A 144179-nucleotide genomic window follows, 5' to 3' on the forward strand; every position below is an offset into this window, starting at 1 on the left:
AGTGCTTGTTCAGGTCCATTCCAATCAGGTGACTCACAAGCCGAAGTTCAGGAGGTGGAGTCGGAATCATCCACTGTTTAGAGCACAGCTCGTCTGAAGGTTGCATCATCTCTGGCTTGTAGCGTGATCGCATAGTGCATCGTGAAAGTGTGCAACATGAAAGGACCACGTTGCCGCTCTGCAGATTTCCTGTGTGGTGACATGTGCCAGGAATGCTGCTGAGGAGGCCTGAGCCCTGGTGGAGTGCACGATGATTGGCTGAGCGGGCACTTTTGCCAAGTCGCACCACTCACGAATGCATGATGTGATCCATGACGAGATGCATTGTGATGGGACAGGGAGGCTTTTCATCCTGTCCGCCACAAATAACCAGACGGACTTTCGGAACGGCTTCGTTCTCTCTATATAGAAGGCCAGCATTCTGCGGACATCCAATGCGTGAAGCCTTTGCTCCCTGCCGCAGGAATGTGGCTTAGGATAAAACACTGGGAGGAAGATGGCCTGGTTGATGTGAAACTGGGAGACAACCTTAGGGACAAAATCCGGGTGAGGCCTGAGCTGAACCTTGTCCTTATGGAATACCGTGTAAGGGGGCTCTGATGTAAGGGCCCTGAGCGCCGACATTCTCCTAGCTGAGGTTATCGCCACCAGAAACGCCACCTTGTATGAGAGAGAAAGCAGGGAGCACGTTGACAGTGGCTCAAATGGTAGACTTGTAAGTCTGGAAAGGACCAGATTAAGGTCCCAAGATGGGATAGGCTGTTATGTTTGCGGGTAAAGTCTGTCGAGACCTTTAAGGAAACAGCTGACCATTGGGTTCACAAATACTGAGAGTGGCTGTCTGCGCCTGGATGGAAGGCGGAGATGGCGGCCAAGTGGACCCTTATTGACGACATAGACAGAGCCTGTTGCTTAAAATGGAGGAGGCAGTCCAGTATGAGTGTCACCAAGGTGAGAGTTGGCAACTGATGGAGCTGCTCCGACCAGATGGAGAACCTCTTCCACTTGGCAAGGTACGTCGCCCTTGTGGAGGGCTTTCTACTGCCAAGGAGAACTTGCCTGACTTGATCAGAACAGGACAGCTCCACGGCGTTTAGCCATGGAGCATCCATGCTGTGAGGTGGAGCGACTCGAGGTTCAGGTGCTGTAGGCGGCTGTGATCCTGCGTGATCAGGTCCGGGATAAGTGGTAGGGTGATCGGAGTCGCCATGGACATTTCCAGGAGCAATGTGAATCAGTGCTGGTGTGGCCAGGCCGGAGCTATCAATATCACTAGGACTCGGTCCCTGTGGATCTTGAGGAGCACCTGGTGGACTAACAGAACTGGCGGGAACCCGTATAGGAGATGGCCCCCCCCCAGAGAAGAAGGAAGGCATCCGCGATGGAGCCTGGGCTGTGATTCAGGAAGAAGCAGAATAGTTGACACTTCCTGTTGCATTGTGTGGTGAACAGGTCTATTTGGGGAAAGCCCCAGTGATGGAAGATTGAGCTCACTATGTTCGGCCGGAGGGACCACTTGTGGCCATGAAAAAAAATCGGCTGAGACTGTCCGCCAGCTCGTTCTATAACCCAGGGGAGATACGATTCCTGTAGGTGTATTGAGTGCTCTACACAGAAATCCCACAGCATGAGGGCTTCCTGGCATAGGGGAGAGGAGCGTGCATCCCCGTTTGGTGATATAAAACATGCCGTGGTGTTGTCCGTAAGAACTGATACACATCCGTCTGATGCGGGCTCTGAAAACCTGGCCCACCAGGCACATCACTCTCAGTTCTCGGACATTGATGTGCTGAGCTAGGTCCACCTGAGACCAGAGGCTCTGTGTCCTGAGGTCTCCCAAATGTGCCCCCCCATCCCAGATCTGAGGCATCTGTCACCAATGAGAGGGATGGCGGGGGGTTAGTGAAGGGGACTCCTGCAAAAACTACCTGTGGGTCGAGCCACCACAGGAGAGCATCTAGTATTGGGCGAGGCAGGTTACAATGCTGTCCAAAGCGTCTCGAGCCGGTCAATAAACTGACACTAGCCATGACTGGAGCAGGCGAAGTCTAAGTCTGGCATGCTGTATTACGTAGGTACAAGTGGCCATATGCCCCAGAAGTTTCAGGCAGATCCTTGCTGTGGTCATGGGAACTGCCTGAGGCCCCTTATGATGTTGCCCAAAGACCGAAATCTGGCTTCTGGGAGGTATGCCCTGGCTTGAGTCTAGTCTAGCACTGCCCCTATAAAACTCTATCCTCTGAACAGGGGACAGTGTGGATTTGGCCTCGTTGAGGAAGAAACCCAGTTCGACGAACGTCCTTCTTATGAAGCTGACCTGCTCCTCCACTTGAGATCTGGAGTGGCCTTTGATCAGCCAGTTGTCGAGGTAAGGGAAAACCTGAAGCCTATGGTGCCAGGCCCGCTGGAGGCAGAAATATTGGTACCGGGGCAAGTGCTGAAGGTGCTGGTTCTGGCGGTGCCGATATCGTCGATGTCTGTGGAATCGATGCATCCAGGGTGTCCAAAAGGGCCATTGTGATGAAGGTTGCCACTGAGGAGGCCACGGTACGGGCTAGGGCTGGGGTCGTGGCAGGATCTGGGCCTCCTGCTCCTGGTCCTATCGGAGAGACAGAAGTCCGCTTCCGACTCCAAGGTCTCCGAGTAGGAGGACCATGGGGGAGTGGTGCCCTGGGCTGCTGGAGAGCGGCGCAGAGAGGCCGGCGATCAGTGCGGCTCCCGAGTGGGTGGGCCTTGCTGGGGAGAGGTGCATTGGGGATGGGGATCAGCTGCCACCAGCGCTGGTTTGCCCCTTGACCGAAAGTGGGCTCGTGCAGCCACTGGCGACTTGTCTCTCCCCTGCGGGGAGGATGGCATCATGAGGCACAATAGGTCCTTAGCTGCCTCAAATACCTGCAGTGTAGAAGGAAGCAGGAGGTGATCACCTTGACGTTCCGGGGATCGTGGGGGGTTCGGACTTAACTGAACCCCAGCCGAGGCAGCAGTCATCAAGACCCTAGAGGGCTGGAGGGACAAGGTAGCCTGGCTTGAGATGCTTGTCGATGCTGCAGGTCCCTTGGTCTTTAGAGGGGGAGACCGACCCCTCTCCGGCCTTTTCTTCTTTTGTGGCACTGGGGACTAAGAGTGGTGCTGCACCAAAGCGGGCTTTTTATGGGCAGAGCCATGCTGGTGCCGTGAGACCTCAGTGCCAGCTCACACACCATGGGTGCCGGAGCACTGCAGACCGAGAGGAAGTACTCGGCACGGGTTCTGCGGACCCGGGGTCGGAATGTGGCTGGAGTGCCGCTTTCATCAGCAGGATTTTAAGTCTTTGCTCCCAGTCTTTAAGGGCCTTACGTCGAAAACCCTTGCAGATCCTGCACTTGTCCTTTTGGTGGCTCTCCCCAAGGCACCACAGACAAAAAGAATGTGGGTCACTCTTGGGCATAAACTTGCCACAGTCTTCACAGAGTTTGAACCCTGGGGACCTGGGTATACCCCAGAGTCGGGGAAGATGTTGGGGGTGGAAACCCCCCAAAAACACAACTACTACAATAACTAACTACGATTTCTAACTCACTAACTATTTACACTATTTAACAATTAAACTGAAAAGGACACTGCCAAAGCACTTGTCACAAGAGTGAGCGATGTTCCAGCTAGCCGTCACCAGTGGTAAGAAGGAACTGAGGGGGGGGGGGGGGGTCGGCAGGGGGTTATATTGGGTGCCATGAAGGCACGACTCCAGGGGGCGCCCGGGCCACCCCTACAGGTGCTGCTAAGGGGAAAATCTTCTGGCTGGCGTGCACGCAGTGCACATACCTGATTGGAACAGACATGAACAAGCACTCGAAGAAGAACCACCCTTCCACATCTCTTTCTGATTTATTCCCTACCATTCTCTGGGCCCCACGTTGTGACACCTGTCATACCAGCTGAAGAGGCTGGGGGAAATCTTACCCAGGAGACTGTTAAGCCTCTTCCGCATCAAGCAGAGAGGTCACTATGCTGCAAATGACTATGCTGGTGGTAGCTGCGTTCCAAGCCCGAGCTTAGGATGCCCAATACAGGAGCACTGTCACCTGTCCAGGCCACTTTCTTCACCTGTATGTTCTCACAGCTTTATCACCCATGGCATCCTGTTTGCATATTTGCAACGGTTGCTGTGAGCCCTCTGATATTTCTAAGATATCTATCATCATGGTATCGAGGCCTCTGGTACAAACCAGCACATTAATTACCTAGACTAATTGCAGGATTTTCAGTGTCTTCTACATTTCATAGAGATAGAAGAACCTGGGATGGTTACAGGACCAAGATCTCTCAGGCCACCGTCCAACCTACACCCTTGTGCAAACAGAAGAAATTCTGCTACGGTAATGCTGTAGAGATTTTACATGCAGATGGGTCTGTTTCCTGAACAGAACTTCCAGAGAGCAGAAGCTCCAGGGCAGAGTTCTGGTTTGTCCCACTGTAGCAGGGTGGTCACCCACTCCTGCCTTAAAAGGCTTAAAACAGCCCGGGGAGAGGGCTGTGGCAAGGAAGGAAAAGCGGGGCTGATTGGGGAAAGCAGTCTCAGCTGGGGGCCACAGCACAATCAGGCTAAGGCTGGCTTAATGAGGGCCCAGCTGGCCTTTATAAGAGGGCTGGGGCCAGAAGCCAGAGACAGACAGACTCTCACCTTTTGAGAGGGAGAGACCTGGCTGCAGGGAACTGAGAGAAGGTACCTGGAGTGGAGCAGGATTGGGGGAAGGCCAAGGGAGCTGGGGAGCTCTGGCCTGGAAACCCCTCAGGCTGCGGCCTAGTGGAAGGCCAATTAGGTACTGGAGTTGCCAGGGGCAGCCCACGGGTAAGCAGAGGCAGCAGGTCCAAACCCCCCTTGCCTATGATGAGTGGCTTTTACACTGCAGTCACCCCAGGAGCGGGGGCTAGATGGTGACTGGCAGTAGCCCATGACTGAGGCAAGGTGGGGATAGAGGGTTGGGGGTTCCCCTGGGCGGGGAGACCTTGAGACTGCAGGGGTATTGCCAGGGGGCAGCACCCCAAAGACAAGGGGCACCGGGTCCTGGAAGGGACATGGGGGGCCAGCGGCAGTGGGACACCAGCCTGCAGAGGGCGCTCTGGAGGCTAGAAACGCTAATTCCCAGAGACAACAAGCAGGAGGCGCCGCAGGGGAGAGTCCCGCACCGCATTACACCCACTAAAAAGACAGGGCCCAAGACACTAAGTTTGCATTTGGATCTAAACTTCACAAAGTTAAAGGGTGTTTGCAGAGCAAGGTGGTTAACTCAGGCATCTCTCCAATTGCCTCTATCCTATTCCAGACCATGCTTCTACTGAAGACTATTACATTACACAGTTTACTATTTACTATTGCCTTCCAATTTCCTGGACAGTTACAAAGCATTTTCTTCGGTCTAGCTCAACTTTTCTCAATGTTTAGCTTGAAGTCATTGCCTTTGGCTTCACCCCCTTTAGCTACAGATTTTGACTAGAGTGCTCCCATTCATACCATGAAACTGACCTGTGTGATGGGCTGAGGAGACAGCGATCTTCCCTCATCTGTTAGCAACAGCCATCCTCACTGGGTCTCATCCTCCAGCCTCTTCTCCAGAGCCAGTATCAGCCTTGCTAAGGGTTCCAGGGACAGCCAGTTAAAGGTGGCACATTCAGTTACAATAAGGTATGGAGGTTCCTGAGTCTCTTCCAACCTTAGCTGCCAGGCTTTCAAGTCAACAAGCCCATTGCTACTTTGCTTCCAGCTAAACACAGTTACTGGAGCACTGGAACCCCAAGCGCTGTCAGACCTGAGGTCTGTCCCGGCTACATACTAATTCTTCTGCTTAAGTCTCTATTGTTTCTTGGGCTGAAAAACACAAATGGAAAGGAATGGAAATGGCAACCAAGCAGTGGGGAAAAAAACCCAAATTAGTTAGAGACCATATTTCCCTTCCAGTCTGTCTTGTAGGTACTTTATGAGACAGGATTTACTACATGGTGGAGACTGTTTAAGGTCCAGATCCCATACACATTTTTGTGCACATGAGATGTTCCATTGAATTCAGCAAGACTGTTGGGGTGAATGAAGTTACTCACATGCATACCTGCAGGATGGGGGTTTACGGATGAGACTTTCCCATGGGTGCCTACGTGATTTAGGAGGATAAGATCCCTTAGCCATTTTGGAAAATCCCACCCCAAATCAGCAACATGGTAGAGCACCAAGGTTCATGGAATGAGTGAAAGAATTCACTGTTAACAAACCCTCTAACTTGGTTACCAAGCCTGAGTCATTTTGTTTAATAGGGTTTGACAATTACTCGGCAGCTTAAATGTGAACTTTGCCATATTAGTTTGAACAATACTAATTTCCCCTACTCAGACTTCAGTGATCTGTACTCCTAACCTCATACACTTTTCTTGGGCTCTTGCCATCACTTGCATATCAGGGTATTTACGTGCACAGGCCCCAATCCTGCAATCTCATTGGGACTCCATGTGGGGGAAAGGGTCCCCTGCACGGATGAGGGTGCAGGAGCAGAGCCCTTAATTTACTATTTCATCATTCCTTTCTCCCAGCATGCTGAAGTTAAAACATTTAGACACTGTGCATGAAGCACAAAGACAAGCTAATTTTTTTAAAAAAGTTGTACGTTCCTGGCCAAGTGGTTTTCTTCTTTTTAATTGGGGTCAGCAGGATGTTGGATAAACTCCAGCCACCAGCAAAAGATCCTTCATTTAAACATACTTCATAACAAATATAATTCCAGCCAAGGGCCGAGAGGAGAGTCACACTGGGCCAAATGGGAAATCCAAGGTCAGGAACAGACTCCTGCTTCCCAGAACCTCCGGGGCTACTTGTTGCTGGATGGAGTCTGAACAGCATGTTTAGCTATAGCTGCACCACAGCACACCCTGCTGGCTCATCTCTGCAGAAGCAGCAAAATTGTTAAAACTATTGTCTCAGCCACAGCAACAGCTCACTTGACTAAAGAAAAAAGGATTTAAAAAAACTAACATTTTTCTGTTTACTATTTTTTCCAGTGTCAAGGAGAATTTGCTATAGCGTGTTTAAACCAGAGTGAATTTATGACATTATGGTAGAGGACAGTCAGTTGGGCTGCATAAGAGCATAGGAATGGCAATATCTGATCAGAGAGACGCGGGTGAGGTAATGTCTTTTACTGGATCAACTTCTACTGGTGAGAGAGACAAGCTTAAGATATTATCTCACCCACCTTCTTTCTAGAATATTCTGGGACTGACAAAAAGGGGTAAACAGTGAGGGCCAAATTTGCAGATGATATAAAACTACTCAAGATAGTTAAGGCCCAGGCAGACTGCAAAGAACTACAATAGGGTCTCTCAAAACTAGGTGACTGGGCAACAAAATGGCAGATAAAATTCAATGTTGATAAATGTAAAGTAATGCACATTGGCAAACATAATCCCAGCTATACATATAAAATGATGGGGTCTAAATTAGCTTGTACCACTCAAGAAAGATCTTGGAGTCATCGTGGATAGTTCTCTGAAAAAACATCCAATGTGCAGCAACAGTCAAAAAAGCAAGCAATGTTGGGCATCATTTAGAAAGGGATAGATAAGACAGAAAATATCATATTGCCTCTATATAAATCCATGGAATGCCCACATCTTGAATACTGTATGCAGATGTGGTCGCCCCATCTCAAAAAAGATATATTGGAATTGGAAAAGGTTCAGAAAAGGGTAACAAAAATGATTAGGGGTATGGAACAGCTTCCCTATGAGAAGAGATTAATAAGACAGGGACTTTTCAGTTTGGAAAAGAGACGACTAAGGGGGGATATGATTGAGGTCTATAAAATCATGACTGGTGTGGAGTAAGTAATACGTAAAAAAAGTAAATAAGGAAGTGTTTACGCCTTCTCATAACACAAGAACTAGGGGGTAATTAAATGAAATTAATAGGCAGCAGGTTTAAAACAAACAAAAGGAAGTATTTCTTCACAACCTCAGTCAACCTGTGGAACTCTCTGCCAGAGGATGTTGCGAAGGCCAAGACTATAACAGGGTTCAAAAAAGAACTAGATAAATTCATGGAGGATAGGTCCATCAATGGCTATTAGCCAGGATGGGCAAGAATGGTGTACCTAGCCTCCGTTTGCCAGAGGCTGGGAATGAGCGACAGGTGATGTATCACTTGATGATTTCCTGTTCTGTTCATTCTCTCTGGGGCACCTGGCATTGGCCACTGTCGGAAGACAGGATACTGGGCTAGATGGACCTTTGGTCTGACCTAGTATGGCCGTTTTTATATTCTTATGACACGGCTACACCACCACTGCATTACAACATCTGATCAGATCAGTGGTCCAAATAGTCAGTATCTTGTTCTCATCAGTGGCCTACACTTGATACTCCAGAGGAAAGCGGGGGAACTTTGCAGTAGACAGTTATTAGACTACTAGCCTAAATTGTCGAAGAGGAGTCCAAGCTAATCTTGAACTTGATAAGCTGATCATCTCTCAAAAACAAAACAAAACAAAAAATTTCTAAGTCCAGGTTTTGCTTCTCTTTTTTCCCTCCCCCTCATTTAAAAGGGAGGAATGCTCTTCATTCTACATCCTGCTGCTTTATAAGGGCTCACGTCTGAGGTTCTACATATGCTTCCTGCATCCTATGGCAGCACACAGCAAACTTACTTTTCATTCTAAGAGCTCTTCCCCCTATTCCAGATGGCAGAGGGGAGCAGGGAAAGCAAATAAAAAGACAATGAATGAAGACATGAAAAGAAAACCATGGGAAAGCTGGGTGGAGGGAATTTCTAATTTAGGGAGTAGGGGTGTGTATCAGTCAGCTTTCATTGTAACTCAACTGGCAGCAACCACCAATGCAGGCAATTCAGAAGACTGTGGTGGTGGCATCTAGGACTCATCGCTGCCAAATTAAATTCCAGGATGTTACTATTTTTCCATTTAGAAAGATGTTTGGAGACTGGCTAAAGTCAGATGTGAGTCAGATGTTCTCTGCTTCCCAGCAGCGGTGTTTCTGGCACTCGTAAGCAGTTAATTTCCCAGACAACTTGATAGGAGACAGTCACATTGTTCTATTGCGCAATTACTAGACGTGAGCTTGCAAATAAAACTGTTCAATTTCCCCCTTAATGTCCTTAGCTCGCCACTGGAACAACTTACCTAGGAGGCGTAGTCAATTTGCCATTGCTTTAAATCAAGACTGGATGTCCAAGAGATATACTATAGCTGAAACAGAAGTTATAGACTCCATGCAGAAATTACCCAATGTTTTGGGCTGTGTGTGTGTGCGCTCTTGTGTTTCACAGTAGGTCAGACTAGATCCTCATAACGATCCCTCTAGCCTTAAAAAAAGAAAATCTATGCAAACTTTTTGATGGAGACAAGAGGAGAAAGCAGCAGCATAGGAGTCAGTCACTTGGGAAGTGACTAGTCTCTGCTTCCTGGAGGAGAAATTCCAGCGAACCCAGCTTCGTGGCTAATGGCAAACATATGGTCTATTCAGAGGTGAGCAAGAGGAAAGGTTAGCAATGATTTACATATTAGGATTTTCCATATTGAGATTGAGCAATAGAGCATTATTAGTACTATTGTAGTACCAAGTGGTATTAGGAATTTGTATTACAGAAGCACAAATCAAGATCAGGGCCCAGTTGTGTTAGGTGCTGCGCACACACATAGTAAGAGCCTACAATCTAAACAGACAAGAGAGTACTACCCTCCCCAGATTTCAGATGGGGAAGTGAGACACAGAGATTAAGTAACTCGCCCAGGGTCACCCGGAGCATGCGACAGTCCAGTGCCTTTACCGCAAAGTGGCCATCCTTCCTCCTCAAGCCACAAATAGATGAGATACCAAATTCAACCTTCTAGGAGTCAAAGAGCAAGCACACACCCTCTTCAGAGATTCTGACGCAATTAGAAACAGACAAGCCCAGGCGCATGGGAGGCCTGATTTATTTGGGCTTTTGATAATTGTAGTTCAGGAAGGACCTTAAGAAAAACGATCCTTCCTATAGGTGAAAAAACTAGCTGAAAAAGAGGACTCAAAGAGCCCTAGTGAAAGGCAGCTCCGCAGGGTGGACAGCAGTGAATACTGGGGTGTGCCCCTGGGGCGGGGAAGGTGTTTGTGTTAAGTGTATTGAGAGTTATGATTCAAAGGGAGAAGTGGGCAGCGAGTTGGGGAAATGATGGTCGATATTACGGCTTGTTAAAAAGAGCAAGTTATGAAGATGGTAGGACAATCCAGACAGATCTAAGAACACTGGTAGGTGAAGTTCACTTTGGATCACTATAAAAAACATTACCATCTTGGCCAAAAAAATGGCTCACCTGATTGATGTGTTTTGAACCTGAAGGATCTGCTGAGGAAAAAGACAAGAGGATTACATCCCTGGTGCTACTATATCCCCTTTACGCTGCCACAAAGGGACTTGGACTTGCCTTCAGCAGACAGCTAAGGACTCACCCAGCATGGAGAATCCATTTTCTATGCTGGTTCCATGACACCCAGTGCATCAGAGCAGCCCCCCGGGGTACTTTTAAATTGTGCCAGGGCCAACATGACCCAGTTACCCCCAGAATCAGGCTGCAGCTGTTGCAAAGTCAGTTTTTCCCCCTCTGTCCCCAAGGTGTGCTGAGGGCTACTTTGGCCTCAGAGGTTTGTGGAAGTTTCCTCTGACAGATAACTCAGAACAGAGACGCTCATACAGCAGATCTCCTTCGCAGGCATAGAGTCAGAACCAAATACTTTAGATGACAGAAGTGAGATCACACTACTAGTGGCTCTATAGCACCAAGATAGCTGTAGGAGAGTGAGACATTCTTTTCTGACTGGTACATCAACACCTCAATTGTTAACGTAGGTCCCCTTTGCAGGATCACAGGTCTGTGATGTTGCCCTCCATATGATTTTATGAAAATATACTAATGTGTGTGAATATAATGTAACTGGAAGATGCTTCATGCAAAAGGTTTCTTGTAAGGTATCATTACAAAGCTTATAATCTGAGTGTGTTCATCCTATTTATATGAATGTATCATTCTTGTATCTGAAACTAGAAATATGAAATATAACTCTGAGGTCCTATTGTAATTATGCAAAGTATGGGCCATTAATGGTAGTTTGGAATCTTGATGGCTCCCACCAACTAGGACAATTGACTGTAGATGGCTCTGTTTATTTGTAAGCCTTCCTGTGAGTCAGGCTGGGAAGAATGAAGGCTTGGGGTCTCACAGGACAGGTGACCATGTCACCTGGTACTGGAATCCACCTTAAACCTGATGCTTTTCCATTTAGAAGGAGAGATGGGGACCCAGAGACAAAAGATTCCCACTTTGTGCCAAAGCTATAAAAAGGGGGGTGGAACAGACCAAAGGAGGTGGCAATCATGACAAATCCCCTAGCTACCACCTGAGCTGGAACAAGGACTGTACCAGGGAAAAGGATTGGGCCCGACTAGGAAGGAGTTCAGTCTGTGAAAGAAGCTTATTGGAACATCTCTGAGGGTGAGATTTTATCTGTATTCAGTTTCCTACTGTATTAGGCATAGACTTGCGTGTTTTATTTTATTTTGCTTGGTAGCTTACTTTGTTCTGTCTGTTATTACTTGGAACCACTTAAATCCTATTTTTTATATTTAATAAAATCACTTTTTGCTTATAAATTAACCGTAATTAATTCCTGGGGGAGCAAACAGCTGTGCATCTCTCTTTATCAGTGTTATAGAGGGTGGACAATTTATTAGTTTACCCTGTATAAGCTTTATACGGAGTAAAACTGATTTATTTGGGGTTTGGATCCCATTGGGAACTGGGTATCTGGGTGCTAAAGACAGGAGCACTTCTTAAGCTGTTTTCAGTTAAGTCTGCAGCTTTTGGGGGATTTGGTTCAGATCCTGGGTCTGTGCTGGAGCAGACTGGTGTGTCTGGCTCAACAAGGCAGGGTTCTGAAGTCCCAAGCTGCCAGGGAAAACAGGCTCAGAGGTAGTCTCAGCACATCAAGTGGCAGTCCCAAGGGGGTTTCTATGACCCAACCCATCACAGGGTCAACCTTTGGTCTGTCTTCAAATTACGCCCTGGAATCCTCCTGTATAACCCCCATGAAGGCAAGAGAGGCAGATGCAGGAGGGTAACGGAGACCAAATGTTATCTTCACTGTAGTGGTCAGTGATTCAGTAAGTTTGGTAAAAGAAAATTAGCTGTTGCCCTAGGAGGCAAGTTATCCTGTCTGGCTAATGTGTGTATGTTCAAATTACTTATACAGTGCCCAAAACTGAGCTAGGTGCTTTACAGATATATAGCAAGACAAAGCTGTACCCTGGCGAGTTCTCTGAATTGAGATGAGAGAGAACCGTTTTTATTAGTGATAACGGAGGATTCAGAAAGAACACAGCTCAACTTTCAGTGAGCCAGGCTGAGATTTTGTAGCTTATTATTTTTAAACTGAGCTAACCTGCTATGGAACCACTGACGTACAATCAACATAGCCAAGTGGCACTGGGCAATTCTAAGTAGGACCACACTTGGTTAAATTATCCATAATGATTGACAAAGATCTCTGGCTTGTGTGCGGCAACACATACAAAAGCAAAACATGCTGGGGGCACATTGCAGTATAGTAAAAAAAATTTCAGGACAATAATGCCAGTTCCACCTCTGGTCTCCTCAACTCTAAATAAACTAAACAAGGTCAGGCCAAGTCAGTCGTTGGATGGATGGGAGACCTATGTGGAAAACACAGGGCTGCCGAAACTGCGGAGTGCCTGTGATTAGCACACATTTCACTCTGAGTCAATACCAAGTCTTATGGTGGTGGTTTCTTTCAGCTGTGACGCAAAAGCAGCATTCTGGACTGTGTCCATTAGAAATCCCATAGGACTGTTGAAACAACAGGGTCATGGCCAAATTCCAGCTCAGGTTTTACATCATACTGAGCTTAACGCCCCCCGCATTTTCAGTTTGGAAAAAAGTTCTCTTCCCTTCCTCCCTAAAATACACCATTTTAAAAATGTTTTTTATGGCTCATCCCATCCAAAAATCAGTACAGCACTGGTGTGTGTTCACACAAAAGGGCAGTAAATCAATGCCTCATCATAAAATGGTGTACGGCCCCAGAGAGTGTGGTGTGTCCAGTGTTAGTCTTCTTCTGTCAAAGCCGTCCACAGAAGACCAAGGGATACGGTTAGATGTAAGGTAGCATTCGCTGCAGAAATAAAGGTTTTGCAAACATTTTCTTGATAAACAGAATTAGAGGAGATTGGACAGTCATATTTGAACATATGGAGAACACAGTGAAAATAGATCAGCTCTTACTTTTAAAATTGTTGCCCAATACCAGAAACAAGTGTCATTTGAGGGCATTAAAGGGCAGCACTGATATTATTTCAAAGAAACAAGTAGATGTACATCCTGCAGCAAAGAATTTGCTGCCACAGGCAGGGCTGGACTGAGGCAGAGGCACTACAGGCCCATGCAGAGGGCCCTACCTGCAGGAGTCACATGATTACATCAGAATCTCAGGTTTCACCTTCAAAATAAATTTCTAGACCTCACGGTTGAAGATTGAAATGTGACTCAAGTGTAATCAAATCAATGCTGTGATATCTGCAGGCAGCTTGAAACAATAGCTTAAGGAGGGATGAATTGCCTAATGCATCTCAGTGGGATGTTAACAGCAGAACCACTCGGGGGTGGGGAGAAGAGGAGGACCTTGCCAACACCATTCCAGCAACAGACTGTATGTGGTGGGAGGAGAAAAATTCTGGGTCAGTGCCTGGAGCTGGGAGGAAAGGGAAGGGTGGGTTGCAGTTCCTGCCCACCATGAGGAACGGCCATCCGAAGTTAAACTATCTCAAAACCCCATACTGAAGAATTACAGGTGTTTGAGGAAATGACGTGTATCCATCTACAAGGAAATCCTGATCTGCATGGGGATTGCACCCATGCAAATGGAGATCATGTTGAGTTTTGTGCCCTACATTGACCTTAAGTGAGCAGCAGGAAAGAAAAAACCCCAAATAACCTGAAATGTGCTGTATTCACTTGGCATGCAGCACATCCAATGCATGTGTGTTTTAATTTCAAACTTATCAGGAGACAGGCAAACCAGTTCAGTTACAAGACATATAGCCCCATCCTCTGAACATTTGCCCAGCAGAAATGGAACTGAAAACAAACCTTTTAGGTTTGAAAAAGTTTAGTTAACTTCACCACCCACCCAATTCACTCTCATTAATCGCACACCTCTGCATTTTGATTCTGGCCACAAAGCAGCAAAATGCCATAAGAAAGGCTGGAAATGCCACAAGAAAAACCTGACTAGAAACAGGAAATACTGGAAATCTTACAAGAAAAGGCCTGCTCTTGTGGGAAAGTTTCATCCAAATTTTGTGGAGTCAAGAAGTTTGGATGAACAACTAGACCAAGTCCAGGCGTTCGGAGGTTCGCCTGTCACTAAGCCCTAGAGCATGTGGGAAAGAAACTGATTCTAGTCAAAGGTGGGCTGCCACAGCTAGTAAAAATGGCAAGCACGTGTTGGTGCAGTTTTCTATTAATGTTAACATTGCAGGCAAAGGAGATTTTAGTCAGCTCAGAACATTCGCAGAGGATCATTATATGTATTTACTGTACCCCCTTGACTATGGTCCTGATGTAGGGTACCTCAGGAAGAGGCCAATTACTTTTCAGAAGGCAGTGGAAAGCAAGCCTTCGTGCTTGCCAACATCCCAACCTTGCACTGGTTTTGTGGCTAGGACAATGTGGCGAGCGCATGCTTTCTTTGGCTAATGGGCAGGAGGCCACACTCCCGTGGGCTGGTTGCAGGATGAGGTACCCAGTTGGAAACGACAGTGAGGATCAGATCCATGTTAGCTTTCACCCCAAATCTGAACTGAATGCAAATGCAGACTCCAATCCTGCATTGAAGTCAACATGCTCTGTGCAGGTGAACAGGACTGTGCACGTATGGCTCATTTGCAGGATCAGGGCCTCAGAGAACGAAGGCCTTATCCTGAAAGATTAGCATTTCTGGTGAGCTGCTGCATGCCATCAATGGGCTTGAGGGCTTTCAACCCTATGCATGGGATTGGGCCCTAAGCTTGGACTTGTCCTGCTGAGCTAGTTCTATAAGCCGCGAAGAAATACCAGCTTGCTTGCAAGATGCGTTTTGAGGGCAGGATGGGGAGGGGAATATAGACAAATACAACATTGCATGCCCTCCAGGTCCCCTTTTATTGAGTGAGTGAATACAAAAATAAGATCATATAGGTGCACAAACACAATGATCTGCACCTTGGGAAGAACTATCTTAAAATCAGCGGTAAGCAGAGTGTTAATAGCATCTTGTAAACCATTCTCTTTACAAGCAGGAAGCTTCCTGAAACATGATGCTCACTTGATTAAAAACTCCCCAACACAGTCAGAGTAATACTTAGTAGTTCTCATCCCGTGAGCCCAAAGTGCTTCATAGAAGGTGGGCAAGCATCATCATTATCCCCATTTTACAAATGGGAATGTGCTTGAAATTAACAAAACCCAAGGAACTTAAATCAAAAGTAAACACAGAGCTTAGGAAGCACATACCATTCTTAGAGGGCGATGGCTCACCCTGGTAGTTTCATTTTGCTATGCAAAAATCATTGGCAGAAGCACAGTTGGAAGAGTTCTAGAAATGACTACCGCTCTTATAGCAACCTGTTACAGTTGATAAAAAATAAAAATTTATATCCTACATGGCATTTCTCCTAAATTGCACCAGAAGTAATTTGGAAGCACTTTCAGTTTGTCTTGTATGCAAACAGGGGAAAGAGCAAGTCACAGGCTTTCCATCTCCTTGATACATATTTAAGCCTCTCTCGGCACCCCTGCTCCTGCCTGTCACATTTCTGAGTCCGCATACATGCCATTGATTAAGTAGTCCACTTGTGTATAGTCCTTTTTCTTGTAGCTTTCATAGGCCTGCATGGCAAATAGAACTAAGACTGTTATGAAAAATATGATCCCAAATAGAAGTACTGCCAGGAGTGAACCGGTGTCCACCAAGTACTGAGTCAGAGGCCCAGTGGCAATCAGCAGATTGTCATAGTCTGTGTTTTGCTCATCTCTGCCAACGCCCAAGGCTGTTGTTTTGGGTGCATTTGTTGGACCCATGGTGGTAAGCTTAGTCAAGAAAGTACTATATGTTGTTATCACCCCAGGTCCAGTGGTGGCCTTTGTTGATGGCTGGTTAGTTGCTGAAGTCTTTGTTCGGACTGGGATAGTAGGAGATAGCTTACTCGTGATATTCTGGGGCCTTTCCACTGTAGTTGTCAGGGGCTCAAGAGTTGATGAAGTAGCTTTGATTGTTGGCACTGTGGGACTGGCACTCTTTGAAAATGGATTGGTGACTGCAGAATCTGGGGAATGCGTTTTCAAGTCCTGTAGGCTGTCGGTGGTGGTCACTATAGATAAACTTGTTGTCAATGGGCCAACCCCCACAGTAATAACTGTGCTAGGCGTGGGAGTGCTGCGTGTGGCAATGGTTGCATTGTGATACTTTGTTTGGGACACTGCAGTCCTCACTTTCGATTCAAAAGTAGCAATAGTAGTTTGAGACAAGGGTGCTGGTGCCTTTGTAGTTCCTGAAGTGAACATCTTATTACTTGTCTTTTCAAAGGTGGCTGTGGGTGTGGAGCTAGAAGTATCGTTATTTGAAGTGAGAGAAAAGGCAGCTGGAGATGTGGTGCCAGTAGGGATAGTGGTATTAGCTGTCAGAACCCCAAGCATCTCTGCAGTTGCATTACCTTTGGCTGATGGAGTAGCTGTACTTATCTCACCTGGGGTTCCCTTGGTGGATTGGGTGGTTGTGGCTTTAGTGATGGTGGTGGTTGTGACAGTAGTTGTAATTACTGCTGGTGGGATCGTTCTGGTACCTGTCATTACAGTCCTTACTTGAGCTGATGGTGAAGGTGGTACCGTTGCTTGACTTTCTGTCTGGTTCTCTTGGCTTGTGTTAGAGTCTACTTGCCTGCTGGTTCGGCCAAGTGGCTGTGCTTCTCTTTTCTTAAGGACAAGTTCTTTGAAAACAAAAACAAAAGTTCAAAAACCAATGGGCCTAATTCTGATCTCATTCACACTGAAGTCAGTCAGGAGTATCTCCTGAAGCAGATGATGTGCAGCTTACTTCAATGGAGTTACGCCCTATTTCAGGGGTTCTCAAACTGGGGGTCATGACCTCTCAGGGGGAGTCACAAGGTTATTACGTGGGGGTCGCAAACTGTCAGTCTCCACCCCAAAACCTGTTTCGCCTCCAGCATTTATAGTAGTGTTAAATATAAAAAATGTGTTTTTAATTTGTAAGGGGGGAGTGCACTCATAGGTTTGCTGTGTGAAAGGGGTCACCAATACAAAAGTCTGAGAACTACTGCCCTATTTACTCCAGTGTAAATAAGATCAGTGTCAAACCTAGCATATCCTCTATTATTTGCATAAAGCCCTCTCATAAGCTGAATCTTTTCCTGGGTTACCCTCTATGCCAGACACCTCTGTCATTTGTCTCTCCAGGACTGGAACCCTCTGAATCGCTCAAAGGAAGGTAACACTTCACCGCTCAAACGGTTCTCAAAAGCAGAGCAGCAGTACCCTTCACTCTGACCTAACCAGTGACAGAACCCAAAGGCCTGTGCTCTTACACATTAAAAGGCACATTCACGGCCTTTATTTAGCTCCATAATTTTACCCCTCTTAAAACTTTTTGAAAATTTCCCCTTAAATACATAAGGTGCCTCAGCTAATGATCAGGCTTTTAGCAGCATGAATCCTAAAAGCATTAAAAGAGCTAAGCCGTTAAATCCTCAAGCAACCTTTCACAACACAAAATGAACCATGGATGAGCTCGAGGGAGTTTTTTGTTGTTTTTTAAAAACTTGTCTACAGAGGAATTTTTAAACACGTTTCAAGATTGGTTCCCCAATTGCCAACAAGCTCCATTTCGTTATGGTGTCACTTTTAATTAAAATTGAAGCCCCTGCTGTTGTAAAACCATGGCTAGCAATTGCTACTAATGCCTTTCTGATTACCCATGCAGCCTGCCGCTTCTGGCATGACATCCTGGCAGTCAAAGGAAATCCAATCCCAAGATGTTCTCCTTTCAGGGTTTGTTTTTTTTTTAAATTATTATTAATTATTATTAAAGTCCCCAGGTCCAAAAGGACAGAGTATAGGGTGCGATAGGTGTGCCTAGTGAGCCCTTTCACAGGGACACGCTAAAAATCATGTTTCTTTAAAAACCACACTATGTTCTTTCAATATTACAACTACCAGAAGACACAATGGGACAAATCTTCCAATGGACAGATTCTAAAGTACAAACATATCCTGTGCTCCCCCTTCTCAGCCAGAGATGCAGCAAAGCACTGAGTGTACAGTATTTAGTATGATGCAATCTTTTTATCGTAAAGGTGACTGGGCTATCTGGTTTTACCAGGAGCCCTACAGTGTAGAATTACCTCCAAGTAGATTTTTAATGTCCTGAGCGCTGGCATTCTGACACACATACAGATGGCGACAGTGTAAAAGGACACAGCGATTCTGATAGAACACTGACCAGTTGCAGTAACGATTACCTAAAACACAAGACAAGAGGTTACATAAATGGAAGGAAGTCCTGATTTTAAAAAAACATCAGACCCAGTGTGGTCCTGGGATTTTACCGTTAGCAAAGCTATTTAAAAAATAAAATCTCATTGTGCCGTGAGTTTTCCTTTACACACAACAGAAAAATGGACCAAAATGTGCTATATGCAAAGCTCTTTACTTTGTGGTTTCAATTCCACGTTAACTTGAACGTCCTACAAACTTGGTAACAGGAACCTCTGTTATGAAACCAATAACAATCAGCATTCCAGCAGGATCACATTCAGACTTGGTCCACGTGGCTAGAATTCCAGTGAAACCAATGGAGCTGCTCTAGATGTGAATTTGGCCCAGGTAGATCAGTTCACAGAGCTCCCCACTTGAGTCCACTGGAACCAAATATATCACCTTGAGTAGCCCAACAGCACTGCTACTGGCCAATTAAGAAAAGCATTAGAGGAGTCCTACCTGACCTTATCTGCTGGAAAGTCACATCATGACTAAAATTCTTACCCCTTTTAAGACAGTGCTGAGAGAGAGAGAAAGCACACACTCTTTATTGGTGTCCTTCCCCCACACCACAAACTAATGCACTCTGGGGTGTGAAGTCCCAGAGTCTGTGAAGTGAGAGTGACCCTAAGAGTATGTCTACACTGCAATAAAAGACCCACAGCATAACTGTGGCTGGCCAGGCTCAGGCTGGAGTCCAGGCTCAGACTCTCTGAGGGGACAGGACCTCAGAGCGCAGGCTCCAGCTGGAGTCCGAATATCTACATTGCATTTTTTAGCCCCACAGTCCAACCCCAGAACAGCTGACCCAGGCTCTGAGACTTGGTGCCACGGGTTTTTTAACTGAAGTGTAGAATGTACCTATAAGAGCCTTTCAATGCCCACTGGCAAAGGGTTCACTGCCATGTAAGAGGAACTCTTATCAGGCCTGAAACTCTCTACACCTAACACATGGCCATCATATTTACCTATAAAACACATGTAAGATATCAAAGGAAAACCGGTGACATACTGGCCATTAATATCACTGTGAAATGTATATATCAACAAAGAATTATGGATACTTACTGATATTATGCTTTAAAGTCTGTAACCAAATAAAGGGAGAAATAGATTTCCTTTCAGAAAGAGGGAGGACTAGTTATCTCCCTGTCTCTAATGCAAACTGAGTGTGGCGATGCCAGAGGCAATGGACAGTTCACTTGCATTGGAGATAAACAGGAGAGCAAATTAACATGAAGATGTGGAATCACAGGAAGACAGGTTCATCCTGACTCTAGGGACAAAGACAAACTCTGGGGAAAATAGGCAGAAGCAAGAAAACATTTTGTTATTCTAATGGGAGGACAAAGAGTTCAGCGCTATTAGCATTCTGTGAATGGGGTGGGTGATGCTGAAAGGTTTCTTTAGGTAAAAAGCTTCTCTTAGACAAGGATTGTAACCCGTTGAATTAAGTTTTAGTCTCCAGAAAGTGTGATTATACTTTTATTTGTAACCATTTTCCTGTTTCTATTATCTCTGCTGAGTATCACTTAAAGAACAGATTAATAAATTTATTCTGGTTTTATCATAAATTCATCTCAGTTTGGTGTATTTCAGTTCCTGGACCCTCCAGAAGCTAATATAATATTAGATGGACGTGTGCACCCTAAGCTGAGCCAAGTGTGTATTCTGTCTTTTCTGAGACAGCAGGCTTGGTATTTCTGTCAGCATCCAGTGACAGGGGCTGGATGCTGCAAGGAGTTGCTTCTGGAGGGTCCAGGAACTGAAATACTCCAAGCGTTAACCTGTAAGGCAAAGTGAGGACTGGCAGAGTCCTAAGGAGCTTGTTTGGCTGACTAACAGCCTAAGGTGGCAAGGAGCTGTAACACAGCATAGCAAAAGAAGAATTTGTTGGTGCTAAGGCAGAAGGGTAAGAGTGTGATTTACAGTTTTAGACCCTGAAGAGAGTGCGTCAGTAACCTAATGAAAATATAGTCAAGTGAACATGGGAGGAGACTGTACAGGATGGCTGGCCAGAAAATGGGGAGTGCTTGGAACAAAGTCGTGAGGGACCAGTCAGGCAGTGTCCAATTGGTCAGTCAGAAGCCAATTACAGTGTACTCATTACTCCTGACAGAATTCCGCACCCCTATAGGGGTGCAGAATTCATAAGGCCTGCATTTTTCTTTGCCCCCCCCCCCCCCCGAAAAAATGCAAAAAAGTCTGTTAGGGGACACGCGCCTCTTCCCCAGCAGCACATCTGTTCCAGCGTGCCTGGAGCAGCTTCAGAGATGGGAGGGAGAGGCTGGGCATGCATGCCTGATCACTGTGGGGAGGGGGGGTGACGGGGGAGCTGGGCAGGGCATACGTGCATGTGTGCCAACAAGCGAGAGAGAGAGAGAGCGCGCGCCTCTGTCCTTCCCACTTGCTACTGTAGCTCGCTGGCATGGAAGGGTAGGGCTTTTTATTATGCACGAGGCAAGCTAGAGACAGAAATGTAGCAGCCTGCCTGAGTTAACTGATCTCATTGTCTGAGGCAGAAATGTAGCAGCCTGTCTACGTAGTAACACTGTTAATGTTCCTATTGTTAGCTAACGGTTTCCATTCTCAGTCAATTCCCCCAGGAGCATAAAACCGGTGAAAGTTTTGAGGTCCCTGCATTGCCAGAATGATGTAAAGGAGCCTTATTATAAAGGACAGTAAGGGAATCCTCAGCTAGGAAGGTCTATGTGCTTTCTCACTTTTTTCCTGTGCCAAAGTGGCACAATGGGGTTAGATTACAGCTCAGGATTTATTTTACTTACCCATTTGGGAAAAAACAAAAAAGAAAGACAGACAGACAGAAAGAAAGACGAGAGCAAATAAAACATTTGCCAAGCAGTCAATAAAATGTCAGGACAATCAGAACCAAGCACTTCCCAAAGTACCCAGCCAGGTCCAGGACAACGATTAGAAAAAACTGTATGACTTTCATGTGTGAAAGTCTGAGCAATTTAAAATGACTTTAAAATTATTTGCTGTTTGGTGTTCTGTAATGTAATTTAAATGAAAATCCAGGATTACAACTGGAATGCAGGATATTAGTTACCAAGTGTTTGTAACTTAACTTTCATGTGTTTAGGAAATGTTGAATAGTTACTGTGACTTTTTTCTGTATTGTAGTTTAAACTAATTACCAAAACAATTGAAATTGGTGTGATTATATTGCATTATTTTGACAAATATGCAGAATTTTGAATCTTTTTGGCGCAAAATCCAGTCAGGAGTAACTCATACATACTGCTATACGGAGTGATTCACCTTCATACACTCTTAAAAACATTAAGTGTGAACAGGGGGAAGAGCAATCATATGCTGCATGTAGTGTGTTTTTTGTTTAAAGTTATCTCCAAAGCCACTGGTCTTCACCAAGGATTAAGACCATGGCAAGCCTGAAAGTATAAAAATAAGCCATTTAGGTTACCTGAGAATAAAAAAGCATCTAGAAAATTTCTTAACTTGTGGGGAGGGTGAATAAAAGCCTTTACATTCTTTGGCAGCTCAGAAAACATCCCAGTGGAATTTCACTGAGTTGCTTGGAGGTTGGGGCATTCAGCATTTCTCAGAGTCAGGCCCTTAAGACTCTAAGCCCCGCTTGGGCCAGAAACGACATCTTCAATTCAGTTGTCTAGGACAGAACACACCTCAGTGCATGGCAAATTATAACCAAATCGTATGTGTCAGGGCAGAAGCTGATCGTGGCAGGGGTTAAGAAGAAATTTTTCACACCATACATTACGTGCACAATTGGTCAGGTGTGTAAGTTTCCCAGTCCTACCCTATCACAGAAAACCAGGCTAATTGGACTGAACTGGTATCACAAATCCTGTAATACCTGTGTTTGGGGGAGGAAAAAGCCCCAAATACCCAACAACATATTTTCTATCTTGTCTGTACACTCAGTCAGTTACTGGAGATAAAAAAACGGGACACTCAGAGATATTTTAAAGGGACAGGGGCAGGACCCAAGATCTGGCCCTCCACAGGACGGACTTTTTTTTTTTTTTTTAAACACTATATTAAAAAAAAATTCAGCCTCTGAGACAAGGGACAGAACTGTGAAGATCTCTGCAGACAAGGAGTAACAAAGCCCGCAGGTGTGCAATGTACACTGAGAACAAGGATGCTGGCTTGTGTGGACATGCTACACTGTCCCTCCATTCTCTTGTACTGGGTAGAATGTCCCATAATTACGACACATTAGCTCTGCTCTTCTGAGCCAGCTGGGAATTGAAATTCCGTGCTCCAAAACACAAATATTCCCCGTTTCAGCCTCCCCAGCTGGATAAAAAACTCCAGAACTGTGCAACATACACAAGCCAATCCCCTCCCAATACCAATCCCTCCCACTAGAGTCATTGGTTTTGCTTGTCCAGTACCTGGGAATTCCAGGCCCCAGCCTCCTTGCCAAAAGATGAGATTTCTCCATCATTATTTCCATCATGGTAGCATCGTGAGGCATTAGCCTAAACCCCCTTGTGCTAGGCATGTACAAGCATATAACAGACTGCCCCTGCCCCAAAGAGTTTACAGTCCAGTGACAACTCTTCCCCAATGAAGATGCAGGTGTATTGGTTTAAAGTGCTTGATCAGTATAGTTTATTCCCACACGGGAAGGGGAATAAGGTATACGAGTATAAATCACTTTCATACCAGTCTAACTGCTTCCACAGTAGGGCTTAGAACAATAGAACTATATAGGTAAAAAAATCACCCCTGAACTGGCATAGTTATAGTGGTATAACTTTTTTAGTTTAGAACAGGCCTAACAATACAGACTGATACCTGCATGCTGCTAAAATCTCATGCTTTGGGGATTAAGTAGGGGTCAGGAAAGGAATCCACTCCCTCCTCCAATGTATTTTGGATTTGGGGTTTTTGGTCTTCCTCTGAAGCATCAGAGACGACCACAGCTGGAGATGAGACACACTGGGCGGAGTGGGACGGTGCTTTAAGAAGGTACTGAGAATGCTCAGGATCTAATTGATCGTTATTTTCTGGGTCAGAAAGGAATTTCCCCCCGTCAGACTAGTGGTGACCAGAGTTTTTTTTCCCCCACCTTCCTCTGCAGCATGTGAGTGAGGCTGACTTACCAGAATTATCTAGGTCTCTCTCACTAAATCAATTCCCTGCCATTACAGGGGCCTCGGGCACTGGTGCGCCTTGGCCCCTCCTATTCTCTGCCTGTGGCACACAATAGTTTAGTCTTCGGAGGTCTGTAACACTTTGGGCCCAATTTTAGTTGTTGGGGTTGGTGGGGAGGGGGGTTGCTGGCTTGTGATATACAGGAGATCAGCCTAGATGATCGGGTAGTCCCTTCTGGTCTTAAACTCTATGACCTTGTGCTCCCCTCATCCATTTGTAACAATGAGATATCGGAGGGAGGGGGAGGGTTAAAAAAATAAAAAGTTGGGGAGGGTAGAAGCATGGAACAAAAAGATGTATTTTTGGATATGTAGCTCTAGTAATATCCTTAAAAATAACCAGTGAAAAAGGAAGGGGGATTCATTCCTTTCTTTCCAGATCATCTTTCAGCACATAGTACATTCTTGCAGGAGCAGAGGTGACTGAGAAATCTGGAGAGAGTACACCATCCATCCTGCATCTACCATGACCAGGGTCAAACTGTGCCAGTCTCGTATGAGATACCAAACCAGCACATCTCTGATGGCACCATTGGTTTCTACAAAATTGGACAGATTAACCCTTCCCCAAAGCTCTGATTCAAAGAAGCATTTAAACACATGAAAGTACTGTAAATTCCAAGCATTCAAAAAAATCAGAAAGGCCCCCCAAAATCAGGAGACTGGCTTAAAAAAAAAAATCATGTTTTCAAAAATAAAGAGATCCAAAATTTAGTATTTTCCTTACAGTTCACATGCACCAGCTTTTCTCTGAAGCCATGAGGGACAAACATTTCTTTAAATGAAACTGGGATTCTCATACAATCACATGACTCCAGGAGCAACAGGTGCTCTGTAAATCAATAAAATCAGCATGTAGGTGCAGTGTCCCCCCAAGTTGACAGCTGGAAGGGCCGAGGCCAAATTTTTCCAACTTTAGGGTTTAAGTTCAGAACCTTGTAAGTGATTGCTCTTAGTGCCATAGCTCCTCCTGGTGTTAGGGTGTCGCAGGAACTTCGCCTCTAGAACCTCCCACCCAGCCCAGCCAGTGGCCACTTCCTGGGCCCTGTGATGTTCTGTCTCTCTCCAAATCTTCCATGGTCTGGCCTGGCGTCTAGCCAGGTCCATTAGAAGTTCAATCCCCTTGCCGTTGGACATTTGGTTACCCTGGAAGTTCAAATAAATATCTAAACTAACAGTTCCTCTGCCCCCCTTTAGCTACACCGAAGTTCTCTGCTTCTTGGCCCCTACTCCTGGGCCCTGCAGAGCTTCTCCTACGTGGCTTCTTCCCAGCAGGTTCTCCCACCCACCCCCCACTTCCCAGGAACTCCAACAGCTTCCATCAGGGACTTCCTTACAGGTCCTATCTCAGTTCTTCTCTCCTCACCCCCCAAACATGAGCCTGACCTGCTTCCTGTGGGTCTCCTCCAGCTTGACTTGCCCAAACCCTTCCCAGAGACGGAAATCTCTTGGCTCCCCTCTAGACTGAGTTCACAGTAGTTGGCCTCTCTCTGATACCCTGCAATTGGGGTCACTCATCAAGTCTCCATGATTCTCAGCTGGGGGATAGCTATCCAGTCGCACGCAAGGCTGAGCCCAGCTTGCTGGAAAGGGCCGGCCAGCCAGCCTGTGACATGCCTCAATAAATGGCCTGATTTTCAGATTTACCTGACACCTTTGAGGGAGGAAAAAAAAAAAAAAAAAAAAAAAGTCAAGCTACATACAGTATTTAGGTATCCATATTTGCAAATTTCTGGACATAAAATGCATTTTCGTGTTCCCCAAGGGCCTAACACCCCAGGGAATCCAGGCATTACGGAAGCTGAACTAGACCCTCTAAGGAACACGTGAATATCTCACACACTGCAGCACTGCTCTGATACTTTACAAAGACCAAAATTTTCAAAAGTCATTTTTTGGGCCCAAATGGAGACACTTCAAAAGGGATTGATCAGAAAATGCTGAACACCCATCCTCTGAAAACCAGGGCCCTTTACGGCATCTCAAGTTATGTACCCAAAATATCACTAGTCAGTCACTTTAAATTGTCAATTCTCTGCCAAGCTAGTGCAGGGTTAAGCAACTAGCTTCTTTCAAGACAGAAAACATGCAAGTGCGAATATTAGCGAGCAAAGATTGCTCAACCAGCACAGCTGTCTGCTGTAGCAATGTTCGCTTACAAACATCTGGCTGCATGGTACGTTGATAGAGTTAAGTGACCTCACACCAGTCACACGCACACTATCAGCGCATATGCCCACTGCTTCTTATGGAAGCTAGAAAGGCCCTGGGAAATGGCTGCTCTGTTTTCAATTTAAAACAAAGCTGTCAGAAATAATTGAGCCACCACAGAACTGCACACAGAAGCTATAATTATAAATGCTTGTAAACAAATGGAGTAAAAGAAGAGAAATGTGGGGAGAGGGGAAGAGCCCTTTAAGAACATGGAAACCCAGACAGTTTTTATGCTAAAGGAAGACCAGCTCACCTGAAGGCGATAGGCCTCTACAAGCGCGTCTGCAATGCTTTTCACTGCTCAGCCAGTTTATTCGTATCACCCGAGTGCCTCTCTCCTTTAAGGTGGAAATTTTGTTTTCAGATATGCACAGGGAAATCAACAGGAAAAATACAACAGCAGTCCACATCTTGAAGGCTGGCCTTGGAATCACGCAATTCTTCCCTAGATCCTGTTGTGCAGGAGAAGCATTTGCCAATTACCTTCAGGTCCTAAGCGACATATCTGTCAAATGGAAATATTAAAAAAAAAATATATATATAGATCAAGAGGATGCATTAAAGATTTAAATCGTTCTAAATCCTTTTCATCTGTAGATCTCACAGCACTTTACAAAGGAAGGTAAGCATCATTATCTCCATTACACAGATAAAGAAACACGCAGAGAGAGCGTAAGAAGTGACTTGCCCAAGGTCACACAGGTCAGCGGCAGAGCGAGGACTAGAATTCTGATCTCCTTAGTCCAGCACTTTACACACTAGATCATGCTGAAAACTGCAGGAGACAGAAGCTGCAGCTCCTAGCTCATAGTTTAGGAATGAATTTTCCAAAGGTCCCAAGCCAAGAAGTTTTAAGGCCTACACATGCAAAACGTATTCTCCACACAGACATGAAAGAGCTATTGAAAATGTAGCAGATTCCTCCCTATGTCATTCTGATCATGTCTAGGGGAGCTTGTCTAACCACTGTTGAAGCAGGTCACGCAAAGGCTGGAATAGCACAACGGGAGTCAATCACAAACCATGTGAAAAAGGTGATGCGATGAAAACATGTGAACTAATTCCAGCAGATGTAGCAAGATGTTAACTGATACCCCAAACCAACATCAAACCCATGGAAGCAGGCTAATCCAGGTACAAAACTGCACATTGCTAAATTGGGGCTTTAGAGTCAGACAGGCTGGCGGGCAGTGTTCAAAACAGTGAAATTAAAAAAAAATATATATATTACACACATAGCAAAGAGGCTGAGCTCCACAGTTCAGATCAGGTATCAGAACCCACCCAAGGAGTGTGTGGAGAGTGGGTATACCATAGAGAAGGATTATCTGACCATCTTTCTTTCCAGTCAAAAGGGAGGTTTCCTCGGGATCCTGTTATAGTTACTGACATGACGAGTCTCTCCAATCAGTGCCATCCTTGCCATTTGAGAATCTCTGAAGTTGAGGATTCTGAGAAAGCACTGACCAGTGCTTACCAGCTCATTGAACCTATCCATATATTGCTACAGTGCACCTGTGGCTGTGGAATCTGGGTGCTAATTTTTCTTGGCCATTTACATTTTCAGAATCTTGCACAAGGGATTAGATTCACCGAAACATAGGACTGGAAGGGACCTCGATAAGTCATCTAGTCAAGTCCCCTGCACTGGGGCAGGACTAAGTATTATCTAGACCATCTCGGACAGGTGTTTGTCTAACCTGTTCTTAAAAACCTTCAATGATGGAGCCTCTAAAACATCCTTAGGTGATTTGTTTCAGTACTCAACAACCCTTACAGTTTGGAAGATTTCCTAATGTCTAACCTAAATCTCCTTTGTGAAAATGTAAGCCCATTACTTCTTGTCCTGTCCTCAGTGGATGAGGAGAACCATTTATCACCCTCCTCTTTATAACAACCTTTTATGTATTTAAAGACTGTTGTATCTCGCCTCAGTCTGCTCTTTTTCAAACTAATCCCCCTCCCTCTTTTCCCCCCCCATCTTTCCTCATATGGCACATTTTCTAGACCTTTATAATTTTTGTTACTCTCCTTTGGACTTCCTCCAATTTGTCCACGTCTTTCCCAAAGTGCAGTGCCCAGGACTGGACACAACACTCCCAGTTGAGGCCTTATCAGTGCTGAGTAGCATGGAAGAATTACTTCTCACATCTTGCTTACAATACTCCTGTTAATACATCCCAGAATGACGTTCACCGTTTTTGCAACAATATTACATTGATGACTCATTTAGTTGGCGATGCACTATAACCCCCCCCCCTCCTTTTCTGCAGTACTCCTTCCTAGCCAGTTATTTGCCATTTTGCATCTGTGCAATTAATTATTCCTTCCTAAGTGGAGTACTTTGTATTTGTCCTTATTGAATTTCATCCTATTTATTTCAGGCTATTTCTCCAGTTTGTCAAGATCATTTTAAAATCTCATCCTTATCCTCCAAAGCACTTGCAACTCCTCCCAGGGTGGCATCCTCCATGAACTTTATAAGTGTACTTTGTATGCCATTATCCAAATCATTTATGAAGATACGGAATAGAACTGGTCCCAGGAGAGATCCCTGCAGGACTCCATTCAATATGCTCTTCCAGCTTGACTGTGAACCATGACTACTAAGTATGGTATGGTTTTCCAACCAGCTATGCACACACCTTGTGGTAGGTTCGCCTAGGCTATATTTCCCTAGTATGTTCATGAAAAGGTCATGTGAAAGAGTATCAGAGCCTTACTAAAGTCAATAGCTAAACAAATCCCCACAACAACCTATGAGGATGTAGGTCAGTAATTCTGATTATCCCCATTTTACAGTGGAAGAAGCTGAGGCAGACATGATGCCAATTGCTCAAGCCCACAGAGCAGTAGTCCAGTGACAAACAGTAAGTGACTGAAGCAGGAACAGACTGTCACAGGGCATACAGGCCTAGTCCTAAACCCAAGCTTTGTCTCTAACGTAGCTAAACCGACCTAAGCCTGGTGTAGACACCGGTAGGTTGATGGGAGAATTCTTCTGTTGACCTAGCTATTGCCTCCTGAGGGGATGGATTTACAGTGACAGAAAAACCCCTTTCGTTGCTGCAACTGTCTACACTACAGCGGTGCAGTACTTGCAGTGCTGATAGACATATCCAAAGTCACAATGCCTTAAAATTCAGCACATATCAACATCGACCCCAGTTATACTGTGAGGGTATGTCTACGCTACAGGATTAATCCGAATTTAGGAAACAGATTGTATAAAGTCGAATGTATGCGGCCACACTAAGCACATTAATTCGGCGGTGTGCATCCATGTACTGGGGCTATCGTCGATTTCTGGAGAGTTGCACTGTGGGTAGTTATCCCATAGCTATCCCATAGTTCCCGCAGTCTCCCCCGCCCATTGGAATTCTGGGTTGAGATCCCAGTGCCTGATGGGACAAAAAACATTGTCGCAGGTGGTTCTGGGTACAGCCTCACCCCTCCCTCCCTCCATGAAAGCAACGGACAGCAGACAACCATTTCGTGCCTTTTTTCCTAGGTGAACACTGCAGACTCCATACCACGGCAAGCATGGAGCCCGCTCAGCTCAAGACAGCAGTCATGAAAATTGTAAACACCTCGCGCGTTCTCGTGGAGTTTATGCTGAGCCAGGACCAGAAAAACGAGGCAAGGAGGCAGCGGCGGCGGCAGCGCAGCGACAAGCATGAGGAGGACATGGACACAGAATTCTGTCAAACCCCGGTGCTTTGGAGATCATGTTGTTAATGGGGCAGGTTCTATCCATGGAACACCGATTCTGGGCAAGGGAAACAAGCACAGACTGGTGGGACCGCATAGTGTTGCAGGTGTGGGATGATTCCCAGTGGCTGCGGAACTTTTGCATGCGTAAGGGCACTTTCATGGAACTTTGTGACTTGCTGTCCCCTGCCCTGAAACGCCAGAATACCAAGATGAGAGCAGCCCTCACAGTTGAGAAGCGAGGGGCGATAGCCCTGTGGAAGCTTGCAACGCCAGACAGCTACCGGTCAGTTGGGAATCAATTTGGAATGGGCAAATCTACTGTGGGGGCTGCTGTGATGCAAGTAGCCAAAGCAATCACTCAGGTGCTGCTACGAAAGGTAGTGACTTTGGGAAATGTGCAGGTCATAGTGGATGGCTTTGCTGCCATGGGATTCCCTAACTGTGGTGGGGCGATAGATGGAACCCATATCCCTATCTTGGGACCAGAGCACCAGGGTACCCAGTACATAAACCACAAGGGGTACTTTTCAATGGTGCTGCAAGCACTTGTGGATCACAAGGGACGTTTCACCAACATCAACGTGGGCTGGCCGGGAAGGGTTCATGACGCTCGCGTCTTCAGGAACACTACTCTGTTTAAAGGGCTGCAGCAAGGGACTTACTTTCTGGACCAGAAAATAACCGTTGGGGATGTTGAAATGCCAATAGTTATTCTTGGGGACCCAGCCTACCCCTTAATGCCATGGCTCATGAAGCCATACACCGGCAACCTGGACAGGAGTCAGGAGCTGTTCAACTACAGGCTGAGCAAGTGCAGAATGGTGGTAGAATATGCATTTGGCTGTTTAAAAGGTCGCTGGCGATCGTTACTGACTCGCTCAGACCTCAGCCAAACCAATCTCCCCATTGTTATTTCTACTTGCTGTGTGCTCCACAGTCTCTGAAAGTAAGGGGGAGACCTTTATGGCGGGGTGGGAGGCTGAGGCAAATCGCCTGGCTGCTGATTACGCACAGCCAGACACCAGGGCGATTAGAAGAGCACACCAGGAAATGCTGTGCATCAGAGAAGCTTTGAAAACCAGTTTCATGACTGGCCAGGCTACACTGTGAAATATCTGTTTGTTTCTCCTTCATGAAAACCCGCCCCCTTTATTGACTCATTCTCTGTAAGGAACCCACCCTCCCCCTTCCCCCAGCTTGCTTTCAAACCAAATAAAGTCATTATTGTTTAAAAATCATTTATTCTTTATTAATAGATTAGAAAAAGAGGGAGGGAACCCGGGTGGGGTTTGGGAGGAGGATCGGTGGGAAGGAAAAGGCCACTAAAAAAAGGTTAAAAAAAAAAGACAGCCTTTTGCTTGGGCTGTCCACTGGGGTGGAATGGGAAGGTGTACGGAGCCTCCCCCACACTTTCTTACACGTCTGGGTGAGGAGGATATGGAACATGGTGAGGGGGGTTATACAGGGGCTGCAGCAGCACTCTGTTATCCTGCTGCCGCTCCTGAAGCTCCACCAGACGTCGGAGCATGTCTGTTTGCTCACGCAACAGCCTCAGCGTTGCATCCTGCCTCCTCTGATCTTCCTGCCGCCACCTCTCACCTCGGGTGTCCCTCCTGTCCTCATGTTCACTGGCTTCTTTCCTACAGTTTGAAACTGTGTCCTTCCACTCATTCAGATGAGCTCTGTCACTGCGGGTGGATTCCATGATTTCTACAAACATCTCGTCTCGCGTCTTCTTTTTCCGACGCCTTATCTGTGATAGCCTTCGGGATGCAGGAGGGAGGTTTGAAGAATTTGCAGCTGCTGGAGGGAGGGAAAAAAGGAGAGAATTTTTTAAAAAGATACATTTTGCAGAACAATGCTTATACTCTTTCACGGTGACCAACACTATTCACATTACATAGCACATGTGATTTCTGTGCAAGGTCGCATTTTGCCTCTTAATATTGAGTGCCTGTGGCTTTGCTGCTAGAGATCACAGACGCAGGTCCGGGCAACAGAATTCGGCCTGCATGCGGCCATGGTAAGCTATTGTCTTTAGGCTTCTGCGCCCTCCTTTCCCACATACCAAGCAAAGCCTGTTGAGTGCTGCGGTTTTCCGGTTAACATTCAGCAGCAGAAAAACTAACCCCCCCCCCCCAATACAATTCTCTGGATGATTGCTTTATCCCTCCCCCCACTGCGTGGCTGGTATCAGGGAAGATCCCTGCGAGCCAAACGCGAAAAGCTCTGGGCCAGTTCCCCGCCCCTCCTTCCTCCCGCGCTTGGCTAACTGCAGGGAAGGATTTCTTTTCAGCCACAGGCAAAACAGTCCAGTAGGAACGGCCACCTCTGTCCCCTTAATTAAATTCCCGTATTTCAACCAGGTTACCATGAGTGATATCACTCTCCTGAGGATTACACAGCAAGATAAAGAACGGATGGTGCTTGAATGCCAGCGAACACCGGGACCATACGCTGCCAGGTTTTGTCATGCAATGATACCAGATTACTTGCTGCAAGCATGGCGCGGTCAAGTGTCCTACCATGGAGGACGGAATAAGGCTGCACTGCCCAGAAACCTTGTGGCAAGGCTTTTGGAGTACCTCCAGGAGAGCTTCATGGAGATGTCCCTGGAGGATTTCCGCTCCATCCCCAGACACGTTAACAGACTTTTCCAGTAGCTGTACTGGCTACAAATGCATCCCAAGTCCTCAGGGCAAAGTAATAATTAAAAACCCTTGCTTTTAAAACAAGTTTTATATTTTAAAAGGTAAACTCACCTGAGGTCCTTTCCATGGGGTCGTGGTCTTGGATACTGGGTTGGGAGGGTACCTCAGTCAGGCTGAGAAAAAGATCCTGGCTGTTGGGGAGAACGGAGTGCTGGGTGCTTTCTGCAAGCTCATCCTCCTCCTCCTCCTCCTCTTTCCCGTCCACAGAATCCTCAGGTGTAGCTGATGAGATTACCCCCACCTTGGAATCCATGGTCAGAGGTGGGGTAGTGATGGCGGCCCCCCCTAGAACTGCATGCAGCTCGTCGTAGAAGCGGTATGTCCGCGGCTCTGACCCGGAGCGACCGTTTGCCTCCTTTGTTTTTTGATAGGCTTGTCTGAGCTCCTTGACTTTCACGCGGCACTGATCTGAGTCCCTATTGTGGCCTCTCTCCATCATGCCCTTGGAGATTTTTTCAAAAGTTTTGGCATTACGTCTTTTTCAACGAAGTTCTGCTAGCACTGAATCCTCTCCCCATATAGCGATCAGATCCAGTTCCTCCCGTACGGTTCATGCTGGTGCTCTTTTTCGATTATCGGCCTGCATGGTTACCTGTGCTGATGAGCTATCTGTGGTCACCTGTGCTCTCCACACTGGGCAAACAGTAAATGAAATTCAAATGTTCGTGGGGCTTTTCCGGTCTACCTGGCCAGTGCATCCGAGTTCAGATTGCTGTCCAGAGCAGTCACTGGTGCACTGTGGGATAGCTCCCGGAGACCAATACCATTGGATTGCGGCCACACTAACCCTAATTCGAAATGACAAAATCTATTTTGGCGCTACTCCGCTCGTCGGGGTGGAGTACAGAAATCGATTTAAAAAGCCCTTTATTTCAAATTAAATGGCTTCGTTGTATGGACGGGTGCAGGGTTAAATTTGATTTAACGCTGCTAAATCCGAATTAAAGTCATAGTGTCAGGCCTGAGCCTGCTCAAGAGATGCAAAAGCTTTGTTCTGGTGAAAGGTGCTATTTTGTGCCCACTACAAACACACTTAGATCGTCTGCAGTCACAAGGGAAAGGGGAGCCTGCACCTCTGATTTTAGCTGCATGCTCTTCTTGAGCTGCAGCCTATAGCAGACAATGTAGCACCACGTTTGCAAGCAGGTATTACTCCTCAGTTAAGAGTTCACACTCTGGCCCGCCCTCCTGCTGGTTGGAAATAGTTCTGGGACTGACTTGGCAAGAGTCGACTTGTTAGAGAAATGCAGCTCATGAGCCCCATCTAGTCTTGTTCCGAGAGAACTGCTCCTGCTTTCTCGTTAGGATTTGCTAAGGCCCTGTTTACATTACGCACTGGTATAAGGACATTGATGGTGCTGCTCATACAGACCCATAACGTAGGTGTGCTGCACGAGTAAGCAGCTGGAGTAAGTGCTGCTTTTTTTGCCCTCTTATTAAATTTTTTAAAACAGGAAAAAAATACATAAACTTTTCATAATATATTCGGCATTTGCTATAACTTTAAACATTGAATTATACAGAAAATGGTTAAAATACAAATCAATTTGTACTCTACAATTTACAAATTTGCTTATAACAGCTTACAACTACAACTAGTTAAAGAAAATTATTAAAATAAGGAAGAACAGAAGCATAATTCAGAGGAGGGGGATAGAGACCGAAAGGGAAGGAAGTGGGTTGAGAAGTGGGGCCAGGCCCACGCACTTAAGATCATTCAGATACTTCCAGGAGAGCACCCTATCTCTCTGAAAATTTTTCTTGGGTATTTCTATTATGGTTTACAATTCTTTCCATGGTGGACAAGCTTATCATGTCTATGCTTCAGCCTTCAATTCTTGGTCGCTTTTTGGATTTCCATTTTTGCAAGTACTAATCTTTTAGCAATGATTAGTTCTCTGCTTAGCCAAAGTTTTTTGGATTTGTTCAGCTTCCTGCGAACATTCATTAGGTTTAAAATTACATATTTAGCTAAAATGCAATTTTATCTGATAGGAAAAAATTAACTCTGCTATTCAGTACTGCCCAAAACCTATGGGTATAGGTGCATTCCTGCAGCATGCCGGCTGAAGTAAGCCCTGCTTTGCATAAATGCAAACCTTAAGAGTTGAGAAGCATCAGAGTAGCTACACTGATGTAGTTATCTGGGTGCAAATTTCTGGAACAGACAGGGTTTAGGTCTCAGCTCTCTCTAGTCCCATCAGCACTGCTCTCTCCCGTCAGCTTAGAGCAGCTACATTAAAGAGCTTACAGAGGTGCAGCTGCATCAGTGCATTAGTCATTTTCCTAGCATGACTAGTGTCTCAGTGCTGAAAGGAGGGAGTGTTCACACTAATCTTGAATCCTCTGACTTATAGCAGTTTTTGTCCCTACCTCAGCACTATAGGAGCATTACAAAGGCAGTTGTAGTTGTACTGAAATGTTCCTCTTACACTGCTCTACAGCCAAAATGCTTCTGAAATAAATATAGTCAAACTGTACTAATTCTGGGTCACTGAGAATGAAAATGATGCTTAAAATTGTTGATTGGCTCTAGTTTTCAAGATATGCTATTGGGTCAGTATATACGACCCTTGACTTGGGAAAGGCGGAGGATAAGTGAGTTATAAAGGGAAGGGATCTCAATTTAAACCAGAAATGGCTAAAATAAATCTTTGACTGGATCTATGAATAAATCTATGACTGGGTTTGGACAGTACTTGCTGTTTAAGTAAAACAATGAATAATGCAATCTGAAGCTGGTATTGCATTATACAGGATATGAATTGCATCATGTTATTCCTAGAAGTCATGGATGATGCAATCATAACGAAGCTTACATCACTCTGCTGAACAAATTGCCCTATATCAGCTCTAGAAATCATACAGTGTCGTGCTCTCATTTGTCAGTGTTTGATTTTGCAAAGGGACACATTTCTGTTTAGCCAAAGTGAGCAGAGATGCCTCATACTTGTGTGAACAGTGCAGATAACGTCTGCTATGTTTGTGGTGAAGTGACTTTTGCATCACAAAAGCGCAGTATAACCACTACGGTTAAGAAAGCCTATCACCTTTATTTTGGCTGCAAAATTGGAGATCAGGACAAGAGGTGGGCCCCACACATATGCTGCAACACTTGTGCAACAAATCTTCGCCAGTGGTTGAACAGGAAAAGGAAATCTATGCCTTTTGCAGTACCAATGATTTGGAGAGAGCCAACAGATCATACCAGCAATTGTTACTTCTGCATGGTGCCTCCAGTTGGGAAAGGTATGTCAAAGAAGAAAAAGTGGACTGTGCATTATCCAAACATTCCATCAGCTATACGCCCTGTACCCCACGGAGAAGGACTGCCGGTTCCTGATGCACCAGAATCATTCTCACTTGAGTCAGATGAAACTTCTGGTCCTGAACCATCAATGTCACAGGACCCACATTTTCTCCCATCTTCCTCCTCTGAACCACACCTCATAACACAAGGTGAACTGAATGACCTTGTCAGGGATTTGGAACTACCCAAGAGTAAGGCAGAGCTGTTGGGCTCCAGACTACAGCAGTGGAATCTCCTGGCAGGTGATGTTAGGGTTTCCATGTTCCGTGACCGTCAAAAGGATCTTGTCCCATTCTTCAACATGGAAGGTGATCTTGTAGCCTGCAACAACATCGATGGTGTGATGGCAGCCCTCAACATCGTTCACGATCCAGATGAGTGGAGACTGTTCATTGACTCATCGAAGACGAGTCTTAAAGCGGTTTTACTGCATAATGGCAATGTTTTGCCATCAATTCCAGTTGGTCATGCAGTCCATATGTAGGAAACCTATGACAACATGAAACAAGTTTTGAGGTGCATAAACTATGACCAACATCAGTGGCAGCTTTGTGGCGCTTTGAAGGTTGTTGCTCTCTTGCTTGGTCTGCAGACTGGATACACAAAGTACTGCTGTTTTCTCTGCGAATGGGATAGTCGTGCAAGAGATTCCCACTACATCAAGAAAGATTGGCCACTCCGACAGTCATTGGAGCCTGGGAGGAAAAGTGTTCAGCATCCACCACTTGTTGAATCAAGGAAGATTTTGTTACCACCCTTACACATCAAGCTGGGTCTGATGAAGAACTTTGTCAAGGCCATTGACAAAACACAAGCAGCTTTCAAGTACCTCCGTGGAAAATTTCCAAGGTTAAGTGAAGCTAAGATAAAGAAAGGTGTCTTTGTTGGTCCTCAGATTCGTGAACTTCGAGATGATGCATTTGACCAGGCACTGCGTGGCAAGGAAAAGACGGCATGGAAAGCCTTCCAGTTAGTGGCAATAAATTTTCTCGGAAACAACAAGGCAGACAACTACAGGTTGTTGGTGGAAAACCTACTCAAGGCATTCAAGAGCCTTGGTTGCAATATGTCACTAAAGATACATTTTTTGCACTCATCTAGATTTTTTTCCCACCGAACTGCGGAGCAGTGAGCAACGAGCATGGCGAGCGATTTCACTAGGACATTGCAACAATGGAGAAACGCTATCAGGGCAAATGGAGCCCATCAATGCTTGCAGACTATTGCTGGACAGTGACAAGAGATGCTCCATTTAATGAATACAAGACACAAGCCAAGAAGCGCTGAGTAGACACTGAATAGGACTAAACTATGTACATAATAGTTTTTTGCCTTTTGTTTCATAATCAATTTTATTTATATAACCCTTTTGCTGATTTTGAAAGTGTTACATAAACAGGACATGTGAAATATCATGTAAAGCAACCACAAACACATGAGAAGACCTAGGTTTACAATTTATGATTAAAACTCTACTATCTACACATAAAATGTAAAAACTTAAATATCTTAGAAACAGTAGCCAGTTGTTTTAATTGTCATATTTGAATTCAGCACATCAAAATACATAATAAGTAGCACATTTTATCTCTGAAGCAGACGACTTCTCAAAAATTGTAGACCAGTGTTATCAATCTACAATCTCATACATTAACAGGCTTTTACAAACATCAGGAGTTTTTGTTAAGTTTGCAGAATTCATGCAGGTTCACAGATCATGGAAAGAGACTGAACGCTCAGGAGTACTGACACAGGTAAAATAAATATAGTATAAAGAGCAAGTTTTACATTTTAGAGAGAGTCCCGTTAGTACTTATCAGTGCAGAAATATATAATAAGAGGTGACATTTTATGAACTCCTTAAGAAAATGACCTCAAGAATGAATTGGTTATGCAATAATGCATGCATCTATCTGTTTAAATAGAATGGTAAAGAATAACAATATTCAGCAGTGCTGAGAATTCATGAATACAAATACAAAGAGGTCCCTTATTTTATTACTATAGATTAGGTTTCCCTGCTTTACTAATATCTTGTAGCCACAGTAACTGATCCCCAAAGGGTAAACTTCTCCAGTTACACTATGGAAATGCAGACATATGAGCAATCCATTGAAACCTAAGATTTTAGGACCAATAAAGTAACTTTAATCTTAACTGACCCAAAGACGAATGCATTTTAAAGGCTAAATCAGCAAGCACATTTAATGGCGAGAAACTGTTACATTAGCTTAATGTAACTATTGGCCCCAGAAGCACAGAGACACTTAGTTTCCCAGACTCTGCTAAGCTACCTGAAGTCCCTCTTGCCACATATGACTTCTGATCCACTTCACTGCATCAGCCCCAGGAATCATTTCACTGCAAGTGAAGAAAATTAAGTGGAGAGAGGGAAAGGGATGTGCTGATGTGACCATGGGTGTAAGCTAAACCTCACTGGAACCTGGAGAAGAACTCAATCCTGCTAACAAGGGCTCCTCTGCCAGGGTATTTTAAGGCCTTTACTGGTTAGCCCATTATTGGCCAGCAGGGGAAGACCAGCTCTAGAAGTCAGCTAAGGGTACGTCTTCACTACCCACTGGATCGCCGGGTAGTAATCGATCGGGGATTGATTTATTGAGTCTCATTTAGATGTGATAAATTGATCCCCGAACGCGCTCCCCATCAACTCCGGAACTCCACCAGAGCGAGAGGCGGAAGCGGAGTCGACAAGGGAGCCGCGGCCGTCGATCCCGTGCCGTGAGGACCCGATGTAAATCAATCTAAGGGCTGGTCTACACTGGGGGGGGGGAATTGATCTAAGATACTTCGACTTCAGCTACACTATTCACGTAGTTGAAGTTGCGTATCTTAGATCGATCCCCCCCCAGTGCAGACCAGCCCTAAAACCAAATAACCTTGGTACTTTCCCTTACTTTAACAGGCTCTTAGGGGGATCGGCTAACACTAAAAGAATGGTATAGCCAGGGCCGGCTTTAGCAAGAGCGGGGCCCGATTCCTGGGAGTGTGGCTTGCCACAAGCCCCGCCCCCAGGAATCGGGCTGCGCTCCGGCCGGAGCTCCAGCCAGGGTCGTGGGGCCTGGGCCCGAGCCGAGCCGCGGGGGGCCGGGCCCGGGCCGCGGGGGGCCGGGCCTGAGCCGAGCCAAGCCAGGACAGCACGCTCGGCCAGAACCGGGGCCGGCGCCCCGGGGCCCGAGCTGCTGGGGCCAGAGCTGATCAGCTGGGGCCGGACTGGGCTGCGCCTCCCCGGAGCGCTTCTTACGTCCCCCTCACACATCCCTGACTCAGCTTACCAGGTGCTGCCTGCCCGCCCCTGCTTCTTTTCAGACTTCCCGCGAACCTCTGATTTGAGGGAAGCAGGGGCAGAGGAGGAGCCGGGGGCGGAGCGTGCAGGGAAAGGGAGGAGGGGGAAGTGAGCTGGGGGCGGGGTGGAGAGCTGTGGCGCGGGGCCCTCTTAGCGTGGGGCCTAATTCAGCCGAATCGGCTGAATTGGCCTAAAGCCGGCCCTGGGTATAGCAAAGACATCACTCTGCCCTGCCCTACAGGACCCATAGTTAACTAGAACCATAAAGACAGCTACTGACACATAGCAAGATTTTTTTAAAAAATGACTTCTTATTCTGAGTGCCTGTTTTTGGTGCCCAGCTTGTCGCATCTCCAAGGGATGGATTTTCAGAGAGAGAAAGTGCTGAGTACCTACCCTGATAATCCGACCCTTTTAAGAGGTCTCAAATTGAGCACCTGAACACGGAGCAAACCAACATCACTGAAAAATCGTGTCTTAGGCCTACCGTGTGCATCCACTCCCCCAATGCATGATTATTCCCTAAGGCACATTATTCAGCATTTACTCCCCATCCCCACAAAAAAAACCCACTCCCCCCACACCACAGGAGAGACTTGGAGGCAGATCCTCTGCTGATGTAAATGGGTGTAGTTTTATTAAAGTCAATTGAGCTATAAAGAAAGATTTACATCACCTAAGGATGTGGCCTGTACCACCCACTCCCATAGATTTCCCCTGTCTGTATGTATTTCCTCACTTTCTTTGTTAAACGTTAGACTTACTAAAACCACTATTGCCTTCATTTATGCTCAGTTTTATTTAGCACCTTAAAACTCTCCAATGGTCAGAGAAACCATCCCAATTACCATCCCTTCCAAAATAAGGATTCATAGCAAGTTATTGCAAATTAGCCTTATGTGAGCAAGACGACTTGAAATGGATACCACTAAGGGTATGTCTGCACTTCAAGCTAGAGGTGTAATTTTCAGCTTGAGGAGACATACACCCGTGTCAAGCTCTGCTTGAGCTAGCCTGCTAAATAGAGAACTGGCTGGAAAATGCATTTTCAGGGCACAGAAGCTATATGGCAAAAACAACTGAAAACAAAAATTCTAAAAATGTCATTTCACCATTCCATTTTGAAAAGGAAATTTTGATTAGACATTTGAAATATTGTTCGACTCAATTAAGATTTTCTGATTTCTCATTTGGTCCAGAAAAACACAAGAAAATTCAGTTTTAGTTAGAAATTAAGGCCTTGGCTACACTTGCGGATTCACAACGCTGCCGAAGCATGAGTGTAGTCGCGCCACCAGCGCCGCGAGAGCTCTCTCGCAGTGCTGTATGTACTCCACCTCTCTGAGGTGACTAGCTTGCAGCGCTGCGAGGGAGCGTGCAGTGCTGCAGGCGCTGATTACACTGGCGCTTTACAGCACTGCACTCGCTGCGCTCAGGGGGGCTGTTTTTTCACACCCCGGAGTGCAGCAAGTGCAGCGCTGTGAATTGCCAGTGTAGCCAAGGCCTAAGATTGGCCATCAAACCAAAAAATAAAATAAAATAAAATAAAATGATTCGCTCAGCTCTTCTCTGTTTCTCTTATTTTCTTTTAAGTGCTAGCTTAACTTCAACTCTAAAACAAGAATACTTTTTTCCTCTTAAGTTATTGCTACGTATTTACAAGCTTAACGCCATTTTAAAGTTTCTTTGCTTAAGAAGTTACAATGCTCCTTTTAGATTTTATAGCTGGTGTGCATGTACGGATGTGTGACGATATGGCCCAGGGAATACAGCTCATTTCCCAATCCAGAGAACGGATAACCAGATGCAGATACATGTTAATACAATCCAGAAGACATTTTTGTAATTCCATATCAAATATCAGAACCACCACCTAGTTTTTTGCCTCATCTTCTCCAGCACAGTCCCACAAGGCCAGAAAGTGTTTCACGGTTACTTACAGCTCACTCTTGAATTAATGGCTGCCAGTTTCAATTATAATCAATGTCCCCTTCCCCTCCATCCCCACCCTGTGGCATATCTTTAGAGCCCAGAGTCCACACAGCTCCCTTGCATATTCAAAGATTCCTAGACCATTTACCCCACAGGGTGACAGCCGGAAAAGCACCAGCTTGGTCACCAGAGCAGCCCTAGAAAAACCCTCTCCCTGCACAGCCATAACTGCAATACGAGAGTGCGAACACTAATGCTCCTGTCAGAAAACAAGCTTCCAAAGATCAAGACAAAACACACTTTGGGTATTAACGCTCTATCCTATAAGCCTCCCCAAAGACATTTAAAGAACTGGGCTAGGAGTGTAATAAAAAAAAATGCAGAGATTACATTTACCATTTACAGCTACAACTCAGCAGGGAACAGGCAAACTGAAAAACCAGAAAAACTTGGAATCAACAATTGAATGACTTATGAACGTGCACTGCACATTCATCCAGACAGCCCAGAAACACGGCTTGCAGGGTTTAAGAAATGCTCCTCCCCTGCTGCTCACTTTCCTGCACTGAACCAAGGAATCTGTGTAAAAAAAAAGTGAAAGGAAGGCAGATACGGATTATAACTATTATTTCAGGCCAGTTTTTATTAGGGTGGTGGTGGTGGAGGAAAAGGGAATCTTTGAAACAAAGCAAATCTTCCTATCACCCAGGCTCCAAAACCCTATTAACTGAACAGCTGCCAGTTAAGCAGGTGAAAAGCATTGGTCTACTCTATCTGAAGATCGGGACAGGTGGGCGGAGCCCACAAGAATAAAAGGCCTGCCCCTTCAGGTGAAGGAAAGGCCATAGAACCCAGATAAAGTACAGGGGTAAAAAAACAACAGGTATAGTGATTCAGGTGATAGGTACAAAAAGAGACTAGGAGACACCAAGCAGAGAACTTCAGACAATGCCCACTGCTCTGAGAGCCTGATCAAGGAATCAGGGGATGCCACCTAGAGAAACTCTGCCCAGAGGTATGTATGGACTAGAGAATGGAAAAAGGCCCCACAATCAGAGAACCTCCCTGTTGAGCTTACCCCCCTGGGACTGAGAGCTGGCCATCTTCGCCAGAGTCAGGAGGAGGCTGATGAGGCATACTAGTGATTTGGTAAGGCTATGGCCAGGAAGTGCATAGAGGAACAGGTGTGGGGAAACAGTGCAGCCATAACCTCAATAAGAGATTCTTGAGATGATGGAAGAGGGACTACAGCCTTGCACACTGCAGACAGGGATGCGCCTGGGTTTCCTTCTTGCCACAAAAGGGGCAGGGCATCAGGTGTGTTGGTGAACCATGCCAGTAACTACATCCAGTAGTCCATGGAACCAGGCTAAAGTAGAGATTAGCCCACCGAGGACTGTCATCTTCACAGGGTGGCAGCATATCCTGTCACCTGGAGTCGGGATGACATCTCTGGACACTGTATTCCTCTGTTTATCTACAGAACAGGTACAGCAGAGACAGTGACCGTGGAGGGAAGCTCGTACTATAACAAGCCTACTCTTCAGTCTACAGGAACAGGCCAACAGAGTGTAATCTCAGCATTCAGAAATGTGCTATCTTGTGTTTATTCTGGTGTCTTTTCTGGAAACTCCAGAAAATACTTTGCAAGTTGTCACCTCAAAACACATGTCTGAACATGCTTCATTCTTTAGAAAGCAAAAATTGAACTAAAGTTTGGTAAGGAAAAGCCATGTGTTTCATGGGTTGATTTCAAATGCAAGTAAAGGGACTATTTTTAAATGGAAGGGGGAAAAGCACTTGGGTAGGGCCTTTTTTACAGTCTTGAAAAATATTAATACAAATCACCTCAAATGATGACTTTTGGAGAGCAGTAGGGGCGTGTGCATGTACACACTTTATTTTGGAAGAAGAATGACCAGAGCAGAGGTAAATCAGATCAACCTCTGAGTTCATAGGACTCAATCAGATGCATGGAGGAGGAGGAGGAGGAAGTGATGTGAGAAGATGGCTAGGGTTTAGATAGTGCGAAAACATTACTCTGGCCATGATTTATAGTAGGGTTACCATATTTTGAGTCTCCAAAAAGAGGACACTCCACAGGGCCCCGGCCCTGCCCCCCCCCCCCAACTCCACCCCTTCCCCAAAGTCCCCGCCCCCTCCCCTGCTTCCCGCGAACATTTGATTCGCGGGAAGCCTGAAGCAGGCAGCAGGTAAGGGGGGGGGGGAGGCCCAGTCTGCCCCCCCCCCCAACCGAGCGGCTCCCTCTGGCCCCCGGGCCGGCACCGCCGGGCCCGGCCCAGCACCTCCCTATTTTCCCGGACATGTTCGGCTTTTTGGGATTTCCCCCCCGGACGGGGATTTGAGTCCCAAAAAGCCAAATATGTCCGGGAAAATCCAGACGTACGGTAACCCTATTTATAGCCACACTGGTACTTGTCAAGTGAGAGTTAAAACACCCGAAATGTAGCAACAGCACTTAGACATCTGGGTTGGGAGCCAAAAAGAGTGCTATTGTGTTACTGTGTTTTAAGTTCTAGCCAACCCTTACAATTTTTTTCAAATCATTTCACTGTATTATATGAAGAACCCTGCCCCACAGCAAGTAAACAAATATAGTTTGAATTGTGACTTCACCATCTCAGTTAAAAGGCCCCAGAGTGACTGGAAAAGTAAAAGCCTGCTTTGGCTCACAGAGCATATTTACTGTACACCACCAGACCAAGTTCCATCCCAGTGTGAAAGGCAGCTTTATGGCTATTGCAGGCTTCCTTAGTTTCTGAAGTAAGTTAATAGCAAACAAAGAGGCTGCTCTTATAAAGTTCACTAATTAGACTTGCAAATAAACACAGTGTTTCAACCTAAAGGAAGGGCATGGCATTGCACAAGACTGAGACGCTACTTTAGATTACAGGGTAGAGAAATCATTACTGGTGACCATGCATGCAGAAGTTGATCTACAGCTGTCCCTGGTCTGGAAATTGTTCCTTTAACCAAACTTCCTGCACTGATCCAGCAGTCTGGGGTTGGCAATGTCTCCTATTAGCTTGTATCAAGAGCAAGTATTAACCCTGGGAAAACCAAAAAGTGATAGACACATGAATTTCCCCTAGTTACGTACAGCTAATCAAAGCCAGGATGCACTAGGAGTTTGACGCCACCAGTACTATCACTCACCCTTTTAAGTGTGAGATTGTCATCTTGTGGGGAGTGGTTCAGGATCCTTGGAATTCAAATATGTTCGGCCCAGAAAGCTTTCTGGACCTTATCAGTTGTTCCTTATTATATAAAGCTATTATTACACCAAGATACAAGGTCCACAAGGAAACTGCAAACGTCAGATGGTTACAGGCAATAACATGCCAGGATGCAATGACAATGCTAGTGCAGCAGTGCTCACCGTCTGAAGAATGCAAATCATTTAGAAAGAAAGGGGGAGACTCTGGAAGCTCGTTCCCACCCTGTGTTTAACTGCAGGCCACCTTCCCGTAGTAGCACTATGGAATCTGGATAGACTTGTGGTGAACGCAGCACACTGGGATTCAGGAGATCTGAGTTCACTTCCCGGCTCTGCCTCAGACTCTCTGTGTAACTTTGGGCAGGTCACTGTGTGTGTCAGTTCCCAATCCATAACATGGGAATTAATAATACTCCCTTCCTCCTACCTCTTGTCTGTTTAGATAATAATTTTTTTGAGACAAGGAATGTCTCACTGGGCGTTTGTACAGCAGCAGAGTAAATTACTGCTGAAGAATTTTAGTTGGAAGCACAGCCATGAACAAGAAGTGTTCAGCACCGTTTCAGAAGCCACGGATAGAAACTTTGACACTGGTTTAAAACAAAACAAACAAAAAAACCCCCACAATGCTAGCAGCAGGGCAGCAAAACCACTGGTGGCAATTTTTGCTAAAACTCCTTAACAGCTTTAATCCACTTCAGCCCATTATTAATATCACATCAGGGGGAAAGGTTATGGAGGGGAGAGAAGGGACCTTTTCAGCAACAGTTCAATTTCCCAGTGCAGACAAGACAAGCTCCTTACAGCAGCCTTTGTATCATGTTAACTCACAGCTGGCTATAAATTGCAAGTATCAAGCACTTCTCTGTCATTTCAAACCCCCTTTACTCCTCCACTTCAGTAAGAAACAGTTAAGATGCAGATGTTCATCTGCAGTAACTGTGCATCTGTTGACACTCTGCAACCAGCACAGAATGACACTGTTTAGATGTCATATGCTATGGAGTGCATGCTACAGGGATCCCAGTGATCAGGGAGATGCTAAGCTCACAAAAGGAAGCCTGTCTCAATTTTCCCAGTGGAAGCACACACCAGGGCCTCTCTCTCCATTCATGCTTTTAAACCGGTAGATGTCTTTCACAAGGACACTTACTCTAAACAGGCAGAGATTAACAAAGATGTTGTCATCTCTGCCACATAAGAGGCAATTAAAGGAACTGCAGGAGTAAAAATGAGGTCAATATTCAAAGGGCAATATGCAGCCTCTGATATGAATTCCTCTTCCCCATCACTTCAAGCTATCAGTGAAATTCTCCATATTAGAGGAGAGGGGAACAAATGCTTTAAAGCAGCGAGTTGAGAAATGGTGCTGATAGGTCACTCCTAGGTCACAGATACATCAGCCAGCTCATGTTGTTGATGACTGATAGTTATTGCCATTAGATGAATGTCCAGGGCTGTTGCACAGCAAATAAAAGACTGGTAATACACAAGAATCAACTCCACGATCAGTACCAATGGGCTTTTGGTAGTTTGCCTCAGCAGAGAGAGCAAAGATGGAATGGCCAATGGAGAATTAACTCCTCTTTCACTCCATGGTTTTGTCTCCATTAGGAAATTTAACAGAATTTAAACACAATGTTTAGCAATTGAATTAGCTAACAGGATGCTGACTGGTCAGTGCAGACAAGGGAAAGTTGTGGTCAGCATTACGTCAGCTGGCCAACGGCTAAACTTTTCAGGACCAGGCACTCAGATATTATGGTGATATAAAGAACTTGAATAAAATCTTATTCTTCCCTACATCAATCATTCAGTCATGGTCAGCTTAATATCAGCTAGTCATATGTACTAAGAGCAAGGTGACTAATTGAAATCAATCTGACCACTTCCCTTCCCTTAACCAACCTATGGAACTCACTGCTGCAAAATATTATTGAAACAAACAGCTTAGCAAGACTCAGAGGATTTAGACCCACACATGTAGTAAAATACCTTGTGTACTTGTTCTAGCTAGGAAAGAACTACAAGAACTACAAACCATGTATTGGGGCACAAACTGATCCTGACCCCAGCTTGTGAAGAAAAGCAGGCTCTCTTCCCACACGTTCCTTTGAAGAATAACATTACACAGCTGACAGTCCATTATGTAGGGGTTTTTGCATTCCTCCAAATCAATGGGCCTGACCAGTTGCAGCAGGGAGGAGACCAGATAAGACAAAACACTGGTTTGTCCTGATATTACGTTTGTGATGTTTCTCTTGTATAATCTTTCTCCTCTGAAACATGCCCAGAAAAGATAGGCACATAATAGATATAATTATGAAGACTGATTGTCTTTCCACAGAGATTATCCCACCAAGAGAAAACATTTTAATTAAGTTGCTGTAAATAATTATTTTCCCCATGTGTGAAACAGCTGCTGTAGCTTGCCATGAGGTCTCTGCCTATTGTTGAGCATCTGAATCTCCACAACAGTCTGCATATGACAGACTTGCCACTTTAAAGCCTACTAAAATGTTTATAGCAATATTATTTGTCTGTTAGGTGGAGCCAGATGGACAAACAGGATTTTGAGAGTCTTCCTTAATGGAAGAAAACTGAACACATACCAAGAGTTATAAAGAAAGGTTAGCTCAAAGAGGCACGTGTTCAGTGCATTGGGTCCCAGAGTGTCATCAGAATTCACATCTGGTCCTCACAGGTGAGAATCACTATCCTAGAGAGTGAGGGACAAATCACTGTGTCCACAAGCAGACAGACTGCAATACAAATAATAATACAATAAATAAAGGTGGCTACTCCTGTACTTCCTGGAGGTTTGGTGTCAGGCTGATGCTATCCTTACTGAGAAGGATAGACAGGCCTGTAACCAGAGCTGATCCAGAGAACAGAAGGGTGTGCTGTCTGCCAGGTGCTAAGATACGGGATGTGGACCTGAAGCTAAAGAGGATCCTAACAGGAGCAGGAAAGAATCCACTGATTGTCCTTCATGTGGGAACAAATGATACAGCTAGATTCTCACTGGAACGTATCAAGGGAGACTATGCCAGGCTGGGGAAGACGCTTAAGGAAATCGAGGCTCAGGTGATCTTCAGTGGGATTCTGCCTGTTCCTAGAGAAGGGCAACAAAAGGTGGGATGTATGGCCACTGGGAGGCATTCATGGACAGAGGACTGTTCTCTCGGAATGGACTTCACCTGAGTAGGGAGGGAAATAGAATTCTAGGATGGAGGCTAGCACAACTGATTAAGAGAGCTTTAAACTAGGAATTTGGGGGAGATGGTTAGGGATGTCCAGGTAATCTCCAAGCCAGATTTTAACATTGAGAGGTAAGAAAACGAAGTAAGAAAGGATACAGCCGTGGGTAGGAGAATGCACATAAGGAGGAAGGGTAGTGTAGATACCAGTCTAATAGGGGATACTGGCGGTAGAATGTCTGTGCCTAATCGGGTAAAGAATGTGAGCGAAGCCAAAAAGCAAAAATTAATATGTTTGTACACCAACGCAAGGAGCCTAGGTAACAAAATGGAGGAACTAGAGCTATTGGTGCAGAAAGTGAAACCAGATATTATAGGGATAACAGAAACACGGTAGAATAGTACTCATGGCTGGAGTACAGGTATCGAAGGGTATGTGCTGTTTAGGAAAGACAGAAATAAAGGCAAAGGTGGTGGAGTAGCATTGTATATCAATGATGAGGTAGACTGTAAAGAAATAAGAAGTGATGGAATGGATAAGAGTGTATCTGGGCAAAAATCACATTGGGGAAGAAAGCTACTAGAGCCTTCCCTGGGATAGTGCTTGGCGTGTGCTATAGACCACCGGGATCTGATTTGGATATGGATAGAGACCTCTTTAATGAAAACAGGAATTGTGTGATCATGGGAGACTAACTTCCCAGATATAGACTGGAGGACAAGTGCTAGTAATAAATAAAATAATAATAGGGCTCAGATTTTCCTGGATGCGATAGCTGATGGATTCCTTCACCAAGTGGTTGCTGAACCAACAAGAGGGGATGCCATTTTAGATTTGGTTTTGGTAAGTAGTGAGGACCTCATAGAAGAAAAGGTTGTATGGGAAAACCTTGGTTCGAGTGATCACTAGCTAATTCAGTTCAAACTAAACGGAAGGATAAACAAAAATAGATCTGTGACTAGGGTTTTCAAATTTCAAAAGAGCTAACTTAAAAAAAAATTAAGGAAATTAGTTAGGGAAGTGGACTGGACTGAAGAACTTGTGGATCTAAAGGCAGAGGAGGCCTGGAATTACTTCAAGTCAAAGTTGCAGAAACTATCAGAAGCCTGTATCCCGAGAAAGGAAAAAATTCATAGGCAGGAATTGTAGACCAAGCTGGATGAGCAAGCATCTCAGAGAGGTGATTAAGAAAAAGCAGAAAGCCTACAAGGAGTGATCAGCAAGGAAAGCTACCTTATTGAGGTCAGAACATGTGGGGATAAAGTGAGAAAGGCCAAAATCCACGTAGAGTTGGACCTTGCAAAGGGAATTAAAACCAATAGTAAAAAGTTCTATAGCCATATAAATAAGAAGAAAAAAAGAAAGAAGTGGGACCGCTAAACACTGAGGATGGAGTGGAGGTTAAGGATAATCTAGGCATGGCCCAATATCTAAACAAATACTTTGCCTCAGTCTCTAATGAGGAGCTTGGTAGGATGAAATGGGAATGAGGATATGGAGGTAGATATTACCACATCCGAGGTAGAAGCCAAACTCGAACAGTTTAATGGGACTAAATTGGGGGGCCCAGATAATCTTAATTCAAGATTATTAAAGGAACTGGTACATGAAATTACAAGCCCATTAGCAAGAATTTTTAATGAATCTGTAAACTCAGGGGTTGTACTGTGTGACTGGAGAATTGCTAACGTAGTTCCTATTTTTAAGAAGGGGGAAAAAGAAAGTGATCCGAGTAAATATAGGCCTGTTAGTTTGACATCTGTAGTATGCAAGGTCTTGGAAAAAATTTTGAAGGAGAAAGTAGGTACGGACATTGAGGTCAATGGTAATTGGGACAAAATATAACAAGGTTTTACAAAAGGTAAATCGTGCCAAACCAACCTGATCTTCTTTGAGAAGGTAACAGATTTCTTAGACAAAGGAAATGCAGTGGATCTAATTTACCTCGATTTCAGTAAGGCATTTGATACGATTCCACATGGGGAATTATTAGCTAAATTGGAAGAGATACGGATCAATATGAAAATTGAAAGATGGATAAGGAACTGGTTAAAGGGGAGACTACAACGGGTCATACTGAAAGATGAACTGCCAGGCTGGAGGGAGGTTACTAGTGGAGTTCCTCAGGGATCGGTTTTGGGACCAAATCTAATTTTATCTTTTTATTACTGACCTTGGCACAAAAAGTGGGAATGTGCTAATAAAGTTTGTGGATGACACAAAGCTGGGAGGTATTGCCAATACAGAGAAGGACCGGGATATCATAGAGGAAGATCTGGATGACCTTGTAAACTGGAGTAATAGTAATACAGTAACTCCTCACTTAACACTGTAGTTATGTTCCTGAAAAATGCGACTTTAAGCAAAATGATGTTAAGTGAATCCAATTTCCCCATAAGAATTAATGTAAATGAGAGGGGTAGGTTCCAGGGAATTTTTTTCCCCCCACCAGACAAAAGACTATACAAGACCTCGGATGTGGTAATATCTACCTCCATATCATCCTACCAAGCTCCTCACTAGAGACTGAGGCAAAGTATTTGTTTTATATAGATACACACACACACAGTATATGTTTTAAACAAACAATTTAATACTGGTACACAGTGATGATGATTGTGAAACTTGGATGAGGTGGAGGAGTCGGAGGGTGGGATATTTTCCAGGGAGTGCCTTACTGCTAAATGATGAACTAGCAATTGGCTGAGCCCTCAAGGGTTAACTGTCAGTCTACAAGGCAGCAGGAATGGAGTGTGGGGAGAGAGCATCGCAGACAGACACACACCGCATGTGAGAGAGAGATGCGCATTTCCCCTTTAAGTATACTGCCTTGTTAATTAGATCAGCTTGCTGAGACCGCAGCTGCTGCTGCCAGCAAGCTCCCTGTCTTGAGCTCTGTCGTGTATCCCCCTGCTCTATGGAAGATGGGATAAGTGGGGTGCAGGAACAGGGGGGAGGGAGACACCCTGACATTAGCCCCCCTCTTCCTCCCCTCCCCCCCACACAGCAAGCAGGAGTCTTGGGGAGCAGCTCCAAGGCAGAGGGCAGGAGTAGCATATGGCAGTGGGGGGGAGGGACAGCTGCTGCACAGGGAACTTAGGGGAGCGGGGAGCTGATAGGGAGGCTGACGGTCCACCCTGGTTCCAAGCCCCCACCAGCTAGCTGCAATGGGCCGCTCTTCCTGCAAGCAGTGGACAAAGAGATGGCTGTCCAACGACGTTAGAAGGGAGCATTGCACAACTTTAAACAAGCATGTTCCCTAATTGATCAGCAACGTAACAACGAAACAACGTTAACCGGGACGACTTTAAGTGAGGAGTTACTGTAGGATGAAATTGAATAGTGAAAAGTGCAAGGTCATGCATTTAGGGATTAATAAGAATTTTTGTTATAAACTGGAAGTAACAGAAGAGAAGGACCTTGGAGTATTGGTTGATCACTGTATGACTATGAGCCGCCAATGTGATATGGCCATGAAAAAAAGCTAATGCGGTCTAGGGATGCATCAGGTGAGGTATTTCCAGTAGAGCTAAGGAGGCGTCAGTACCTTTATACAAGGTACTGGTGAGACCTCATCTGGAATACTGTGTGCAGTTCTGGTCTCCCATGTTTAAGAAGGATGGAATTCAAACTGGAACAGGTACAGAGAAGGGCTACTAGGATGATCTGAGGAATGGAAAAACCTGTCTTATGAAAGGAGACAAAGAGCTTGGCTTGTTTAGCCTAACCAAAAGAAGGCTGAGGGGAGATATGATTGCTCTCTACAAATATATCAGAGGGATAAATACTAGGGAGGGAGAGGAGTTATTTAAGCTCAGTACCAATGTGCACACAAGACCAAATGGATATAAACTGGCCATCAGGAAGTTGAGACTTGAAATTAGACGACGGTTTCTAACCATCAGAGGAGTGAAGTTCTGGAACAGCCTTCAAAGGGGAGCAGTGGGGGCAAAAGACATACCTGGCTTCAAGATTAAGCTTGATAAGTTTATGGAGGGGATGGTATGATGGGATAGCCTAATTTTGGCAATTAATTGATCTTTGACTATTTGCAGTAAATATGCCCAATGGCCTGTGATGGGTTGTTAGATGGGGTAGGATCTTAGTTACTACAGAGAATTCTTTCCTGGGTGTCTGGCTGGTGAGTCTTGCCCACAAGCTCAGGGTTTAAAAACTTTAGCTGATCGCCATAATTGGAGTCGGGAAGGAATTTTCCTCCAGGGCAGATTAGCAGAGACCCTGGGGTTTTTCCACCTTCCTCTGCAGTGTGGGGCACGGATCACTTGCTGGAGGATTCTCTGCACCTTGAAGTCTTCAAACCACGATTTGAGGACTTCAATAACTCAGACATAGGTTACAAGTTTGATACAGGAGTGGGTGGGTGAGATTCTGTGGCCTGCATTGTGCAGGAGGTCAGACTAGACCAGAGCTTCTCAAGCTATCTGAATTTTTTCCCCCCCCAATGTGCCAGGGACCGGTGCCATATTATTATCCTATTTGACACTCTTACGAGGAAACTCATCGCGGACTGGCAGCCGATAGCTTGCGGACCGGCACCGGTCTGCGGACCACCACTTTGAGAAGCACTGGACTAGACGATCATAATGGTCCCTTCTGACCTTAAAGTCTATGATTCTATTCAAAGCCAGAAGTTCCAGCTGCTTCAGTCAAGCCTTCCTCAAGCGCCATATACTTCCCATTGCAAGAGTCCTTCTCTCTCACTTGTGAACAGCTAAAGAAAATAAACAAGTCTCTAAATACCATTAGCAGAATAAAAAGCAGCATCAGGAGGCTCCCATGAAACTCCAAGGAGTTGGCAAGCTCTGCTGAGACACTCTGATTATACCGGAATTTGCCTGAACAAGGAAGAAACTCATGAGAATAGGGTATTTCGGAACCCTGTGTTGCTGACAATGGCACATTACACCAAGCAGAACCCAGCTGTGCTGTACAGAGCCCTCTGTAGCCAAAAGTCTTTTGGTCACTGGAAGGGAATTCTTTGCATGAACAATCCTTCCAGACCACAGGAGGTGGCACTGAAAGCCTTTCCCCATATAACAGCTATACTTTGAATTAATTTCTGGTTTTCAAACATATGGCTCAATTCCGAAGACATGACAGAGCTCCTGCGATTTCTGGTGCTGGGTTTTAAAACACATCGGTCGACTGATCTTTCCCTCTTTACACTGAGAAATCAGAAGATGTTGGATCGAGTGGTTAGGGTGCTAGCCTCAAACTTGGAGGCCAGGATTCAATTCTCTGCTCCACCCCAGACTTCCTGCATGACCTTGGGCAAGTCATTTAACCCGTGTTTCAGTTCCCCATTTGCACAATAACAATGTTACTTCCCCACTTCATGGAGCTGAAATATACTAAGAGGTTGTGAAGCACCAGATGCTACAGTGATGGGGGCCGTACAAGTACCATAGATAGGAACAATTCACCTGTTCGCCCAGAGGAAAGTGCTTCAATAGGCAGATGAAGACAAGAAAGTAGTTTCTGGGCCAATGGAATTCATATGTAATGAATAACCTAGTGGTGCACCAGATATTCAGAGCAATCCATATATTCAGCCTATATTGATGGCAATGTTACAAACAATCTCCCAGAGTCAGGAAACACTAACAAGGATCAATATCTAGCTCCTCCCACTCCCAAATTCCCAACTGGAGGGTTGCTTCATCCGCAGCTGGCGGCAACGGAGGAGGGAGAACGGCGAAAGTTAACTTAGATTCTATGGAGAATATGGCATCTTTAGCGGCATGGGTTAGTGTATTAGTTACCCTGGCTAATGCAGAGGCACACGTGTGTTTTGTAAAAGACCCTGTGCATGTCAAACTTCTGCTTTCAATAAAACAAGTAAAAAAAAAAATCAAGTCATCCCTCTGCTTTGCTTGGCTCCCTGTTCTGGAAGTATATGTGGTAGAAAGTGCTGCTCGATTTTCCCAGGTAAGAGTCACCAGGCAGCCATTTCATTTATGAAAACATGGCTTGTGTTGGAATATTTGCACCAATCCAGTTTACTATAAAGAAAAATGAACTGCCAAAGGCTAACTGCATAAAGCTGGGATTTGAAGATAAATGTGTCAACACGAATACCTCCAAGGAATGAAAATGTGCATTCAAGCTGCACTGTTGCCTTCCCCAGCCTAATCGTGACTGAAAGGTGCTAGTGAATTTGCAAATGTGCTGTCATCATGTGGAAATGGAAGATCTTATGTGGGGCTTTTCACACTGTATGTTTCAACTTTTAACACAATGTTAACTACTGCCACTCAGGGCATGGCAGCCCAGTGGCACCAGCATAAACTTAACACACACAAGCTAATATGGCAGAGGGTGTAGGAGAGATGCCACTTTAGTTCAAGTTTTGGCTTCTCTGCAGGTCCCACAAAACCAGGCACACCGTAGTACAGGTGCTTCTTGCTTGTCAAGAGACAGTGGCACCATAAGCTATAGTCAACAAGTCTCCAGTGGAAATACAAACAGCGTACACATACATAGCAACAACTTGTGCCCAAACAGCTACTCACTAAGACAGCTAGTAGTCATTTTTACAAGAACGCTTTCAGCCAGAAGGTATGGTTAGCCAAGTATTACTTTGGAGCAAATAAAACTTCAATGGCCACAATTCTGTCCCTTAGGTATTTTAGCACTACACACATCTATCAATCAGCCATTCCCTAGCATGCGAGGGAGGTCACTTGAGGTAAGGCAAAAAGACTCAAACCTTTGCAGTTTGAGGAAATAATAGCCTCTTTTGCCATAAATATAGGAACAAACCAGAAGATCCCCTCCCCAAACTTTCAAACCTTGGAAATCACATTTCTAACAGCAGCAAGTAAAAGCTGCTGGCTCCCAGCTACTGAGCGTGAGAGATGTGGAAATCAGAAGTAGCAAATCTGTTTTTCTCAACAGAAATCTCAGAGGGAAAAATCTTATGTGATAGCTACCACATAACTAGGGCCCTACCAAATTCACGGTCTATTTTGATCAATTTCATGGTCATAGGATTTTTTAATAATTGTTAATTTCATGGTTTCAGCTATTTAAGTCTGAAATGTCATGGTGTAATTGTAGGGGTCCTGACCCAAAAAGAAGTTGAGGGGAGGTCACAAGGTTATTGTAGAGGGGGTTTCGGTACTGCTACCCTTACTTCTGTGCTGCTGGTGGGACTGCCTTCAGAGCTGGGCAGCTGTTGGCTGGGAGCCCAACTCTGAAGGCAGAGCTGCCGCCAGCAGCAGCACAGAAGTAAGGATGGCATGGTATGGTATTGCCGCCCTTACTTCTGCGTGGCTGATGCCAGGGTGCTGCCTTCAAAGTAGGGCACCCGACCAACAGCCGCTGCTCTCCGGCCGCCAGCTCTGAAGACAGCGCAGACGTTAAGAGTGGCAATACCACAAACCCCCCTGCGACTCCTTTTTGGGTCAGGACCCCCAATTTGATAAACGCTAGTCTCCCCAATGAAATTTGTATAGTATAGGATAAAAGCACACAAAAGACCAGATTTCATGGTCTGTGATGAATTTTTCATGGCTGTGAATTTGGTAGGGCCCTACCTATGAATCCTTGTTGACATCTAGATACTTTTCATCCAGCTATAGATTCTTTGTAGCAAAGAAAAAAGTTCTCCAATCCCTGCATAGTCTGTAAATTGTATCAGCATACATGGGCTAGCCAAACTAGTTTAAAGATTGTGTGTGTATTATCAATTCTTACCCGCCCCTTTGTCTTCCACAATCCTTCCCTCCCCCCATTTCTAAAGTGAATTTAATTCTCATTGTAGATGCAAACTGGTAAACCTGGAAATTAAACTATTTGGGTCTAATTCACTAACGCTTTGCGCCTTACACAGCCGTGTACAGCGGCACAAAGTGCCTATAAACTGCTACCTTCTGATTTATTGGTGTTTCACATTCCCTTTCTGCTACAGAATATCAGGGTTGGAAGGGACCTCAAGAGGTCAACTAGTCCAAACCCCCTGCTCAAAGCAGGACCAATCCCCAGACAGATTTTTTGCCCCAGATCCCTACATGGCCCCCTCAAGGCTTGAACTCACAACCTTGGGTTTAGGAGGCCAATGCTCAAACCACTGAGCTATCCCTCCCACCAGGGTCGGCGAATGCACAAACAGGAAGGCAACAGAAAATTAGGCCCGTTTTTGGAGTGGTTTATACACAAATCTGGAACAATTCAATGCAAACCCCTGTGTGGATCCTCTTAAGTTAAAGAGTGGCTTATTTCGGGTTAGCTTAACCCTAAATAGCTAAACCAAAATAAGCCTGGTTCAAACCAATATAAGAGACTTCACACAGCGTCTGCACTGTTTGAAATTGCTGTCAGTTAAGCCAGTATCACCCTGCACATAGACAAGCCCTTTATCCTCACTAGAGGAACTACACAGGCAGAAGCAGCTGCAAATGCTTCCTTCATCCCGCTCAGAACCAGACCTTGAAGGACCAGCTCTAGAAGCAAGGCACAAGGCCAGCTTAGGCGCCCATTCATTCATTGGGCTCTGCTAAAGATGCCAACAAGGGTGTCACAATTAGTACCAGGGATAGCTTATACGACATGGACACCGGTTTAAGCAAACAGAGCAGGTGGCTGGAGGAAACAGCCATGGTCCTTATACACTTTGACTGTACACAGACCACTGAGCTGGAGGTAAAAGGCTGCATATCTCAATCTCCCCACACACTGTTCCAGTTATCCTACTATGAGCAATCCTGAGCAGTGGGGGAGGGCAGAGTAGTCTACAAGATAGACACATCCCAGGTACAGGGATCTTTCTAGTGTCACTTGATGAATTTATGCCCCCTTCTTCTCTCTTTCCTATATTTACCCAGCAACAAAGCTGACAGAATGGAATTCACAGTTTCACAATCTTTGAATGTTTTACCCTCCTTAATGGGACTGGACTGCATTTTATATGCTGCAGTCTATTCAGCTCATGGGGGTGGGAGGGAAAATCTACCACAGTGAACTGCTCTATGGATTCCACCACCATACGGAAAGAGCAGGGTAGCAAGAGGACTGTGGCTGCACCATGCTCTTAGAAGGGAAATACATCTAGTAGTTGCTGGGATCTGTGTCGGGAAGGCCTATATACTGTGATCACACCATCACTTACAGGACTGGCCCCTGCAATCTTGGGAGGATTAACAAAAGGATTCTGTAGGGTACTCCTCAAATTCACACATAAACATTGATTATATAATACACACACACACACACACACACACACAAGGCGTGTTATTTAAATATACCTGTATCTATTTGCATACCTCCTCCTGCTACAGTAGAGGGGATGCCAGATACTTGTGCTTGGGTCTGTACATATAAACTTTATTTGGACAATCGCACAAGTAATTTGGGGTCTGAAGATGGGCAGTAATATGGTGGAATGCTATTTCCAGCTGTAACAGCTTTGAGCCCACCCAAGAATCTAGAGATCTCCAGACATGAGCTACAAAGACCCAACAGCAAGATCTGGGGTGGAAGGGAGGGTGAGTGCAGGGAAGTGACCTTAAATAACCTGTGATCTTTATGAAAAGATTAGGGACAAGCTTTCAACCTAGCAAGTCTTAACATTTTCACACCTGTCTTTGCAACAACAAGGGCTGAAAACTTATTGAAAATGGAAATTCACCATGATGTGTGTCAAGATTTTAGCACTCCCCCCTGTTTACCCCATGGATATTTTCTTTTCAGTCGTACTGAAAGATTTTGTCTTAAGAACACTGACACACACTTCAATCCCTTACCCCCCTCCAAATTAAACCACAACTCCTACCCTCAGTAGACCCCAAAAGTGTCAGAAACACAATGACCTCTACTAAGGAGCTGGCCCTTGCTAATGATTTTATGCAGAAGGTGCTCAGATACGATAGTGATGTGCACAGTATAAAACCCCCTTCTATGGAATATTTCAGATAGATTCTCTTTCCCTTTCTCACCATACCAAACCAAAGTGTATTATGCAAAAGGATCTGCAACCCTTCCTCTGCTCCAGCCCCACTGTCTCACTTTAGGTTGCTGTAAGGGGAGTAGATGAAGCAAAGCTATTTGTCTTCTGCAGGGAGCTGCACGAGGGCAGAGTTTGGCAGCCAGTGCAGAGCGTCAAGATGAAAATCGCCAAGCATCAGATTCATGATTATGTTAGTAAGACTCACAAGACCAATGAGGCAGGTCCAGCCTCAGTTTTGAGCTTGGAGTAGAGATGAGCAACAGCACAGATTCACTCTCTGGGACAACGACAATCCTTTGGGATTTCATTTTGGCATGGTCTACACAGTTAAAATTTATACAGACATAGCTATATCAACCAGACATGCAAAAAAGCCACACCCCCTAGCAACATAGCCATGCCAACAAAAAAAACAGAGTAGACACAGCTCTCCTGAGAGAAGAGTACTTAATTAATGTTATTGGGGAGGTGGCATTCCTCCACTGGCAGAAAAATTCCTGTTGGCGTACACTGTATCTACACTAGGGAGCTATGCCAGCCTAGCTATGCTGACGCCTCAGTCCCTGGAAAAATCATGGAGCAGGTCCTCAAGGAATCAATTATGAAACACTTAGAGGAGAGGAAAGAGATCAGGAACAGTCAGCATGGATTCACCAAGGGGAAGTCGTGCCTAACCTAATTGCCTTCTATGATGAGATAACTGGCTCTGTGGATGAGGGGAAAGCAGTGATGTGTTATTCCTTGACTTTAGCAAAGCTTTTGATACAGTCTCCCAAAGTATTCTTGCCAGCAAGTTAAAGAAGTATGGGTTGGATGGACTGTAAGGTGGATAGAAAGCTGGCTAGATCGTCGGGCTCAACGGGTAGTGATCAATGGCTCCATGTCTAGTTGGCAGCCGGTTTCAAGTGGAGTGCCCCAAGGGTCGGTCTTGGGGCCAGTTTTGTTTAATATCTTTATTAATGATCTGGAAGATGGGTGTGGACTGCACTCTCAGCAAGTTTGCAGATGACACTAAACTGGGAGAAGTGGTAAATACACTGGAGGGTAGGGATCGGATACAGAGGGACCTAGACAAATTAGAGGATTGGTACAAAAAAAAAACAACAAAAAAAAAAACAACCTGATGAGGTTCAACAAGGACAAGTGCAGAGTCCTGCACTTAGGACGGAAGAATCCCATGCACTGCTACAGACTAGGGACCGAATGGCTAGGTAGCGGTTCTGCAGAAAAGGACCTAGGGGTCACAGTGGACGAGAAGCTGGATATGAGTCAACAGTGTGTTCTTGTTGCCAAGAAGGCTAACGGCATTTTGGGCTGTATAAGTAGGGGCATTGCCAGTAGATCGAGGAACGTGAACGTTCCCCTTTATTTGACATTGGTGAGGCCTCATCTGGAGTACTGTGTCCAGTTTTGGGCCCCACACTACAAGAAGGATGTGGAAAAATTGGAAAGAGTCCAGCGGAGGGCAACAAAAATGGTTAGGGGTCTGGAGCACATGACTTATGAGGAGAGGCTGAGGGAACTGGGATTGTTTAAATCTCCAGAAGAGAAGAATGAGGGGGGATTTGATAGCAGCCTTCAACTACCTGAAGGGAGGTTCCAAAGAGGATGGAGCTCGGCTGTTCTCAGTGTTGGCAGATGACAGAACGAGGAGCAATGGTCTCAAGTTGCAGTGGGGGAGGTCTAGGTTGGATATTAGGAAACACTATTTCACTAGGAGGGTGGTGAAGCACTGGAATGCGTTACCTAGGGAGGTGGTGGAGTCTCCTTCCTTGGAGGTTTTTAAGGCCCGGCTTGACAAAGCCCTGGCTGGGATGATTTAGTTGGGAATTGGTCCTGCTTTGAGCAGGGGGTTGGACTAGATGACCTCCTGAGGTCCCTTCCAACCCTGATATTCTATGATTCTATGACACAGTCTATGCAAGGATAACAAAAACTCCACAGGAACAACAATTACAAGAATGAACCAACGGAAAACCTTACTGAAAGTAGTACCCATTATAAAGAAATGTCTGTCTTAAAACAGAGAACGGTGCTTTAATTTCTTCAGCTATGCCTACTCAGAGATGTCATGCTGTTTTGAAAAGGTCACCGTACATTTCGCCCTTCAGGGCCATAACATCATGTTGCAGAGAAGCAGGAACATGACAGCTGGAATGGGTCTAGCTGAAGGGAAACTAGGGATAATTAGAAAAAGAGGCATAGTTTGCATTAATGCATCCTGTGCGCTTTCAGTGTGGCAAACATCACCTACTGCCCAGCATCCAGGCTGCAGCTGTAATGTCTGCACACATGGAAATAGAAAAGGGCTAGGAAGGTTAAACGCAGCCAGGCAGCGATGAAATCCCACATATTCCGTAGCAACATTTCTACACCTGCTTTATGGGGAAAAGCCTAACATGCAGCTCGGAGAATCATAAACAGAGTCCCATACATTGCAACACTTATTCACTATCAGAACAAACATACTGTGAGGTCTCTTCCCACCCTGTAGTTGACTACTGAAAACCAAGAGCCACCACCATAGTCCTTTTAAGATAGCATCACGTGAGGAAGATATTCAGTGGCTATGAAATCTCTTTGCCTCACAAAAGTCTTCCTCGAGAAAATAATTAAAAATCCCCAAGCAAGTTTGTCAAAGGAAACTCCAGAGATATTTTTTAGGAGACTGTTTGTCTTAGGTGATTGGTAACCTTCTTTCCCATTCTAGGTCACCAGCTCAAGCCTGGCCTAGCTTGAAAGAGACCAGAAGTCCTTGTAGGCCATCAAAAGCCATTGACATGGAATACTGTAGTATTCCTACTCCAGATGCCAGTAGATCGCTTCACAATTTGTACTGTGTACAATTTGTATCAGCAGTCACAGTGAAAGGCCAAGGAGTGAATGGGGATAGAAAGATAGTTCTCTGAGCCTTAAAGACAGGTGGAAAGCAAGGCACACTAGCAGGACAGCAATGGAGGAAGCTTGCACTGCTGATACCAAAATTTTGTAGGTGCTCTTTAATAACTAGAGCAGTGGTTTTCAACCTGTGGTTGGCAGAGCATGCCTAAGATTTCCAATGGGGTCCACACCTCCATTTCAAATTTTTTAGGGGCCCACAAATGAAAAGAAGATTGAAAACTACTGAACTAGAGGACTTCAATCTTTAGGGATGTCAACTGAGCAGTATTAAATTCATTTAAACAAAACCAGAGACCTATTGTACCATTTTAAAAGCTCATCTCCCCTGGCTCCTGGGTAATAAGTTTCAGCCTTTCCAGCTCTCTCATCCAGAGTGCAAGTGGTTCCTTACGGTTATCTGGGGTTTATACTTGTATCCCAAGGTCAACACTATGCCCAGCACTGGCAAGTGGTCAGTCTGTGCTGGGAGCATAGTAGTTACATTTGAAAGAGGTGCTTTGTCCAGTAGTTGGCAAACCATGCAAAAATTGTTTTTCGATCTATGCATGACCAGAGAACCTCAACAAAATCATGAGATTATGTAAAAATAATGGATTTGGTGTTCTTTTTAATTTGCCTTCTGCTTTGAGGCTATAGGATGCACTGGGGTTACATTTTGAAGCTCTCCACACCCACAAGGACTAGAAACTATGGCTGTTGATTAACTGCAGTTAACTCACGCAATTAACTCAAAAAATTAATCGTAATTAATTGCACTGTTAAACAATAGAACAACAATTGAAAATTATTAAATATTTTTGGATATTTTTCTACATTTTCAAATATATTGATTTATATTATAACGGAATACAAAGTGTACATGCTCACTTTATCATTTTTACAGTGCAAATAAACAAAACAATGTAAAACTTTAGAGCCTACAAGTTCACTCAGTCCTACTTCTTGTTCAGCCAATCGCTAAGACAAAAAAGTCTGTTTACATTTACGGGGACACGGCTGCCTGCTTCTTATTTACAACATCACCTGAAAGTGAGCACAGGCATTCGCATGGCACTTTTGTAGCTGGTTTTGCAAAATATTTACGTGCCAGATGCACTAAACATTCGTATGCCCCTTCATGCTTCAGCCACCATTCCAAAGGACATACTTCCATGCTGATGATGCTCGTTAAAAAAATAATGCGTTAATCAAATATGTGACTGAACTCCGTGGGGGAGAACTGTATGTTCCCTGCTCTGTTTTACCTGTATTCTGCCATGTATTTCATGTTTTAGCAGTCTCGGATGATGACCCAGCACATGGTCATTTTAAGAACACACTCACACCAGATTTGACAAAAAACGCAAAGAAGGTACCAATGTGAGATTTCTAAAAATAGCTACAGCTGTTGACCCAAGGTTTAAGAATCTAAAGTGCCATCCAAAAATCTGAGAAGGACGAGGTGTGGAGCATGCTTTTAGAAGTCTTAAAAGAGCAACACTCTGATGAGAAAGTTACAGAACCCAAATCACCAGAAAAGAAAAATCAACCTTCTGCTGGTGGCATCCGACTCAGATGATGAAAATGAACAAGTGTCGGTCCACACTGCTTTGAATCGTTATCGAGCGAATCCATCATCAGCATGGACGTATGTCCTATGGAATGGTGATTGAAGCATGAGGGGACATATGAATCTTTAGCGCATCTGGTACGTAAATATCTTGTGACGCTGGCTACAACCATGCCATGTGAATGCCTGCTCTCACTTTCAGGTGACATTGTAAACAAGAAGTGGGTAGCATTATCTCCTGCAAATTGTAATCAAACTTGTTTGTCTGAGTGATTGGCTGAAGTAGGACTGAGTGGACTTGCAGGTACTAAAATTTTACATTATTTTGTTTTTGAGTGCAGTTATGTAACAAAAACCATCAACATTTGTAAGTTACACTTTCACAACAAAGATTGCAATACAGTACTTGTATGGGGGAACTAAAAAATATTATTTCTTTTGTTTTTTACAGTGCAAATATTTGTAATAAAAAATATAGTGAGCACTGTACACATTGTATTCTGTGTTGTAATTGAAATCAACGTATTTGAAAATGTAGAAAACATCCAAAAATATTAAATAAATGTATTCTATTTAATCACGTGATTAATTGCGATTAATTTTTTAATTGCTTGAGAGCCCTACTAGAAACTTATTTTTTCTTTAAGAATGGAGCGGATATCATTACATATCCGCTTGACTCCAGGACCTGGGGCTTTAAGGAAAACAATAATTACCATGAGACTCATGACAAAATCATGAGAGTTGGCAACACTGCCAGCTCTATATTTAGAGTAGACCCTGGGAAAGGATGACTCAAAGTCCTACAAAATCTGACATCTGATCATTACTGTTCAAACTGAGTGCATTTCTTACCACTGGGGAAGACTGAATGTAGGTCAGCAGGCCTCACCTAATTATTCTTGTAGTCTTGCTAAAAATCTTTGCCTCTGGCTAGGACCTTCCGTCTTCTCATTTTCTTACGATGGTAGTAAAACCAAGCCTTTTAGAGAAGTATTAATTTGCAGTACATTGCAGTTTCACATAAATTCCAACAGTAAGTTTTATCAATCATCATTTTACCCTGCTGTTTTTATACATCTAGTCAATTACTGAAAACGTATTAACTGTTAAAGATACTTGGGTGTTGCAACAGGATTGTATTTTTCATGCATTTAAAATCTAATGTAAATTTGTAGTGTAGACCTGGCTTAGGAGGAGGGGGAAAAAAGAAAAAAGAAAAAAAAAAAAAGAAGTTGGTGACCCCAGCAGGAGTCTATAAAGAACTGAGGTGCAGGGGAGAGACTGGGAGTGAAAGCCATCTTGCACTAGAGGAAGATAAGGATAGGTAAGGGGGTGAAAGACCCTGCCTGCCTAAACACAGATGATCTCCCAAGGGAAGGGTAAGCGAATGAGGGACATTGCATTTAGGGACATTTATTGTTTTGTGTGTGTGTAGCCCGCCGAGCTAGTTAGTATGTCCAAATCTAACTTCCTCACCCTCATAATACTGGGGTATATTTATCCTATGGGTTAACAGTGTGATTTGCACTCTCCTGTGCTTCACACAATTAAATATAAAGAACATAACAGACTGTACAAAGTGTGTGGACTGCTTCACAACTGCCACGTGCCCCTGAGAGAATTAAACTAAACCAGAAGCTTCACACCCTCTCTGGGAGAAGGGTGGATTCAAGTACTGGGGAGTCTGAAGGGTCAGTGCTGCGCCCAGTGGGGCTAGAAGGTTGGACAGTGAATTCCAACACTCATAGAAGATCTGAGCTCTGAGTGTGCACGGAGGGACCTCAAGAGTGACTGGACTCCATTCAGGCTCCAGAAGCTTAACACACCCTGGAGATCTAGAGCACAGGGCAGTCCTAGTGGATGACCAGGAACTGGTGTTTGCTAAGATCTGAGAGAGAAACTTTAACAAAAATGCTAATGTAGGTAGAGTTTCTGCACTTTATGACACCTTTAGACATCCTCTGGCTCCTGGGCTGTTCCATGGGCCCAAATGGCCCTTCTCATAAATTACAGTACCCTTGGGGCTTCTGTAATTTGCACCAGTCTCACTGAGCTACTCTAGAGCAGCCCAGTATCTCCACAGCACTGTGCTATGGGTAGGGCCCTACCAAAATTCACGGCCATCAAATCTGGTCTCCCCCCATGAAATCTGGTCTTTTATGTGCTTTTATCCTACACTATACAGATTTCATGGGGGAGGCCAGCGTTTCCCAAATTGGGGATCCCAACCCAAAAGGGAGTTGCATGGGGATTGCAAGGTAATTTTTGGGGGAGGTTGTGGTATTGCCACTCTTACTTTTGCGCTGCCTTCAGAGCTAGGCGGCCAGAGCATGGCGGCTGCTGACTGAGGGTCCAGCTCTGCAGGCAGAAGCGCAGATGTCAGGGCGGCAATACCACACCATGCCATCCTTACTTCTGCGCTGCTACTAGAGGCAGCTCTGCCTTCTGAACTGGGCTCCTGGCCAGCAGCCACCCAGTTCTAAAGGCAGCGCCGCCGCCACCAGCACAGAAGTAAGGGTAGCAGTACTGCAACACCCCCCCCCCTACGTTACAACCCCCCCACAATTCCTCTTTGGGTCAGGATCCTTATAATTACAACACCATGAAATTTCAGATTTAAATAGCTGAAATCATGAAATTTACTATTTTTAAAATCGTATGATTGTGAAATTGACCAAAGTGGATGGTGAATTTGGTAGGGCCCTAAAGTGCTTCTCCGGCTCCAGCAGCAGCTGTTCTTCCTGCCCTCCCAGCGGTTAAGTTCCCTCTATGCTGCACGGCCACGCAGCTGCCTATTAAGCCCCATGCAGAGGCTCAAGGGCGCGATGGGGAGGGAAGGGACTCAGGGCCACAGCAGGGCGGGGCATGTCTCCCCGCCAGCCCCAGCACAGACCTGCCACGGCCGGGGGAGAGGCGCTTCTCCCTCCCCCCCCAGACCAGGTGCTGCTGCAGGGGAGACAGCTGGGGGGTGGGGAGGTGGGAAGGGAGTCTTCTCTCCCCAGCATAGCCCCCAGACAGCCTGCACCCCAAACCCCTCATTCCCAACCCCACCCCAGAACCCACCCCCCCTGCCCCCCCAACCTCCCCCCCCCTCCCCCCCTCCCCCCCCAGCGCCCCCCCCCCCCCCCCCAATCCTCTGCCCCAGCCCTGAGCCCCTCGGCCCTACCCCCACCACATGAATTTGGTTATGTGCACCAATATGGAGGTGATGTGTCACACATCACCTCTATATTGTTGTGCACAAAGTTCATTCTGCACATGTGTGGGAAAAACTAGAGGGAACAGTGCCCAGCGGGGTAACAGATTGTGGACAGTTACTCAGGTGACCGGACCCTGTCAAGTCTCCTTTTCTACCGGACTTTCTGGTTGAAAACCAGACACCTGGCAACCTCTAGGCAGGCCCTGTATGCCCTTGGAATGGCAGATGGATTCTGTGTCCCTGCCTCCGGCCCAGTGGCTCAGCTCCAGGGGGCTGTAGTAGTGTGGCAGACATGAAATGGTACACTGTATTTAGAGGGAAGATCTCACAGGCAGATGTCACTAATAATAAATGAAAAGACCTTCACTGAAAAAATTAAGTTCTATATGAAACTGTGGAGGAACTGAGGTATGTGTCATAGAAGGCATCACTTCTAGCTCTCGGTCAATGTACACTCAGCCACCTATAACAGCCTCCTCCTCGGTGCTAGGTATTTCTTGTAGGCTTCAGACAATTTACAGGAGCTCTGCACTTCAAGTGTCTGCATTGCGTTATTAAGTAACTGCTGGGGCAGAGCACACAACAGAATAAGTGCCCTGCAGCAAGGATTAGATGTTCACACCATGTTATTTATTATGACAACCGACTGAAAGGGAATTAAACCTGGAATACTGCTCAACAAATCCTTTGGCACCAATAGGTTGGAATAGAAAGCTGTTCCTTCCCACATCTTAACAACTGCAACATCAGACAATTTGTCACCAGTAAAACTGTTTGTAGCCCATTTGTCTAAGTCTTGGCTTTTTGTACATGCTGTATATTTGTATGCGCATTTCTCTCTTCTATTCACCTTCCTGGAGCCAAAAAATGGCTGAGCTACTCAACAACTGAGATGAGCCCCCATCCCTTTCCCATGCCCCAACAAGGCCTGTGCACCGCCTTCCTCCTCCCCTCCCTTCATCCCTGGGGCACACCTCCCCAAGGCAGTGATCTGAAGCACCAGATTGGCTGTATCTGGATCTCTGTACTCACTCTCTTGAATATCCCCTCCCACAGAATTGTGTAAGCTCCAAGCATTACTGCTTCCAGCTTCCATCTATCAAGCAACCAGCAGCTTTGGACATCATATGGTACTAGAGATCACCATCCTGATATTGCATGGGCATCCTCCTGCAACGCCAGACTATGCCCACCTAAATCTTAAAGGGGTAGCCCCTTTCCCACCAATTTCAATCAAACTTGAAGCCTGACCTCAAACTCATCTGAGCTCGAGAGCCTAATTTGAGACAAATTACAATGAATTCCCTTTATATACACCATCCAAACAGTGGAAGATGTGAACCAGCCAAGTGTACCAGATACAAGCAGCATGTGGTATTTTACAAAACCAATAAAGCAAACAGTTTGATTTTTTGTGTAAGTTGAAGATCCAGTTATTCCCCACATAGAAACACTGCTGTAATGAACATCAGCTACAGAGTTTAAAGTGTAAAAGTAGAAATTCTGGAGTTGACTGAATATTTCTCATTTAGAAACTTCTCTAATGAGAGATCTATACCTTAACTCTTAAAAATGAAATCAAGCTATACACACTTAGCTCTTTTAAATTGTTGCTCAGTTAGTTGTTCTAATTCAGCCATGCATGGGCAAAGGCTTTCATGCAGATCGCTTACATTGCCTTAATTTCAAGGCTTACGCCTACCATGCAAATCGTAATTAAATTTAACAATGCTCAGTCAGAGCTGCTGCTGACCAGCCAATATAGAGGCTGCTCATGTGGTTTTAAACAGAAAATAATGCAAAGGTGCCACTGAATGTAGCTCCCTCCATATTTGCATAGCGAAGGTAATGGTGTGTATATTTACATAAGTTTCAAGTGTGTCATGTGCACCTATTTCTGTGCCTAGTTGCCTGCACAGTACATGTGCATTCCTCTGCCAGGCTTCCACAAGCGCACACACAGACACACAGTGTTGCAAACACTGCCCTAAATAACTCTTTAGTGCTAGCTACACAGATGTACACGTGGAACTGCTTTTCTGGGAGCTGTGCTGAGAGGCTTCACTTTGGGATGCTTATCACATGCTAAACCGGGACCCAGCACCTAAAGGGACTTTTGGATGCATATTATGTTGGCTTCCTGCACAGATCCGTCCTGCGAAAATGCTGCTTGCCTCTCCTCTTTTGCTGTAAAAGTATGAGAAGCATGGTTTACTGCCAGTGGTCCTCAACCAGAGGTACGTGTACCCCTGGGGGTACAGAGGAGTCTTTTAGGGGGTACATCAACTCATCTAGATATTTGCCTAGTTTTACAACAGGCTACATAAAACACATTAGCAAAGTCAGTACAAACTGAAATTTCACACAGACAATGACTTGTTTATAGTGCCCTATATACACGATACACTAAATGTAAGTATAATACATCTCTACCCCGATATAACGCTGTCCTCGGGAGCCAAAAAAAACGTACCACGTTATAGGTGAAACCGCGCTATATCGAACTTGCTTTGATCCACTGGAGTGCGCAGCCCTGCTTCCCCGGAGCACTGCTTTACTGCATAGGAAAGTTAATTAACGGAGAGCTGAATGAACACCTTTAGTGAACACCTAGTAGGTTTCAAATTGCAGAGACCAGCTGTTTTCCAAGCATCTTCCAAAGTTAAACAATACATAAATATCTTGTAACCAAGTAGCTACTAGATTAAATAAAAAATGAATTTAATCAAAAAAGAAACGTTTTATCAACCAATTACATCTCACAGGAGAGAAAGTTTACAGAGAAAAAACTCAATTTCCAAAATACAGTCTTCATTAGGAATGGGCCCGTCTTGCCCTCACTGATGCAATAACACTAACGGCAGAAGCAATTCATTTCCTCTCCCAGTAATTGAAGTTTCCTTAAGCAGAGGCTTCTGACATAAATTTTTCTAACAAATAAACCAGTCTTACAAGCAAAAGGTATGAAATTTAAAAAAAGTTACATCCACATTTTCTCATGTGTTTCCTTTCTAAAGTCCTTCTGTAACTATTGCTTCCCCATGGACACAGAATTCAAAATTGCATCAATCCCTATGAATCCCAACGATAGCAAAGGTCCGAATACAGAACCTCATACACCAGTTGACCAAACACCACCCACTGCAAATAAAAAGTCTAAAATTTACTCCAAGGCCTTACCTCTTTCTGTCCCAGACCACTAAGTACTACACAGAGCAAATATCTGAATCAGACTGACCATCATGACAGCATTATACATATATTCAGATGCTGTCCTGACTCGGAACCTATACAAATAAAGATGGCACTGGGTGGGTTACAGTAGTTATTTGGATTTCTTGTCCCAAAAAGTTGTATGGTGTTGCTGTAGACAACTAAATATCTGCTTGTGATACATCACTGAAGTGGCTGCTTGTAAGTTGAAAGTGAAGCCATTTCCATGTGTGAAAAATACTTGGGGATCCTTCATGATGAAAGGTACTATATAATCCTAAAAGGACATTATAACCCAGCTGCATCACATCCATCACTGAAATGGAGCAATATACTGAGACACAGACCATCAAAGCATCAATATCAACAGACTGAGAAGATGAAATAGGTTTTGCACACTTCATGCAGGCAATAATCAGGATTAATTTACAAGAAGGACTTAAGGGGACCAAAAAAAAAAAAAAAAATAATTCAAGGATGGAGGGAGTCTGCTCCTTTAAAAGATGATCCCAGATTTTCGTAGAAGCGATTCAGCATGTTACCTAGATGGATGAGCAAGAAGTTATTTTGTTTTCGTTTTTTCAAGTTAATGATACCCCTGAATTCTGAAACAAAGCCCTGCTGGAGAGAGAGAATGAATGATTTTCCAGATAATACTCACAGATCCATATACTAATCTTTTAAGAAAAAAAAAGGTACCTGCTCAGAACAGAATGAAAAATATTCACACACCTGACACTCTTATGAGCCTTACTGAATAAGATTTTTTACCAAACAAATACAAAAATTAAACTTGCGTGTAATCGTTCAGAGCAAGTCGGTCTGAGTAACCTCAACAGCAACGCCCAACTAATTATACTAACAAAGTGGTACAGAAAGGTTCATAGATTTAAGGCCGGAAGGGACCATTTGATCACCTACGAATAAGCTTTCAACAGCTATCTCCAATGGAAGCAACAACCGATTGATTTTTCCCCTCCAGATATTCACTTGTGTAACTTTAGGGGAAATGGAAATATCTTCACTGATTAGTTATAAGATTTGGTTTCTTATTACATATAAGAAAAACAGATTATACATGTACTCACACTCCCATAGTCATGAACATAGCACAACTGTCATCTCCGCTTCTTGTGAATTTTAATTGTCTGCCTCCTTTTCTCAGAATTAGTCAGATAATAAAGTGTATTAAATAAGAGCTCAGTCCTGCAAAGGGATTTATCACATGGAAACATGTGCACAGACAGAATTCAAAGACTACTTTTTAATTATTAGCAACTACAACTAGGGCATCAAGCTTTTCAATATAAGCATGTATTAAGGTCATGCTTTCTAAGAACCTAAAGAGAAATATGTGGCTTCTCTGTTAAGCCAGGGTGCTAGACCCCTACATAAAGATTCAGAGAAATTACTATTAATCCATGCTGAGAGATGATTCTAGTAAATCCTGGTTGAATCTAAGATGATGCTAGAGCATTTCTTGAGGTAAAAAGACACTAGAAACTACAATAGAGAGGGCCCCTGACAGGAAAACCCTCCTGGGAAAGCCATGCTTGAAAGGAAAGATTAGACTGATGTTTCTATTCTATTATTTAAGCTACTAATAAAGCCTCGGCTCAGGAAGGGTTACAGCAAGTAAGTGTATGCATGACAGAGAGGAGCATATACTCTCTTCAGAGCAGTTCTTGCACCTTCTCACAAGGTGTTTCTAGCCCACTCCAGTTTGCATTCTTACACTGTCAAGACAGCAGCTTCCCATTGGTGTTAAGGTAATTATGAGAACAAAAATTTAATGAGAGAAAAAAAAAACTAATTTTCCTTTGCCATTAGATGTGATTATATCACCCAACTGCAGATCACATTCACAAAATTAGAGCAAAATATTATTTGTATTACAGTTGCAATTAGAGGCCCCAACCAAGATTGGGAGGGACCCCATTGCGCTAGGCGCTGCACATACCCATAAGACACAGTCTCTGCCACAAAGAGCTTATCTAAATAGACGAGACAGGATCCCCATTTTACAGATGGGGAACTGAGGCACAGGAAGTCAGTGTGTTTGTGGCAGAGGAGGGCATTAAAGCCAGGTCTCTCTCAAAATCCAGTTCAATGCCTACCTTCGATATGAAAGCACAGATCTAGCCAAAGGATCATTAAAGCAGTTTTAGAAACTTCTAGGAAAGACTGTTCTACTTTCCTTGTGTTTTTAATACCTAAAAAACACCCACTACGTTTAAATAGCATTCTGGGCTTGAGGCAAACTGAGAAGCTGGGATATAGTGCAAGCAGCTCAGATGAATGTCACAGGAGTCATTCTAATGGCTTCCTGGACTTGATGCACAGGCCCCCCCAAATTACTTCTCTGCAACCAGTATGCCTTTACTAACACTCATACAAAACTATTAATCCCCTCTCCTCCATTAGGGATGAATTTCAACCCAAACACCTATTCATGTGTGTGTACCCAGTTCCTGTTGGACTTCCCTCTCCCCTTGGACTTGTTCCACAGCAGTTCTGAGTGGGTCCAGATGGACTCAAAAATCCTTTTGATGGTGGAAACTCACAATGCATGCACTCCTAACTGCATTCTTGCTGGCAGGAGGAATTTATTGGGCCTGCAGTGGAAAACAAAGTAAACATGAGCTAGGATTCAGAAGAGCTACAGTTAAAATCTTTCAACATGTACAAGCACAGAATAAATCCTGAAAATAATACTTTGTACTTTTGTGGTGCTTACACTCGGACTATGAAAGCATTTTACAAAAAGAGAGGAGGTGGGGGAAAGTTTATCCTGTTATTCAAGTGAAAGGGATGGAGGCCAGGATTCAGCAAAGCACATGCTTAAATCCTACTGAATTAATGAGATGTCCTGGTCTACACACAGAAGTTGCACTGGTTTAACTTAAATCAATTTAAAACCAGATTTAGCTAGACCAGTGTTACCCCTGTTTGGACACAGTGGAAGCTAAACTGAGGTAAGCATCCACATAAGGATTTGCATCAGTCTAACAGTTATTTTTTATACCGAACTTACGCGTATAGGCAAACCCTAAAGCATGCACCCAAGTGTTCTGCTAAATGAGAGCATAAGTGATGCTCAAGGTCTGGCAGCAAGCCAGTGGCAAAATGAGGAATAGAACCCTATAGAGTGCAGACTCTCAAGTTCTGTTCTGTTCTGTTCCCCTGTGTGCTAACAGTCTCTGGGAATTTTCATGATTACTTTTCATATTACAGAAGCACCGAGAGGCCCAACTCAGAGATTGTAGCCCATTTGTGCTATGCACCATACAAACCACAAAAAGATGGCCCTGTGCCAAAAGCTTACCATTCATGTGTAACACAACGGACAGGTGGGGCACAAGGTAACAGTGGGACAATTATGATTAGCATAAGCAGTGGAGGTCATTAAGAAAGTTTGATGAACCTCTCTCTTTAGGAGGCAAACAAGAAGTCTGTGAGCATATGAACAAACAGATCACCCACTTTCCTCCAAATATGTTAGAACAGAGCTGGGATGAATTTTAGTTTTATGGGTGAATGGTGCTTGCAAAAAATCAAATGAAATTAAATGCAAAAGAAATATAAAATAAAGGTCTAGGTTGATTTAATTCTTCAAAACCTAGTACAGTAACTCCTCACTTAAAGTCGTCCCCGTTAACGTTGTTTCGTTAAGTTGCTGATCAACTAGAGAACATGCTCGTTTAAAGTTGCGCAATGCTCCCTTATAATGTTTGGCAGCCGCCTACTTTGTCCACTGCTTGCAAAAAGAGCAGCCTGTTGGAGCTAGCTCGTGGGGGCTTGGAACCAGGGTGGACTGGCGGCCCTCCTATCAGCTCCCCCCTCCCCTAAGTTCCCTGAGCAGCAGCCACCCAGCAGGCCGTTCAGCTGTCCCTTCCCACAGTGTTATGTGCTGCTCCTCCTCAACCAAGCTTCTTCATCATCATTGCTGTGTACAGTATTGAAGAGTGTGTGTGTGCGCGCGCACACACACACACACACACACACACAATCTTTTGTCAGGCAGAAAAAAATTCCCTGGAATCTAACTGCCACCCCCCCCCCCGCCCCAAATTTACATTAATTCATATGGGGAAATTAGATTCACTTAAAATCGTTTCGCTTAAAGTAGCATTTTTTCAGGAACATAACTACAACGTTAAGCGAGGAGTTACTGTAGTACCAAGTCTAAGCCTACCCAATACAGCCTTACTTAGCTGATCCCGCACACTGCGCCTGAGCTGCTACATAGGAGATGCAGTAATCTGAGGCTCCTCAAATTAAGGCTACAAGAGATGTACTTAGGCACAAGGGGACAAACACCACACACAGCTACAGCCTTGAATTTTGAAGATTAACTTGCTTTTCAGACAGGTAATCAGATCCAACCCATAACTAACTCCTTAACAAAATTCACAACACTGAACAGATGCAACTTGAAGATACACATGCACTGTGTGTCATGCTGCACATATGACCGAGACCATCTAGGAAGGTGCAACTTTGTTGTCCCTGGAGCGGAGATGAAGCTCTTTTTGTCTCCTTTGTGACAGTGGTATGCACTTGTAGAGGTGGTTTTTTTTTTTTTTTTTACGTAGTCAGATTGCAGCAGCCATTTTCGGCCACTGACCCTCAAATTTATTTCTTCCCATTTTTTTCTGCTGCCCAAGAACCCTGGCAAACTGTTTGGGCCAGGCAGGAAAGGATACTTTGGTATTGTTCTCTATTGCAATAGTCAGGAGCAATTGCAGTGCCTCTCTAATGCTTCTGCTCCTTAACCTCTTGGCTACGTAGGGTGGTAGTACAGGTAGGATATTTGAGAAAAATTTAAGTCCAGACAAGTTCAAAGAGGTGAAATGACTTGTCCTAGCTTCTTCAGCAAATGAATGGCAAACCTGCAATTAGAACTGTGGAGTTCCTGACCCTCAGTCCTCTGTTCATTCCTTCACACCATGTTGCCTTTCATGAACTATGCACAAGAGCGTACCAGGGACCCTCTCCTTTAAGCGTTCCCCCCCGACCCCCCAAAAAAAAATTTCTTGAGGGTTTCTAAAGAAAGAAGTCTAAGGCCTGGTCTACACTAGGCGTTTATGTCGAAGTTAGCGCCATTACATCGAATTAACCCTGCACCCGTCCACACTGCGATGCTATTTAGTTCGACATAGAGGTCTCTTTAATTCGACTTCTGTACTCCTCCCCGACGAGGGGAGTAGTGCTAAATTCGACATGGCCATGTCGAATTAGGCTAGGTGTGGATGGAAATCGACGCTAATAGCTCCGGGAGCTATCCCACAGTGCACCACTCTGTTGACGCTCTGGACAGCAGTACGAGCTCGGATGCTCTGACCAGCCACACAGGAAAAGCCCCGGGAAAATTTGAATTTGAATTCCTTTTCCTGTCTGGCCAGTTTGAATCTCATTTCCTGTCTGGACATCGTGGCGATCACAGCAGCACTGGCAACGATGCAGAGCTCTCCAGCAGTGATGGCCGTGCAGTCTGTGAATAGAAAGAGGGCCCCAGCATGGACTGATCGGGAAGTATTGGATCTCATCGCTGTGTGGGGCGATGAGTCCGTGCTTTCTGAGCTGCGCTCCAAGAAACGGAATGCAAAGATCTATGAGAAGATCTCAAAAGACATGTCAGAGAGAGGATACAGCCGGGATGCAACGCAGTGCCGCGTGAAAATCAAGGAGCTGAGACAAGGCTACCAGAAGACCAAAGAGGCAAACGGACGCTCCGGATCCCATCCCCAGACATCCCGTTTCTATGAGGCACTGCATTCCATCCTCGGTGCGGCCGCCACCACTACCCCACCACTGACCGTGGACTCTGAGGATGGGATATTGTCCACGGCCGGTTCCTCGGACATGTTAGCGGACGGGGAAGATGAGGAAGGAGATAAGGAGGACGAGGCAGTCGGCAGCGCTCACAACGCTGATTTCCCCGACAGCCAGGATCTCTTCATCACCCTTACAGAGATCCCCTACGAAGCGTCCCCAGCCGTTACCCCGGACACAGAATCTGGGGAAGGATCAGCCAGTAAGTGTTGTAAACATCTAAACATTTATTTTTAACAGAACAGGAATATTAACAATTAAAAGAATGGGTTGTTCATGATTACTTTGCCCTAGGCACTTAACGGTTCAGTCATGGGCAGTGCAAGTTTTGAAAAAAAATCTAGCAATGTCCGGTTTTCCGTGATTGTCCTGCCCAAGCCGCTCTACTGTTTAGTCCCTGCTACTGCAGCTAGAGTAAAATGCGGTCTATATGTGCAGGGATAGAGCAGTAATCCTCCCGGGACATCTCGATGAAGCTCTCCTGGAGGTAATTGGAAAGCCGTTGCATGAGGTTCCTGGGGAGAGCGGCCTTATTGGGTCCTCCGAAGTACGACACGTTGCCGCGCCACGAGACTATCAAGTACTCGGGAATCATTGCTCTGCACAGCAGGGCGGCATACGGCCCTGGTCTTTGGAGGCTTTCCCGGAGCATTCTCTCTCTCTCGCTGTCAGAGATCCTCATCAGGGTGATGTCGCCCATGGTGACCTGCTTTGAATTAGGTAGGGGAATGTTAGTGTTGGGACTGCTTGCTCGTTCCTTTACAGAACTGTAACCGCTGGTTTGCAGCCACGCGGTGGAGGCGGGAGAGGGGCTGCCGAAAGGGATCGTTCCTGGGGACAGCCGCGAGGGGGTGGGACAGGGGCAGAGTTCCCGCTTGCCGGATTGCTGGCAGCAGGTACTGACATTGCTTTAAATGTGAAATGAGGCCAGTGGTAATATAAAAGTTTTAAACTGCCACAAGTCTACGGCTTACCATGTCTGCCTGCAACAGAAATTCCGTTGTGCTGCCCCGCTTCTCAAATGTGCTGTGGAAGACCCCAGGCACTGAATGCGAAGGCCGAGAATTCGACCTTGTGCTGAGTGCGCATGTGATAGGTGCTGTGCATGGTCTTGTTCACAGAGAAAGACTATGTTCTTGGTTCACAACTACATTTATCTTTCTGAGGAATTCACTCCCTTTTTCCCATTCCCACAGCCACATCTGCGACTGTCTCACAACCTAGCCTGGCATCACACTCCCAGAGGCTAGCGAAGATTAGGCATAGGAAGAAGAGGACACGGGAGGACATGTTCTCTGAACTTATGGCCTGTTCCCAAGCCCAGGCAGCACAGCAGACCCAGTGGCGGGAGAAATTGACCCAAATGCAGCAAGCAAACATGGATCGGGAGGAGAGGTGGCGGCAGGAAGACCAGCAGGCGACTCAAACGCTGCTTGGACTACTGAGGGAGCAAACAGACACGCTCCGGCGCCTTGTGGATGTTCTGCAGGAACGGAGGCAGGGGACAGAGCCCCGCTGCAGTCCATCTCTAACCGCCCTCCCCCGCCACCAAGTCCCATACCCACCTCACCCAAAGTGCAAAGAAGGAGAGGCGGCAGAGTCCCTGCTAACTCTCACTCCACCCCTGCAGAGAGCTCTAGTAGCAGAAGGCTCTCATTCCCCAAAACTTGAAAAGTTCTTTCCTTCCCGCCTGACACAAGCCCCCGTCCAAGTTTCACCTCCCAGTTCCATGTGTAGTTGATAATAAAAAATACGTTCATGTTAACTACTGTTTCAATCATGTTCTTTTGGAGGAGGAGGGGAAAGGGGGTTGGTAATTGGACAGGACAGTCACCTTTGGCAGGGTACATAGGCGGGGGCAGGCACAGCAGCAGGGCACATACACAGTGCAGTGATGCAGTGACTAGTTACCCTGGTTAGTCTGGGAGGTTGTTTTCATGTTATGTGGTGGGGGGTGGGTTGCTCTGTGACTTTGTGGCGGGGGAGGGCAGTTACAGATCTTAAGCGGCAGTCCTTATGCAGGATCACAGAGCCATGCAGCAGGGGATCTGTAATCGTCCTCCCCCTGCCACAAAGTCACATAGCCCCCCCATACACACAGTCCCGATCAGGAGGGGTGACAGGCTCCGTTGAAACAACCATCCCACCGCAGCGGAGCCCGTCAATCCTTGAGTTTAGAAGCTTCATTCGCGTCACTACACTACACCCGCTCCGCACCACAGTCTGCGTCCCAGTTTTAAAAAATTCCCGCGAAAACAGTATTAAAAAAAACGGTGTGCATTAACAAAGTAGAACTATTTTTATTTCGAAACGTGTGTTGGAAGGGGGTGAAGGGGGTATGTAACTGGGTAGGATAGTCAACATTAACTGGGTAAAGAAACGGGGGCAGGTTCAGCTTCTCTGTACACAAACTTAAAAGTCACAGGTTACCCTGCTCACTCAGGAACTTTGCTTTCAAAGCCTCCCGGATGCACAGCGCTTCCCGCAGGTCTCTTCTAATCGCCCGGCTGTCTGGCTGAGCGTAATCAGCAGCCAGGCTATTTTCATCAACCTCCCACCCCGCCATAAAGGTCTCCCCCTTGCTCTCACAGAGATTGTGGAGCACACAGCAAGCTGCTATAACAATGGGGATATTGGTTTCGCTGAGATCACAGCGAGTCAGTAAGCTTCTCCATCTCCCCTTGAGACGTCCAAAAGCACACTCCACCACCATTCTGCACTTGCTCAGCCGGTAGTTGAAGAGTTCTTTTTCAGTGTCCAGGGCGCCAGTATAGGGCTTCATGAGCCAGGGCATTAGCGGGTAGGCTGGGTCCCCGAGGATGACTATAGGCATCTCCACATCCCCAACAGTTATTTTGTGGTCCGGGAAGTAAATACCTTGTTGCAGCCGTCTAAACAGACCAGAGTTCCTGAAAACACGAGCGTCATGAACCTTGCCCGGCCATCCCACGTAGATGTTGGTAAAACGTCCCCTGTGGTCCACCAGTGCTTGCAGCACCATGGAAAAATAGCCCTTTCGGTTAATGTACTGGGTGGCTTGGTGGTCCGGTGCCAGAATAGGGATGTGAGTTCCATCTATGGCCCCACCGCAGTTTGGGAATCCCATCGCTGCGAAGCCATCTATGATCGCCTCCACGTTTCCCAGGGTCACTACCTTTGGCAGCAGTACATCAACGATTGCCTTGGCTACTTGCATCACAACAACCCCCACGGTAGATTTGCCCACCCCGAACTGGTTCGCGACTGACCGGTAGCTGTCTGGCGTTGCAAGCTTCCAGAGGGCTATGGCCACTCGCTTCTGTACACTCAGTGCAGCTCGCAACCGGGTGTCATTGCGCTTCAGGGCAGGGGACAGCAACTCACAAAGTTCCAGGAAAGTTCCCTTCCGCATGCGAAAGTTTCGCAGCCACTGGGATTCATCCCAGACCTGCAGCACTATGCGGTCCCACCACTCAGTGCTTGTTTCCCGTGCCCAGAATCGCCGTTCCACGGCATCAACATGACCCATTGCCATCGTGATGTCCTCGGCGCTGGGTCCCCTGCTTTCTGAGAGGTCTGTGCTACTCTCAGACTTCAGGACATCACCGCGGTGCCGTAGCCTCCTCGCCTGACTTTTCTGCATCTGCCTCAGGGCAACCTGTATGATAAGCTGCGAGGCGTTGAGAGCGGCCACAACTGCAGCGATGGTCGCAGCGTGCTCCATGCTCGCAGTGCTGTGGCATCCGCGCTGTCAATGACTGGAAAAGTGCGCGAACTGATTTCCCGCCGGCGCTTTCAGGGAGGGAGGGCGGGAGTGATGGACGGATGACGACAGTTACCCAAAAGCACCCTCGACACATTTTGTTACCCAGAAGGCATTGCCGGCTACACCCAGAATTCCAATGGGCAGAGGGGACTGCGGGAACTGTGGGATAGCTGACCACAGTGCACTGCTTCGAATGTCGACGCTTTCACCGTTAGTGTGGACTCACAAAGTCGAATTACTGTCCTTAGTGTGGACACAGACGTTCGACTTTGCAATATCGATTCCAAAAATTCGATGCAAGTAAATTCGAACTACTCTCGTAGTGTAGACAAGGCCTAACATTCCAACACACTTAAACAGCTTTAAATTACCGAGAGACCACCTCACCCAGCACTGAAATGCAGCCACTGCTGAAGCTGAAGCAGCCATTGCTTAACAGCACACATCAACAAACCAAGAAGAAATAGAGAATACAGTGTCCAACTGAAATTGCAGGGAGAATATTAATGTATCAATGACACTGCCACAAATCAGTCTAGTATCAGCAATATGTCGGCCCCATCTTCTGGGGCAAAGATAATCTGATTTTAGATGCACAGCCAACAATGCTTCCAATAGTATGGACACTATTGTGGAGGCAGCAAAGTTTCTCTGTTCATTTGGATTCTGGTTTATACCCAAGAATGACTAGAGGAAAGCAAACTTTCTAGGGCTAAGTACACAGTAATGGATGACAACATCATAAAGGTCAATAGTTGAGTGCAACATCTCCATGAATGGAGCCTATGGCACATTGCATGAATGAACAAGGAAGCCAGGCAAAAAGAAGTTAGCAGAAACATAACATTTGAGTAAGGAGAGAAGAGTGAGGGAAAGTTTAGGAAGCCAAAATATTGACACTAGGTAAGGCTGAGATCCATTTCCCCTGATTGTGACTCCTACCCCCATTAAGTTTTCAGGAAAAGAGTCTTTCTGCCTAAAATGTATTAGGGTTATTCTTAGACCAGGGAGAATTTGAAGGGAAATCCAAGATGATCTGCACAGGTCATCTTGACTTATGTGAGCTGGGGAGAGGATGGAGGGGAACTCTGTTATTTCAACATTTTCCCAAGACATTATTAAGGTTTACAATACATATCCATTAACTCAGAATGACATTGTCAGGTAGGCTGCAGGTATAAGAAAACTAACATTTGAAAGTGAAGACAAACAAAAAAGGCTCCACAAAGAACCATAACTCTGCCCTGTAATGCTGCTTAGCCTCAGCTTGTCCAACCCAGGTACGCTCCTGGCAGCCCCTGCAATAGTATCCGAGGACAACTAAAGAGCTAGTGCTCACATAATGCTTTACAGACCTTAACAAGTCTTCATTACACTCTCAAGAAACAGCTAAATATTAGCCCCAAAATGTCCAAGGGCCCGCAGCAAGTCACTGAGAGAACCATCATTAGAACTCAGAACTTCCTGTTTCCCAGACCTGTTTTAACTTGCATGATGTACTTAGTAAATGCGGTCTTCTACAGGCACCTATCAAAGACTAGAACCTACAGTAAATTTCACACAAGAAGCAGTCTCTGTTGTGTGCCTGGAGACATAATCATGCAAGATATTCCCTAGCACAGTGGTTTTCAAACTTGTTTTCTGGGGACTATCATTGATGTCCACGACCCAATTGAGCTGGGGGATGAGGGGTTCAGCGTGTGGGAGGGAGCTCTGGACTGGGGTGTTGGGCTAGGGTCAGGGCTCTGGGCTGGGGGTGCAGGCTCTGGGCTGAAGCCAGAGATGAGGGATTTGGGGTGCAGGAAGGGGTTCAAGGTTTGAAGGTGCTCAGGGCTGGGGCAGGTGCTGGGATTTACCTTCAGCAGCTCCCAGTCAGCGGCACAGCCAGGGTGCAGAGAGAGGCTTCCCTCTTGTCCTGGCACCATGGACCGTGCTGTGCCCTGGAAGGACCCACTACTGGCCACTTCCGGGGCGCAGTGTGGTGTTGGAACAGGTAGGCACTAGCCTGCCTTAGTTGGGCAGCACTGCCGACGGGACTTTTAATGTCCCGGTCAGTGGTGCTGACCAGAGCAACCCAGTGCTGACGTGCCATGACCCCGTACTGGGTCACAACCCGAACTTTGAAAAATGCTGAGTTAAGAGATTCAGTGAAGTTGTCAGAGTGAAATCCACAGCAAAGAAATCTCGCTGCATGATGTTATATGTAAAAGCTTTGAAAATTGCTTTGCTCTTCTACTACGTGTCTAGCAGAGTCCTGTAGCTTTTTCTTCCTGGCATGTACAGGGTCCAATTAAACCCATTGAAAGCTTTAATTCAGAGAAGCAATGATAAAGAGGTAGGTGAAGAAAAAGCCAACTTAACATTATGCAAGACACCCTTCCAGTAACTCTTAGGCCTTGTCTACACTGCAGTTTTCAGGTTGTCGATATAATAATACTCCTCTCGCCAATTTAACTCTCCTGCTACACTGCCATAATAAAGCCACCTTGACAAGTGGCATACAGCTTTTTGCAACAAAGTTAGAGTGACTCAGTGTCAGTGTAGACACCGTGCTTGTTTATGTCACCCTACATGGCCTCCAGGAGGTGTCCCACAATGCTCATCATGACCGGTCTGGTAAGCAGTTTTTACTCCGCTGCCCTGCAGCCAGGTACACAGACATGTACCCGTCCCCCTTTAAAGCCCAGGAATTGCTGGAACTGTGGGGAGAGGAAGCTGCGCAGTCGCAGCTCCAATCCAGCCATAGGAACTTTGACATCTACTAGCAGGTTGCTCGTGGCATGGATGAGAAGGGACACAAAAGGGACACACAGCAGAACCATGCTAAGATAAAGGACCATCCTTGGTAGCAACCCCACCTCCAACACCAAGAGCCCTATGGATACATCAGGGGGACTGGATGCAGCAGCGAGAGGAGTTAACTCTGAGGATGAAGTGGCAGATGAGGAGGTCAAGTTGGAGGAGGATGTGGGACAGACGACAGGCTCATCTGGTGGTGTGGTCAGTCAGGACCTCTTTTTGACTCCGGAGCAGTCTAGCTAGCCCCGCCAGTCCAGCTCCGGAGTGCCCGAAGCAGGAGAGGGGAGCTCCAGTAAGTACTCATTTTAATTTGACAGCGCACAAATACATGAGGTAGAGGTATCCTTTATTTTGTTACATGGTGCACATGGGAGAAGGGAACAAAATTAACAACACTGGATACTGTTTGCATCCTCCTGTGCAGCTATGCAGTAGGGACCCTGCGGAAAAGTTTGTTAATGCACACACAGATCTCCTGGAAATCCTCCATAGAGATCTCTAGGAAACTTTCCTGCAGATACTCTGCAATTCTCTGCCGAAGGCTCCTTGGCAAAGCTGCTTTGTTCCCCCACTGTAGAAAACTTTGGGGTTAAAATCAGCAATTTCTTCTTGAGGAACCAAGGCACCACACAGGTGAGCAGCATAGGGACCCAGTCTGAAGCCACACACATGCATGAGATGCACTACTGCATCTTCGGTTACCCTCAGTAGTGTGATTTCAGCTTCAATCGTCCTTGCCTGTGGAAAATGGTGACAGTATTCAGAATGGTGTCCCCAGGTTCTTATACAGATCCTTTGTCCCTCTGAAGCCACACAGACCCTTTGTCCCATCTGGCACCCTCACCGCCAGGCTGGATTCACCATGTGTAGTACTCTGGCAGTGCTGCATGCTTGCCAAGGGAAAGTGAGAAAGATGTGTATGTAACTTATGATTCAAGACTATAAATGCACGCACAATATTGACTTTTTTTTGCGCTTCTGCAGATGTGCCTTTGAGAGCCAGCTCCTATACACCAGCAGAGAACCTCTCTCAGATAAGGAGGTGAATGAGGAATAAGGACGACATGATTGCAGTAATTTCTGAAACATTAGATCAGGCCGATAGCAAGCACAGAGCATGGAGAGAGACAAGAAACAAGAAACTATAAACAGATAGCCAGGAGAGGAGTCAGGGTCAGTAGAAGATAATAAAGCTCATGGGGGACCAAACAGAGATGCTGGAGGTCCCTGATTGCGCTAGATGTTTGCTCGACTTCCCCTGCAGCCCATACAGAACTGCCTTCCTTGCCTGCCCCAAACTCTCCACACACATTTCTCTCACGTTAACAGCATTTTGCAGTACTCCTTGCTCTCCACCCCTAGGGATATTTTCCATAATGACCACGGGACTTACACGCAGCTGTGAGAGCCTCACTTCAGAGTGCTGCTCACTGTCATGTCCCTTGTAAGAAATGTTAATCTGTGTATTGCTGGTTTAATAAAAAGTGAATCTTACCAAGACAGTGATTCTTGATTTGTGACCGACACAGGGTGGTTTCAACAGAAATTCAGACATAGTGGCAACTGGCACATCTGCAGACTACAATTAACGCTCAAAACAGGAATCATTGCAGGGGTCATTCAAGGTGGTAAGTAAACAATGCCTCAATTCATTACAGAAAGACATTACTGGGGCTCCTTGTCAAAATGCTGCTTCAAAGCCTCCCTGATCCAAATAGCCTCTCATTGAGCCACTCCAATAGCCCTAGTGTCTGGCTACTCAAAATCAGATGCCCGGCAATCCACCTCAACACTCCACCCCAGGGAAACTTTTCTCCCTTGGCTTCACAAATGTTATGCAGAGCACAGCAGGTTGCTACGACCATGGGAATATTTTACTCACTGTGGTCTAATCTGCCAAAAAGGCACCGCCAGCAGCCCTTTCATTTGCCAAATACACATTTTACCATCATTCTGCACCTGCTGAGCCTGTTGAAATGCCCCTTGCTGCTGTCAAGGTTTCTGGTGTAGGGCTTTGTGAGCCATTCAAGTAAAGGGTAGGCTGGGCTCCCAGGATCACTATGGGCATTTCAACATCCCCTATTGGAATCTTCTTGTCTGGGAAGAAAGACCCTGCATGCAGCTTTCTATACAGGCCAGCGTTCCTGAAGATGCATGCACCATGCACCTTCCCATACCACCCTGCGTTGAGGTCAGTGAAACGATCCCGGTGATCGACCAGTGCCTGCAATACCACAGAAAAGTAGCACTTTCTGTTTATATATTCCATCACGAGATGGTCTGGGACTAAAATTGGGATGTGTGTGCCATCTATCGCCCCGATGCAGTTAGGGAATCCAATAGCCACAAAGCCATCCACTATTTCCTGCACATTGCCCAGACTCACAGTCCTTCATCACAGGAAGGGATTAATGGCCCTGCACACTTGCATCACCGCAACTCGCACAGTGGACTTTCCAACTCCAAACTGATTCATAACTGACCAGTAGCAGTCTGGAGTTGCCACCTTCCACACAGCAATCGCAACTCACTTTTCCACCATTAGGGGAGCTCTCATTTTGCAGGGTTGGGACAAGCTCCGCACACAGTTCAAAGAAGGTGGCTTCATGCATCCAAAAGTTCTGCGGTCACTGCTCGTCCACCCATACCTGCATCTCAATCCTATCTCACCACTCGGTGCTTGTTTCCTGGGCCCAATATCAACAGTCCACCGTGTGTAGCTGCTCCATGAATACCAACATCAATCTTGAATTGTTTCTTTCCATGGCACACAGCAGGGCAGGCAGCATGGATTCCTGTTCAGATTTGCAGCTCATGAAATACTGCAGGATTAGCCACGTTGTGTTCATAACGCTTCTCACAAGACTGGCGAGCACTGCAGGGTCCATGCTTTCAGGCAGAAATGGCGAGCACAAAGTTTACAGGGGCAGTTGAAAAATAGTGCAAAAATGCAGTCAAAAGCCCTTGGAATTATGGGACAGAGAAAACTGCATCATGGGGGCAGTGATCCCACCTCCATGATGCACTGTGATCCATTCCCAGAATTCTTAGCAGGAGAAGGTGGCAATTTATAGCTACCCATGGTGCACTGCTCCCTCTGTTGGTGCTAGGGCACCAACTGTGGACATGGTCTGCCAACACATGAAGTGTTGTGTGAACATGCCCAAGCGATGTAATTACAGCAGTTTATGATCGCTGACAAACTAAATCTACTTAACTCTGTAGTGCAGACATGACCTTCATGAACTTGATATTAAGCTTTTTGCAATATTTTTGTCTGCATGCCAGGGATTCTTACATAAAAGTTTGTTAAGCCACTGGTAGAAGCGATCTGCTAAAGGCACTTGTTGTTGGCTATGTTTTCAGGTACTCTTCTAGTGGGAAGGTAGTCAGAGTGTGTACTACAGGTGACAGGCACATTTATTTGGGAGGATAGGACTTGGGAGCCCAGTAGGCTGGATTTGGCTTAAAAGATATCCATTACTCATCTGGTGGTCCTCATTACGGACTAGCTTTGCATGAAGTTTAAAGCCCCAAAGCAACAAAGATTTGGGGCTTTAAACACCGCTTAACTTTATAAGTATGTGTAGTCCCACTAGTTTCAACATGAAAACTCACTCAGAAAATTAAGCACGTGCTCAAGTCTGTGCAGAAATAGGGCCTAAAATTCTAAAGTTCAGACAATTTGAGGAAATACAAAAATTGAAACACTGTCTACAAGTCATTCAAAATGGAACTAAAAAAAAGAAAGAATTTTCTTTAGATCTTCTCCCCCCACCCAAAAAAAGCGAAAATTTCGTTCTAAAAAGAAAGCTTCTGTGAATCTTCTATGTAAGTGAAAGCAGAGTGTTAGAAAATAATTTAAGTTGCAGTCTTAACTATAGAGTTCACAATCTGGTACTGGTAGGAGGAAACATTTACATTGTTCTGAGACCCTTACACCTTGTGGTTTAATTGCCTAGACACTGGAGTTGGTTAATGGACCTCTGACCACACCACCTACCAAATAATCAGTTTAAAATTAGTTTTGTTTTAAAAATCAGCTGAATAAAATCACCCCATCCTCAAAGGATAAAGGTCAGAATCCTACTGTCAGAACTGGGCAATACACGCTGCTTGGATAGTAAGCAAAGCCCTAATCAAAAACTGAAGGGCAAACCATTTTCACAGGATTCACATGCTGACATAAGACAAGCTTAACAGAATTTGCAAGCTATACTAACTATCCATTTCACACAAATTTATTCTTAGGTAGAGGAAGTGCTAGCTCATTGGGGTTCCTAAGCATGAATATTTTCACACACACATTATATATATACATATACACACACACCAAAACCACATACTAAAAAAAGCAAATAGTGGGCCCCAAGCAATTACTCCGTCTGATTATGTCTAGCGCCGGCACTGCTCTTGGGCCTGGTCTTTGCCCATTTTCTAGTTGTCAAGTGTCCATAGTCACTAAGGCTCAGCAGCAGTGGAACTTCTGGTGAATGTGCTCTAAGCCAGGAGTTGGCAAACTTCAGCACGCAGCCCATCAAGGCGGGCTGCGAGACATTTTGTTTACATGGGCTGTGCCTGCGCACAGCCCACCGCGGCTCCCAGTGGCCACGGTTCGCTGTTCCTGCCCAATGGGAGCTGCGGGGGCTGGGGCCGGTGTGTACTTGCAGACATAAACAAAATGTCTTGCGGCCCACAAGCAGGTTACTCTGTTGGGCCACCATGCCGAAGGTTGCCAACCCCTGCTCTAAGGTGACTGGAAAGAGCTCTCCCCTTAGCTTAATTATTCTACCTCCCACAAGAGATGGTATCAGCTCTTCTGCCGACATAGTACTGTCTACAGCGGCACTTAGCTCAATATATCTGTAGGTGTGAATAAGCCACACCCCTGAGCAACATAAATTATACCAATGTAAATTCTAGTGTAGACAAGGAGTAAGCCCCCATATTAAGTGACAATCTTCAGTCTCAAGAAAGAGGGCCAAGGAATCAGTGAGCTTAGACCCTGAACTACCCACCTACTCCTAGACGTTGTATTTCTAGTTCAGTGCCCAGGCACACACTTGGACCCGGTCCCTGTGGAGGTACAGGGATAGCTGCTCAGACACTACCCCTGCAGCACCTGTGCTTGTGGGATAGAGAACTTCGGTCTCCGGACCACCTTTACCCAGCACTAGGTCCTGTCTACTGCCCTCCAGGGCCAGGCTGGTGGCCTGGCGTTGCTTGGCCAGGACACGCATCTGAAGCAATGCGCCGTGGGGAGAAGACACAGCCGCCGGCGACAGGTAGCTTCACACGCAGCGCGAACTCCGCCCCGTGCCAAAGCAGGGAGCAGTGGTGCAAAGCCCGGGCACGCCCTCGCAGAGCCGGGGACAGGCGGCTCCTACATGGAGCGGGCTAAGCCAGGGGGCACGAAACGCCTCGCCCTCCAAACCCGCCGCTCAGCGCCCGCCTTGGCTCCGGCCCGCTGGGGCAGGGGGCACCCAGCGCGGAGACACGGAGCGGCCCCCGCCTCAGGGCGCAGAACTCCCCCTTCCCCCGACCCGGGAGCAGCGCACCCGGCCCTGGAGGAGTATGCCCCCCCCGGCTCGGTGCCTAGCCGCATAGGGCTCCCCACCTCTCCCGCGGCACAGGACGCACTTACCTGGCCAGAGGCAGCCGCGTGCCCGGCCCCCGCTCCGACTCCAGCGCAGCTGCCTGGGGACGTGGAACTAGAATTGAAGAATCCTGCGCGGCGCCGGCCCCGCCACATGCCTCTGCCAGGCCCCGCCCCCTGCGCGGCGCCGAGCCGGCCCCGCCACATGCCTCTGCCAGGCCCCGCCCCCTGCGCGGCGCCGAGCCGGCCCCGCCACATGCCTCTGCCAGGCCCCGCCCCCTGCGCGGCGCCGAGCCGGCCCCGCCGCCTCCAGCCCTTGGCCACGCCCCTACTCCAGTCCCCCTGCCACGGCCCTGCCCAGCCCATACTTTAGCCCCGCCTCTTCCCCGCCGCGCGCAGCTTCCCTGTCAGAAGTTACGTTCCTGAGAAGGCGGGGCTGCGCGCGGCTGGGAAGCGGATGCTTGTTGCGGCGCAGACAACAGCGATAGCGGGGGTGGGGGGAAGAGACAGGGGATGTGGTGGGGCGATTACCCCTGCGGTGTGAGCCTGAGTACCCCCCTCCCCCGGCATCCCGGTGGTTCCACCCGTCCCTCTGGCATCGCCCACTCTGCTCGCTCTCAGGGGGGGACTGGGTGAATCCTCTAGGGGGCTCCCCAAAGGCCTGCGGGGAGGATGCCCATGACATCCGGCTCTGCCCTGCTGGCCGCTCCAGCCACTGAGGCCCAGGGATCCCGAGGCTGGGCACTGGCAGCTGGCAGCGCAGGGGTCGGGGGTGGACACCTCCCTGCCTTAGCCCCCAGGAGCCTCGCAGCCAAAACTTTGCTTTCCAGGGTCTGAACCAGCTGCCCTGGAGCCTCTTTATCTGCCCCAGAGGCCGAAGGACTGAGTGGACCTTGGTGACATTTGAACCCAGGCTTCGAGGAGGTTGGGTACAGCGCAGCTCCCGCTTCTCCTGTTACATCCTTAGTCTAGCTAGGGATTTGTGGCAGAATGGGCAAAACACTGTACTATTAAAAATATACACAGTTATTCCCAAAGGGCACTAAATCTAATTCAGTCCTGGCATCAGTACCCACAACTCCCATTGGTTTCAGTCAGAGCTTAACCTGCTTAGTCTGTGGCTCACAACTCTTTTGGGATTGTTCGTGTTGGTTTAATTAATAATTTTATAGCAAAATATCACCACCTCTCAGATTCCACTGCAAGAATTTTCACCTTAGGCACAAGTGACCTGTACTCATGTATTGGCATAGCAACTCTCAGTTTATTCCCCTCCAGCAGCAAGACCAGAGAGAAAACTCACTATCTGTCCAGGTCACCCTTCCACTGGAGGCAGTGGAAACTGAAGGTTTAAGGAGCTACAGCCCATAAGGCCTGCTCCTGTGCTGTCATACAGAATCTAGCTCTCCTTCATACTTACAATTCTTTACGGAAAACCTTTGATCTCTCTGCTAATGAATTATCTGTGTATTCCAATACTTATAAAGCAATTTCCCCACCATTTTTCTGAAGGAATGAGAATATACAGAAGTAATTGATGTTTTCTGCAGAATCAAAACAATTAAAAACTAATTTCATCACACTTTTCATCTTTTGAGCTACTAATTAGATTTTCTGTGTTCACAAAAGGCAGTCACAAATGATGTTTTTATTATGTGTAAGGCACCCAAAGTGTGCATTGCATATTACAAAATATATTGCTCTTAGAGTTCAAGTTAGGATACACTGGACAATTTGGAGACAAGAAGATGTAGTCATACAAACGTATTTCATTTCTCCTTGTGTTTCTGAATTTCTCTAAATAGTTAGTAAGAGCTATTAAAGCTTATTAACTCCAATGCCCACCACCTCCTCAAGGTATTGCTTCCTGTGATTCCAGTCTAATACTAATATAAAATGCTAGCAAAATTTTAAGTGAATTTCACAGGAGATTAGGAAATATTGAGAAAGGGGGCAATAGGTTGGGGAGTATGTGTTCAAATTGCTAGGTTCACCCCTAGGAATATACACAGTGCAACAGGTTCTCATTCCATCAATCTTATTTGTAGGTTGTATAGGTGGTGGTGAAGCTGAAGCACCATGTACTCTGCAGCAATTTGGGCCTACATTTTGTACCATGGTCCCTGGAATCTGCAGCAGGAATGTCTCTGGCACCACTTTCATTTAAAATTTTAAAGAATGGAAGCTGTTACTGCATTAAAAATGAATAATACAATTGGTCCAGTAGACCCTGTGTTATTTCAATTGCCATATTTTCAGTTTTTGACATACCAAAGATTTATATAACCATGTATAACTGCATCTGATGCCTAGTTATTAGGGACATTGGAAGCTTTCATGCCCTGAAGTGGCATGGAAGGCATTTCGGCTTTGTGCAATAAGCACATTAGCTGGATGTTTCTGCTAAAAAATCAGCAATGACACAGTTAATTGCTGACATTTAAATTATCTTTGGCTTTCAGAATTTAACCCATTGATATAAAGGGAGCATTTCAGGATTTCTGCAGACTCGGGAAGATAACATTGCATTGGATTACATGCTGGTTATGGTTTCCTTTACAACCATAAAGTCTAGGAGCATAATTTTTTACTTAATGAAAACTAATGTTCTGATCAAATCTCTGCAGCAAGAGACAGATTCCATGGAATAGCAGAATACACCAGGCTCCAGTTAAGCCACATATGTCCATTTTAGGTCAAACACATTTTCCATAAATTCCACTCCCTTATGCATTTCCAGATGGCCCAGAAAAGAATTTTGTGAATTCAGCAGACCACTTCAAGTGCCTGGTACAGTCCATGGTGTGATATGCCATATACAGTCACGGTGACATTAAACATGTCAAGAAGGAGAATGCAATTAGCTCTAGCTATCTCAAACCATACACTGATTGGTGTTTACATTAACCTTGCAGTGGTGGCGCTGAATCTGAGATCATTCACGCGCTTCGTCTAGAATTTTATAGCAGGCAATTTTATGAAGCAGACAAAATGCTAGCCTGGTCAATGTTATACATATTTTAAATCATGACTAAATGTATTACCTAAGTGTATCATTACATGCACTAGTGACAACTATAAAGATCTCCCTACCATTTCTGGGGGTGAGGGCGCAAGAGAAGTAGGGGAGACAGCTGAAAGAGAAATGAACCAGTGGCCTGTGTGGAGCAGTGGGATAGATGATCTGGCAGGACCATGCAGTGTAGTAGGGTAAATAATCCAGAGCTGCTGAGCAGAGCCGTGGAGGGGAAAGCAGTTCTCTGGAAGAGGAAAGCAGCAGGGGGAAAAAGGTTTGGAAATTAAGTCTGGGGAGAATCCATATAGTGGGCTACATCCACCCTGATCGAATTGGCCCTGTCAACACTGGTTCTCCACTTGTGAGGTAACTCCCTTCTCTTCATGTGTCATCATATAATGCCTGCATCTGTAATTTTCACTCCATGCATCTGAAGAAGTGAGTTTTTTTACCCATGAAAGCTTATGCCCAAATAAAACTGTTTAAGGTGCCACCGGACTCTGTTGTTCATATAGTGACAAACATACTGAAAAAAGAAGCAATAATCATGCAAATAAAGGCATTGTGAGGTTACCAAATTCCCTCAGCTCATCATGTAATTCACATTCCTTATCTGTCATTTATGCTGGTATATTACACTCTGAGCACCCTGAAAGGCATTATTTTGAAAGGTGTTCAAAGGTCTTTACAACATTCTGTGCAAGTCCACATGTCTTGTGTGAAAAGCTAGGGTGCTAAATTCTGCTGGCAATAACAGGTTCTCTTAGAATATAAATCAGAGATTAACTGGTGTTACCCTTCTATTTGTTTTGCATTTATTCCAAATTGTCAGGAGAGCAGATATTACAGGAGTAAAGACATGCAATCAAGGGGATTGGTCTGAATAAAAGATAAGAGATTCTTTAAGGATGCTGCTTTAAACAAAAATTGCTCTAATATAAATCTGAGCTTATAACCTATCTGGGGATTTGGCAGTGACCAAAAATCATAGTTTTGAGTTAAGGAAACAGTGTGCTTCTATTTCAAGAAAGGATGGTGACTTGATCAGGGAAGATTTGATCTTTGCTTTCAAAATAAAGTGATTTTCAAAGCAATGCAGAGAACTCAGTCACACATCTTCCATTATGTTTAATGGAAGTTGTGGCTAAATCCTATGTGCTGCTTTGAAAAAAAATCTAAGTCAGTGTGCTTGTTCCCTAACAAAAAGAGGCCCCTGAAAATGGAATGGTTACACATGGAGGATCCAAAAGCCTCTTGGGATTGAGTGGTTCCTTTCCCCCTGTTGTATACTGGACTAGATGGACCACTGGTTTGATCTGAGGTAGCAGTTCCTATCTTCCCTCTCCATATCAGTGAAAATAATCCATCAAATGTCCAGATTATATGGGGTGAGTACAGCCCATTACAAAATAAAAATTAAAAGTTCTCAATGGGCCAGATTCGCTTCTAATGTAACTCCACTGAAGCCCATTGAAACCAAAAATGAGTTTAGCCCACTGACTTTTTCTGTAATCTTCCTTTCACGTAGGACATGCCTCTGCCAACTCTCAGGCTGCAACTAGAGAAGAGTCTGGATAGAGCTGTTGACAATATGTTTGCAGAGTACTAAATACCACTGAACATGTTCTGTAAATATTTACACTGAGAGGAAAAGACATGGAGGGGCCATCTTTAGGGGTCAGAGGGTGAGTCAGTCCCCAAACACTTACACAGTAACTCACCTTGGCATGATGCTCTTGAAATGCACCGAGCATGATGTTTTTATCTTGCATCTCATACAGTCATTCTCACAGCATTGCCAAATGTTCAAAAATCACGAGTGTGTTCCCCCCAAAATCACGAGATTGACTCAGTCTTGCAACTTCCACAATTTTTAGTATTTTTCCTCAGGATCTCAGATGCTGGAATCAATGCACATGAGAATCTTAACTTTCATTTTAAAAAAAAAGTAAGTTTTGAGCCCTCATCATTGCTGAGAAAAGCTCATAAATGTGAAGCGAATGCACCCTGACAGCTGAAAAACAAGAAGGCAAATAGAAAGAAGACAACATTTGTGATTTTTTAATCATGACTTTAAGCCACTCATTATTTGCGGGGGGGGGGGGGGTGGTTTGCTGGATTCAGCTCAGGGTTGGCAATACTGTTGGCTTAAAATAATGAGATTTAAAAGATAAATATTGGAATATTTTTTTTAAATGAAAGCCAGTGAGACTTGATTCTCCAGCAGCTAAATGGGCTGGAAGCAGGCAAAGGCCAATCAGTAGGGTGACCAAATGTCCTGTTTTTAAAGGGACGGTCCCATTTTGGGGGACTTTTTCTTATATAGGCGACTATTACCCCCCATCCCCTGTCCTGTTTTTTCACAGTTGCTATCTGGTCACCCTACATCAGGAATCAGCAGGCCAGATACACAGGGCTGGCTGCTTCTATCAAATGGCAGTTCTGGGTGAAGCCAGGAGAGGGGAACACACAGATTCTCCCTCTGCCTTAGCCCAAGAAGCCAGGCCAGGTCAAAGGCTTAGCTCTGACTGCACTTTCTGCTTAGGGCAATCAGGGACTTGATTTATTTTGTGCAGAGTACAGCCCAGGCGAACCATCTTGCATTATATATTCTTTGACCTACTGAACATTAGCTGAGCTCACTTCACCAGGTGCCCACTGGCTCAGGCGACCTTGGGACAAGACCCTCCAGCACTTGTCTCCAAGTTTGTGGCACACCCGTTACACTACCCAACACTGATGGACTGGTGTAGCACAGTGCTCACAGCAACATCCTGCAGTGGGGTCAGTTACAGTATTTATGAGGTACTAGTGCCTGGTGACACAAATAGGCTTATGTAGTAGTTATTGTATCTCGTCTATGGACTGCAACCACTGGAGAGCAACACAATCATGCTTCCTTGACCAGCTGTGATGTGCATGCAGGGATGGGGTGGCTCTGGCACACTTCGTAACAAAGAACATGTTTAATAGTAGGGATGTGCCAAAACCAGAGGGAATGGGGTTGAATTAGAATCTCTGGATCTGAACTAGTCCCTGAGGTTTTCATTCGATGTTGACGCCAAAACTGGAAGAGGCCTATTTGGCACTTCTGGTTTGGATTATTATTCTTCATTACTTATATCATGGTAGCACATATAGCCCCCGCCCAACCAGGATTAGGGTCCCATTGTGGTAGATGCTGTGCAGGCACACTGCAAGAGATAATGCTTGCTCCAATGAGCTACAATCTAAGACCAGAGAGACCCTAGACTTCACTAAGAAAAAAGGTGTTTAACACTCACTAGCCAGTCAGAGTCAACTCTATGAGCAAAGCCAGTTAATATGTTAAAACTGCAGCTTGTCTTGTCTACACTGGGATTTTAAACACGCCTTTTTTCCTAGTGTAGATATGGCCACAGACAAAAAGTGGAAGGGTAAACAGAAGGACAGAGAAGTGAAGTGACTTGCCTGGGATGTGGCCAAAATTTAATGACAGCTGTTGGTGGCCCCTTCTGCTTCAAGGCATTTGGTGGACTCTTGTACATCTCAGATGCATCCCAGACTCCTTTGGGTTGGCTGACCCAACCCCTGCTACCTTCTTTGAAGTACTGCCACAGTTGATGCAAAGGATTCTGGGGTGTATTTGGGAACTATAGGCACCTACCACACAGGACAGAGCTGAAAGAGGGACATAGGGAAGGATACAGATTGGAGAATGCGTGGGTTGCTGAGTTAGGTGGATTAGTGGGAGGAGAAGATCACGGAACAAGCAACCAGAGATATGGAAAATTGCCAAACCACATCTTTGCCTAGGGCTTGCCCTGTATATCCTGGAGCAGTTTTGGCCTAAAGGGATTAAAGTCTGCTTAAAATAATAATATTTCAACTTGAATCTGCATCCTTTGTACTGGAAATAGGTTTTGTGCAGCTGTGACGAGAGGGAATCCAGCTCATGTGCTGCCTTCCACATCACCAGGCAAGAGTCTTTCCACAGCACCTGACTGCTGTAACATGCATTAGTTTCATGTGTGATCTTTCCTGCCTCCACCCTCCTACAAAGAGGACCTTGATCCCATGCCAACAACACCTGGCATTTATGGGAGGCCAATGCTGGAGGTGACTGAACACTATGTAAATAGTGCTATAGACTTCTGATTGTGTCATTTCTCTGCTTTTTTTATGTGTAGGCATTTGCCTCATTGGATGTGCAAATAAATTTTGCATTGTTTGCCTGTTGCACACTAGCTCCATTGAACCACTTCCCCATCCCCAGCCCCTCGCCCCTTAGAGAGACTGCAGAATGAAAGAACCTTTGCTGGTTATAAAGGAATCTAATACATGGGGTTTATTACAGTCCTGCTGCCACTATAAACACATGTCTACTGGCATTTGTGTTAGAAACTCCATTCCCCTCGCCCCTCCACACACCCCAAGGGTTTATAACTTGGATATTAAAATCTGATGTGAGCAAAAACTTGGCACACATGAACTCAGCCTGGGGCAATTTTTAAAAAAATGTTAAAGAGGGTTTTATTTATTTATAAAGCGTTTTGGCTGAATTCAGACATGTTTTAAAGCTACTCTAGTTAATTAAGATGCCATATTTCCAAGTGAGGACTGTTCACCCTTGTAGATTTAAAAACACAGCAATCTAAACAATAGAAGTATTGAAGGGGGAAAGGCAACTGCTCTAATGTTTACAGCATGAACAGAAAGACCTGCTGGCTTTTAAATGATGAACTTAATGTCAGTGAAAAGTGAGTAACAGCTCTGCAGAGTGACGTTATCTGTTTTCCCACAAAGCTGGTACAATCAGGGAGAGGAACCCTTATTTATTTTGGTTTGATTCAGATGCAGTTGCATTCAGTGTGCTCAGGTTAAGTTCCAGCTCAAGTCACCAAAAAAAATAAAATAATAAAAATGGTTTGGTTACTGGTTCAAATCAAACTTCAAGCTCAGGGGAAGTAAATGAAAAAGACAGTTAAAACTTAAAATGGAAATTATTTTGATTTGACCATTTTTTTAACTTTACATGAGTTTTCCTGTGTTCTGTTGTCAAACAAACACGATTTTTTTATGATCTAAGCAAATGAAAACACCTTTAATCTTTGTTCTGTCATATTGGACCTCTGCAGTGAAAGGATATATTTGAATTTGGGGCATGGGCCCTGCCTCATGTGGTGCAATGGGAGGGAGAAGCTGCCCCGGGGTGGGGGATGGATGGGAGGAGGCCTGTCTAAGGGCAGAAGGGTTGGGGAGCCATTACCTTTTTCCTTGGGCTTGAAGAGTTATTGCTAACTTCTGGGACCTTGGAGCATTCCACCTCCTCTCTCCAAGGAGAGTCTCAGAGATGGTTCAGCGTCTCTCTGGGTTCTCCGGCTGCCTCGCAAGGCGTACAGACAAGCTCCTAAGTGTCCCCTCTCCCACACGCTTGTGGGCTGGCCTCCTAGTCTCATTCTCATCTCATTATACTGGGGCAGGCCTTTCTGGTAGCGATCACATGTTGTTTTGTTGTCTTGTTTTATAATTGAAAATAAGATCACAGTAGTTTTTTTGAATATTGAGCTTAAAAAATGCTGAACCTTAATTTTAACCAGTAACCTATTTTTTTTTTTCAGTTCAGTTCTGGTTCAATAGGTAAGACAAAATTATGGTTCTCTGGTTTGACTCCCTGCAAACTTCCCCTCACACAACCCTGAGAGTAGGTTTCACTCTGACGCAGAGAGAACACGGGCAGTGGTCAAAAGAGAGTTCAGTCTCCACAGCCGATTCAGTTTTCTGCCTTCTGACAAGAGTGCTAGAGTTCAGTTCACTAAGACTTATTCTCCTTTTCTACCATCTCTCTCTGACTTTCTCTTCCCATCCCAGACAGTGGGGTGAGGCAAAGCTATGCAAGTCGTATCTGGAAACCAAAATGAAGGGCTTGTCCCACACTAACCCAGAGTTATAGAATCATGACTGTATTCTGTAAAAATTGCTATTGAGCTTATGCAGACAGTCCCATAGGCCAGTGAACAGCTGTCACTTTTGACAGGGGCTGGATTTGATCAGGTGGCTTAGAAGTAAAAACAGCTACATTACCCATTATAATTTCCTTCTTAGCCATCCAGTCCACCACTAAAGGTTATTTTTTGTTTGTATAGCCACCCACTCACTGTGGCACTCTGTCACCCTCTAGTGATAGCTAGACCACATATAGATGTTGATGAGCCTCGGCTAATGAGTCTTTCAGCTCAGGCACTAGAGTCTCATGCTTTAAGATCCCAGAGGTTCTAGGTTTACGGTAGCCACTCATTTTTATCCCACTACATCTTAACCAATCTCACCACTACATGGCAATAAAGCAGCACACATACCTTCCCTTCTCATTTACAGTAATAATGGTCCTTGAAAGGGAAATTTTGCTGCTTGTAGATAGTTGCCACTACTTTCCCAAAGTTTTCTATTTCATATTATTGTAACCATGTAGCAAGGTAGAGCTTTTTACCTGCATTGCTTTAAGCCTACACAGGCCAATATAACAATTCCCTTTCTCCTCCAGTGTAATCTGGGAGGCTTTTTTTAATTTTCTCCTTCCTCTGAAGAATTAGGGATGGCTATAGCTGGAGGTGGGACATTGGCCAGGAAGGGCCAGGGCTCTAAGGTGGCACCAAGCATTTTCTCTCTCAGGTGCTTGGCTGGCTGCTTCTTGCTCAGATGCTCAGAGTTTAACTGATCGCCATATATGGTATCAGGAAGTAATTTCCCCTCAGGTCAGATTAGCAGTGACCTTGGGTGGTGGTGGTGTTTTTTTTGCTTTGTTTTGTTTTTTGCTTACTTCCTTCTGCAGTGTGTGGGGGCAGGAATGGTCTCAGTTTTTTGTTCTGTTCCTAACAAATGAGATAAACCAAACATTCAAAAACTAAAACAAATTTGGGAAATGCTGTGGTGCCTCATGGGAGTTGTAGGTGAGGAGCCTCATGCCCCCATTTTCCCTTATGGAAATCCCAGGTGGACTACATCTGGTATGATGCACTGCAATCAGGAACTCCCATAATCCAGACCCATCTCAGCATAACATGGAAGATGTAGTCTGCCTCAGAGCAGAATAAGGGTGTGACGTTGCACCCCATAATGCTTTACAGAAATATGCTTATGAATGTATATATGACATAACTGGAATATGTTTTATGCTACATATGCCATGTAACATATCTCTGTAAAGGTTATGATCTACTGAACATATTCATCTTATTTGTATGCATGTGTCATTTTTGTATTCAACGTTATGAATATTGACTATGTACTTGTTTAATTTTAAGTAGCCTCAGTGAAGCAGTTGGTCAGCTTCCTGAGAAAAGACTATTCTCAGTAAGTGCCCAATCAAGAAACACTGAAGCTAACAATGAATGTGGAGATGCCAATCCACATCTGAGCTTTCCCAGGAATGTGGCCTGGCTGGTAAGGAACTCAGTCATGCATGGACATGTGACTTGTCCATGTGACTCCAAAACTCCATCTTGGGGCTAAATTCTGGATAGGAGAGAGGAGGGGGTCTCTACCCACAAGGGCTCTATTTAAGCCCCTGGGAGATCCCTCCATTTGGTCTTCAGCTGGCTCAAGAGATAGCCTCTCCACCCCCAAAGGTTACTTGAAAGAGACTGGAACAAAGGACTGTAACCACAGGCATGGGAGTGATTGCTGGACCCAGACTAGAAGGAGGCTAGTCTGTAAAAGAAGCTTACTGGAACATCTCTGTGGGTGAGATTTCATCTGTAATCACTTTCTTACTGTATTAGGCATAGACTTGCATGTTTTATTTTACTTTGGTAATTTACTTTGTTCTGTCTGTTATTGCTTGGAACCACTTAAATCCTACTTTTTGTATTTAATAAAATAACTTTTTACTTATTAATTAACCCAGAGTATGCATTAATACCTGGGGGGCAAACAGCTGTGCATATCTCTCTATCAGTGTTATAGAGGGCGAACAATTTCAGAGTTTATCCTGTATAAGCTTTAAAGCTTTTTAAGCTTTATACAGGGCAAAACGGATTTATTTAGGGTTTGGACCCCATTGGGAGTTGGGCATCTGAGTGTTGGAGACAGAAACACTTCTTAAGCTGTTTTCAGTTAAGTCTGCAGTTTGTGGGACGGTGTTCAAACCTGGGTCTGGGTTTGTAGCAGGCAAGCATGTCTGGCACAACCAGGAAGGGTTCTGAAATCCCAAGCTGCCACAGGGAAAACAGGCTCAGGGGTAGTCTCAGCACATCAGTTGGCAGTCCCAAGGGGGTTTCTGTGATCCAACCCGTCCCAAAGAGTATATGAGGCAGTTGAACTACAACTCACACGAGGCACCACAGTGACATTTCTGAACTAAAAATTTTGATTTTCAGCCAAAAATCTTTGGATTTTGATTTTTTTGGGGCGAGAGTTGAAATGTTCTGTGGACTCCCCTGCCCTTCCTTATGGCCAGATCTACACCTAAGGTTAGCCCCAGCATGCCAGGCTACTCATGTCCTGCAAAAATTCTTCAAGATAGGCAGAGTGATAAATAATGAGGAGGACAAAGTAGTTATCCAGAGTGATCTGGATCATTTGGTAAGCTGGGCCCATTCAAACAAAATGCTTTTTTTAAACTCAGCTAAACACAAGGTCATACATTGGGAACAAGGAATACAGGTCATGTCTACAGAATGGGAGACTGGATCCGGAAAAGCAGCGACCCTGAAAAGGATTTGGGGGTCCTAGTAGGCGAACAACTTAACATGAGCATCCAATGAGATGTTGGGGCAAAAAGAACTAATGCGATACTTGGCTGTCTAAACAGGGGAGTAGTGAGTAGAGAGGTGGTTTTACTTCTGTATACAGCATTGGTGAGACCAATAGTATAATATTGTATGCACTTCTGGTGTCCACAGTTTATAAAGAGCATTGAAGAACTGGGAAAGGGTTCAGTCTCCAATGGCAATGGGTTAACTGGACTAGCCCTGTTGCACACTGTCTGTGAGCAGTTAGAAACCTTTGTTATAGCAGAAAGATAATTGCTTTCTATTGCTGTTCTGAGGGCTGTTAAGGGATACCAAGCAAGCAGTGCAAACAGGTTTCCCTTTCTTTCCTTTTACTCCCATGACTTTTCCCATTTGGAGTGGGGAGTGAGGATTATTGGTCCATATGTTTCCCTCAGCTCCTTTTCTTTAAGGACACACCCTAGCCCATTTCAGCTGCTGCCTGGAAAGAAGAAGGCCAACTTTTGTCACTCTTAAACTAGTGACCTTAGCTAGTCACATTTCAATGCCAACAGAGTCCATCTGTGATACTATTCCAGTGAAAGATATGTCTCATAAAATTGCATTTGATGGCAGCAGAGGTTCAAGGAGAGCAACTTGGGTGGCTCAGGTGGCTGCTAATGGGGTATTACACTCTTATCTTCACCCAAGTCAAGTTTAATACAAAGTGTTTTGCTTCCTAAGTCCTCCAACAATTAAAAAGAGAAGAATGAGATATTCTCAAAGGGCAGAAAATGCATGCAGAAATAAACTTAATAAGCAAGCAAACTGCTCCAGGCCTTCTTTATCCATCATTAAGGTGCAAAATGGGTACACACTACATCTCCCACTCCCCTTGGTTGATGACTTTTATAGGCCAAATAAAAGTCTTGCCTCCAATTTTGGCCAGACATAAATGCTTCAATCAGTGATAAAGTGTGAAATCTGCAGTGAATATAGGAAACATGCATGTGAACTACTAATACCACATGTGATTCTGGATTCCAAGGCACAAGGGAGAGTTCTTCTAAAACCTGAGCTGCTGCACAACATATTAAGTGACAGTGTCATAATACACTGTAAAATACATCATGCATCTGACGAAGTGGGTATTGACCCACGAAAGCTTATGCTCCAATACATCTGTTAGTCTTAAAGGTGCCACAGGACTCTCTGTTGCTTTTTGTAAAATACAGATTGTTCTCCATGGGATTTCAGATGAACAAAAAACAGATAATGGCCCATATAATGACACATGCCTCACCTCAAGTAGTGCCCCTTGTGCCATGGTGCAATGTTTTCAGAGGTTCTCATCTCTGTGCCCCCCTGGTGATCACTGCTTCAGTCCAGCAATGGCTTGTTTGTCTCTGGGTCTTCTGGGGCCTGGCCCTCTGGCGAAGTCACCTAAAAGTTCACTCCCCATGTGGGGTAACAAATGGATCCAACTGAAAGTCCAAAACAAGTGCCCAGACTTATAGTTCTTCTACCCCTTTGGCCTGCACTGAAGTCCTCTGCTTCCTAGTTGCTGCAGAGGTTCTCTTTGGTCTTACCTCCTCCCAAGAAGGATCCCCCCCCACCACTACCTCCCTTCCACAGGGACTCTGGCAGCCTCATTTAGGGACTATGAAGAGCATGGAGAAGATCCCTATCTCAGGGCTCCTCCACAGGAGCTACTCTGCTCCCTGGGAGTCTCTTCTATTCCTCATTCCAGAACACTAGCACCAGGACTGTCTCCCTGGACACCTAGCCCCTTATTCCAGGGGCTCACCACAGGAGTTAGTGGTATTGCTGTAGCTCAGCTCTCCAGCCACAGCCACCCCCAAACTGTTGAGCTTCACCTGCAGTATGCTCCACCACTTCTGCTGTCTCGCTCTCTCTCTGTAGGCTGACTTCCCAGCTCTGTTTTATGTACCAAAGTCTTTCTTGATTCCCTGCAGCTGGAATGATTAATTGTCATTGAGTTGCCAATGGGGGCTAGCTGGTAGGTCATAGCCAAGGCTGAGCCCTCCTTGCCTTAAAGAACGAGCCTGCCTGTGACAGCCCACAGTTCATGAGCGGCTCATTTGGGGCAATATTTTTGATATATCAGTTTAAGCATGTCACACCAAGCCCCTAGCCAAAAAAAAAAAAAAAAAGTGCAAATATCAAAGAACTAGCTAAAATGTCCTGGCATAGTGACAGGTCCATAGTTGGCATTTGTAGCATATCACTATGCACCATGCTCAATCAGTTTATTAATCAAAGATAAATCCGCATGGTACAGAAAGGTTAATACATTAGCAAGCTGGAGAACAAACTTGCAGTGTTACTTCTTTAATGTGTTCCAAAATATGACATCAATTCTGATCATATTCCCCTTGTTTACAACAAGTAGAATATTCCACAGACCTTATACCCTCTTTTTTCTTACCTGGTTTCATACATATTTTGCAGGGCACAAAAACATCTGTACCAACCATCCCTAAAACACTGCACCTATCCATACCTAGCACCTAGTTCATATTTGGCAAGCCTCAGCAGAACATACATCTTGTTGCTGACAGAGTCTATATATATACAAAGAATAGGATTATGCAAGTTTCACTTCTAGTAAATTTCCACAATAAAGTTTAGCATAATACAAAGCATTGTGGAAAATATATAATATTGGCTAACATATCTCTGTGCCCCAAGTTCAAAGGTCACAAGTCGCTCCCCAGGAGGATGAGAAGGCATCTAAACAAACAAAGCAGGACACTGGCTCTCTGTAGCTGTAGAGCCTCCAGCATGGTATTGATCATCTTCCTGTGCTGACTAAAGTAACACATGCCCACCAAGTCACTGACTGTGAAAAATATCAGAAGCAGCAAAGACAGGCTCCAGGAGCAAATCCACTTTTGTGGCTAAAGAGGCCACTGCAGAAGGAACTCCTGAGAGCAGAAAGGTTGAGAGTGTGTAGCTATTGACAGATGTCCAGTAAGAGGCAGAATACTCTCATTTGTCCGAGGTTTCAATCGTCTTCATCTGCCCCAGTGGTTCTTCACCTCATCCCTATTGTGGCTTCCTGTTTCCTGTCAGGACCCCTAGAGCCTCCCTCCTATCTACCCAGGTCTCTCTCCCACTTAGAAGTATAGGAAGGCAGAGTGGTTGAGATCCCATGGTCTACCCTGACCTCTAGCATTCCCCATATTTCATTAATTGGCTGGGGTAGTTTGTGGTTGTATTCTTTCACAGGTATTGGGTTTCATTTGATTTGATTTTCAAAAACAAAAAAGGAAGACGAAAACCTGTTGTGTGGCATTCTTGTTAATCCTGCCCCCAGCTATGTGACTGGGTCAGGAAATTGTAATGGAATACTAACTTGTATTATGCTGTTCAGCCACTAGATGATGCTGTGTGTAACAGACCTTATTTAAGCTAAACTCAGGCATGCCCGTCAGAGTATTAAAGGATCTTATAGTGAGCACATCTGGTGTATCTCTTGAAGGAGGAAACTTTGTAGTCAGTCCATATCTGATACAGAAACTTGACCCTCTTGTAGTAGCCTTGCAACCTACCGTGTACAAGGTGTACACGACAGAAATAAATCCTGGTCTCTTAGCAGCTCTCCCGTATGTCACACCCGTGTTACAGTACTTGCCAGGGACACAGTTACACGGATGTGAAGGCTTCTTTGGAGGCTGCATGGCCCACAGGAATGCAATTATAAGGAAATAAAATAGTCCCCTGTGACTCAGGGGCTTAAAACTTGACATTCTGGAAGAGAAGATGCATTTCAGGGCACAGGTTCCTTGCACATTTCATTTGCAGAAATATTTTATGGATCCTCAGATGGAAAACTATATTTTTCAGGGACAGCTGCCTCTGGAGCTACTGTTAATACAGTTCAGTCACAAACAAGAGCTAAAGAAAAAGGGAGCGGCTCAAACAGGCAACTAGCAACATGATTTTCCATTAACCCTTTCAGGTCCTTGGCTAGGAGATAACATACATCTGCCAAGTAATTCATTGCCATGTCAGGCAGCCTTGAACAGGTGACATAATTACAGCATTCTCAGGAGTTGGAGAGAAAGGATGGTCATCACAGTGGTTTGGGACTCAGCAGATCTGAATTCAACTCCTGGCTCTGCCACAGCCCCCCTGTGTGACCCTGGGCAAGTCACTGAGGGTATGTCTATATTGCAATAAAACACCCATGGCTAGACAGAGTTAGCTGACTCAGGCTTCCAGGGCTCGGGCTGTGGGGCTATAAAACTGCAATGAAAATGTTCGGGCTCAGGCTGGAGCCCAGACTCTGGGACCCTCTAGGGCATTGCCTCTCAATTTTTCTAGACTACTGTACCCCTTTCAGGAGTCTGATTTGTCTTGCGTACCCCCAAGAGTCATCTCACTTAAAAACTACTTGCGTACAAAATCAGACATAAAAATACAAGTGTCACAGCACACTATTTCTGAAACATTGCTGACTTTCTCATTTTTACCATATATTTATAAAATAAAACAATTGGAATATAAATATTGTACTTACATTTCAGTGTATAGTTATAGAACAGTACAAACAAGTCATTGTATGAAATTTTAGTTCGTACTGACTTTGCTAGTGCTTTTTAGTAGCCTGTTGCAAAACTAGGCAAATATCTAAATGAACTGATGTACCCGCTGGAAGACCTCTGCGTACCCCCAGAGGTAAACGTGCCCCTAGTTGAGAACCACTGCCTTAGGGTATGTCTACACTGCAATGTAAGCCCAAGGTTCAAACTCAGGTTTAAACCTAACCCCCCTTCTGTCTACACACAAACTGTGCTAATCTGAGTCAAGCCAGGACCCAGGGTCAAGCCATATTGCTTTGCAGTGGTGGCCCAGCCCCACTGGACTCATGCTCTGGGAGTCCTCCACAAGTATACCACAATCCCACAGGCCGACTTTCTTTGTCCTCTGGACAGTCAAGTTTGCTCACACTGCACCATGAACAAAGAGCTACAGTGGCTACATTTTGGGAGAGCTCTAGGAAATCTGGGATATGCATGGTTAGACTCAGGCCCACATAATGCAGTGTAGATACTGAAGCCCCAGACTGGGATGTAGGGTTCAACAATTCCTAACCTGGTGTTACAAATGAGTGTAGGCATTCAAGCCCAGGTTAACAAACCCAAGCTCTGCTAAATGTAGTTACACTAACCCTGGGTTTATATTGCAATGTAGACATACCCTTTGGCCCATATCCTCAAGGGTATTTAGTTCTCCTCACTTCTCCAGCAATCAATAAAAGGATTTGGGCCTTAGTTTCTCTGTGCCTCAGTTCTTCTATCCATACAAGAGGAATAATAACATTTCTTTTCTCCCACCCAATGTCTTTTTCTATTTAGTCTTACTAATTGTTTACACAGCACCTTGTACAGTAGGACTCTGATTTTGGTTGGAGCCTCTAGCTGTAGCTGTAATACAAATAATAAACAAGTTTCAGTTATGAGATTAGATGTTTTTAAAGTGCTGGATAGCTTAATGACAAGCAATACCATGTAGCTATGAAGGGGAAGTAGCGATGTAGGTCACTACATATGTGAGAAAAGAATTCCCCACTTATCACATTGCGCAGTTCTCGTTCCCCTTGGTCTAATTATGTTAGACTCTGTTTCTTATGGCCAAGGCCACTTGTACATGTGCCCATCCACATTGTGTAGGAAAGAGTTGATTACTATCTTTAATCTCCTTGGGAGGCTGCTGCCTGCTCCTGAACCCAGAATTATCACCTGGTGCCATAATCAATGAAAGACAGGATTATTTAGCCAAGATTCCACTCTGACTTCTGTTAGCTGGACTTCAGCTGTTGTGCTAAATATCAGGGGACATCACCCAGCACATGATATATAAAATGTTTACTGGCTGTATTTTGCCTGTTAGGCTTTCAAGTTAATTTCAATTTGCTAACACTTAGTCTCTTAGTGCTGTGAAATGCATGTCACTTTTACTAGTTTAAGTTTCAGTCAAATTGTGACTTCCCAGCTATTTCAAGAAACACTGTCAGGTAATTTAGGCTCAGAATTCCACCATGTAAATTAATAGAGGGAATGCAGCGAGTCAGCAGCAATGTAATAAAATTATGTTCCAGTTAGAAAGGCCTCTTCCTTAGGGCTTTATTCTTGAGGACTAGACTGTGGTGTTTGCCAAAAGCAAACAGAAGTAATTTAACAGTAATAGGCAATAAAGAAAAACACTTCCCAGCAAGGGTATAACCCAGTCCTGTGGCCAGTGGAAGTCCTGCCTTCACCCGCTGAGATTACTAAGTAGGTGTCTGCAGGACATTCCTATATTTCCTCTGTGCCTGACCCTGTAAAGTTCCCTCAACCTCATCAATTGCTCAGCCCCTAGCAGGATCATGCCCACTTACTGTTATGTGATATGTAAACAGAGTCCATCTTAAACAGGAGACATTTATTAAAGAAAATAGCTACAGACACAAACAAAACATGGTTCCACATAGCTTGAGTCCCAGTTTTGTCTCCCTTGTTTGCCAGTGACTACATCCTGTTTGGAACTCTATACAGCACACAATATACTGACAAAACATTTCATTATACTGACAGACTAATTGAGCCTTCACTCTCCAGCCCATCCTTTACATCTTTGTGAGATCAAGTAGACAGTTAGCTCTCTGCTTTCCAGAAAACAAATAGAACCTCTGCACCCTATAATATTCCCATTTTACACTTGCTACGCTAAATGATAGGGAATGGCCTCTGGCCTCTAAATGTATCCACTCTGTCATGAGGAAACAATTTAAAAATATTACCCAGTGTTATGGATTTGCAGATTAGGTCACCAACTGGGCAGATATAGGACTGAGTCACCACTGAATTACTCCCCTGGCTAGGTTACATTGCCATGGAGCTGGTATAACACAGTGGTGAATCAGGGCCCTATCTTTTGCAATGCATTAATGTGGGTGCAGCTCAGCCCTATGGGAACACATGCAAAATACTCAAGTTCAGAGGCTACTCTGAATGTGACCCAGAGTGTTTGGTGAGCAGGAAGAACCCAGCTGCCTTCACTGGTGATGCTAGTGCATATGGAGGAAAGCTGTTTATTTCAAGTTCCATTAGGTTAGGAATTCAGGGGTGAGGAGAATGGGGTGCTGTAAAATGTTTCCAAGGACACACAGCTGGCAGGGGAAGAAATGCTATTTAAGTGTTACAGTGTTATAAATAAATGGGAAGTGAAAATAAATGCAATCCCGACTATAGCACTGGGGTGCACGGCCTGGTTGGAGCAACAGACAGCCTTTGTCCTGGGCTCCAGCAGGCTGCTCTCAGCCATACTCTTTTTATAGTCATTTCTGGAAAAAATGAAAAGGCAGCTATGACCTGGCTGGGCTCCCACTGGAAATCTGGAGGCTGGGAGGTGAGACGGAGAGGTGCCCTATCCTGTGCTGGTTTGCTGGCATCTCTCTCTTGATATTTCAGGCTTTGATCTCCGCTGACATAGCGTCTGAGCCAAAGCTCATTGAAGGATTGCCATCAACCTCAGTGGCCTTTGGCCCAGGCTCACAGTACTGAGATCTGGGTGAGCAATTATGAAACTATCCCCACTGTGCAGTTACCCCAAGGGTGAATTTGGCCCCACGTAGTTAACTTTCATCTTCTTCCACAAACACACCAACACTTGTAGTGAATCCAGACATTACAGCTGTCAGCTAAAGCAGTGGTTCAACTTTTCCAGACTACTACACCCCTTTCAGGAGTCAGACTTGTCTTGCATACCCCCAAGTTTCACCTCACTTAAAAACTACCTGCTTACAAAATCAGACATAAAAACCAAAAATGTCCCAGCACACTATTACTGAAAAATTGCTGACTTTCTCCTTTTTACCATATAATTATAAAAAAATCAATTGGAATATAAATATTGTACTTACATTTCAGTGTATAGTATATAGAGCAGTATAACCAAGTCATTGTATGAAATTTTAGTTCGTACTGACTTCACTAATGCGTTTAATGTACCCTGTTGTAAAACTAGGTAAATATCTAGATGAGTTGATGTACTCCCCTGGAAGACCTCTGCATACTTCCAGGGGTAAGCGTACCCCTGGTTGAGAACCACATACACACATGACATAAGGTATAGATCACAGGACCTTCTGCTCCGTTAGCTGTCAAAAGCATTAGGGTGTACATGGTACATCTTCTTTATAGGTTACTTCCTAGAAGGCAAGATTCACAAACCCATCTCTATCTCCCCCCTCCCTCCACCATTGACTTTAGTGGAATCACTGCAGCAAGTCCAAAACAGTGTATGAAATGAATAATCCCGGGCAGTGAGTGCATGTGGGTAGACACGTGGGCTGCCATCCCCTTCGTGCCACCACTCCCTGTCCCTGCTCTTGTTGGGACAGCTTAGCTGAAGTAGGGTTACCATATTCAAACATTTAAAAAAGAGGACACTCCACGGGGCCCCGGTCCCGCCCCTGGCCCTGCCCCAACCCCGCCCCTTCTCCAACCCCTTCCCCAAAGTCCTTGCCCCAACTCTGCCCTCTCCTCTGAGCACCCCGCATTCCCCCTCCTCCCTCCCGCTCTGATCCTGGTTGGGGGTTGCTAAGTGCTTCCCTGCACCCCCCCCCCCGCCCCTGCAGCCTCTGTGATCCCCTGCTCCCCACTCACCCTGCAGTCCCTGCACCCCCCCACTTGCCTTGCACCCCCCTGCCCCTGCAGCCTCTATACCCCTGCCTGCCCTGATCCTCCTCACCCTGCAGCCTCTGCTCCCCCATTCACCGGGCAGAGGGAGAGCTGCGGGCTCCACGTGGACTCAAACACTGTTTTGTGCTGCTCTGTGGGGGAGGAGGAGGGACTCTGGCTGCTAGAGGCCCCAGTGGCTGCGAGCGGCTTTCAATCAGGTCCCGCCATCCAATCAGCCGAGCCGTACTCCGCATAAGGGGAAGGGGGAAATCCCGGACATTTCTACTTGATTAGAAATCCCCCCCGGACGGACGGCCATTTAATGCTGAAAAAGCCGGACGTGTCCAGGGAAACCCGGACGGATGGTAACCCTAGCTGAAGTGCTCAGTCATGCAGAGGCTATTCAGCAGCGTTGCATGCAGGGAAGGAGGATGCTTCCTGCTGAATTATCTGCAATGCTCTCTTCTTCCCTCTAGATGGTGCTGTGTCCAGCAGAAAGGCATTGCCAGTGTGTCTGTCAGGGCACATCAGCAGGGAGGGGGAGAAATGGCCTGGATTGAAGGAGGCACACAAAGAGAGGAGACACCTGCCTTGCTAACCTGGGGTGGGTTACCCTTCCAATTATTTGTCCTGTAGTAGCATTTGAGGGCCCCCTGTCCACTCTTCCTAGGGGCTACTGTTCTGCCAGCAACCTATAACCCACGCCCTCCCCCTCCTCCTAGGCCGGGGGACATCACCTCAGACCATCCACAATCCCCACAAGCCATGCAATAAGAGGGGCCATTTCCAGACTGTGGGGAGGATTTGTTGAATCCCCAGTCAACATCCAGCAGATCCCTGCAGTACAGGTGGCTTTTCCAGAAGGGCTCCCTGCTGTGTGGCCTATTGCAGTTGCTCCCTACGCCCCCATTTATTACCTTTGATGCTGCATGCTGATTGCCCTTTGAACAAGAGTACCCTGGCCTCTGAGAGCAAAGGGCAAACTCTGGAGGAGAACACACCACGATTGCAACGTGGCTTTGCCTTCTAGTGCAAACAAAACGCCCAGCCCAGGTGTTACAGTGATTTCACTTACTGCCTCCCTGCTGACTAATGCACTGGCAGCCAGGTGCCTCCCCAACCTCACTGGGGACTTCCGACAGCTCCCAAGCTGCTAGCCCTCATTGGGTCCCTGCAGCAGTTGGATGTATCCCCCAGTCCATTCTTTCCCTTAAAGCTAGGCACCTACTTCTCTGCTGATACCTGCAACAAGCTGGCCATCCCCGAATGCTGCCAGGCCTCACTGGGTAGTGGCAGCAGTTTGGCATTTTCCAGGCCTCACCCCTTGGGCATTCAGTGGAACATCAGTGTGGGAGATCCAGCAGAGAGGGGGTCAAATGAGTCTTAAATCCAAGTTTGGAACATGACAGCGGTTTTGTCTCACCCACTGGGTTTCAGCTATGCTCATTGTCAGCCCTTCTAACCTTCCAGGAATGCAAGGGACACACCGAGGCAGCAGCAGCATCTTCCTAAGCTGCTGTGGACCAGCTGTCTCAAGGACTTATTTCCAGGGCCAGCTTCAGAGTTCAAGGGTAATATTAAAAGAACAAACAGACAGAGAGGCGTAGTCCCTGCCAGTGACCTTTAGAAGGGAGGCTGCAGCTTTGTGGTTTGTATTTTCTGCACTCAGGCAACTTTCAGGGGATCATTTTATTCAGTTTAGATTTAAAAACCATTTCAACAGCGATTAGCCTCCAGGCTGAATTTTTCACAGACTGGCTGAGTAGCTGGGCAAGGGGTAGGAGTAGGGAGAGAAATATTGAAATCAGCGCTCTGTCCAGCGCCGTCTTTCAGCCTCAGGTCATGCAGTGACACATCAGGATATGGTGATGTGATGGGACATGGCCTGGCTACACCAGCCCATAGCTGGCCCACCCAAGATAATGAGAGGCTCAGAGTTATGTCTACATAGCAACTAGACACCCGCGGCTGGCTTGTGCCAGCCAACTCAGGTTCACAGGGCTCAGGCTGTGGGTCTATTTCATTGCTGTATAGATGTCCGGGCTGGAGCTTGGGCTCTAGGACCTGTGAGGTGGGAGGGACCCAGAACTTGGGCTACAGCCCAAGCCTGGAAGTTTACACAGCAATTAAACAACGCCTCGAGCCCGAGTCTGCTGGCACAGGCCAACCATGGGTTTTTCTTTGCTGTGTAGACGTACCCTCAGAGGTCTCACACTGCTGGCTGCTTCCCTTTGCCTGAAAGAGTCTGACCGGTTAGGTGCCCACTGTCTCCTCCTGCAATCAAATTTGTTTGTGAAGCAGGCCCAGCCTACCTCAAAATCCTGCCCAGCCTCTAGAGAGGGGGTCCTCACAATCAGAATCTCTGGCCAGTTAAAGAGGGAGTATTGTCAACAGACCACGGACAACTTGTCCCTCCATGCCCTCTTTGTGGTGCAGGAGCAGGAGCCGAAAGCTACTGGCAGGCAGTAAGGTTGGATTATTATTTCTTGGACTGGACCCACAGCTATAAGGGAACCAGAGGATTGTTCCACCTATGCTGTAAAGCACAATAGACAGGAGCAAAGCTGGAGCTGTGTACAAAGGCAGTATGTCTCCCGGGTAGGAGAGCCCTGCGGTTTCGTCCAGGGTGACACTTTGTTTAGTGAGCCGAAATGATGAGGCTTTCAGCAGCTATTGACTGGAGAAGGGATGAGTGTTGCTAGGCATGCGTGGCTGTAGTTTGCAGATCTCCTACACAATCCTGCAAAGCTTTCTGGAGGGCAATTCCTTGTGTATCTTCTGCTTTGTCACTCCTGGCCATCAGGCCCTTGCCATTCCCTAAATCATCTGGTCCATGCCACTCACCCATTCCATGCTAGTCCCTGGGCTTCCCAGGCCATCCAGCCTGTGCCACACCCCTTTCTTACCACACTCCCTGGGGGACCTTCAGAAAGTCACATCCCCCTGTACCTCAGTGTCCCTCATCTGTAAAGCAGGGCAGCTGAGCATGTGTTTGTTTTAAACCACACTCTCACTGAAGGCTGGAGAATGGTGGGTGGAGTCTCCCACATCCGAGTCAGCGCTTTAACCCCAAGACCACTCTCCCTCCCTGCCTGAGATGGCACAGGGTACGTCTACTCTGCAATATAAGCCCAGGCTCAGCATCAGGCTTGAGCCCAAATCCCTTTCATTTGCACACAATTCTGTCTCACTTGGGCCTGGGGGCCACGATACTGTAGGGTAGGTGGTTTGAGCCCAGATTCCACTAGGACTCGAGCCAAAACTCCATAATTTTGCAGTGTGGATGCAACTTGGGCCCAGACTCAGGCCCTGAGAGTCCGCCAATGCTACCCCACAATCCACCGGGCTGGTGTTCTTTGTCCTCTCTATCCCAAGAGCAGCCAGTCAACTCTCAGGAACTGGAACCAACCCCTCTGTCCAAGTACAGCAGCTTGGTATTTAACCCTTCTGTTTTATTCTGACCCCTGAGCTGCAAACACTGTGAACCTTCTTCTGCGTTTGCAATGGCCACCGACCAGAAAGAAGTCCTTTGCCAAACATGCCAATCCCTGGTAATGGGAACACAGCCAGATTTTGGTGACTTTTTGGTGTGAGGTGAGCAAAAAGTTCAGTTTTAGCAAGAGTACCAGGAATGATTACACATACCAGGAGACAACCAAGAAGCTGGCAGTGTTGGGGATTTACCGGATTGGTGACCAGGGCAAGGAGCGGACTGAGCAGCTCAAGACCAACTACCAGAAACCCAGGGATGAGAACTGCACCTCTGGGAACTCACTGTGAGCCTGTTCCTTTTACAAGGAGTTTGACCATGTGCTGGGTACTGCGCCAGCCACTGAGCCAGTAATGCTTCCTGATGGCCTCATCAGCCAGTATGGGGATCTTCTGACCCCCAAACCCAGTATAGGACTGGAGGGAGCCAGCAGGGGCCAGCTCAGGTTAGTGAAGTGCCTCTGGTGCTGGGACCAGTCCCCAAGGAGGCTTTACCGCTGTAGCATCTGCAGCACGTCCTGGGTCCTTGGAGGAGCTTTTTGATGCCTCCCTGAGGAGCAGCCTGGCATAGAACTGGCAGCAGAAATGGAAGAGTCAGAGCTCACCCCTGGGGCCCGATAAGTTTTTGGCTCTATGTTTGTTTTTATTAATATAGGAATGGGAGGGATTTCTAGGTTATGAACTAAAGCAAAAGCTATTACAAACCATGGGCAGCCGCGGATATCCACTAATGGCGGATTGCCTACCTGCGCCTTGGCGTTCCCTCACGCACCCTCCCAGCCACGTGGAACTAAAAATGGAGACCAGGAAGTCCAAACAGTGAAACAAGCATTTAAAAATGAACTCGCCAATTCTTGCTAAGATGTGCCAGGGAGTTAAAAATAAGAACTTTATATTGCTTCCCCTGTCAGTATGCCACTCCATCCTAACACCATGGTGTAACAAGATGCCTATAAACAGTGAACTGTCCTAAGGGTGAGGGGAGAGGTTGAAATGTAGTCAATTTATGCAAAATGTAGTCCATCTGTGACCATTAGACCATTCTCTGTGTACTCTTTTCACTACTATTAACCCAGTTGTGTCTACAAAGCTTCTAGGATCCAAGTGTTCCTCTCCCACCCACAGCAGTTCAGTTTTTACAAAGTATCATTTTTTGTCCTTGAGATTCCATAAGGATTTTTTGGTGCATGTGCTCATGCGCTGAACCATTTGTGAACCACTGAGACAATAATGTTCCGTTTGATGTCTGGTTGCAGGCACTTCAACCTCTGCTGGCTGATGTACCTCAGCCACTCGCGCCCACTCCAGCAGAAGCCTGGATCTCTCTCCCACCATGGCCTGGTCCAAGAGGAAGTGTGTCCATGATGAACTTATGGTTGTCATTCAGGACAGAGCCAGCACACAGGTGCAATACGACAGAGAGAAGGATTCACATGTGGCAAGTGGAATGGTACCGTGAGGCTGCAGAAGAGCTTGAGGACAGAATTGCAGTGTGGGAGCAAACACTTGCACTGCAGTTCCTGGAAAAGCAATGTCAGTTGAGGGAGAAGACAGCACAACAGAAAGACTTGTTTGAGCGGCTGTTTTCGCTAATGGCCGCAGGAGTGTAGGCTCCCGCTGCTCCTGTACCACAGCATGCATACCAGGAACACTCTGAACAATTCCCTGGTTTGGTGGCCCATGCACCCGGGCCTTAAGAGCAGCTGGACAGGACAAATCTGCCCCCATTGTATTTCCATCCCCACCCCCTTGCAGTCCATTCCCCCCGCACCCCGCCCCGCCTGCCCGCAGGCCTCCATATCTGCACAGAGGCAGCAAGTGCCTGCTAAATGCATGAGAAAGGAGAACATGCCAGGGGACATGCAAAATTAGGGTTTGAGGGGGTTGTTGATGGCACTGTTTAATGGTTGATGCATTTTGTTGTATTCCTGGTTGTGGGATTGGTTAATTACTGTTGTTTTGGTGTTTGAACAGCAGCTAGCCTGACTGGCAATACTTTAATATTGTCATTTTTGTAATACAAATAAAGACTTTATTTTATTAGGAGAGTTTATTGCCATCACTAATCGCGTCTTATCATGTGTATTTTGAATAATAAAGATAAACACAGGGCAAGGCAAAATGGGCAAGTTGTATCCAAACACAAATTTCTCAGTACATCAGTGTATGCCAATCAGTAATGTAAACACAGTTTCCTCCCCATTACATTAACAGTCATGTCATCCAAAATACAAATTCATGGGAGTCCATACCTCCCTCTATTCACTGTATACAGTGACAGTACCTCCCCCCCCACCCATTTCATTGTGTGATGTGACAATACCTCACACCCTGTAAACAGTGCTGTACTAAAACATTACTAAATGTACTATTCTCCATTGGCCCAGGCAAGTCCATAATATGGGAGCACAAAGCATCCCTGATTTCTGTTGCCTGGGTGCATCTTGCTCCAGCTGTGCTTGGTGCCCTTTCTGGTTGAGTGTACCTGTTCAGCAATCCATTACTGTCAGAGTTCTATTCCAGGGGCAATGGCTCACCTTTGGCTTCACAAAGATTGTGCAGAGTACAGCAAGCCACAATAATGCAGACAGCATTGTGGAATCCAAATGGGGTTGTAGACAGCACCTGCAGGATTTCAATCTGCCAAATGCACATTCAACCACCATTCTGCAACTGCGAAGTGTAATTAAATCTTCTTTTGTCAGGCCCTCTGATCTCAGGCTATGGTTTCATAAGACAAGGCAAGAGGGGGCACACAGGGTCCCCCAGAATAATGGTGGGGACTGTAACTCCACTTATGACAATGTCATTTGGTGAAAATAGTGTCCCAACCTGCCCATGAAGGTTGACTCCTGACTAGCAGAAAATCCTGGTATCATGAACTTTTCCAATGCAGCCCATGTTAGTGTCCATAAATTGGCCTGTGTGGTCCACAACAACCTGCATAACAGTGGAGCAGTACCCTTTGTAGTTTATATACTCATGTACTCCTTGAGGAGGGCAAGCGAGTCCCATTAATAGCCCCGGTGCAGTCTGGAAAGCCCATTCTCTCAAAACCGGATATTACTTCAGGGATATTGTCTATGCCCATCACCGTTGGGGAACTCATATGCCTGATTGCCTCAGAACCTGCTGCCGCTACTTTACTCACAATTGATTTTCCAGTACCAGATTGGTTAGCAACAGATCTGTAGTAGTCTGAGGTAGCCAGCTTCGAGATGGTCATAGCAATTTGATTCTGGGCTACTATGGCCACCCTAATGCATGTGTCATGATGCTGGAAGATCAGGGCCAGCTGCTTATAAAGCTCCAGAAACGTAGCTTTCTTCATGCAAAAGTTCTGGACGCACTGCTGGTCATCCCAGGTCTGCATGATAATGTGATCCCACTAGTCTGCTCTTGTGGCCCTGCTCCAGAAGCGCCGGTCTACGTAGGGGGTATCAGTTGCTATACCAATAGTCATGAGCAGCATCAGCCAGTTCCAGTCTTCCAAGTCTGCAGTGTCCTCCTCCTCCTGCTCCATCAGGTACCTTTGGTGGGTTAAAAAAAAAAAACCACCAAAATGGCCACCAGCATCTCATAGAAGCTCTGCCTGTTTCCTGAAGCAGGAGCAAAAGCCCAAACAAGAGAAGTTCTTCCAATGGCAACTCCTCCATATTGCTAGTTCTGGTTGCTGGGAGCAAGCAAACCAAAATGACAGCTTGGCAGGATGTGTTGGAGGCTGTGACAACTTCCTGTCACATGTGAGTTGGACAAACAAGTTTTCTCATGCATTGCGGAAGGGTGCTAGGTAGTCTGGGATATGGTAGGTTGGACGTGGGTCTGTGTACTGCAGTGTGGACTCTGGCACCCCAGTGTGGTATCCAGGCTCAAAAATTCTTAAGTTGGGCCACCAATGACTGTGGACACTCAAGCTCTGGTGTTTCAAACCCAAGGTCCATGAACTCTAGTCCCACTAACACTGAGCTTACACTGCAGTGTAGACATAGCCACCGTTGCTACTGCTGTGTCAAAGTAAAGCTCCCTTTCAGATACAGCTGCTGCCTGTGGAACATGCTAGTCCCAGCTTGAGCGCCAGCTCCCATAAAACACAGAACATTGAAAGGCCGGCAAAGGAGAGACTCTGCTGCCTCCACTTAAATCTGCTGCTTCCCAGGCTGTGTCTGCCCTGGATTTCAGTCACTATGGATGGCTGCCCACCTCTTCTACAATGACAATATAGCAGAGGGCTAAAATGCCTCCTTATTCTGACCAAGGGGAAATCCAGTCCCCCAGCCCCAGTTATACTTACTGGAGCACTCTAATTTGATCAGAGGCCCAGGGCAGTGTACAGAAAAAGCTCTCCAGTAAGATATCACTGAACACCTCTATGCAGCTTGATTCCTGTGCAGGCCTCCATAGTCTCCCTACCTCCTCTTTACTTTGTTTGCTTCAGGATAATAAAGCATTCTCCCCCCACCCCCATCCCATTTACACTGGACATGAGGTGGTTCTGCTTGGCTATATATGGCACAGTAACTTTGCCAAAAGGCCAGGAATAAATTATCAGGTGGTGGCACTGGATTTAACACGTCAGTCATTTATTCTGGCATACAGGGGTTATGAGATTGACTCAGCTGCCTTTGTTGTTAAATCCAGCACAGATTTCGCCTGACACTGACTTATCCAGTGCTTTAGTGACATTGTATTAAAGCAATGTTAGCTCTGCATAGGGAACAACCTAAACGCCAATATGATTAATACAGCACCATAAACATACATCGTTCTTGGCACACATAGAGATAGGGTCCCTGCATTACCCAGGACTTAAGGGCTGATTTTCAAAAGGGCTCTTCTCCCATTCAGGCACCACCGCGGAGCACTTCGGACAATCTGGGCACTCAATTTAGGTGCCTGGATGGGAGACGAGCTCTTTTGAAAAATCTGTCCCTTGCAAGCTAACTCAAACCAACAAAATACACAGGCCAGCCATTCAGATCCAAGAGCATTCATTTCAAATGCAAAGGCAGCACTGGGCCCTCAGCACAGAAAGGGCTTTGCAAACAAAGCGGGTTTAAGAAGGGATTTGAATGGGGGTAGAGAGAGTTTCAACTGGAGCGTGGGGAGGGGAAGGCTGTTCCAGACATAAGGTAAGGAGTGGAATTCAGGCAGCCCCTAGCTAGGGCATTTTTGCTAAAATTCCTTTCCACCATCAGAGTAGAGTTTGTGGTTGGGGCTGAGAACCTCCTTGGCTTTCCTAGCCAGGGGGTTTGTACCTCCTTGGCCTCTATAGGGACAATGGGCCCAACTCTCCCCGGCTTTGCACCATGTGTGGTCATTTACCTCTTTGCAGGGTAGGTTTGAGCCATTGCCTGATCAGCAGGGTAGGATTTCACATTCACTTTGCACCAGGGTAAAGGACTCTGTCCAAGGCATTGGAGAATGGGGCCCTTATTCTTCTCCATTTACTTTAAAAGGCTGGGGGGAGTGTCCAGCCAGTGCTACATTCATTCTTCAATGGTGGTTGCACAGTGATAATACAGCAGCTAAATCTGAGCACGGATGCTACAGAACTGCAGGGGGTTTGCCTTACACTCCCAGTCCTCTGAAACACTATTTACCTTGGGAAAAATTATTGCCCGGGCGCCAGCTCCAGTCACTTCTTCTCATGATCTGCTGTTAGCAAAGGAGAAGGGTGTGCATAGATGTGTGTACGGGAGCTGGGCATAGAGAAGGGTGATCAGAGCAGAACTGCTTAGAATCCCTCGCTGCTCTTTACACTGACAAATGGCTAAAGACAGACATCGCTGGTAGCGTGCTACACAGGAAAAGGATTAACCCTGTAACAGGCAGGTGTCAACGTGGTGTTATTTGCAGTGCGATGTGTACACAGATGCTGTGCTCTGGAACCTTTTGGAGCCTGGGACTCAGCTCTGGGGTTCTGCCTCTGATTTTCCACTGCTTTAAATAAAATAAAGGGGGGGGGGGAAAGAAAAAACAGAACTGCCACACCATTGTGTTTTCTAGTGGCTAGAACGGCAAACCCAGAGTCAGGACTTCTGGGGTATTCTACACAGCAACTAGACACCTGCGGCTGGCCAACTCAGGCTTGCGGGACTTGGCCTGCGAGGCTGCTTCCTTGCTAGGGCCCTACCAAATTCACGTTCCATTTTGATCAATTTCACAGCGATAAGATTTTTAAAATAGTAAATTCCATGATTTTAGCTATTTAAATCTGAAATTTCATGGTGTTCTAATTGTGGGGGTCCTGACGCAAAAGGTATGGCCACCCTTACTTTTGTACTGCTGTTGGTGGGGCGCAGCCAGCAGCCACTGCTCTCTAGCCACCCAGCTCTGAAGGCAGTGAAGTAGTAAGAGTGGCAATACTGCAACCCCCCTACAATAACCTTGCAACCCCCCACTGTGACCCTCTTTTGGGTCAGTACCCCCAGTTTGAGAAACGCTGGTCTCCTCCATGAAATCTGTATAGTAAGATAAAAGTACACAAAAGACCAGATTTCAAGAGAGAGACCAGATTTCATGGTCCGTGACACGTTTTTAACAGCCGTGAATTTGGTAGGGTCCTATTTACCGCTGTGTGGACTTCCAAGTTTGGGGTGAAGCCCGGGCTCTAGGAGCCTGTGGGTGGGAGGGGGGGCAGAGCTTGGGCTCTAGTCTGAGCCCAGATGTCTACACATCAATAAAACAGCCCTGCAGCCCAAGCCCCGTGAGCCTGAGTTGGCTGGCATGGGCCAGCCCTGGGGTTTTCATTGCTGTGTAGACATACCTCTGGGTTCCTGGACTGACTCCACTACTGATTGACTGTGCGACCTTGGGCAAGTTGTTACAAGCAAAATTGCCCAGTGAGCACTGATTTTGGGGCACCCAGAAAATGGCAAACCATATTTCTTTCCTACTCTGCAGACATAGCTTGGTCCTAGGAGGTTCTGAGCAATTGCAACCCTCCTGTCAGCTTGAGTTACAGGGGCTCCACACAGCCCTGGTTGGCAAGTGAGCTGCTGATATAGGCCATGGCAGTTTTGGCCAGAGAAGAGCATTAGCTCTTGTGTCATGCACAAATTCCAATGTCTGTAGTTTAATTTTGCCACCCTGACTTCCCCAGGCCGTTTCAATTATGTGCAGTGTGCTTCACTTCTCCTAAGCCTTTGGGTAGTACTGCTGGATCAATGGGTGCCTAAATATCTTTGAGGATCTGGGCCTCACCACCTTCCACCTCAGAGGTGGGTGCCTATCTTCCATGGGTGAAGCATTGCATATTTGACTGAATTTTCAGCACTGCTGAGCCACAGCTTCATTGGAGAATTCAGTGCCTCTAAAAAAAGGCAGGCATATAATCGGTCCTTGATTACTCGTCAGGAGTTATTATTCTGCTTTGAGAAAATTAGCCCAGCTATTGAACAACAGGAAGTGGCCACTAGCACATCACTCTGCTAGTCAGGGGAGTAGACGGGGACATTCTTTTGCACAGTCCAGTTTGGCATCTTAGAAAGTTTTGCATGCTCATGTATCAGGGGGTAGCCATGTTAGTCTGTATCCACAAAAACAACAAGGAGTCCGGTGGCACCTTAAAGACTAACAGATTTATTTGGGCATAAGCTTTCATGGGTAAAAAGCTCATGTGGCTAAAAGGAGGGAATGTTCCTGACCTCAGCACATGGTTCCAGAGGGTGAAAGCTCACTGAGGTCTTGGGAAGAACAAGCTTCCGTCTCAGAGCTGAGCTGGATGGAAACTGACAAATTATGGAAAGCAGGGAACCAGGAAGTGCGAGAAACAAACCTGCCTGTAGAAAGGCACCGGGAGAAAAAGTAACAGGGGGATCCGGAGAGAGAAAAGCCAGAGCACTCAGTCAATGCAAACAGTCACATTGCTTAATAAAGATGCTGTTTCCTATAGGAGACCGATGCCATCTCATCCATCTGGAGCCCCTGTTATAAAGCTCCCAGCTAACTGAGTGGCTGCAGACGTGACATCCACAAAAAGGGGCTAGTCCAGCAGCAGAGGCAAAGAAAAGACAGCTCTGGAGACTGGAGGAAAACAAGAGGCCCCAAAGCAAAGAGGATTTGAAGAATGTCAGAATCACCCTGACAAGCCTCAACTGGGAACAAAACCCCATGCTGCTGCTGCCATTGTGTCTTCAGTTCCAGGCGAAGAAGGGGTCTGACGCATCAGACTGAAGTGTGACTTCCCAGGGAAGGAGATGCCTGACAAAGTATGGCCATGAGAATGTTCAGATGTCGCCCCCTTCCCCTCCCAGCTCCATGTTTTGGCCAGTATATTTCTTTCCACCTTTCCCATAGAACTGACCTGGGCTGTATTTGAACAGGAACCTACAAGGAGAAGGGCTCCATTGCCCTAAACCTTCAGAATTACTAAACTGGAGAGCCTGCTGTCCCATCCCTGCAGAGGTGACTTCCGTGTTAATAAGCATTAATACTAACAGGAGTTCATGCCTTGCCCCTCTGCACATAGTGGACTGGATGGAGAACCCAAGCCCTGAGAGCTCCCATAAGGATCCATACAAAGAATCTAATTAAGTTCAGGCTGGCTGATCTGTTTAAAGGTCATCAGCAATGAAAAACAAAACTGTAAAGAGAAAGCCTGAAAGGTCGGATTAGTCGGATTGGTTTTCAAAGAGCACTTTTCTTCCTTTTTAAAATTACTGGAAGCAATTCCTGAATTCTACTTGGAGAGCCCCTTCAGGACCAGAGAATTGAAACAAGAGCTTTCTTAGCATCAGTGGTGTTAAAACTTTCAAAGAGATCTTTTTTCCCCAACTGTTTGTCAGGCATCTGAGTTAAATAAGTCTTGGCGAAAGCAAACCCTATTTTATTTTTTAAAAGGAAAAACAATTTTCAGGCCTCCTTTAATCATAATATAAAAGCAGAAAGGGGCATAGCCCCTTGTCAGAAGGAGGAAAGGAAGGATTCTCCAGTGATTAGGGTTCTAACCTGGAATTCTGGAAATGCAGGTTCATTTCCCTGCTTTGCTACAAGCTTATTGCATGACCTATGGCAAGTCACAGTCTCTCAATTTCCCCTCTGTAACACAAGGTTAATAGCACTTCTCTACCTCACAGGGGTGTTGTGACTAAGGGTAAATACATTGAGCACCTCACAGTCTTTAAATAGTACAGGAAGAGGGGCTATATAGATACTCAAGGTAGGTGACCTGAGGAGAGGGGCCATGACTATCTGCACATAGCCTCACCCTTGAAGGGAGAGTCACCTACAAGACAGTTTGGTTTAGCCAGATTACGCCTCTGTTTAATTTCTGCTAGATCCACCCCACTTTAAGCTCTCTGTTACTAAAGGCAGCGTACAGCTCAAGTCACCCTGCAAGCTTCAGTTACTGAACTGCTGTTGGAACTCTTCTAGTCTTGTATTTCCACCTATGGCATGAACATCTTCCCCCATTGTAACAGCAGCCACTGGCATCAGTGGCGACAGCCCGTTGCCCTTGTTATAAGTTGCCTTTTGTAGTCCTTTCCTAATTTTATATAACTGGCGTCAGGAAGCGTAGATCAGTCTCGTACTAGCACTCCTGTCCATTCCCCATTTATTGCAGCAGCTGTCATTTTAAGTCCTATTATGAGTTTTAAGCCCCACAGGGACGTTTAGGTGCTGCCCATCCATCAGGGAAGTCATATTGAAAGCCATAGGGCTGGCAGGTTAGATGTTCATCTGTAAAGAGATGTGTTACTTTGTGAGGCCCAAGGCTGTCTGAGCCATGCTGAAACATCTTGCTGCCAGTGCAGTTCTCAACAGGGGCACCAGGAAGCTTCCCTGGCACTTCTTTCTCTACCAGCATGGAAAGACAGAGGTCATAATTCACCAGCTGGTAACACTGGTCTACAATTTTTGAGAAGTCGTCTGCTTCAGAGATAAAATGTGCTATTTATTATGTATTTTGATGTGCTGAATTCAAATATAACAATTAAAACAACTGATTGGCTACTGTTTCTAAGATATTTAAGTTTTTACATTTTATGTCTATGTATATTGTGTAGATAGTAGAGTTTTAATCATAAATTGTAAACCTAGGTCTTTTCATGTGTTTATGGTTGCTTTACATGATAATATTTCACCTGTCCTGTTTATGTAACACTTTCAAAATCAGCAAAAGGGTTATATAAATAAAATTTATTATGAAACAAAAGGCAAAAAATTATTATGTACATAGTTTAGTCCTATTCAGTGTCTACTCAGCGCTTCTTGGCCTGTCTCTTGTATTCATTAAATGGAGCATCTCTTGTCACGGTCCAGCAATAGTCTGCAAACATTGATGGGCTCCATTTGCCGATAGCGTTTCTCCATTGTTGCAATGTCCTGGTGAAATTGCTCGCCGTGCTCGCCAGTTTGGTGGGAAAAAAAAAAAAAAAAAAAAAAAAATCTATCTTTAGTGACATGTTGCAACCAAGGGCTTTTGTATGCCTCGAGGAGGTTTTCCACCAACAACCTGTAGTTGTCTGCCTTGTTGTTTCCAAGAAAATTTATTGCCACTAATTGGAAGGCTTTCCATGCTGTCTTTTCCTTGCCACGCAGTGCCTGGTCAAATGCATCATCTCGAAGAAGTTCACGAATCTGAGGACCAACAAAGACACTTGCCTTTATCTTAGCTTCTCTTAACCTTGGAAATTTTCCACGGAGGTACTTTAAAGCTGCTTGTGTTTTGTCAATGGCCTTAACAAAGTTCTTCATCAGACCCAGCTTGATGTGTAAGGGTAGTAACAAAATCTTCCTTGATTCAACAAGTGGTGGATGCTGAACACTTTCCCTCCCAGGTCCAATGACTGTCAGAGTGGCCAATCTTTCTTGATGTAGTGGGAATCTCTTGCACGACTATCCCAGTCGCAGAGAAAACAGCAGTACTTTGTGTATCCAGTCTGCAGATCAAGCAAGAGAGCAACAACCTTCAAAGCGCCACAAAGCTGCCACTGATGTTGGTCATAGTTTATGCACCTCAAAACTTGTTTCATGTTGTCATAGGTTTCCTACATATGGACTGCATGACCAACTGGAATTGATGGCAAAACATTGCCATTATGCAGTAAAACAGCTTTAAGACTCGTCTTCGATGAGTCAATGAACAGTCTCCACTCATCTGGATCGTGAACGATGTTGAGGGCTGCCATCACACCATCGATGTTGTTGCAGGCTACAAGATCACCTTCCATGTTGAAGAATGGGACAAGATCCTTTTGATGGTCACGGAACATGGAAACCCTAACATCACCTGCCAGGAGATTCCACTGCTGTAGTCTGGAGCCCAACAGCTCTGCCTTACTCTTGGGTAGTTCCAAATCCCTGACAAGGTCATTCAGTTCACCTTGTGTTATGAGGTGTGGTTCAGAGGAGGAAGATGGGAGAAAATGTGGGTCCTGTGACATTGATGGTTCAGGACCAGAAGTTTCATCTGACTCAAGTGAGAATGATTCTGGTGCATCAGGAACCGGCAGTCCTTCTCCGTGGGGTACAGGGCGTATAGCTGATGGAATGTTTGGATAATGCACAGTCCACTTTTTCTTCTTTGACACACCTTTCCCAACTGGAGGCACTATGCAGAAGTAACAATTGCTGGTATGATCTGTTGGCTCTCTCCAAATCATTGGCACTGCAAAAGGCATAGATTTCCTTTTCCTGTTCAACCACTGGCGAAGATTTGTTGCACAAGTGTTGCAGCATATGTGTGGGGCTCACCTCTTGTTCTGATCTCCAATTTTGCAGCCAAAATAAAGGTGATAGGCTTTCTTAACCATAGTGGTTATACTGCGCTTTTGTGATGCAAAAGTCACTTCACCACAAACATAGCAGACGTTATCTGCACTGTTCACACAAGTACGAGGCATCTCTGCTCACTTTGGCTAAACAGAAATGTGTCCCTTTGCAAAAATCAAACACTGACAAATGAGAGCATGACACTGTACGATTTCTAGAGCTGATATAGGGCAATTTGTTCAGCAGAGTGATGTAAGCTTCGTTATGATTGCATCATCCATGACTTCTAGGAAGAACATGATGCAATTCATATCATGTATGATGCAATACCAGCTTCAGATTGCATCATTCATTGTTTTGCCTAAAAAGCAAGTACTGTCCAAACCCAGTCATAGATTTATTCATAGATCCAGTCAAAGATTTATTTTAGCCATTTCTGGTTTAAATTGAGATCCCTTCCCTTTATAACTCACTTATCCTCCGCCATTCCCAAGTCAAGGGTCGTATATACTGACCCAATAGCATATCTTGAAAACTAGAGCCAATCAACAATTTTAAGCATCATTTTCATTCTCAGTGACCCAGCATTAGTACAGTTTGACTACATTTATTTCAGAAGCATTTTGGCTGTAGAGCAGTATAATGAGGGAGGCCATTGTGTTACCTCTCCTTTGTGCACTTTGGCATGTGTGCTGAAACTGCTGCTAGCAGTGACTGGATTGCCTGCTGGGCGTTTTCATGTAAGTGCTGACAACCCATAATATTAACATTGGCACTGCTGCACTCTAAACAGGAGGAGGAAGTAGGGTGGGGATGGCATGGGAGACCAAGGAAAGAGGAATCTGAGGGCAGCAAAGTAGGAAATTGGTGGTTGTAATGGAGAACTGACTGCCATGGAGCTGAAAGGGTCATTTCATTTTGAAGGGAGTCTTGGATGTTTCTTGCAGGTCCTGTGTTGTTCTAAGACCACAGCGCTTTTATTTAAATCTTAGTTAATGTTTAAGTAAAAAGTGAACACAACAGCAACCAGATCCTAATGTTAACTGCAGCCTGCAGCTCCCTGCACTCCAGAATCCTGCCTTCCAAAATGGAGGATGGACATGGTCATGTGCCAGTTTGTGGGGTGGCAAATTGTGCTTGTGTGCGCACCTGGTGGGCCTTCAGCCTGACCCACCCAAACCGCAGCCCACCCCTCTGATCTGTCTCTTGGGTGCTGCTGTGTTCACCTCTCAGAGCCACAGTAGAGAAAGAAAGAAGTGGTTTGAGACATTGTTTCTTTCATCATTATGATGATGATGATCATCTTCCCCACTCTCTCCTTTCTGTGAAAAATTATGTAGTCTGGAAGGAAGCGACCTATCACTAATCAGCCCTTTCTCAACCCCTGTGAGGCAGAGATTTGTCATCCCCATTTACAGGGGGAACAACTGAAGCAGGGGCAAAGTGACCTAGATCACACAGGAAGTCTATATCAGAGCTGCATTTTAAATGCAGCAGTTCCTAGCACAGCCCTTTACTGCATCAATCATTAGCTTGAGCGAAGTTCTTGCCACTGACTCAGCACATCCAGCTTTTAGACCTATGATTGAATCTACCAGAAAACTAGATACTGGCTTGTGAACTAACATGTTATAATAGGGACGACCTTTGATCTAGCTAAGAAAGAAGAATGATCACTTCATGCCCTAACTACTGAAGTTGATCAATCCCATAGGCTCACTTCCCTTTATAGATAATCTACAACACTATTCCATGCTCTCTTTGTACTGGTATGCACATGGACAGCAGCTTCCACACTCATGACTTAAGGCCTGGTCTGTCTGGTATTTACCGATTCCGCTACATTGTATAACCCTTTTTTAGCTATTTAAATAGAATCACCTAATGTATTTCAGAAACTCTTCTGTGTTAGATGAGTTAGCAAGGAGAGTTCTTCTGCACCAGATACTTTGGATTGCATTGCCCCAGACATTTCAGTAGTCTGTAGCAGGAGCTGGTGATTTTGGGGAAACCCACTCATCTCAACCTGGTGTTATCTGAAATTAAAAAGATGCAGTCTCCTCCTACCTCTTCCATTTGGACCTGCACTGAGATGGAGTTCCAGCTTGTACAGGACTTACTCCCAGGGCCGGCTCCAGGCACCAGCTCAGCAAGCAGGTGCTTGGGGCGACCAACAGAGAGGGGTGGCACGTCCGGCTTTTTGGCGGCAGGTCCCTCTCGGAGCAAATGACCTGCTGCCGAAGAATGAAGCGGTGGCAGTAGAGCTATTGCGATCGCGGCTTTTTTTTTTTTTTGGGTTGTTGCTTGGGGCAGCAAAAACCCTGGAGCAGCCCTGCTTACTCCTCACTCATCCACACAGAGAACACCTTTGGGGAAGTAGCCCAGTGTGGAGAGGGAGGCTTATCTTGCCCCAGTGGCTGCCTTCGAATGGATGAAGAGTAGGGCTGTCCCAGCCCTGCTGCTATACAGATTTCAGCTAAGGCAGGAGATGGGGAGCAGGATGTGTTGCTAAGGGTTCTGAAGAGGTGTAACTCTGCAGAAAAATTGAGGTGGAAGTTCAAGCTGTTTTTTTTCCCCCCAAACCCAGTTTTCCTTACACCTCTATACACACACCAAAGCTCTCTCCAGAAACCCTACCCACCTGCTCCAGCCTGACTCATTTGCTGAGACCACGTTCTCACCTTTCTAGCCAATATAGTGTAATTCATTGCTATAGCAGCCATACTGAAGTCAGACACTGGATTGCTCCTAACACCTGGATTATTTCAGGGAAGGTAAAAAAAATCCATGCCTGATAAAACCTGGGCTGCAGAAGCAAAGAGTATACAGTAACTCCTCAAACATTGTAGTTATGTTCCTGAAAAATGCAACTTTAAGCGAATCCAATTTCCCCATAAGAATTAATGTAAATGAGGGGGTTAGGTTCCAGAGAAATTTTTTTCACCAGACAAAAGAGACTAATACACACACACACAATAAGTTTTAAACAAACAATTTAATAATGGTACACAGTAACGATTGTGAAGCTTGGTTGAGGTGGAGGAGTCAGGGGGTGGGATATTTCCCTTACTGCTAAATGATGAACTAGCAATTGGCTGAGCCCTCATGGGTTAACTCTCTCCCTCTGCAAGGCAGCAGGAATGGAGGAAGATATGCGCATTTCCCTTAATTACACTGCCTTGTTAATTAGATCAGCTTACTGAGACCACAGCTGCTGCAAGCTCCCTCCATCCTGAGCCCTGCTCTATGGAAGATGGGGTAGAGCAGGGTGCAGGGGGAGGGGGACACCCTGACATTAGCCCCCCTCTTCCTTCCCTCCCCGCCGGCACAGCAAGCAGGAGTCTCAGGGAGCAGCTCCAAGGCAGAGGGCAGGAGCAGCACATGGCAGTGAGGGGAGGGCAGGGCCAGCTCCAAGGTTTTTGCTGCCCCAAGCAGCACAAAAAAAAAAAAAAGCTGCGATGGTGATCTGCGGCGGCAACTCGGCGGGAGGTCCTTCGCTCCGAGCGGGATTGAGGGACCGTCCATCTGCCAAATTGCCGCCAAATAGCTGGACGTGCCTCCCCTCTCCGGAGTGGCCGCCCCAAGCACCTGCTTGGCAAGCTGGTGCCTGGAGCCGGCCCTGGGGGAGGGACACAGCTGAACTGCAGGCAGCTGCTGCACCAGGAACTTAGGGGAGCAGGGAGCTGATAGAGAGGCTGCTAGTCCACCCAGGTTCCAAGCCCCCACCAGCTAGCTGCAAGGGGCAGCTCTTCCTGCAAGCAGTAGACAAAGCAGGCAGCTGCCAAACAACGTTAGAAGGGAGCATTGCACAACTTCAAACAAGCATGTTCCCTAATTGATCAGCAACGTAACAACGAAACAACGTTAATGGGACGACTTTAAGTGAAGAAAGAACAGGAGTACTTGTGGCACCTTAGAGACTAACCATTTATTTGAGCATAAGCTTTCGTGGGCTATAGCCCACTTCGGATGAAGAAGAGTTACTGTATCTTCACTACGAAGTTAGCCAGGGTGACTGGCACCCAGGCGTGAATAGCACACTGAAGCCCTATCCAAGTTACTATGCTCCCCTGTGTCTGTCACCAGGACTTACAGAAGTCCAAGTACATTAGATCAACAGATCTTGGGAGACAGGCCACTCCTCGCTTACAGACAGCCCCCCAACCTGAAGCAAGTACTCACCAGCAACCACACACCACACAACAAAAACACTAACCCAGGAACCTATCCTTGCAACAAAGCCCATTGCCAACTCTGTCCACGTATCTATTCAAGGAACACCATCATAGGACCTAATCACATCAGCCACGCCATCAAAGGCTCGTTCACCTCCACATCTACCAATGTGATATATGCCATCATGTGCCAGCAATGCCCCTCTGCCATGTACATTGGCCAAACTGGACAGTCTCTACGCAAAAGAATAAATGGACACAAATCAGACATCAAGAATTATAACATTCAAAAAAGCAGTCGAAGAACACTTCAATCTCCCTGGTCACTCAATTACAGATCTCAATGTCACAATACACCAACAAAAAAAACTTCAAAAACAGACTTCAACGAGAAACTGCAGAATTGGAATTAATTTGCAAACTGGACACCATTAAATTAGGCTTGAATAAAGACTGGGAGTGAATGGGTCATTACACAAAGTAAAAACTATTTCCCCATGCTAATTTTTCCCCTACTGTTACCCACACCTTCTTGTCAATGGGCCATCCTGATTATCACTACAAAAGTTTTTTTCTCCTGCTGATAATAGCCCACCTTAATTGATTAGTCTTGTTATAGTTGGTATGGTAACACCCATTTTTTCATGTTCCCTGTGTATATATATCTTCCTACTGTATTTTACACTGCATGCATCTGATGAAGTGGGTTTTAGCCCACAAAAGCTTATGCCCAAATAAATTTGTGTTCGTCTCTAAGGTGTGTGACAAAGTTCCTCCTCTATCTTGGTGGGTCCTGCGCTTATTGGCGGATTTTCTTGCCTCAGAGACTCACCATGTGGATTGGGGAACAGCCCAGAGACCTTCCCCTCTGGAAGGAGCCATAGTCCAGGTCAATAGGGAGGTTTGGGGGGAACCCAGGCCCACCCTCTACTCCGGGTTCCAGCCCAGGGCCCTGTGGACTGCAGCTGTCTATAGTGCCTCCTGTAACAGCTGCATGACAGCTACAACTCCCTGGGCTACTTCCCCATGACCTCCTCCAAACACCTTCCTTATTCTCACCACAGGCCCTTCCTCCTGGTGTCTGATAACACTTGTACTCCTCAGTCCTCCAACAGAGCGTGCGCGCACGCAGAGAGAGAGCACGCTCCTTTTGCTCCCAGGTCCTCACACTCTCACCACAGACTGAAGTGAGCTCCTTTTAAAACCCAGGTGCCCTGATTAGCCTGCCTAGCAGCTTCTTCTTAATTGGCTCCAGGTGTCCTAATTAGCCTGCCTGCCTTAACTGGTTCTAGCAGGTTCCTGATTACTCTAGTGCAGCCCCTGCTCTGGTCACTTAGGGAACAGAAAACTACTCATCCAGTGACCAGTATATTTGCCCTCTACCAGACTCCTGTACCCCATTGGTCTGAGTCTGTCACAGGTGCCACAAGTACTCCTCATTCTTTTTACTATTACCATTATCAACCAAACTTGAAATCTCTTCCAAATAAGTTAGTTGAACAATCTATTTTCCATAAACCCATGTTGATTGGCATTAATTATATTACCCTCTTTTAAGTCTTTATTAAAAAAGTCCCACGTCAGTCATTCCATTATTTTACCTAAAAAAACAACAAGGAGTCTGGTAGCACCTTAAAGACTAACAGATTTATTTGGGCATAAGCTTTCGTGGGTAAAAACCCATTTCTTAAGATGCATAGAGTGAAAGTTACAGAGACAGACAGGCCAATAATTACCTGAGTTGTTCTGTTTGCCCTTTTTAACTGTTGAGATAGATTGTTCATGTCAGTTGTTTTTAGCTACTGTCAGGATGCTTAGATGCCACATCAATGGGCTGAGTATAAAACTGTGACTAAAAGTGACCAAGAGATTTTAAGTGTCTATAAGTGTCTCTCAAAGCACGTCCTCCTATCCCCCCAGATCTTGCTATAGACTCTGATCCAGGAATGAATCCTATGTCATTCCACCTGCATGGAGCTCACTCCAGGATCGGGGCTTTACTCAGATCAGCTGCAATTAGCACAATGACAGACTTCTCAGGCTCCATCAAGCTAGCTCTCAATCAGCAGGCAGAGTCCTCAGAGGTACAGAACATCTGCCACTCCTATCAGTTTTGAACAGGGGCTGCAGACACTTTGCATCTTTCAGAGTCTTTTCCAGCATGGGAGTCCTATGTAGTCTTATTTTAGATTTGATCTCACCAAGACCATGTTTCCAATCATGGTGTGTGGCATTTTTTTAAACAGGGAACATGCAACGTTTTTTTCTGGAAAATTCTGCACAGTAGTAATTTGTGGCCAAAAGCTAGGAAAAGTTGCAGCCATCTGTAGAAGACACACTTGTGATCATTGCAATAGTGAGTTTGTCCCTATCAGGTCCATGCACAAAGACTATTGTTTTTATTTTCCTCTTGCAAAAGCTGTATTGTACTAATGATTCTAATAAATATACTGGGAAAAACACTTGTTAATAGGAGTCAGGAGCAAATGAGAAAGGGTTGGGGTGTGGCAATGTAATATCACTTTGATACCCTTGGATGGAAGGTGCTAGAGAAGAACAAAGCACTTCACCAACATTAGTTTAGCCTCAACATGCAAATGAGGCAGGGAAGTATTATCACTCCCATTTTTTAGGTGGGGAAGACAGGCCCAGGGAGTTTGCCGTGACTTGGCTCAGATCTCACAGCACGTCAGTGTCTGAACTGGGAATAGAATCAGAGTCCTGAGTCCCCATCCCCCATGCTAACCACTAGGACAGATTTGATTTTCCATAAGACTGGTTTGGACAGATTTTGGAATCAGATGCTGCCGTTTCAGCAACATATTATTAGCTCCCACTGCTCTCGGTGGGGGGGTGGGAGGGAGTGTCAATATTAGCCAAAACCTAACTCTGTACATAGTCTCTATTGGTTTCTCTTTTCTGCTATCCACCAACCCCTTTATACAATATACCGGGATGGCCAAACTGTGGCTCACGAGCCACATGCAGCAATTTTACCATTACAGTGCAGCTCACAAGCCCCCTGTGCCCCCCCCATTCTCCGCCTACCAGACTGGGGGTGGGAGGGAAGAGATTGGGACCTCTGCCTTGCAGTGGGGAGGGGGGGAGGAGCTTCTGTCCAGCAGGGAGGAGGGTCTCAGGGCTTCAGCCCTGCGGGGCGCATCTGCCGGGGCTTGGGGCTTCAGCAGAAGTGGGGCTCAAGCCCCGAGCCCTGGCTCCTAGCAGGTGTGCTCCGGCTCTCGAACTTCTGAAGATTGTTGTATGCGGCTCGGAGGGCCAGTAAGTTTGGCCACCCCTGCAATATACCCTCCACTCACCTTGTGATGGCACAAGTGAGCCATATTTATGCATACTTGCCTGCAGCATCATGGGTCACCATTTTAGTATGTTGATAAGACATCTGTATGGACACGTCATGCTGTTTTGGACCGGCCGTGGAATCTCTGGAGGGGCTCACCCTGTGGCAATATAGCTTTTGGGGGCTGTGTTTCCTGTGGCCAGTTCACACCATCACGACTGCCAATACTGTGTAGTCCTGTGCTTAATTAAAAGGCGCAAAGCAGGGAGAGGACAGGGGAGGTCTAGCCACAGAATGTACACAAACAGCTTGCACCGAGGTCAAGAACAGTTTCTGAAAGTTATTAACCCTGACAATTGGAAGAGTGCTCCTCAGCAACCTAAGTACATATGATCCTCCCCCATCACTGTAGTACTGGAAGTGCCTTTTCCTAGCATGTTCATGCATTCCAGTTCCTTGGAACATGTGGACATCAGGAAGCCAGTCTCAGTGAAAGACAAGCTCTGCTTTTCTGATTGTCTTTTAATAGGGGAAAGTTGACTAGGAAAACAGATACAGGACGCCAATTCCAAACACAGTTAAACTTTGTCTCATTCCTATTTACAATAAATAAGCAATCTAAGAAACCCAGCTGAGTCTCCTTGCCCCTTTAGACCAGGGTATCAAGCACTCCCCCCACACCCACCCACACCTCTTGAGGTTCATCTTCTCACATAAACCCAGAAACACTTCCCAGGGAAAGCTTACAAAAGTCCCAACTTCTCTCCTCAGAAGAGAGACTGAGCAGCCGGAAGATCAATCAAGGGTTAGGAGCAAGAGACATGGCACAGCATCCTCAAACCCCCACCCTACACACTGAAGCCACCTTATCCCCCCCTCAGCAACACCTTCTGGGTTAGCATCAGAAGGCCCCAGTGACTCTCAGCAGGAACAGACTGAGCAGTAGGTAGAATATCCAGGGCTCCTTCAGCCCCAAGAGCCTGCTCATGCCTTCCAACACCAGGAGGTCTTTCCTCACTGGAGCATCAGTTTGTTGGAGATGGTGGGTTTGTAGAGAGTGGAAGAAGAATAAAGGGCCAATAAGCAAGAGCTACAGATATCAGGTTTTGCGAGGGAAGAATTTTAAAAAAGCAGAGAGTTTCATTTTCTCCACTTTTGCCTCCATGGAATTATGGCTGTTTAGCGAGCCTGTTAGCTCTTCAGGGCAGGGACCTCTCTTACTTTGAGTGCCAAACGCCTAGATTGCTTAATGCCTCCAAATGTGCTACTGTTTAATACCATACGATTCCTTCAGAGGTTTCACACAAATTGCCTTCAGGATAGTTTGATAATCTAGAATTACACCCAGGAGAACCCCATCATGGAGGACACAGCCACACTCCAGAGAGCTCTGTCAGCCTTTGCAAAGCATGTTGAGATCCTTAAATTAAAGAGTACAAGATACTAGCTCTGTTATAAGACCTAGAGCCAGATACAGGAGAGCCTTTTGCCATGGTCTAGAGCAGAGGTTCTCAACCAGGGGTATCTCTAACCCTGGGGGTACAAAGAGGTCTTCCAGGAGGTACATCAATTTATCTAAATATTTGCCTAGTTTTCAACAGGCTACATAAAAAGCACAAGCAAACTCAGTACAAACTAAAATTTCATACAAACAATGACTTGTTCATACTGCTCTATATATTATACACAGTAAGTACAATATTTATATTCCAATTGATTTATTTTATAATTCTATGGTAAAAATGAGAAAGTCAGCAATTTTTCAGTAATAGTGACACTTTTGTATTTTTATGTCTGATTTTGTAAGCAAGTAGTTTTTAAGTGAGGTGAAATTTGGGGGTACGCAAGACAAATTAGACTCCTGAAAGGGGTACAGTAGTCTGGAAAGGTTGAGAGCCACTGGTCTAGAACAGTGAATAAACCCTTACTCACACACCTATTCCAGCCACAAGATGTCTCCAGGTATCATGTATAATGTTGGCGGTGTATATATTAGAGAATTTTAAGCATTCCCACCAGTAGTAACACTGGTTCAGTTGAGCTGATATTGCCATTGGGATGAGCAGTGGTCTAGAAAGGATCCAGTCAGTAGCTTTTGGTATTTTTACCACTGTGTCAAAGTGCCCCCTTTTGGCCACTCATACTGTGAGGGGACCTAACAGCTAGATCCCCTGTGCTTTAAGCCTCCAGAAGCTTAACTGAGTCCAGGCACTTCCCCTGTCTTGGAAAGTCCAGACACACTCTCGGGGTGAAGACTTCTATCAAGCACCCCCCTCCTGAAAGCTGAGGCCTCCTTGTCCAACTACCTAGTCCCTGTTACCAGTGCTGACCCCCAGGCATCCCTGTAGCTTAAATACACCCTTTCCCAGAACTCAAGCCAGGTGGTATGTGGGGCACGTGGTAGATGTAACACAAAACACATGCAGATAGATTTTGTACAGGATTCTAAAACACAACTGCTTGCCCTTTAATAGTCTGAGAAATGCACAGATCTATACAGAAACAATAAACCTTACATGCCTTCTACAGAGGACAAGTGTCACATAATCTTTAAAAGATATGCCTAACACCAGGTTCCAAAACAGGTTTTGCCATCATTAGTAAGGTTTTTTTTTTTTTTTGGTTTTTCTCTCCCACAGTATTAAGAAAGCAGCATAAATATGCAAATGCCTTAGTCAAATTGTTTATAAGGAATTATTATAGGCTAAGACGTGGGTGTGTTTTAGGGATAGGTCAGAGAAATAATGCCTGGATTCCATACTAGGTTACATAAAGATCTAGAGACCAACTTAGAAAAGGGTTTGATAGCACTAAAATCATACCACATATTCTTGAAAAATTTCTAACATGTTGAACTACATCTGAAATAGATATAAAAACTAGGTTCAGTCTAGCTTTAGATCTGAAACTAAAAAGGCAGCATACTATCACAATCACAGCATCAAAGCAGCTCTTCTCTGATAGTTTTCTGACTGATATCAGCTCTGTCCTTTTATAGATTTTTTCCCTCTGCAGGCTTTTCTGGCACCAGCCCTTTAAATCTGGCACAGCTAAACTCTTGCAGCCCTAAAATAGTTCTTTTGTAGCTGCATCTTTCTTTTCCACCTGATAAATTCCTGTTTTCTTTCCTTTATTTTTTTATTTTATTATAATTTTTTGTCTTGCTAAGGGGCATAGTATGGTCTCACACATGGGCTTGATTCTTCAATTTGAGTTCCTTTGTTCTCTTCTCCAAAATTCAGAGAGAGGATGGAATCAGGTTTGAGAATTTGTTTTGAGCCCTTATCTAATATCTATTCAGTGTGAATAAGTTACATGTAAGATTAATGAGTTTTGTTAATTTGTAAATGAATAAAATTCTAGTTTCTCTACAAATATGTGGCGAAGGAGTAGTTTCCTCTTTGCCTGTAGGGTGATCAGTGATGCTTGAATCAGTTTCTTAGGACCTGGAGAGAGACTTTAATTCAGAAAGCTATTGTAGCAAAGCAGGCCAAGAGCTTCTTTCAGTGGGGTTTACTTGGTTCTATGCCTAGACAGAGGTTGTTCAGGCTCACAGATTGGCTCACTATCTAGAAGGGTGTTTGTTCCATCCCAGTCTCTGCAGCTATAAAAAGCTTTGCACATCTCTAGTGTCTTCCAAAGCAATTTCATAACATTGAGATTCACAACACCCTTGTGAGTCAGGTAAATATTATCCCCATTTTACAAAGAGGGAAATCGAGGCAGAGACTGGTTAAGGCCAAAATTTTCAAAAGTGATACATCATTTTTGGGTGCCTGATTTTAGACACGATGGGCCTGGTTTCCATAAGTGCAGGCCACCTGCTGCTTCCGTTGACTTCAGTTGGAGATTTTCAGGTCAATGGGAGCTATGCAAATCAGCCCCAAGGTGTTTAAAGTTTGCCATCCAAAAATTTTAAACGGAGCCAGGAATTAGAACATGATGCTGGCTCCAGGTTCTGTGCTATTGTTTTAGGCCACACAGCCTCTCTTACAATGGATGCGCATAAGGCTCAGAAACCTTGCTGGCCTACTGGATTTTTGTTAATCCCATTTTAAGTAAATTTAGAGCTGGTGTTAGCTGAAAGTCCTGGAGAGTGACATCTTCTGGGATCAACAGACCAGGTACATCATAGGCTGCAGCTTCCCCCATGTTGTCCTGCTAATGTGCCGCACCCCCTAACTGGAAGCATAAGTGCAACCGTTAGGGATGGGGGAGGGTGGTAGTTTTAAAGAGAGATTTTGCACATCCATGTTTTTCTGGACTGCTGCTCCCCCCTCAGCACAGATACCAGATTCATGATTTTCACTTTTGGCTCTTTCTTTCACAAATGCTTCTTGTGTGGTTGCACCACTCCTTGGAGTTTCTAGACTCCACGTTTTTCAGTTTCTAGACCCATTAGGTTCCTGTTCTCCCTTCTGGGACTTTCAATTGTGATGGTGATTTTCATTAGGAACTGGAGTGAGACAACTGACTTGTTTTATATAAATGGTGCCAATCAGGTTCTTTGATTTTTTTTCTTCAAGCCTCTTTATAAATGTCTGTAGCTACAGAGCAGAGAGTGTGAAACAGTTTGCTCTAGCTTGGATTGATAGATAGGATAGATATTTTTAGACAGATTGGGGTAGTGTCTCAGGTTACCAGAAGCCTTAACTAGTCCATTAAGACTTTGTATTAAGGCATTCAATGAAACCTGCTAATTCTTTACATCCAGCAGTGTCTCTGGTCCAGTCCTACTATTATATATTGATTCTGTGTAATACCTGAGATGGATTCCTTAGGGCTTGTCTGTGATTCAGGTGTTTGAATGCTGGTTGGGGGTATGGAAGGGATGTCAAAGATCAAATGTTTGTGAGCTCTCTCCAACTATAACATTGTACATCTTATCTTTAAATAAAAACATGCTGTGTAGGTAAAAAATGAGCATTATGTTGTGTAACTAGGAAGTGGAGCACTTACGAAGTTTCTTGGGCTAAAAATCAATCTACCATACTGTTTTAAAATCTATTTGCAAGGTCCATGTTATTCTGTAATCTTCGTACTTTGTTTGTATATTATGTGTTACTGATATTTCCTCTTCCTTTCCTATTACTACCTTTGTGTTACAGTAGCACCAGGAGGCCCCAATCAGGAGCCCTGTTGTGCTAGGCACTGTATGCAGATATATCAAAAAGAGAGTACCTGCACTAAAATGCATATAGTCACAGATGGGGGATAGCAAGTTGGATATGACGGATGGAGAAGAGCAAGGTAAGAATGAGATGGCTCTGATCACAGTAATAAACAGCAGTTGTGGCAGATACCGTGAGAGACATTTGCGTGAAAAATGGACCTTTGTTTCTGAAGAGTTCATTGGTTCCTGCTGTTCTCATCGAAAACACACAATCCTTTGTTTGACATCACAGTTGGTTGCTATGGAAATGCTGATGTTACCAAAGATAGGACTGAGCTGGAGGGCTTTAGAAAGTCCTTGAGACCCAGGAAAGGTCAATGCCTGGTTTATTTTAGGCAGTGACACTGGGACCATTAGCGTGACAGAGAATGCAGTGCCCGTCCTGGGTAATGGCACCTGGAACTTCACAGTACAACAGAAGGCAGTGCTGTTTCTGCTTGCGAACTAGTATCACCTGGGCAACGAAGGACAGAGCTAGAGGAAGAGGAAATAAGCATACAAAAAGAATTGTTTTTATTGGGAATAGTGTTTGTCAGTTTTCGAAGAGAGATCATGTAATCTTTAACAGCCATGTAAAATAGGGATCTGTTAACTAACTACTAAATCTTATTAAATATGGTCTTGATAACCTATTATAACTCTGCCCTCATTTAGAGCTAACCTTTCATCAGGTCTCCATTATCATCAATAATATTTTTAGACCTGATTGAAAAGGGGGGAGGGGAATGTTGTGGATGTGTTTTTGAATTTTTTCCTTAAAAAAAAAAATATCTAAAATTCAACCAGCTCCACAGTTGGTGGGAAACTAGGGGAACATTTGGAGTAAACGTCATCAACAAATTTCTGATTTTTGATAAAGGATCGACACTTAAGCTATATCTACAGTAGTTTTTTACCTCAAGTTAACTGATTGCCAGGTAACTACAATGTAGTGGATGATACTAAGGTGAGGTGGATACTCCATAAACATTTGTTCCAGGACACACGTTTGGAGGTCAGACAAGATGATATAATGGTCCTTTCTGGCCTTAAAATCTAAGACACAAACGTTTGTGGTTTATAGAGTAAAACTAAACCCCTGTGGTGTAGACATAGCACAACAGATGTGCATATATCAAACTCTATGGTTGTATATGTGTGACCATTTTGTTCCTATCCCAAAAATGGGATTTGTTGAAGTGTCTCCTTCTTTTATCAGTAGTATTTTCATTCAGCATTATTATTTATTTGAATTACTGTACCTTTAGGAGCCCTAGTCATGGACCAGGTCCCCATTGTGCTGTACAAACAGGACAAAAAGATGCAAGCGCTTTGTGGCAGAGATCAATCTAAGTAATTAAAGTAACACATACCCTTTGCCATCAGCCTACTGCATCTGGTGACTCTTCTCCTTCTATAGTATTACCTATATTTTATATCTCCAGCAGACAGCACCTTCCGCCAAACACCAGGCTGTGGTATTGGCTCAGTACTGAATCAAAAGGAAAAGGGCTTCTTGGATGGCTCTCGTCTAGTTCAAAATTGCTTCGTTTGGAAGGTTCAATGGGATCTGGTCTGTGATGGTCTGATTCCTACTGCACTGACAGTGTGTGCACATGTCTATTTGTGTGCACACTACTTTGCATTTGCACACAGCAGAACATGTAATGGTATGTACAAATGGATTGATAGAAGCACAATTACCCAGTTCACCTGTGCAGATTGATGCTTCTGCAAGCCTTGCAGGAAAAATTAAGAAGGCACTTTAGAAGAGCAGGGATGAGGAATAGATACTGTAGATTACACAAATGCAGAGAGAGTGATGCAGTAGATTAGTTTATATATTTATCCAGGAGTTATATTTCGGAGACCTCATTCCCAGTGTTACCAAAATTGCCCAAGAGCCGTTACACCCTCTTCTCACCTTCTGTCAGGGGCTTAAATGTGGCCATCTAAAATGCAAATGAGTCACAGATACAGATACAGTTTCTTCAGCACCTCTTCGCCTCCCAGATGAACTGTCACAAATCATTTGGGTGCTAAAGAATGGAGGGATGTAGGAGAATCTTTCTGGCTGGTAAGTGGTACAGATGCTTCCCTGATTATTCCTGTCTCAGTTTAGTAAAATGATTAATTCAGAATGAAAAGTCGAGTTGCCTGATTTAAGACTGAGTCTGTCTGGCTGCAGTGGGGGTTGAAATGGAGTTTTGGGGTCCCTCCCCTGCCCTCATTGTTGACCTATGAAGTCACACAGTGAGAGTTTATAGACTCATAGACTCATAGACTTTAAGGTCAGAAGGGACCATTATGATCATCTGGTCTGACCCCCTGCATGCTGCAGGCCATAAAACCGTCCCTACCCCTTCCCTGGACTCTGCTGTTGAAGTCCCCAATCCTGTTTTAGGTGACTTCAATCGGCAGAAACCCTCCTGCTAGAGATCCCTGCCCTATGCTGCGGAGGAAGGCGAAAAACCTCCAGAGGCTCAGCCAATCTGCCCTGGAGGAAAATTCCTTCCCGACCCCAAATATGGCGATCAGTAAGACCCCGAGCATATAGGCAAGAGTCTCCAGCCTGACCCCTGTCAGCCATTATACAATTTACCTACCATTTCTTGGTTTTCCTTGACTACTATGTTTTACCATTAAACCATTCCCTCCATAAATTTATCTAACTTAATCTTAAAACCAGACATGTCCGTCGCCCCCACCGTTTCCCTCGGAAGGCCGTTCCAATATTTCACCCCTCTGACGGTCAGAAACCTTCGTCTAATTTCAAGCCTGAACCTCCCCACGGCCAGTTTATATCCATTCGTTCTCGTATCCACATTAGTACTAAGCTGGAATAATTCTTCTCCCTCCCTCGTATTAATCCCTCTAATATATTTAAAGATAGCAATCATATCCCCCCTCAGCCTTCGCTTTGTCAGACTAAACAACCCAAGCTCCTCTAGTCTCTTTTCATACGACAGGTTTTCCATTCCTCTGATCATCCTAGTGGCCCTTCTCTGCACCCGTTCCAGTTTGAGTTCATCTTTTTTAAACATGGGAGACCAGAACTGCACACAGTACTCCAAATGAGGTCTCACCAGCGCCTTGTACAACGGAAGCAGGACCTCCTTATCCCTACTAGATATACCTCGCCTAATGCATCCCAAGACAGCATTGGCTTTTTTCACCGCCACGTCGCATTGTCGACTCATAGTCATCCTGCGGTCTACCAGGACCCCTAGGTCCTTCTCCTCTTCCGTTACTTCTAACCAATGCGTCCCCATCTTGTAACTAAAATTTTTATTAGTCATCCCCAAATGCATCACCTTACACTTTTTACTATTAAATTTCATCCTATTCCTGATACTCCAATTCACAAGCTCGTTCAAGTCTCCCTGCAGGATATCCCTATCCTCCTCCGAATTTACAACGCCTCCCACCTTCGTATCATCCGCAAACTTTATCAGCCCACTCCTGCAATCGGTTCCGAGGTCAGTTATAAATAGATTAAATAAAATGGGCCCCAAAACCGAACCTTGAGGCACTCCACTAGTAACCTCCCTCCAACCCGACAGTTCACCCTTTAATACGACCCGCTGCATTCTCCCCATTAACCAATTTCCTATCCACCTCTGGATTTTCATATCGATCCCCATGTTTTTCAGTTTAACCAATAATTCCTCATGGGGTACAGTATCAAACGCTTTACTGAAATCCAGGTATATTAGGTCCACCGCATTTCCCTTATCTAATAAATCCGTTACTTTCTCAAAGAAGGAGATCAGATTCGTTTGGCACGATCTGCCCTTCGTAAAACCATGTTGTAATTTATCGCAATTGCCACTAACCTCCAGGTCCTCAACTAGTTTCTCTTTCAGAATTTTCTCTAATACCTTGCACACTACAGATGTTAAACTAACAGGCCTGTAGTTACCCGGATCACTTTTTTTCCCTTTCTTGAAAATAGGAACCACATTAGCTATTCTCCAGTCTAACGGGACCGCCCCCGAGTTTACAGATTCATTAAATATTATCGCTAATGGGCCTGCTATTTCCCGCGCCAATTCCTTCAATATTCTCGGATGAAGATCGTCCGGTCCCCCCGACTTAGCCCCATTAAGGCATTCAAGTTTTGTTTCTACCTCGGATACGGTAATCCCCCATCCCGAATGCCCCTCTGTAGTGGTGCTAGCATCCCTAATACCTTCATTGGCCTCATTAAACACCGATGCAAAATATTCATTGAGATATTGCGCCATGCCTAGATTGTCTTTAATCTCCTCTCCGGCAATAGTCTTCAGCGGTCCCACTTCTTCTTTCTTTGCTTTCTTCCTATTTATATGGCTGTAAAACCTCTTACTATTGCTTTTAATTCCCCTCGCTAGGTCCAACTCTACACGGCCTTTGGCCTTTCTCACTCTATCTCTACATTCTCTGACTTCGGTAAGGTAAGTTTCTTTACTAATCCCTCCCCTCTTCCACTCTTTGTACGCTTTCTGTTTTTTCCTAATCGCCCCTTTGAGTCGGTCGCTCATCCAGCTCGGTCTAAATCTCCTGCTTTGTAATCTTTTTCCCTTTTTTGGAATGCAGGCCTCCGACAGCTCATGCATCTTTAACTTGAAGTAATCCCAGGCTTCTTCTGCCTTTAGACCCATTAATACGTTTGCCCAATCCACTTCCCTTACCAGTCCCCTTAATTTGTTAAAATTGGCCTTTTTAAAATTATAAACCCTAGTCTTTGACTTAATTCTGTTACTCCTCCCATGTATTTTAAACCGAATTAGCTCATGATCACTGGAGCCCAAATTGTCCCCCACTACCACTTCCTCAACGAGGTCCTCACTACTTACCAGAATCAAATCTAAAATGGCCTCCCCCCTCGTCGGTTCAGCTACCACTTGATGAAGGAATTGATCAGCAAGCACATCTAGGAACATCTGAGCCCTATTATTACTACTAGCGTTTGTGCCCCAATCTATATCAGGGAAGTTAAAGTCCCCCATAATTACACAGTTTCTATTAGTAATTACTTCTCTAAACACATTAAATAGTTCCTTATCCATATCCTGGGTCGATCCCGGCGGTCTATAGCACACTCCGAGCACTATCCCCGGAGAGGCTCTGGTAGTCCTATTACCCAGTGTGAGTATTGCCCAGACGGACTCTGTGTTATCTAATCCATCAACTATTATTTCTTTACAGCTTATTTCACTATTGACATACAATGCCACCCCCCCACCTTTACCTTTGTTCCGGTCTTTCCTAAACAGCGCGTACCCCTCCATACCTGTGTTCCAGTCGTGACTGCCATTCCACCAAGTTTCCGTTATTCCTACGATATCTGGTTTCAGCTCTTGGACCAAGAGCTCCAATTCCTCCATTTTATTACCTAGGCTTCTGGCATTGGTGTATAAACACCCTAATGTATGTCGTTTAGCCTGTCTCCCATTCGTAGCACTATAAGTTGCGGGCCTCCTTGCGTCCGTCCCCCCTGTCCTTCCTATGTCCAATCTCATCTCCCTGGCTATGTCTCCTCTCATTTTACTCACCTTTTCCATACTGGAATCTGGCGTGGAGATTAACTGTGCATCTCCCAACCTTCTCCCCAAACTTCCTAGTTTAAAGCTCTTTTGATAAGATGAGCCAGCCTCCCTCCCAGAAGTCTATTTCCTTCCCTACTCAGGTGAAGCCCATCCCGCGAGAACAGGTGTCTGTCCCCGAAAGCCTCCCAGTGGCCATACATCCCAAAGCCCTCCTTATAGCACCACTCTCTTAGCCAACTATTTATTCTCACAATCCTATCAGCCCTTTGCTGCCCTTCCCTCGGAACGGGCAGAATCCCACTAAAGATAATCTGAGCCTCTATCTCCTTGAGCGTCTTCCCCAGCCTAGCATAATCTCCCTTGATTCTCTCTAACGAGAACCTAGCCGTGTCATTCGTTCCTACATGAAGGATTATCAAGGGGTTCTTACCTGCTCCTTTTAGGATCCTTTTCAACCGCAGGTCCACATCGCGTATCTTTGCGCCCGGTAGACAGCACACCCTTCTGTTCTCCGGGTCCGCCCTGGTCACAGGCCTGTCCAATCTCCTCAGTAAAGAGTCTCCAATTACATACACCTGCCTTCGCCTGGCAACAGTGCGATCTAGTAATCCAGTCTCTAGTCCCTGTAGTCCTGACCTGTGCCTGTTCCTATCTTCCGTTATGCTCCCCCTTATGCCTTCCTGATTCCTCCCGGGGCCCAGAATTGGTGCTGTCTCCATCAACTCCTCCCCTCTCTCTCTCGGACTGGCTGCTCTTCTCTTCTTCCTCACTCTCCCACCTTCAGCCGCCACCTGCTGCCCCTCCACCTCGCTATCCAAACACTCGAACCTATTCCTGAGTTCTATTCCCCCCTCGCTGGCCCTTCTTTTCCTTGGCCTGCTTCTCACAGTCACATGCTTCCACCTCCCATGTTCTCCCCCTTCCATTCCCCTCTCACCGTCCTCTGCCTCTACCTGCGCTGCAGGACACTCTCCTTCAGCCCCTCCTTGCCTGTCCTCCATCAGCTGCTCAAACCCCCCTATTTATTGTCTGGAATCATTTGCTGCCAAGTCCTGCCTGGCTTTAGGCAATGCATTGGATAAATAATGATGCTGTGGCTTCTGTGGTGGGTGTGTGTACGGACCATTGGCCCACCCAGTCCATTATGCTGTCTCTCACAGTGGTCAGAACAAACTGCTTCAAACAATGGGCAAGAAACTCTGCCGTTATGGAATAACCTGCCTGCAGGGAAAGTTTCCCTTGCCCCCCAGTAGATGGAGGCCAGCTTATGCCCCGAAGCAAGACAGCTATATTCTTGGGTTTGCTAAGGCCATTTTGTATCCTCTAACTGGCACACGGTGGCCTTAAAACATTCAGAAATAACAAGTGAAGAATTACCCCTTTGCTGGGGAACTCTGTGCTGGTGGACAGAGCATTTCCCCCTCCGGGCCAGATCCCCACTGCACTACTGGTGTAAGGGGAAGGAAGGTATGTTGGGGATATTCTGGGAGGGGTGAATGCGTGGGCAGGACACAGAGGGGAATAGAGATATGACAGATCCTTTACTGCATAGATCCCTAACTTGTTTCAGGACTGGATGGCCCTGAATCAGGGAGATGCAACCGACTCCATGCAGCACCCCATTTCCAATGAAAATTGAAGTCCTTGCACTACATCCCTTCCCAAACTCTTTATTTTTATATTTTACTACTAAACAGTCTAGAACAGCTTCTTTTTATTTAATAGAGCAACCCAGTGTGGTTTTGCAGTATTACTAAGACTTTTTTTAATTCTTCCCTGACAGAATTATGGCAAATACAATAATCTACACTAATGACACTTTAGGAATGCTCAGTTACTTAAGGATATGCAAAAGTTAATGCTATATGTGCTGCCTTAATTCTGTCCCCCCTTGCATATTTGTTTTATGTATCTGTAATGTGATCGCATACATTTTTGAACTATCTTAGACATAGGTGCTCCAGGGCTGGAGTACCCACGGAAAAAAATTAGTGGGTGCTTAGCATCCACCGGCAGCCAGCTCTTCCCCCCTCCAGTGTCTCCCGCCCACTGCGATCAGCTGTTCTGCAACGTGCAGGAGGCGCTGGGGGAGGGGGAGGAGCGGGAAGAGGGCATGCTCAGGGGAGGGGACAGAACTGGGCGGGAAAAGGTGGGGCGGGGCAGAAAGAGGCAAGGCAGGGGTGGGGCCTTGGGGGAAGGGGTGGAGTGGGGGAGGAGCCTGGGGTTTAGCACAGGTTGAGCACCCGCAGGGAAAGGAGGAAGCTGGTGCCTGTGATCTTACATACCTCTAAATCATAAGCTAATATGAACACAGCAAGGAAAACTTTTTCTTAGTATTGAATTGATTCTTGTTCTCCGTCTGGATGAAATCTGAGCCTTCCTCCGCAATACAGACCACACTATAGTTGACCAGCTTGTCTCATTCCAACAAATCTGAATTTGGTAGGCAAAGCGTGCACCATTTAGGAACACTCTGGGGGAGCGGAGAGAGTCATGTCAGTGGGCATCTGTCAGCACTGAAACTGGACCTTCTCTCTGCCTATTTTGTATAGGAGAATACAGTAGGTGGGAGAGAGGGTCTTATGAACAAACTCTCCTCCCACTCAGACAAGATCAAGCATTTCTGGAATGATTGTTGCCATCCTGGGCTGAGTTTTCCCTATAAAAAGACGTTCTCCACATGGATGAACACTTTCACTGCTCCAGGCATTTCATTGTCACACAAGCACCAATCTGTCAAGCCAACTCTGCCTCCTCTTCCTCGCATCCAGACACCACACAGAAAAACAAACCAGTGTCAACAAGACTCAAACCTGAAAAACTACCCTTCTCTCATTCTTTCCTGGCTTGCAGCCATACCACTGCTGGCTGTGATCTTGTCAGACAGTATCTCAGAAGCCCTGGTAATAGTCATATGAAATTTAGCAGTTCAGGCCATAGGGGTTTGGTGGCAGCTTGTTTTTTTGGTTTCAGATTGCTGAGTTTCTATTTCCATGAAATTCACCTTCAATTGTCAGTTTGAACCCCAAAATCTCCCAATGAAGTTCAGCAAAAATCAGTTTCTACCTATAACCCAGCTTGGATTCCGATTTTGTTATGAAAAAATTGGATAAACCGGTTAGATAAGACTTGAATAGGAGACTCCCAAGCAAAACTTAGATGCTGCAAGAAGTTGTGATGGTGATTCAGTAGGTGTGTTCTTCCTTCTGAGTTTTTGATACTGGGCCCAGTGTAAAGGGTTGTGCTAGATTTTTAGAATTCAGCACCCAATATGTTGGCCTCTCATTTTTTTACAACAGAAAGAGTGAAACTTGGTGCCTTGGCCAACTGTTTCAGACAACAACTTGTTCTTTCTGCTACCTTAATTGCCCCGACTGTTCTGGATTAAGCAGTTCTCTTCTCCATCTACAAATCATTGTGTAGTTTTAAGGGTTTAGCGCTGGTTACTGTTGTTGCTGGTGGGAATGGGGTTTGGAGGCATGGAGTGAGTACCGCCTGTGAAGTGCTTCAAGATTAAACTGTGGCAAATGCTACATAAATGTAATGTGTCTGAATGTAGCTACCCATGTGATAATTGTAAACCCCACCTAGGACTTAGATAGTAAGGCTTTGTCTACACTAGCAGTTTTGTCGGCAAAATTTCTGTCGGACACCCCTGATCGACATAAGTTTTACTGACAAAGCGCCGGTGTGGACAGCACTATGTCGGTGGGAGAGAGTCTCCCACTGACATAGCTATGGCCGCTCGTTGGGGGTGGTTTAATTATGCCAGTGGGAGAGCTCTCTCCCACCAGCATAGAGTGGCTACACAGGAAAACTTACAGCGGCGCAGCTGCATCGGTACAGCTGTGCCACTGTAAGGTCCGTAGTATAGACATAGCCTAATTTTTATCTTTGGATTGTTTTACAATAATACAATCAGAAGACCTCCTGAGGTAGGTAAAGTATTATTATCCCCTTTTTACAGCTTGGGAAACTGAGTCAAAGAGACTTAGGGTTTGTCTAGATGAGAAAGTTTAACTTTATGTATTTAAACCAATTTAAACTGATACCATGTTCTTGTCTAGACAAGACCTAAGTGTCTTGTCCAAGGTGATTGCATCAGACCCAGGATTAAAGTTTGGAATTCCTTACTTCCTGCCATGTGTCCAGGCCACTAGATCTCTTTTTATATACCATCATTATTTCTAAACCTGGTCACTTTAAGGAC

The 144179-nt window shown here is 45.5% G+C and overlaps 1 protein-coding gene across 2 annotated transcripts; it reads right to left on the reverse strand.

Moving 5' to 3' along the window:
* Nucleotides 1-15208: 15208 nt before the first annotated feature.
* C4H11orf24 (chromosome 4 C11orf24 homolog) lies at nucleotides 15209-86379 on the reverse strand. Of its 2 annotated transcripts, XM_034770365.1 has the most exons (5): nucleotides 86262-86368; nucleotides 70803-70853; nucleotides 26250-26501; nucleotides 18482-18598; nucleotides 15209-17050 (listed from the first exon to the last, which is right to left on the reverse strand). In XM_034770365.1, exons 3-5 carry the CDS (start codon nucleotides 26404-26406, stop codon nucleotides 15873-15875), a joined length of 1452 nt encoding a protein of 483 aa, XP_034626256.1. In that variant the 5' UTR covers nucleotides 26407-26501; nucleotides 70803-70853; nucleotides 86262-86368; the 3' UTR covers nucleotides 15209-15872. The 2 variants fall into 2 exon arrangements, with proteins under 2 accessions (XP_034626256.1, XP_034626255.1); XM_034770364.1 differs by lacking the exon at nucleotides 70803-70853 and having other exon boundaries at nucleotides 86262-86379.
* Nucleotides 86380-144179: the final 57800 nt, after the last annotated feature.

This window comes from Trachemys scripta, chromosome 4, assembly GCF_013100865.1.
Source record: "Trachemys scripta elegans isolate TJP31775 chromosome 4, CAS_Tse_1.0, whole genome shotgun sequence".
NCBI lineage: Eukaryota > Metazoa > Chordata > Testudines > Emydidae > Trachemys > Trachemys scripta.

Coding starts and splice junctions, on each gene's coding strand:
- C4H11orf24 (XM_034770364.1), bottom strand. CDS start 26,406: ATGTGGACTGCTGTTGTATTTTTCCTGTTGATTTCCCTGTGCATATCT. Junction 18,599..26,249: donor TAGAGGCCTATCGCCTTCAG/GTGAGCTGGTCT, acceptor CTTGTGTTTTAG/GTAATCGTTACTGCAACTGG. Junction 17,051..18,481: donor CATTAAAAATCTACTTGGAG/GTAATTCTACAC, acceptor TTGTTTTCAAAG/AACTTGTCCTTAAGAAAAGA.